General features: G+C 46.2%; 3 protein-coding genes across 5 annotated transcripts; 2 read left to right on the forward strand and 1 right to left on the reverse strand.

The window, feature by feature from the left end:
* Nucleotides 1-27,429: 27,429 nt before the first annotated feature.
* Nucleotides 27,430-89,428, forward strand: TBC1D4 (TBC1 domain family member 4). 2 transcript variants are annotated; one of them, XM_068132382.2, is made up of 18 exons: nucleotides 27,430-28,023; nucleotides 46,418-47,158; nucleotides 47,556-47,645; nucleotides 68,919-69,023; nucleotides 70,132-70,264; nucleotides 78,172-78,260; nucleotides 78,484-78,579; nucleotides 79,719-79,805; nucleotides 79,933-80,090; nucleotides 80,187-80,335; nucleotides 80,527-80,604; nucleotides 83,635-83,796; nucleotides 84,090-84,254; nucleotides 84,407-84,651; nucleotides 85,823-85,982; nucleotides 86,212-86,381; nucleotides 86,684-86,866; nucleotides 87,896-89,428. In XM_068132382.2, exons 1-18 carry the CDS (start codon nucleotides 27,568-27,570, stop codon nucleotides 88,049-88,051), a joined length of 3,423 nt encoding a protein of 1,140 aa, XP_067988483.1. In that variant the 5' UTR covers nucleotides 27,430-27,567; the 3' UTR covers nucleotides 88,052-89,428. The 2 variants fall into 2 exon arrangements, with proteins under 2 accessions (XP_067988483.1, XP_067988485.1); XM_068132384.2 differs by lacking the exons at nucleotides 86,684-86,866; nucleotides 87,896-89,428 and adding an exon at nucleotides 86,488-86,647.
* A 2,476-nt stretch (nucleotides 89,429-91,904) lies between these two features.
* Nucleotides 91,905-114,128, forward strand: VAMP7 (vesicle associated membrane protein 7). 2 transcript variants are annotated; one of them, XR_013620980.1, is made up of 9 exons: nucleotides 91,928-92,069; nucleotides 94,263-94,423; nucleotides 94,517-94,574; nucleotides 94,698-94,835; nucleotides 94,922-94,997; nucleotides 111,754-111,821; nucleotides 112,130-112,222; nucleotides 112,312-113,384; nucleotides 113,676-114,128. XR_013620980.1 is itself a non-coding variant. In XM_068132380.2 (8 exons), exons 2-8 carry the CDS (start codon nucleotides 94,278-94,280, stop codon nucleotides 112,378-112,380), a joined length of 648 nt encoding a protein of 215 aa, XP_067988481.2. In that variant the 5' UTR covers nucleotides 91,905-92,069; nucleotides 94,263-94,277; the 3' UTR covers nucleotides 112,381-114,128. The 2 variants fall into 2 exon arrangements, 1 of the variants encoding a protein (XP_067988481.2); XM_068132380.2 differs by having other exon boundaries at nucleotides 91,905-92,069; nucleotides 112,312-114,128.
* Nucleotides 114,129-119,314: 5,186 nt separating this feature from the next.
* On the reverse strand, nucleotides 119,315-139,915 carry LOC137437775 (SLAIN motif-containing protein 2). Its single transcript, XM_068132381.2, has 8 exons — nucleotides 139,394-139,915; nucleotides 139,112-139,254; nucleotides 138,598-138,960; nucleotides 135,517-135,687; nucleotides 134,807-135,181; nucleotides 132,688-132,807; nucleotides 120,554-120,866; nucleotides 119,315-120,410 (listed from the first exon to the last, which is right to left on the reverse strand). The coding sequence occupies exons 1-8, from the start codon at nucleotides 139,813-139,815 to the stop codon at nucleotides 120,344-120,346; spliced, it is 1,974 nt and encodes a 657-aa protein (XP_067988482.1). The 5' UTR covers nucleotides 139,816-139,915; the 3' UTR covers nucleotides 119,315-120,343.
* Between the last annotated feature and the right edge of the window lie 4,264 nt (nucleotides 139,916-144,179).

Here is a 144,179-nt window from a genome sequence, read left to right on the forward strand (position 1 = left end):
ACAACAACAACAACAACTACAACAACAGCGCGCGGGGAGTGTGCGTCCTCACTCCGGCTTGGTTAGCCGCCATTGCCCATGTGCTCCGGCGGGGTTACCACGAAGGGGCTGACTGTCGGCCCCTCGTCAAGGGCGGAGCCCGGTAACCCCCAGCACCCAATAAGAAGCGGCGGGCCGATTCCATCTGGGGCGGAGCTAACGAGCCGAGGGCGTGTCACTCCCCGCCGGATATACGCAGCCACTTACCGGACGTGACGTGAGATGCGCCCCGAGCTTGAAGTGAAGAGAACTAGACGCCACCTCCGAGCGCTGAGAGACCTCCCTGCATCTTTTGGGCCGCGCTATCCTGTCCCTGAGCACAAGGTGCACCTTGTGCTGTCCACCGACTACCTGCCCTTCCTTGCCATCAATCCCGGTGTGAGTCAGTCTTGTCCTGTTTATCTGTGGTCTGTCGGGGTTACTATAAGACCGTGATTAAGTGCCTACCTTCCTATGCTGTCCCTCTTGTCCTTGTAATCTCAACGTTCCGAAATATTATAACCTCCTCCGGAGGTCTTGAGAACTGTACCCCTGGTGTCGTGTCATTTAACCCAGCCGTTGTGTCCTTTCCTCAATTGATTTAGCGTAGCGCGACTCGGCCAACATTCGAGTATAATCGGGTAAACTGTGCAGACGCGGTCATACCAAACCGCTCGGTAAACCAACATCCACAACCGCGTCTGTAACAATATGTTAATGATGATGTCATATTGTCATAGGTGCCTCGATTATGACGGCATAATTCGACAAATACAAAACTTCATCCGATCAAGATGAAATTTCTTGAGCGTCATATAGGGATACATTGCTGGAGAAAAAAATTAATAATTATGACGTCATAGATCACGTGATTCGACCGCCATCTTGGAAAAACCGAAAAACTTTGCACCTCTATATCTCTGAAAGTGCTGCATAGAAAAAATTGAGACGTGGCTCATTGTTAAGAATTCTCCATGGGGAATGAAATATGTTAATGATGATGTCACAGGTGCCTCCATTTTAACGTCATAATTCGACAAGTACAAAACTTCATCCAATCAAGATGAAATTTATTGAGCGTCATCTAGGGATAAATTTGGGGAGAAAAAAATGATGATGTCATCGGTCACATGGTTCGGCCGCCATTTTTTTTAACACATAAGCCTTAAAAAAAAACACTGAAAACACATCCTGGCGAGGGTCTACAATCTCTGATTGCTCTTTCTTGTTATATTTGTGCTGTTGACAACAAATAACTACAACCTCAACATACAATCTTCACAATACATATTACTCGATCACTCCCGGGGAAAAAAAACCCAGGCAGTATATAAGCACTAGACCCGATCGAGGACTGAAGGCCAATTATCCAGTTTTATCTGGAATCAGTTTTTTTTATTTATCCAAACATAGCCCTCGATCTTCCTCTGGATGAAAGAGGAGGCCATGCAAAGTTTGGTTGCACTGGATCCTGTAGGGTCCAAATGCAAAAACAAACCAACCACCTTTAGAGGCCATTTTTCCCCGCAGAGCAGGGGTTGGCCTTTTTCTGGCACAATGTCCCCTTTTTGAAGCAATATTTACGGCCGGATGCCCTTCCTGCCACCAACCCTGTTAGTAGAGGGGTCAATATATGGTTGAACCCCCAAAAAATTGATACAAAAGGTTTTTCAATGGATTCTGGTATCATTGGGCATGCTAAATAACATACTAAAAATCTAGTAACATCTGACTTCCGGAAAGGGGTCATTTTCAAGATGGCGTCCAAGATGGCCGCCGGGAGCTTAAAATAATAATAATAATAAATAATTCATTTATTTTGTATAGCGCTTTTCATAAAGCCCAAAGGCGCTTTGACAGAGTGCAAAACATAATGCATAACAAAACATGAAAACAACAATTGCAAAAAGACAAGAATCAATAGGAAAATATTTAAAGCAAAAGGAGGGAGAAGGAGAAGTGATAGTCAGGGGTTAAATGCTGTGGGTTGAATGTTGAATGCAGTGCTGAACAGGTGGGTCTTGAGTGATGTTTTGAATGTGGTGAGTGAGGAGGAGTCTCTGATGGTGTGAGGTAGTGAGTTCCAGAGGGTGGGAGCAGCGATGGAGAAGGCCCTGTCCCCCCAGGATCTGAATTTGGTCCGGATGGGGGGGGGGTCAGGAGGTTGGTACCAGCAGAGCGGAGGTTGCGGGTGGGAGTGTGTCTGGAGAGGAGGTCAGCCAGGTAGGATGGGGCCAGGTTATGGAGGGCTTTGTAGGTCAAGAGGAGGATTTTGTACTGGATTCTCTGGGAGATGGGGAGCCAGTGAAGCTTGTAAAGGCCGGGGGTGATGTGGTCACGTGTCCGGGAATGGGTGAGTAGACGGGCAGCGGAGTTCTGAATGTATTGGAGTTTATTGGTGATTGTTGAGGGTGAACCATAGAGGAGGCTATTGCAGTAGTCCAGACGGGAGGTGATGAAGGCGTGGATGAGGGTTTCTGCAGCCGTGGAGGAGAGGGATGAGCGGAGACGGGCGATGTTTTTCAGGTGAAAGAAGGCTGTCTTTGTGATCTGTTTAGTGTATTTGTCGAAGGAGAGGGTTTGGTCAAAGATGACGCAAAGATTCCGGATAGGAGGGGAGGTGGATACTGGGATACGTCGATGTTGAGGGCAAAGTTATGGACGGATTTTGTGAGCGTTTTTGGGCCAATGATGATTATTTCAGATTTATCACAGTTAGGTTTGAGGTAGTTGATTTGAAGCCAGGATTTTATTTCAGAGATGCAGTTTGTCAGGATAGAGTGGGTGTCGGTGGAGACGGACTTGGTGGAGATGAAAAGCTGGATGTCATCGGCGAAGCAGTGGAATTGGAGACCATGACGGCAGATTAAGTGACCGAGGGGGGACAGGTAAAGGATGAAGAGGAGGGGGCCAATAACTGAACCTTGGGGGACACCTTGAGGGAGGGGAGCAGTGGGGGATTTGCAGTTATTGATGGAGATGAACTGGCGTCTGTCAGAGAGGTATGATTTAATCCAAGAGAGGGCAGTGCCGGTAACGTTAAAGGTGGATTCAAGTCGGGTGAGGAGGATGGTGTGATCGATGGTGTCAAAGACAGCACTGAGGTCGAGGAGGACGAGAATGTTGAGGTTGCCAGCGTCAGAGGAGAGGAGAAGGTCGTTGGTGATTTTGAGGAGAGCAGTTTCAGTACTGTGGTTGGAGCGGAATCCGGATTGGAATGTTTCATACAGGTTATTGGCAGAGAGGTGATGTTTGAGTTGAGCGGCCACAGCGCGTTCCAAAACTTTTGACAGAAAGGGTAGGTTGGAGATGGGTCTGACGTTATTTAGGGTGTCAGGGTTTAGACCAGGTTTTTTTAGAATGGGGGTAACAGCAGCAATTTTGAGGGATGGTGGGATGATGCCTGTAGACAGGGAGGAGTTTATTGTTGCAATGATAAGTGGAGAGAGAGCAGGGAGGGAGGCCTTGACAAAGCTGGAGGGGATGGGGTCAAGAGTGCAGGTGGCAGTTTTCATTCCTATGAGGAGTTCAGAGAGGTCAGTAGGGGAGACCGGGGAGAATTGAGACAGGGGAAGGCAGGATAAGGGGGGGCAGGTGGTTGGAGGGGGAGCGGGTGCAGCGGTGGTCAAGCTGTTGTAGATGTTGTCAATTTTGCGTTGGAAGAAAGAAAGGAAGGAGATGCAGTTGTCTACTGTGAATGACTGGGTGGTGGTGTCCAGGGGGCGGAGGAGTTTGTTTATTGTCGAGAAGAGTGCTTTTGGGTTTCCGGAGCCAGAGTGGATAATTTGAGAGTAGTCGGCGGAGCGGGCGTGGGAGAGGGCATCTTTGTAGTGTTGTAGGTGGTCCTTGTAGGCTTGGGAGTGAACTGTGAGACCTGTTTTATTGCGGAGTCTTTCAAGTTGGCGAGCACGAGTTTTCATCAGGCGGAGTTCAGGGGTAAACCAGGGAGCAGAATGGGTGAAAGAAACTGTTTTGGTTTTTACAGGCGCAAGCTGGTCAAGGCAGGAGGAGAGAGTGTGGTTGTAGTAGTCAGTGAGGTCGGAAGGGGTGTGGAGGTCATTGAAGGGAGAAGTGGACATTTTTTCAGAGAGGGTGGATGAGAATGAGGTAGGTGAAAGAGCGTTTAGCTTACAGAAGTTGATAGTGCGATAATTAGTCCTTGAGCCAACCGGCCATATTTTGAAGTGAATGCTCCGGCGGGGGGAGTAATTCTCATTATGATTTTCCATTAGACCAATGTCTCAAGTGTCAGAAAAGGTGTGATGGACATCTGAGAACGGTAGCTTAGTGCCCGGATGGACGCCATCTTTGAAACCACCCAGCTCGAAAATGCCCATTTGGTGGGGTACATTGTTGCACGTGTATCTGGACTTCTATACTAGCTATCGATGTGCGGTTGACGACTAAATATACGTCCGATGTGTACCGTCTAAATAAAAAATAATATGAAGCATTTTGTTTTAGATTAATTATTATAAAATCAATTATCGAAAAAAAATCATATATTTTTCAATATTTTATTATTAGACTTGTACTTTTTTTAGTGAAACAACACTGGTATGATTTTCCAAATTATGCATTGTGCTACACCATTTATCTGTCTATAAAAATAACTCAAAAACTAAAACATATCATCCACCACGAGTTTACACAAAAAATATATGAAAAGGCATGCACTTTCCACAAACCGAAACTATGTCAGTTGGAATTTCCCGCCGATAATCAACCCACAGAACCCAGTGCCGAAAGTGACGTCAGTCTATTCTATATCTATATTCTATATTCTATATCTCAGTCTGAGATTTGTTGCGGTGACCTGATTAATTTCTGAGGGGGGGGGGGGGGGGGGTGGGTGGCTTAAGAACTAAAAGTGAACATGTTAGATGGCGCCACATACAACTCTATTATAGAGTTGTATTGTGGCGCCATCTAACATGTTCACTGACTTGGATGAGTATGTCTATGTAAGCTGGCGAGCTTTTCGGATATCGGAGTAATCTAACGTCAGTCTTTTTGTTCTTTCAGCTGAGATGGCCGGTGTCGAGGCGAAACGGGCGAAGATTGAACCTGAGTCCGGAACGTGCATCCTGTGCAGCAAGAAGTCGCCACTCTCTGAACTAAGCAAGGCAGCGGGCAACAGTTCTTGGAAGACATTGTGTGACGCAGCCGCAGTTAGAAACTTTTATCCAATTCTAAAGCTAGTCCAAGAAGGCGCAGTTGAACTTCCTAATATTCCAATATTATACCATAGGGCTTGTAGATCAGACTTCACTCACAAAAACCACCTAGCTACTTTGACCAATGCAGCTAGAAGTTCTTCAGTTGATACTGGCGATGCGGTGCGACGGCGATCATCACGGGAAGAGACAGGATCAACTTCAACGGTCTACGATGATAAATGCATTTTTTGCCAGCGTGCTTCAAAATTCATAAAAGGCAGTCGTACCCGTGAAACAGTTGTCTTGGCTGTTGAACTTCGAGCAGATAAGACAATAAGAGATGCTGCGACAGCTCGCAATGATGAGAGAGTTTTGGCATTGACTACACGAGATATGGTTGCAGCTGAGGCTCACTACCACTTCTCCTGCTATAGAAACTACACACGGCCCCAAAAACCTCAAGTAGAAACTGACATTGAAGATAATATCGAGAAAAAAGAAATGATACGATGTATATTCAATTTCATTCGCACTGACTTGTTCTTGAACCCGAGGATTGTTCCAATAGTTGATGTTGCAACAGATATCCTGTCTTCAGATACATTTTCAGTTGATGTTCGTGACTCCATCAAGAAGAATCTGCAGCGCACATTACAAAGAGAGTTTGGAGAATCGCTCATCTTCTTCAATGTGAAACACCGTGTATACTTGATGCCCGATAATCTGACAAAGCGAGAGATTGCTGCAGAGTGCGTAAACCTGAAAGCAGAAGTGAAAGCATTTGAACGAACGGACGGTGAAAGTAACATTGTGCGTGCAGCTACTTCACTGCGACACCAGATCAAAGATGCTCATTACAATGAACGTTGGCCGCCTCAGCCAGCAGAACTCACTTCAGATTACGTGAAGATACCAGATTCTCTTCGTGTATTTCTGCATACTTTGATTTGCGGGAGTGGGGGTAGCTCTGCGCGTGCCGACACACTGGTATGGTCGATGGCTCAAGATATCATCAATGCTGTACACCGGGGTACCATCAGAACATCGAAGCATGTCCTACTTCCGTGGGTCATGAAAACGCTCACCGGTAATACAGAGGTCATCAGAATATTGAATCGACTCGGGCACGGATGTTCGTACACAGTTCTGGAAGAAATCGAGACAGCGCTATGCATAGACAAATTAGCAAGTGTGGAGAAAGATACAGTACCACTTCCGTCACATGTGCACCCTTCGGTCCCGACTGTATTAGCATTCGATAACATCGACAGGCTAGAGGAATCGCTGAGTGGTGGCGGAACATCGCATCGCGTCAACGGTATCATCGTCCAACCGAAGTCGCAGTCGTGTTTGCCGCCCCAACCTCCATCGGCAGTATCCAAAGCAGATAAGAAGCGATCTATCCCGTCATCCAGCAATTTAGTTCCAATATACAGCGGTGGGAAACGAGAGGGCCCACCTGCAATCAAGCCTGCAGATCTTTCTGACACTCTTGCAGGCGCAACATCCCTTGCGCAGCGCCGAAATCACGTATGGATTATGACTCGCATGCTGGAACCATGCGACCAGACAATCAGTTCGTGGACTGGTTTCAACATCATGACTAGAGATCGTGTTCAGGTGACGGAAGATGTAGTTGGCTACCTGCCGACTATAAACGCGCCTGCCACAGATATGGCAACAGTGCAAGAAATCCTCAGAGAAGCTCTGAACATCATGTCATCACTTCAGCTTGAGCGTATACCGGTGGTGCTAGACCAGGCACTATTTGCTAAGGCGACCGAAATAGCATGGAAAGATGTCGATCGATATGGAAGAATCGTGCTCATGATGGGGAACTTCCATACCATCTGTAACTTCATGTCGAGCATTGGGAAAATGTTTGGAGATGCAGGCCTTCGGGATGTAGCTGTTGAGTCAGGAGTAATCGCTGAAGGTTCCATCAACAGGGTTCTGGAAGGCAAGCAATACAACCGTGCTGTGCGACTCCACAAGTTGATGTACGAGGCACTAATGCGCATCATTTGGAAGGGCTTCCAGGTGTGGATAGAAAGCAATCATCCTGACAAGGAACCCCAGATTCGAAGCACTGACCTCAAAATTCGCAGCATCAAGGAGGATGTTTGCCACGAGACTCTCGCTGCTGCTCTCGATGATGATTCATGTGTACAGAGCTTTGACATGTTCGCGAAATACCTACATTTTCTGCGAACCAAACATGGAGACCTGGCTCGCTTCTGGATGATGTATATTGATATGGTAGAGACCCTGCTGGGGTTGATTCGTGCGGATAGAGAAGGCGACTGGATGCTTCACTTGGCTTGTGTCAGAAGAGTGATCCCTTGGTGTTTCGCAATGAACAAGGTGAACTATGCTAGATATCTACCAGTGTACTATGCACAGATGACGCAACTCCACGAAACATGCCCCGAGTTGTACAGGCATTTCAATCAAGGCTACTTCTCCGTACAGCTTAGACCAGGGAATCCATTTGCCAGAATCGCTGTTGATCAGACAACAGAAGAAACAGTAAACAAAGATACGCAAACAGCTGGAGGAACACGAGGTTTTAGTCTTCGACAAGGGGCTGTGTCACGATACTATCTAACTGCAGAAAATCGGGCTACTGCACTGAGGCAACTACGAGAAACTATCCTTGTGAATGGCAGCGACACATCTCACGCCAAGCACCCTGACTTGTCTACTTCTCGCATCAAACGTGATGAGTCTGGCGTCACAGCTATCTGTGATCTACTGGAAAATGACTGGACCAATCCATTCGCCGATGATCCGTCATGTCTTCTCAGTATATCTACCGGAGCGGCTGCGAGGGAGGACGTTTCTAATGACCTACTCAACACCCTGCAAAAGGGGGAAGCGGCGTATCAAAGCTTCCAGAAACGTCTTGAAGAGGGAACAGGCTTTCATGACACATTGAACAAGCTAAACTTGAAGACCTTTGGTAAGATCAAGCAGAAAGTTGTGAAGGGCACAAACAAGGAGATCGTCCTGAGAGCTGACAGACAACTGTTTGCCACCATGATACTCATCGCCAAGACAAGGAACCTCGACATGCAACTTGTCCTTTGTCACCCACTAGGGCCGTTACCATGGTCTTTGGCAAACGTTGATGGGTCAATGAAAAAAACGAACAAAGCTGCACTTGCGAAACACATGGAAGGTCTTGTGGAACCAGCCGAGAACGTTGACAAGCGAAGTGCAACAATAATTGATGCGATGGCTCTCATACAAAAGATGCATGGCGAGAACGACACGTTCGAAGAACTATCTGACCGCATCCTTGCTGCAGCGCTTCACGCTGGTCAAGGCAGTGAGCGCATCGATGTTGTCTTTGACACATACACAGAAGAATCCATCAAAGCAGCTGAGCGTGTGAACCGCGGTTCAAATGAAGGCATCAGTTTCAGTGAGATCAGACCCGCACACAAAATCATGAACTGGCGGCGTCTCCTTGCTTGCAGCCAGACAAAGGAGAAACTGGTTGTGTTTCTGGCGGAGTCGTGGAAACATGAAACAAATCGCGAAAAGCTAGGCAACAGAACACTGTATGTCACCTGTGGTGAAAAATGTCTGGTACTGAACCGCGATAGGTGGAAGTTGGTGCAAGCACTCGAATGTAGCCACGAGGAAGCAGACACGCGTATGTTTCTCCACGCAAAGCACGCCGCTACCCACTACAAGACGATCATCTTAGTGGCAGATGACACCGACGTTCTGATCATCAGTCTTCATCTCAGCAGAACCATCGATAGTCAGCTCTTCATCAGACGAGGAACAAAGGTTCGAGTCAGAATGATCGACGTTGGAAAGTTGGCTGCGGTATTGGGGTCTGGAGTTTGCAGTGCATTGCCAGGGCTTCATGCATGGAGCGGGTGTGACACTGTGAGTGCTCTGGCTAGCCAAGGAAAGATAAAGGCTTTGAAGCTTGTGCAAGCGAATGAGCTGTATCTTCAAGCATTCACAGATCTGGGATCTTCGTGGAATGTACCAACAGACGTCTTCAATAGCATTCAGGCCTTCACGTGTCAGCTGTACGCCAAGAACACGAAGATCGTCGGTGTTAATTCGCTCCGTTATCACATGTTCTGTGCAAAGAAGGGCCAGATCGAATCTGGACAATTGCCGCCTTGTGAAGACTCCTTGATGCAGCATACGCTTAGGGCCAACTATCAGGCGGCTATCTGGCGATGCAGCCTTGAAAACCTACCAGACGTCCCAACACCATCAGCAGGACATGGTTGGGAACTCGATGATGGCGGTTCGCTCACAATCCGATGGATGGCAGGTCTACCAGCTCCAGATGTCGTCTTGAATCTCATCTCATGCACATGCAGAAGGACGTGTCGACCGTCAGATTGCTCCTGCATACTGAATGGGTTGAAGTGCACTGTTGTGTGTAAGCTGCAGGGATGCTCCAACATGGTGCAGGATGATGCTATCGTGGCTCAGGATGCCAATGACTCTGATGGCGACTCTGATGATTAACTTTGTGTGCACTGTGTATTGTATAGCATATGTTGTTCTCTATTATAATGCAGGCCAAATTGCCTGAAAATCTTTATAGACAGATAAACGGTTTAGCAAAATGTATAATTTGGAAGATCATACCGGTGTTATTTGACTAAAACATGACATGTTCAATGATACCTCCGCTTGCTTATTAGGAATATACATCGTATGGTGTTAAAATCAGCTCCATACGTCTTTCCAAACTCTAGTAATGAATAATTAATATAATTGGCGGCCATTTTGAAATCCAAGATGGCCACCAAAGTGCAGATTTCCTATGTAACAATTTCCGCCTGCTTATTAGATATCGTATGGTGTTAAAATCCTCTCCGTACGACATTCCTAACTTGCGTTATCGTCAGAATAGATAATGCCAGCGGCGGCCTAAGTCATTTTATGCCTCTTTACATTTATTTGTTGTAAACTCGTGGTGGATGATATGTTTTAGTTTTTGAGTTATTTTTATAGACAGATAAACGGTGTAGCACAATGCATAATTTGGAAAATCATACCAGTGTTGTTTCACTAAAAAAAGTACAAGTCTAATAATAAAATATTGAAAAATATATGATTTTTTTTCGATAATTGATTTTTATAATAATTAATCTAAAACAAAATGCTTCATATTATTTTTTATTTAGACGGTACACATCGGACGTATATTTAGTCGTCAACCGCACATCGATAGCTAGTATAGAAGTCCAGATACACGTGCAACAATGTACCCCACCAAATGGGCATTTTCGAGCTGGGTGGTTTCAAAGATGGCGTCCATCCGGGCACTAAGCTACCGTTCTCAGATGTCCATCACACCTTTTCTGACACTTGAGCCATTGGTCTAATGGAAAATCATAATGAGAATTACTCCCCCCGCCGGAGCATTACTTTTGGTCTGGCTCAAGGACTAAATGTCTTGGTGTTGGGGTGGGGATGTTGATGGTCATAGTGATGGCTAAGTGGTCAGAGAGGGTGAGGTCGGAGCCAGAGAGATGGTGCAAAATTAATCCAGTCGAGCAGACAAGGTCCAAAATGTGACCACGGATATGCGTAGGAAAGTTGACATGTTGAGTGAGGTTAAAGCAGGTGAGTAAATCAGTGAAGTCAGTGGTTATTGTGGAGTCAGTGGAGTCCATGTGGATATTGAAATCACCAAGAAGGAGGATTGAGGGGGAGAGGGAACATAGCTGGGTCAGAAAGTAGGAGAAGTCAGGCAGGAATAATGGGTGTGGTTTGGGAGGGCGGTAGACGACAGCCATGACTGACTGCTTGCGCCCAGAGAGTTTAAAAGCCAGGTGTTCAAAGGATGAGGCGATGGGGATGAGGCTGGTCCTGATGTCTTGACGGTGGATAACGGCAATTCCACCACCTCGGCCCTCGGAGCGTGGTTTATTGACGTAGGAATATCCATTGGGTGTGGTGAGGTTGAGCGTGTAGTAGTCCAGTGGTTGTTGCCAGGTTTCGGTGAGACAGAGAAAGTCCAGTTTGTTATCCAGGATGTAGTCGTTGAGGATGAGGCATTTGTTGTTGAGGGACCGGGTGTTGAACAGGGTGAGCTTGATGTTGTTTTGAACAGCAGGGATGAATTCAGGTGATTTAGCCAGGGTTCGCAGGCAGGAGGTGCGATTTTGTGCGTTGCCGTGACTAGGTGCGCTGGGACGATGAGTGGGAGTGCGCTGAGCCGACCAGAGGACGGGGATGGAGTGACCTGATTGTACATGTACAAACTTATGACCGGAGCCACGGTGAATGTACCTGGGTCGTTGGAGGAGTCCATTTGATTTGATGGCAGAGATGCATGATGGGGTGGAGCGGGTATTGAGCAGAAGGAGCCTTGTGGCGGAGTACTGCAGAGCCATGCCAGGCAGGGGCGGAGAGGCGAGCACGAGGCCAAGGTTGAGGAGGTGAAACAATGGTCCCAACCCACGGGAGCAGGCCCAAGGAAACGAAGGAGACGAAGGAGCCAGGTAGGTGAAGCCAGGAGCAGAGTCGGGACCAAGCAGAGGGCAGACAGGAGCAAAGAGACGATCACGAGGCCAAGGTTGATCACGGCAAAGCGGGAAATGCAGCGGCAATCAACCGCCGCCACTACAAATCAAGATCACGGCGGGAAAACCGCCGCCACACCGCTGCGAAGGACACAACCCACGAAAGCATGCCCGAGAAAACAGCGAGCAGGCGAAGGAGCCGGGTAGGCGAAGCAGGGAGCAGAGCCGGGACTATGCAGAGGGCAGACTCAATGGCCAAAAAATCCGCACGAACACCAAAAAAGCAAGCCACAGACAGTGGCCCAGTCGAAGAAGCGGCGAGCATTTGACGCCTGCGTCCTCTTCAGACCGGACCAGAAGCGGAAAACGAATAGGCACACAAAATGGCCATATCTCAATTATTATTCAACCTAGAAAGTTGGTTTTGGTGTCTAACTCTAGGTTTTAGGGCCCAAAGAATCCAATTGAATCAATAAAATTACCATCAGTTAATTATTTATTGACAAGTCCAAGATGGCATCCCAAGGTGACATCCTGATCCACTAAAATGGCTCTGTCGGATAGTAGTCAACCTAGAGAGATATTTTCAGTGTGTATACCTAGGTTTAAGGCACCCAGGAAATCATCAAAATTACTTAAATAAGCACAGTAATCAGGTAATCCAGTAAGCCAGGTTTACCAGCCCATTAGGCATTTGTTGTCTTATACAGTTTGTCGCTATTCATCGTCATCCTCCGACTCACCAGCTAATGAACCAAGTGTGTGTTTCAGATTGGAGATAAGAGTGTAATGTGTCTACACCACTGCCACCTGTGACTCCAGTCCACAGTGATCATTACAGACAAAGGTTTGTACAAAGCTTGAGAGGTTATGGCAAGGGACAGACTATTTTATATTGGGGAGGGGGGGGGGGGGGGACTGAAAAATCTGACAAACAATTTATTTTCATCTCAAAAGGAATAAGTATATTATTTGATACATGTATGCATAAACAAAATCCATATTATCAGCCTTCAAAATGACATTCAGTTGAAACTTAAGGCAATCTGTCACAAATTTCTGGAGTCTCGTGGATACCGAAAAGTATAGAGGGGTCAATATATGGTTGAACCCCAAAAACATTGATACAAAAGGTTTTTCAATGGATTCTGGTACAATTGGGCATGCTAAAGAAGAATGTGACAATCCACATAACAAGTTTCTTCCAGAGGAGTCAGAGGATGACGCTGAATAGCGACTAACTGTATAAGACAACAAATGCCTAATGGGCTGGTAAACCTGGCTTACTGGATTACCTGATTACTTTGTGCTTATTTAAGTAATTTTGATGATTTCCTGGGTGCCTTAAACCTAGGTATACACACTGAAAAAATCTCTCTAGGTTGACTACTATTGGACAGAGCCATTTTAGTGGATCAGGATGTCACCTTGGGATACCATCTTGGACTTGTCAATAAATAATTAACTGATGGTAATTTTATTGATTCAATTGGATTCCTTGGGCCCTAAAACCTAGGGTTAGACACCAAAACCACCTTTCTAGGTTGAATAATAATTGAGATATGGCCATTTTAAGCTCCCGGCGGCCATCTTGGACGCCATCTTGAAAATGACCCCTTTCCGGAAGTCAGATGTTACTAGATTTTTAGTATGTTATTTAGCATGCCCAATGGTACCAGAATCCATTGAAAAACCTTTTGTATCAATTTTTTTGGGGTTAGGTGAGTTTTTTTCGTATATTGACCCTACTATAGTCGCAAAAACAAAACAAATGCAAAACAAACGAAAAACAAAAAAACGAATGCAAAAACAAACAAACTTTTTTCTTTATATTAGCAAAAAGTACCAAAAAGTACAAAAAGACTAGCAAAAGTACCCATCCCCAGTGACGGGAAAAGGTACCCATGGTGGTGACGAGAATGACCACAGAAGATGACAGTCAGGCACTTGTCCGGAGAAATTAAATCCATCCTGTAATACTCAACTTCACCAAAGGTGGCGCTATTCAAACCAACTGCAACAGCGAAGAAGTATACCACCATCAGTTTTCCCCGGGGTTTCCCGGTGGCCCGAATGAGCTGATAACCCCCATTTAAACCTTGCCCGTACAACCATTTCCCTCTGTGACAAATTTGGGCCAAATCCGTTCAGAGGTGTCGGAGTGTACAGGTAACACACAGAAAGACAGACAGATCGACATTTATAGGTATATAGAAGGTTAAATTAAGGTCTGATAGATGATTGAAAAATTGAGCAATTTGTAAAACGCTTGATGATGATGGCTTATCCTTCATTAAAAGTGCTCTACAATGTAATGTATACACAAAGAATTAAGTTAAGCACCCCCTCCGTTTTTTTACAACCTTGCACATTACAAGTTTGTTGTCGTCAAAACAGTGTAATATACCCATGATATTGCTATATTTTCTGGAGAAGTGATATTATGGTCACATAAAAACATAACAATCATGCCGTTTTCATTATTTTATTCTGAATAATTTAAGGTGAAAATTTTTGGGAATTTTAGGCATATTTTCACCTCAATTTAAGTATGGAGCTATAGGTCCATCACGGACAGTGTGGATGACGTATATGTTTTCTAACGTACAGTCATTGTTCTGAGAAGACCTCTAGCGATCTTTGCGTCAATAACGTGTGTAGGACCCACGTGATCGGATCACTACTCAACCCAACTCAACCCTACGAGTGCACTCATCTGCATTTCATCAATGGATAATTGCTAATGTCATACCAATCATTATTTGATCTCACATACCTTAGAATATATGCCAATGTATACATATACACAAAGAATATATATTAGGGGGTGCTTACCTTAATTCGTTGTGTAGGGGTGCTTAACTTAATTCTTTGTGTATAGTTATCTTTCAGAAAAAACTCTTAAGTCCATAATTTATTCGGTTTCCTTTTTCTTTTATTACATATCTGTTGGAAAGCTATGCCGAGAGTGGTGCCCCTTTCATTTTCGATGCAACTACCCACACATATATAATCGCCTTAAATCAATAATGGTTAAGGGTGTAGTACTGGTGAAAAATTGAGAAAACTACATAGGTACCTTTGAGAGGCCTTTACACAAAAACAAAGTCAAGTTAATATCTAATTTTCAGTTTTTCTTGAAAGATATAATCTTGGCTTTAACTCAGACCAGTTTCAACGCTTCTTTGTCATATTACATGCATATAATTTGCATAAATTAGACCGTCAATAAAAAACAAGGAAAAACAAAGAACACATTTCTACTTCTATCTTCTATGTCACCTTTCATTCTTTTCACACAAAACTTGGTACATGTATTATACATGTGTTACTCTACTACCTGATGAGGGGATTTTGTGAAATTATGTCAAATGTTCACTAATTAGCTAATTATGCCAATTACCAGATAAAACTTGGTTGTCCTTCAATAAATCCACAATGGCTACTCCTATAAACAAAAGCCTTCATCATTTTAAAGGAAGTGATATTCTGAATATCCTGTCCAAATTTCAGCCCAAAAGAATGATGCAAATTAAATTTATAACAAATTTCATGCAAAATATTATATTTCTTGTAAATTGCGTGTAAAGATAACAATAATTAGGGGTATTTCTATGACCTCTAATAGCATGATTCTTGTTTATAAGACTATAAGGAAACTGTTCAGCTAATAATAAATAAATAAAAATCATTAAAAAATCACCTGTTCACCAGTACTACACCCTTAAAGCATACTTGTAACCTCTGTCATTTTTAGTTCAATTAAGTTGGCAGACAATATGTAATCAACCGCTCTGGAATAAACCTTCCTTCTTTTAAACTTTGTGATTATCAGTTTATGTAATTCATCAGCTAATTGTTTTTTTGTTTACTCTTCAGTCTTGATGACATCATCAGAGCTTAATAGTTGTTTTTTTTATTACCAAGCCCCAATTTCAATTTAGCGTGATATGTTTTCGTTCAGAACTGCAATAACTTGAGAACGGCTGAAGGGATTTAAATCAAAACTCGAACTGCCACTTTATAACTGCTGGCAGTGATGACCGGTTTCCTCAGCCTTCCCGCTTTCATACAACCATGCTTTCACAATATTATTATTATTATTATCTTTTCACACATACACACACACACACATACACACACACACACACACACACACACACACACACACACACACACTTTGGTGGGCATTTCCTGCACACATCTTTATTCACAGCACATAGCATGCATGCATGATTCCAGTACCATCAGGGTATGTCAGTGGTTTTTTGACTGCTTTTGACCAATTCAAAGTTATCATCGGTTTCACAACCCCAAACATTCCAGGAAAAGCGAAAATAGAATTCAAATTGAGCTAAGACAAGCACGTATGGGCAGCCTGCAGGAATCGCGACAAATGAAAAATTAAATAATTACCCACTCGTCACCTTAGGTAACTCGGTCAAATTTTATCCGATTTGCACCAGCTTTGCAGTGGTCGAGGATTCAACTACCTTAGCGACTACCAAATCCGAAAGCCGAATTTAATTCCGACTTGAAATGAGCCCCAATGGGCCCTTGATGCATGAATTGCGCCAAGTGAAAATTAAGGCATGGCCCTCAGCAAAAGCGCGATTTCTTTATTCGACGATAACTTAAAAACTACAAATCCCACAAACTTCCAACTTACCTTATTCTTCTCCTCGTGTTCTTATCTCTCGAAATCACCAAGGGTATGCGAAGCTGCGATGCAGGAAACCAATCAGTTACATGGCCTGAGTAAAAATGTTGCGTTTCTTCTTCTTTCAAAAATAACGACTTCTAACTTCAGGACCGTACAACCAATCATATTGAAATTTTAAACACTTATTCCTCTTGATGAGAGCTACATTACATTAAAATGTCAAGTCTATCAATATAGCGGTTCAAGAGATAGTACCTTTTAAAGATTTTCGTTCAATTCTTTATTGTGGCTAAACTATGTGGCTTATCGAAACTTCCCTAATAACGTTTTAACTCCCCCACATGGGGAACGTTTGTGTAAAGTTTCCACTCGATATCTTCAAAAATTAGGGAGGAGATAGGATTTAGAGTTTATGCTTAAAAACATCATAACTCCTAAACGATGCGACGTACGATATCATCATGTGGAAGCTTTTTGTTCGTCGTGTGCATGCGATTATGCAGGAAAATTTTGGGTTCGATCTGTCAGCCATTACGGAGAAAAAGGGGTTTTAGAGTTTTTCATGAAAAACAATATGATGGCCAAAACACGTGATGATTGATGTCGAAACTTTTTCCATTCGGAATTTTTTTTCATTAAGGTCATGTAAAAAATATATTGGTGGCATCAAGGGGTCTATTTGTCGAATTCTAACTTCGTAACGTTAGCACTTTTAATATCCTAAATAAACATGTTTTTTGGGCCCATTGCCAAGTTCTTTAGAATGAGCCATGACTCAATTTTTCCCATTGAACCGTTTCGGAGATATAGAGGGGCAAAGTTGAAGGTGTTTTCCAAGATGGCGCCCATACCACGTGACCTATGACGTCATAATTAGCAGTAAAAATTATACATGTCTAGCCAATCACTTGCTGGAAATTTCGTGTCAATTGGACCAACGGTTGCTGAGAACATTCATTTTCAGAGTTTTCAAAAGTTTTCAGAGGTGAAAAATAGGGTGGAAGAATAATAATAAGACAAACTCTTGGAAAAAACAAAAGGTATTCCTCTGCATTTAAATGCAGAGGAAACCTAATTAGATCTAGTTTGTACTATGATGTAAAGATGAACTGATTAGATTTTGGGGTGAAGAGGTCAAAGGTCATGTTAAGTAAAAATTCTCTGACCACGATAACTTGTGAACCAGCGATGTGATTTTGACCAAAGTTGGTACAAATATGTATTATTCTGCAAAGATGAACTGATTTGATTTTGGAGTCAAGAGGTGAAAGGGAAAAGCAACAAGGATCTGAATAGTGCTCATCTTATCTGCAAATATATCAAAGAAGAAGAAGAAGGGGGATAAGGGTGGATCTTTGGACGGTTTCCGGGTCGTAGGTTGCTTCTGTGTTCTTTTGGTATTTCGCATCGTCTCTCTTCCTGCGTTTTCATTGATTCAACATTTTCTGGGACAAATTTCACCCTGTGTGGCTTTTCGTGGAGGAGTCAGAGAATGGAGCACGTATCGGGTGATGACAATGGGGACCGTCCTCCGCAGAGTAATAGGGCTTCTAGAGGGTCTGTCGTGAATAAGATTAGGCCTGGTCAGGAAAGTAGTGATGAGTTAGACTTGTCTAATGTAGTCAAGGCCCAAGAGGAGCCTGAGGATAAAATCCCAATTATAATCTCGGTGTGGGAAAGATCATAATGTTAATTTTCGACAAAATGGCTGCTTTATAATTGGGAAAGAATGTGGCAATGTTCACAGTGATATAAAGCTTAGATCAGGGGATCTATTGATCCAGTGTAAATTGGTAGCTCAGTGGGAACTTTCTTTGAGAAACTAAATTTTTGGTCGTGTCTGACTGGTGGTTCAGCTCTGAGGTACCTGAAAGAAAGACGGAGAGTTATTTATGGGGTAGCTCCCACCATCGGTATGGAAGATAAAAATAATCATTTGGTGGATAAGGGAATAGTGGACGCCCGTCGTTTCACCACGGTTAGGGATGGTGCTAAGGTTGAGACCACATCCGTGGTGTTGTCCTTCTCCAACCCTACCATACCTCCTAAAGTGTTCCTGGGTTACCAAACTGTTCCTGTATGGGAATACATCCCTCCCTCCTTAAGATGTTATCGATGCCAAAAGTTTGGGCACACTGCACCATCCTATCGAGATAAACAACACTGCAGCAAGAGTAATGGGGGACATGCATATGCTAGTTGTATGGGCGCTAAAATGTGATGTACCACAGTGTAGCCTACAGAGGTTGTTTGGAATTTCAAAGAAAGATTTCCCATGCAGAAGCTGTCCTAAAAATCCCCAAATTCAAGTCGCCAATCAAGGAAGCCAATTTGATCACGGAGACTCCAGTCCAGGTTAAAATACAGATGAGATCGGTGTATTGTTAAACTGAGACAACAGATCAATAAATATGCCTCAAAATTCATGATTGATTCCAGGTTCTGGGGTATACCCTTCTACCTAGGGATAGAGAAAGCCGGAATGGGGGTGGATTTGGGATTCTTATTAAACTTGGTATTCCATTCACGAAAACAGAATGCTCTGCTGAATTTGAGGGTAATATTAATATTCATGGCTCAAGGGGAAAGTGTACAATTATAAACTTCTACAATCCTAGCCAACAATTGGTGTACAAGACGTTACATCAGGTTTTTAGAAGGTGCTTTGGGGTGGTCCTTTTGTGTGATGACTTTAATGGTCATAACATTATTTGGGGTTCCGGAATCACGGATAGAAATGGCGAGTGAATCGAGGAATTAATGGATTATTTTGATTTGGTGTTATTAAACGACGGAGCGGGGACTTTTTTTTTTTTTTTTGTAAACAGAGTCGAGGCTCGTGAAAGAGCTAACATTTATCAAACAAACAAATCAAACAAACAAGCAAACAAAGTATATAAAAAGGGGAGCGGTCGACAAAATGGGGAGAGAAGGGGAGGAAGCACACAAACACAACATTTGAGAGCAGGGACATCGGGAGATGTGTGGGAGGGAGAGGGCCTGGGGGGAGGCAGGATAGGTATAAAACGCAAGGACACCAAGGACTTCCAGGAAAGAAGTCAAAAGTCATCTCAAAAAAGTGGATTTGGGGTGAAATTAGCGGGGGTAGAAAAGATCAAGGTTTTGGATTGGGGAAGATAAGAGATGGTGGTGAACAGCCGTTTTAAAGACCTGGAGGGAGGAGTGGGATTGAAGAGAGTGAGGGAGTTTGTTCCAGAGGCGGGAGAAAAGAGGAATGAAGGAGTGAAGGTGAGCAGAGAGTCTTGATTTTGGCAGTTTAACCATAAGAGGGTTGCAGGCAGATCTTGTGCGACCTGTAGGAATATTTGGGGGACAGAGCCCAGAGAGAGCTGGGGGAGCAAGGCCGGAGAGGAGTCGGTAGAAGACGGAAAGACCACCAACCTGCCTGCGGTGAGTAAGTGAAAGGCCCTCGGAGATAGCGTCATCGCGGGAGATTCCAATGATTCTGAACGCTTTGGTTTCAACAGCGTGAAGACGAGCTAGGTGTGAGGCAGGAGCACCAGCCCAGAGGGGAGAGCAGTACTCCATTGAGCTGCGGATGAAAGCCTTGTATGTGGTGAGGAGCTCAGGTGTGCCAAGGAAGGACTTCGCACGACGGAGGATGCCCAGTCGGCGACTGGCTTTGGAGGCCAGCTTGGAAATGTGGTTTTCCCAGGAAAGATCATGGCAGAGAGTGAGACCCAAAAGCTTGAGTGACAGAACTTCTTGGAGAGGATTATTCAGAAAGTGGATGGGAGGGTTGTCCAGTCGGTCTTTTCTGAGAGGCATCGTAAGAGTGTGAGATTTGTCAGGATTGAAAGACATGTTCCACTTGTTTGCCCAGTCTGTGATTTTGTCCAGGTCTGCAGAGAGTGAGGAGGCTGCAGACTGCCGATCTGAGGGATGAGGAATGGAGCGGCAGAGAGTGGAGTCATCAGCAAAGAGATAGAGAGGATTTTCATCCTCTCTTGGATTAATCTTGGATTTGGATTAATCCGTCCACGGGGAAGTTGTCCCCTTTGGATCCCACCTTCATTTCATCCTTATGGTAGCAGCGGAATGTGAGTGGAGGGTTGAGGATGACAATCTGGGTAGTGATCACTAACCTTAAATTAGAAAGGGACTCTGTGGACCCAGAAGGTCTGGCTTATTGGAACTTTTCTCAGGCGAACTAGGTTCGCTGTTCCAAGGAAGTGAAGGAAGAGACCGTTAATGTAAATATTGATAACCTTAATAGGAATAGAGTCAAAAGTATAAAGAACATTGCAGGTGATACAATCCTAATCTCCATAAGTTCTGTTGGCAAGGGAAATGAGGGTTGCCAACAACATGAGGGTTGTCCCCTGGTGAAATGAGGGTTTCCAACATGAGGATTGCCAACAACATGAGGGTTGTCCCCTGGTGAAATGAGGGTTGCCAACAGGTGATCCGGGAATGGAGGGCCGCTCTTAAAAGATTAAGAAGAACCTTTAGGATGTAGGAAGCTATGGAATATAAAAGGAAAAGGGTCTATGCTCAATGCATCATTAAATGGGCCAAGTCAGCCTCTTGGACATCATTTTGTACATCTGTTAATCCAGACATCCCTTTTAAAGTCACATGGAAAAGAGTTAAAAGTTTGCAGAGAATCAAATTCAGTTGGAATATATTCCGGCACTTATTTTCCAGAACAAAACTCCTTGTTCAAACATAGACAGGGCAAAGGCCCTGGGTCAACATTTTCTGGCGGTTTTGGTGACAATAATGGGGATAATGAGCTCTATCCTTTTAAATGTGGAATGTCAAGCTGGGAAGCAGCACGTACCCATTTTTTAAGTCTTTGGTATGACTTTGCCAGGGTTTGAGCCACCGACCTCCCAGGTTCAGAGTGGGTGCGCTAACCATTAGACCACCGATTTCCTCCATGAGTGTAAACAACAGGTGGCCCTTGACGGTGTTCTCACCCATTGTCTTTCCATTAATGGTGGAGTTCCGCAAGCCAGAATCTTAGAACCTACGTTGGTTACTCTTGATCTATATCAATGATCGATCTGATTCTCTTGAAAACCAACGTTACGACTTTGCCGACGACTCCACCCTGTGCAGGACGATACATCACTTTCATCAAAGGCCAGTCCCTGCTGAATCCCTATCATCAGACCTGGATAAGATAAGGCACTGGTCATCTATCCGTTGGTCTACTGGGAGCCAGTAAAGTGTTTTGAGGCTTGGAGTTGTGCGATCAAAGTCGAGCCTGCACCATGAGACTGACAGCCATTTTGTGAACATGTAGTAAGTGTTTGAGGAAATAAGCAGATAAACCTGAGTTACAGTAATCCAAGCACTGTGGCGGACACAAAAGCCCACTGGCGTGGTGACATCATTCCACGCACCAAGTGGGCGGTGGCCACGTCCGAGGGGTAGGCGTGGCCTGATGAGAGACACCGGGCGCCCAGCCCGGAGTGTTACAGTGTAGTCTTGAATAAAGGCGTTTATATGTTACCGCTTGTCCGCTTCCTCCTTGCTCACAAGCAGCGCGCGTAACGCCGCGCTTTATTGGTGACCCTCGACGTTGGATCTGCCGGAGCGATCCTTCCACACGCGACGCCATCGCCATGGCCGCCTTCGTCAAACTTCCGGAATTTTGGGAGGCTCAGGCCGAAGTCTGGTTCGTCCAGGCCGAAGCCCAATTTCAGCTTCGGCACCTCACCGGCGATGACACGCGCTACTGCCACGTCGTCGCCTCCCTCGGGCCCTGCACGGCCGCTCGAGTTGTGTCCGTCCTTCGCCACCCACCGGACGGCCACAAGTACGAGGCACTCAAGCGGCTACTCCTAGCCACGTTCAGACTCACGGACGACGCACGGGCCGACCGCCTCCTGGATCTCCCCGAGCTCGGTGAGACGCGCCCGTCGGTCCGAATGGACCATATGCTGTCACTGTTGGGCGACGAAGCCCCCGGTTCGCTATTCCGGGCGCTTTTCCGTCGCCAACTTCCAGCGCAGGTTCGCCTCGCGTTGGCCGGGACCGGGCTAACGGAACCCCGAGCATTGGCGGCCGAGGCGGACAAGTACTTCGCCGCTTCGGACACGCGGGCGAGCGTTGGCGTGGCCGTCACGGCCTTCGACGCTGCTGTTCCACAGCATCATCTTCTACAGCACGCTGATGTTCCACAGCATCATCTTCTACAGCACGCTGTGGTTCAGCAGCATGCTGATACGCACCTCGTGAACGCCGCCACGCCCCGCCCACCGCCGCGGCGAAAACCGCCACCGCGGGGAAACCCGTCGACTCCACCGGCCTGGCGGAGCCAGCCGCGCTCCTCCAGCTCCACCACCTGGTGCTGGTTCCACGCCAAGTTCGGCCACGAAGCTCGGCGGTGTCATCCGCCGTGCTCCTTCAACGGGTCGGGAAACGCCCGGGCCGGCGCTCAATTGTGGCGATGAGCGCCGGCCGTTCGAGCAGCCTGCTGTTCATAACGGACACCTTCTCCGGGCGCCGTTACCTGTGCGACACGGGAGCACAGGTGAGTGTCATTCCCGCCGGCATGTCAGACAAGCACGCCGCGGGTGGGGGCCCCGCGCTGCTTGCCGCGAACGGGACGCCCATCCGTACGTACGGAAAACGCTGCCTCTCTCTGCGGTTTGGAGGGCAGGTTTTCCGATGGACGTTCGTCACCGCCGACGTGCCCATGGCACTGCTTGGCGCGGACTTCCTGTGCGCTAATGGGCTCCTGGTCGACGTCAAGCGCAGACGGCTTGTCCAGGCCGAGACGTTCAGCTCGCTCGCATGTGCGTTGCCCAGCTCAACGAGCGGCTTGCCAAGCGGCTTGCCGAACGATTCGGTTCCGGCCACGTTGGTCTGTACGCTTCCGGCAGCGGACGCATTCACCCGCCTCCTCGCCGGTTTCCCGGCCCTCACGCGGCCCACCTTCTCGGCGGGGGCCGTCAAGCACGGGGTGGCCCATCACATCCCCACCGTCGGGCGACCGGTCTACGCCCGGGCACGCCGCCTCGAGCCGACGAAGCTGGCGGTGGCAAAAGCGGAGTTCGCTACCCTGGAGCGACTCGGCATCGTTCGGCGCTCAGAGAGCGCTTGGGCGTCGCCGCTGCACATCGTGCCGAAGCCCGGCGGGGGATGGCGACCGTGCGGGGACTATCGCCGTCTCAATGACGCCACGACTCCCGACCGCTACCCCGTCCCCCACATTCAGGACTTTTCCGCCCGTTTGGCGGGCAGGTCCTTCTTCTCGAAGGTGGACCTCATACGCGGCTACCATCAGGTCCCCGTCAGGCTGGAGGACGTCCCGAAGACGGCGGTCATCACGCCATTCGGACTCTTCGAGTTCCTGCGCATGCCCTTCGGTCTGAAGAATGCGGCTCAGGCGTTCCAGCGACTGATGGACAGCGTCCTGCGCGACTTGGATTTTGTCTACGTCTACCTGGACGATATCCTCGTCGCCAGCGCGTCCCGCGAAGAGCACCTACGCCACCTCCGCACGCTCTTCGAACGCCTGGGCCAGCATGGCCTGATTGTGAACCCCGCAAAGTGCCGGTTCGGCGCCGCCACAATCGATTTTCTGGGGCACCGTGTCACCAGGCACGGAGCCGTCCCCCTGCCGGCCAAGGTGGAGGCGGTGAAGGGGTTTCCGCGCCCCCGCACGATCAGAGGGCTGCAGGAGTTCCTGGGCATGGTGAACTTTTACCATCGGTTCCTGCCCCGTATCGCCCAGCTCCTGCGCCCCCTGCACGAAGCTCTCCGAGGTAAGCCGGGCAAAGGCGACGTTACCTGGACCGAGCAGATGCACACGGCGTTCACGGGCGCGAAGCTCGCCTTGGCTAACGCCACCATGCTCGCGCACCCGGCGCCCGATGCACCGATCGCCCTCACCACCGATGCCTCGGACTACGAGGTGGGCGCGGTGCACGAGCAATGGGTGCGTGGAGCTTGGCAACCGCTGGCGTTCTTTAGCCGGCAGCTTCGCCCGCCCGAACGCCGTTACAGTACCTTCGACCGCGAGTTGCTCGGACTTCACTTGGCGGTCAGGCACTTCCGCCATCTGCTCGAGGGCCGGGCGTTCACTGCCTTCGTCGACCACAAGCCGCTGATCTTCGCGATGGGCAAGGTCACCGAGCCGTGGTCGGCCCGGCAGCAGCGTCACCTCTCGGCCGTGTCCGAGTACACGACGGACATCCAGCACGTCGCGGGGAAGGACAACCCGGTGGCGGATTGCCTTTCCCGGGCCGTCGCCCACGCAGTCCACCTCGGCATCGACTATGCCCGGATGGCAGCGGACCAGGCCGCTGACCCCGACGTCCAGGCCTTGCGGACCGCCGTCACGGGCCTCCGCGTCACCGAGGTGCCGTTCGACGGCGCGGGCGCGGCCCTCTTGTGCGACGTCTCCCTCGGGCGTCCTCGCCCCATTGTGCCCGCGGGCTGGCAGCGCCAGGTGTTTGACGCCATCCACGGCCTGTCCCACCCGGGCGCGAGGGCCTCCCAAAGGCTGATCGCCGACAAGTTCGTCTGGCATGGCCTCCGGAAGGCCGTCCGCGGCTGGGCCAGGACATGCCTCGCGTGCCAGCGCGCCAAGGTGCACCGGCACACCCAGGCCCCGTTGGCCCCGTTCACGGTGCCGGAACGCCGGTTTGACCACGTCCACGTGGACCTGGTGGGACCTCTGCCCCCCTCGCAGGGTTTCACCCACGTCCTCACCATGGTGGACCGCACCACCCGGTGGCCGGAGGCCGTGCCCTTGGCGTCGACAACGGCGGCCGATGTCGCGCAGGCTTTCATCGCCACCTGGGTCGCCCGGTTCGGCGCCCCCTCAGACATCTCATCCGACCGCGGCCCCCAGTTCACCTCGGAGCTCTGGGGGGCGGTTGCGCAGGGGCTCGGGGTCCGGCTGCACCGAACCACGGCCTACCACCCCCAGGCTAACGGCCTGTGTGAGCGATTTCACCGCTCATTGAAGGCCGCGCTCCGGGCCACCCTCCGCGACGGCGGCTGGGTCGACAGGCTCCCCTGGGTCCTGCTGGGCCTCCGGACGGCGCCCAAGGAGGACCTGCGCGCATCCGCGGCGGAGTTGGTCTTCGGGCAACCGCTGCGGGTGCCGGGCGAGTTCCTCCCCGACGCCACGGCACCATGGTCCGCGGCACAGCAGCGCTCCGCTCTGCAAGAGACCGCCCAGAGGTTCGCCCCGGTGCCAACGGCATGCCACGGGCACCCACCGACGCACGTCGCCCCGGAGCTTCGCACGGCGGAGTACGTCTTCGTCCGCCACGATGCCCATCGGACACCACTGCGGCCCCCGTACGACGGGCCTTTCCGCGTGCTGGAGACCGGGGCGAAGCACTTCACCCTGGACATCGGCGGTACTCCTGACCGCGTTTCGGTAGACCGCCTCAAGCCGGCCCACCTCGATGTGGACCATCCACCACCAGTGGCCCGACCCCCACGTCGGGGCCGCCCTCCTGCGGGCGGACCCCCGGCACCGCCCAGCCCCGCCGCCACGCCGCCCCCCGGTCCTGCACCCATCCCAGGAGCAGCCAGGGGCATCCCACCTGGCACCCCTGCACCCCGGACGCCGCCGATCGCCAGGGGGCGCTTCGGCCGGGTCATTCGTCTGCCCCGCAAACTGGCCCTCCAGGTGCGCGGGAATTCTGGGGGGGCGCGTGTGGCGGACACAAAAGCCCACTGGCGTGGTGACATCATTCCACGCACCAAGTGGGCGGTGGCCACGTCCGAGGGGTAGGCGTGGCCTGATGAGAGACACCGGGCGCCCAGCCCGGAGTGTTACAGTGTAGTCTTGAATAAAGGCGTTTATATGTTACCGCTTGTCCGCTTCCTCCTTGCTCACAAGCAGCGCGCGTAACGCCGCGCTTTAGCACGATGTTATGAGAGCATGAACCAGAGTTCCAGTAATCCTTTGATTTAGCCGTGAACAGATTTGGGAAACATTTTGCAAGTGGAAGAAAAAATATAAAAGATTTTAGCAATATGTGGAATATGGTGAAGATTTGGGTTCATGGTGACACCTACATTTAAAATAGTGTAGAAACAGAGGTCAAGATCCCCAAGTTTCACAATCTGAGAATGAAGTTTTCTTGAAGGATGGATGAGGGGTCAAGATCCAAGATGCCAGTGTTATAGACATTGAGTTTGAGAGCTCAGGGACATAGATCCATGTTTGGATTTCAGGGAGATGGAGGAATTCAGAGTTGTGGAAGAGAAGGTATCATCAGGTTCAATGCGGACAGGTACACCTGGATATCGACATCACAGTGGAAGTCGATATTGAAATTCCGTAAATTGTACCAAGTGGATGAAGATAAAGAGAAAACAAGAGTGGGCCGGCCATGAACAAATCCTTGGGAGACATTGTTTAAACATGGACACGCCTCTTTAAAACAAGTCTGCTACGCCTCTCAATTCGCTCCGCCCCTTGACAGGTACGGTACCAATTATTGTCACTCCGATACGTCATTACCTTCGCAAAAGCGGAAGGTTATGTTTTGATCGCTGTGTATTTATTTGTATGTCTGTGTGTGTGTGTGTGTGTGTGTATGTTATTCGCATAACTCAAAAAGTATTCAACCGATTCGCATGAAATTTGGTGGGATGATAGGTTATTATCCGGGAACCATTTGATTAGATTTTGGAATCGATCGGGTCAAAGGTCAAGGTCAAGGTCATGAAAAGGTCAAAATCGTCTTTTTACCATAGCGCGGTCAATTTGTGTCCAATTTGTATGAAACTAATGCCAAAATGCTTTGCTACACAGATCTTGTAGTCTTTTATTTTGGCAACAAAAGTAGCTGCGGCGAAGGTATGCGCTCTACCGAGTGCCCGTTCTAGTTTTCCATCTTTTTCTGCCCCGACACCACATTTTTACCCTCATTATAAGAGGTATAATCTTATCATTAGCTTTTTCCTATTTACCGACACTATATGTAAGCCGATCTGTATGAAAACACGACGAAAACATCTTTAAAGTTCAAATCTCAAAAAAAAAAACAATAAAGTATCCCTCATGCTCAAGACACGCCCATTTCTCCACCCTCCAACTATTCTTCTTCCTCTCCAGCGCACCGTTTGCTATAAAGTTGCGATTCGTTTGAAGCTTTTCCTTGTGGATCCTTTGTTTGCCTCCATCGGTCACTCCGGGCACATAACTCGGTCTGTAAGTAGGTCTACTCACACTCACTCTCTGTCGGTCGTTCCTGGAAACGTAAACATGTCCGCGCCGAAAACGTGCTCGGATTTCGGAGCGACCCAAGACCCCATCGCTCCAATGGAAACTCCGCCAAAGGAAACGATTTTCGCCCTCAGACACGTCGGGCACTCTTCGCTGGACCCGCGCGCCGCATCCGCCGCGGTCTTGCCCTGGATCTTGGCGGACGTGCGGCGACGCTGCGAGAGCGACCGCCACCACCCCCACGGAGGGGACTCGGGCTCCGGCCCGGGCCGCCCGGTGTCCTTGCGCATGGCCGACTCGGTGGCGCGCTGCGTGCCCGCCGGGAAGGGCGCTTCGGGCTCGGTGTTTCTGTTCGAACATCGCGCCGTGGATTTCTGCAGCTTCGCCAAGGCGCGTCGGGACCCGCGCTGTTTCGCGTGTCTGGTGCGTCTCCAACCCGAGAATGCCGAGTCGGAGCTCGCGTGTCACGTGTTTCGTGGAGAGACGACGGAGCAGGTGTGCTATGCAGGTGGTGGCTCGAGGCTTGTGGCAGGGGGATAATTTATTGCATTCAAACAAGATTTATTGTATTCATAACAAAACGGGTGACTCGGTGAGTGTGCGCAGGTAACCTATAAATGAACACTTTTCGAAAGGGTTCTCCATGACACGTTGGTGTATGAATGTTGGGGATGCGGATACTGTATTGTAGTCTACATTGTCTACTAGCAACGGTACCCGCCCTGCGGGCGGGGCTTCAATTGGGAGGCCCAAATGAAAAGGAAAAATATCAGAAATTGAAGGCTTTTTTTATTTTAAACGATTTATATAAACGTCCGTTAAATCATATCACACGCAAATCATCAAAATCGAAACGGTATTTGTACAATTTCAATAAAAGCCACGTCACTGTTCATATCGGTAAATATTATTCCATCGTGTTTGGAAAAACTGGAAAATTGGAAAAACAATATAGCCTATTTTACTCCCAGGGGTCCCAGAATTACCCACCCAAAATATCGTTGCGATCGGTTCAGCCGTTTTTGCGGTACCTGGGAACGGACGGACAGACGGACAGACATTTGGTGAATTATAGTAAGACTAGCGGGGTCACCCGTGGGAATCCCACGGGCATGGATGTGTGTGACATTTCGACATATTGAGTTATATGCTGCACATTCATTTTTACAAAATGGTTACTGGCAAGTCATCAGATCCAGAAATGGTGTGATGAACACAATTTATTTATTTCACATAATATGTGACCCCTCACTCCTCTCCACCTGACACTCTCCTGCCTCCACCTGACACTCTCCTGTCTCCACCTGACACTCTCCTCTCTCCACCCAGCACTCCTCTCCTCTCCAAACCCTCACATCCCTCTCCTTTCCAATCCCTCACCTCTCCAATCCCTCACACTCCTCTCCTCTCCAATCCTTCACACGCCTCTCCAATCGCTCCTCACACTCCTCTCCAATCGCGCCTCACACTCCTCTCCAATCGCGCCTCACACTCCTCTCCAATCGTGCCTCACACTCCTCTCCAATCGTGCCTCACACTCCCCTCCAATCACTCCTCTCCAATCGTGCCTCACACTCCTCTCCAATCGCGCCTCACACTCCTCTCCAATCATGCCTCACACTCCTCTCCAATCGCGCCTCACACTCCTCTCCAATCGCGCCTCACTCGCCTCTCCAATCGGCTTTCCCCGTCTCGTTTCTCTCCTTTTTCTCCCGTCTCGTTCTTTTTCTTGCTCCAAATCGGCCCGTCGGAATCGGAAATCGGCCCGTCTTGCTTTTGTGCTTGTGCGTAAATAAATTGTGTTCATGACACCATTTCTGGTGTTGGGCTAGCGGCTAGGGTGCCGGCTTAGGATCCTGGGTTCGAATCTCGGTCGATCGCCGAATTAATGCCAGGGGGGTTGACTCAGCCTGTCATCCTTCCGAGGTCGGCTAATTGAGTACCAGTTCACTGGTAATTCCCTGTTTGTCGTTGAAGGCGGCAAAAAGGGTTGGCGTCAGGAAGGGCATCCGGCCGTAAAACATTGCTTCAAAAAGGGGACAAAAAAACAACAACTACCACGGTCCCCGAAAAGGCAAACCCCCGCTTTGCGGGGAAAAATGGCCTCTAAACGGTGGTTTTTACACCATTTCTGGATCTGATGACTTGCCAGTAACCATTTTGTAAAAAGAATGTGCAGCATCTAACTCAATATGTCGAAATGTCACACACATCCATGCCCGAGGGATTCCCACGGGTGACCCCGCAAGTTTGCATTGACGTTCGTCGATGGACTCGTTCTCCCGTCTCATTCGTTTTCTGGCTGCATCCTGTTCAAGTCTGCATTGACGTTCGACGACGGACTCGTTCGCCCTTCTCATTCGTTTTCTTGCTGCATCCTGTTCAGGGCTGCGTTCTTCATCCATTTTGGAAATGGAAGTTTCCACGCACCGCATGAATTGTCACGATCCTCAATAGGAAGTGTCTCATAATTATCAAATGACAAATAGCAAGTAAATTACATTGTGAAAATTTAATATTTCAAATAGACCTATTTAAAGTGTATGCGCAAATAACTAATAAATAAAAAAACGAAGAAATATGTCTCGGTAATTTCCTGAACTCGGTAATTTCTCGGTAATTTTACTTCCGGCTAAAAATGTTGAATGAAATAAAAACGAAGAAATATATGTCGTTTTGTGACGACTGTCATCAAAGGTAAACGGTGAATTCACTCGGTTTATTCGGTTCGGCTCGGTTTAAAGAAAAAGCGATAATGTCGAAATGTTGACGTCTGTGTCATGTTGGGCGGTGTATGATACTTGTTGGCTGTTGGGCGGTGATATGGTGTATTTTTAAAAATATATCTCTGCGTTTTCCCGCGTTGCTGACACCGAGTCTAAAACCATGATGGTGAGTTATATTGGAGATAAAGGCGTGAGAGAGACTCAATGGCCTTGAAGTTACAGGCATTTGAGAATTCATTTCGTTCTATAAACGGCAACTTTCATCGGATTTTCTTCTCGTTTTTTTTCAACCGAGTCTAAAACTATGTTAGCGACTGTGAAAAATGAAATGATATATCGAATTTAAAATAGATATCGACACATTGCCGTCGGTGTCATGTTGGGCGGTGTATGATACACCATGACGCGATTTTAAAAAATATATCTCTGCATTTTCCCGCGTGTGTGGAATGTTTGTGGAAAATTAAAGATTTCAAATAAACCTATTTAAAGTGTATGCGCACATAACTAATAAAAAAAACGAAGAAATATCTCGGTAATTTCCTGAAACATATTTTACTTCCGGCTAATATGTTGAATGAAATAAAAACGAAGAAATATATGTCGGCATCATTGTTGACGTTTTTGTGACGACTATCATCAAACGAAATAGTAATATATCATAACGGAAAAGCAAAAGCGAATTTTTAATATATATCGACACATTGCCGGCGGTGTCATGTTGGGCGGTGTATGATACACCATGACGCGATTTTAAAAAATATATCTCTGCATTTTCCCGCGTGTGTGGATTGTTCTCAATTATTGCTGACACCGAGTCTAAAAGTAAAACCATCGATAAAAATGAAATCATATGGTGAGTTAGATTGGAGATAAAGGCGTGAGAGAGACTCAATGGCCTTGAAGTTACAGGCCTTTGAGAATAAATATTCATAAATAAATATTCATAAATAAACGGCAACTTTCATCGGATTTTCTTCCCGTTTTTTTTCAACCGAGTCAAAAACTATGTTAGCGACTGTGAAAAATGAAATGATTTATCGAATTTGATTTGAAATAAAACTGGGGGAGAGCAAGACACCACGGGCCTACAAAACAGGACTCAAAGCTATGCGAGTTAATAAAATGGTGGATATTTGTTTATAGCCACTCCCAGAATGGGTGGAGCTATGGGTGGAGCTACTCTGCAAACCGAGTAAGCCACACCCCGGACAGACACCCAACAGATAGACAGACAGACAGACAGACAGAATCATCTACGGCTATTATAATATAGATAAATGAATGGGTTGGTTTAAGGGGGAAAACTTTCTTTATGGACCAAAAAAAAATCAAAATCAATAACTGACATTCAACAACATGTCATCCATTGAGGAAACCTTCATGTCATGCTTGTAATGTCATACCTTCATTTCATGCTTCATGTCAAGGAAAACCTTCGTGTCATGCTTCATGTCAAAGGAAACCTTCAAGTCATGCTTCATGTAATGCTTCACGTCAAAGGAAACCTTTATGTCATGCTTGTAATGTTATATCTTCATTTCATGCTTCATGTCAAGGAAAACCTTCGTGTCATAGGAAACATTCATGTCATGCTTCATGCCAAAGGAAACCTTCACGTCATGCTTCCTGTCAAAGGAAACCTTCACGTCATGCTTCATGCCAAAGGAAACCTTCATGTCATGCTTCCTGTCAAAGGAAACCTTCATGTCATGCTTCATGTCAAAGGAAACCTTCATGTCATGCTTCATGTCAAAGGAAACCTTCATGTCACGCTTCATGTCAAAGGAAACCTTTATGTCATGCTTCATGTCAAAGGAAACCTTCATGTAATGCTTCACGTCAAAGGAAACCTTTATGTCATGCTTGTAATGTTATATCTTCATTTCATGCTTCATGTCAAGGAAAACCTTCGTGTCATAGGAAACATTCATGTCATGCTTCATGCCAAAGGAAACCTTCACGTCATGCTTCCTGTCAAAGGAAACCTTCATGTCATTCTTCATGCCAATTTAACCTTCACGTCATGCTTCATGCCAAAGGAAACCTTCATGTCATGCTTCCTGTCAAAGGAAACCTTCATGTCATGCTTCATGTCAAAGGAAACCTTCATGTCATGCTTCATGTCAAAGGAAACCTTCATGTCATGCTTCATGTCAAAGGAAACCTTCATGTCAAAGGAAACCTTAATGTCATGCTTCATGTCAAAGGAAACCTTCATGTCATGCTTCATGTCAAAGGAAACCTTCATGTCATGCTTCATGTCAAAAGAAACCTTCATGTCATGCTTGTAATGCCATATCTTCATTTCATGCTTCATGTCAAAGAAAACCTTAATGTCATAGGAAACATTCATGTCATGCTTCATGCCAAAGGAAACCTTTGTGTCATGCTTCCTGTCAAAGGAAACCTTCATGTCATGCTTCATGTCAAAGGAAATCTTCATGTCATGCTTCATGTCAAAGGAAATCTTCATGTCATGCTTCATGTCAAAGGAAACCTTCATGTCATGCTTCATGCCAATTTAACCTTCACGTCATGCTTCATGCCAAAGGAAACCTTCATGTCATGCTTCCTGTCAAAGGAAACCTTCATGTCATGCTTCATGTCAAAGGAAACCTTCATGTCATGCTTCATGTCAAAGGAAACCTTCATGTCATGCTTCATGTCAAAGGAAACCTTCATGTCATGCTTCATGTCAAAGGAAACCTTCATGTCATGCTTGTAATGCCATATCTTCATTTCATGCTTCATGTCAAAGAAAACATTCATGTCATAGGAAACATTCATGTCATGCTTCATGCCAAAGGAAACCTTCACGTCATGCTTCATGCCAAAGGAAACCTTCACGTCATGCTTCATGTCAAAGGAAACCTTTGTGTCATGCTTCCTGTCAAAGGAAACCTTCATGTCATGCTTCATGTCAAAGGAAATCTTCATGTCATGCTTCATGTCAAAGGAAACCTTCATGTCAAAGGAAACCTTCATGTCATGCTTCATGTCAAAGGAAACCTTTGTGTCATGCTTCCTGTCAAAGGAAACCTTCATGTCATGCATTGAGGAAACCTACGTCTGAGTCCGTCCACAACTTTTTGAGATATCCTGATCACAGACAGACAGATGGGTGAGAACATAACCTCCTCCTCCTTAGATGGCGGAGGTATTGATAGGTTCGTTTGTCGACCCGACTTTTGTCATTACAAGCAAGTTGTTACAGCAAAAAAAACACCCCGTGAAGTTGTGGCATCTTAAAGATGAACAAACAAAGTAGAATTGGGAAAAAGTCGGTAAGGTGACAGTTCAGGAGATGCATTCACAAGTTTGTAAGTTCCATGTTGGTTTTTAAATGTGTTTCTGCATTCTGTTTTAACGGGGTGGCTTGGTGGTCGAATGGATAACACCTTGTTGCATTACCCTCACCGGTGTAGGCTAAATTCCCATTCCTGCACAAGGTGAAAATCTCCACACCCTGCAAAGTTTTAGGTGGCAGAGGAGGGGGACCAGTCCATCATGGGTTCTCTGTCTTGGAAACATTGTTGTTCAGCTTGATGCCGTGGAAACCAAGGCCTTCAAGATCATTGGAATCTCCTGCGATGAGGCTGAGTCTATGGGCCTATTACTTCACCATCGTGGACAGGTCTCTGTCTTCACCTGTCTCCTTTCTGATCTTACATCGTCTACTCTCTGCCTGCTTTTTCCACCCCCCCCCCCCCCGCCATCCCCCCCACCTAGGTTTCTGCAGGGTGTACATGGTCCACCATATTACCTAAATCCAGGATCACAGGCACCTCCACTCATTTGGTCTTCTTTTTTCCCACCTGTGGAACCAACTTCCACATCCTTTTCAATCTCATTCTTCCCTCCAGGTCTTCAAGGCAGCTGTTCAACACCATCTCCATTTGTCCTCATCCAAAACCATGATCTTTCTACCCCAGTTAGCCCCCATATCCCCCAACCCATCCATCCCAATCCCTCCTCCATCCAAATTTCCACTTGACCCTCCTGAGTTTCCTTCTGTATCCATCTTGTCCACCCACCCCATGCTTGCTCTCCTGCCCCACATTCCTCCCCACACCCATCATTTTGAATATACTAACCAGAATCCAGAATTGTTAAAGAAAGCTACCTTTAGAAACCATTCTGGGTTTGTTTTGTTGGTTGAAAGTTGTTTTTTTGCATTTGCTGTCGGATTATTTGGCGGCTTTCTCCGTGCGCACACTCGTCTAAGTTGTCTAGCCTGGGTTTGAATCCCGACCCCGCTATAAATTATCACTCTGGTGTTTCACAGGCATGGCGAGGCATCGATGTGTGTGCCATCCCTCAGATGAACGTTAAGTGGGTATCCCATCTGCCAGAGGGTTGCCAACATGAGGGTTGCCTTTGCAAAGAGTAGGCGAGCCGTCGCCAGAACCATGGCCCGATTCCAAATTCCTACCCTAACCTTCGACGAACATCAGGCTTAGCCAGCCGTTTCGTGAAAGACTTGGGCCAAGCTTCTCCCGGCCAACCACACAAGAACGTGGGAATAATTGTGGCCGTTAAAGAAGCCGTAGGATTATTTGGAATCTGACGCTGCACTTAAATCTAGCAACAGCAACTGTGTGGATTATTAGCTGGCTGTTCTTATTTATTAGACGCTGCTCTTATTATTAGGGGCTGCTCTTATTATTAGGCGCTGTTCTTATTATTTGGCGCTGCTCTTATTATTAGGCGCTGCTCTTATTATTTGGCGCTGCTCTTATTATTTGGCGCTGCTCTTATTTTATTATTGGGCGCTGCTCTTATTATTAGGCGCTGCTCTTATTATTAGGCGCTGCTCTTATTATTAGGCGCTGCTCTTATTATTTGGCGCTGCTCTTATTATTTGGCGCTGCTCTTATTATTTGGCGCTGCTCTTATTATTGGGCGCTGCTCTTATTATTGGGCGCTGCTCTTATTATTGGGCGCTGCTCTTATTATTGGGCGCTGCTGTTATTATTGGGCGCTGCTCTTGTTATTGGGCGCTGCTCTTGTTATTGGGCGCTGCTCTTGTTATTGGGCGCTGCTCTTGTTATTGGGCGCTGCTCTTGTTATTGGGCGCTGCTCTTGTTATTGGGCGCTGCTCTTGTTATTGGGCGCTGCTCTTGTTATTGGGCGCTGCTCTTGTTATTGGGCGCTGCTCTTGTTATTGGGCGCTGCTCTTGTTATTGGGCGCTGCTCTTGTTATTGGGCGCTGCTCTTGTTATTGGGCGCTGCTCTTGTTATTGGGCGCTGCTCTTGTTATTGGGCGCTGCTCTTGTTATTGGGCGCTGCTCTTGTTATTGGGCGCTGCTCTTGTTATTTGGCGCTGCTCTTGTTATTTGGCGCTGCTCTTGTTATTTGGCGCTGCTCTTGTTATTTGGCGCTGCTCTTATTATTAGGCGCTGCTCTTATTATTAGGCGCTGCTCTTATTATTTGGCGCTGCTCTTATTATTTGGCGCTGCTCTTATTGTTGGGCGCTGCTCTGATTGTTGGGCGCTGCTGTTATTATTGGGCGCTGCTCTTGTTATTGGGCGCTGCTCTTGTTATTGGGCGCTGCTCTTGTTATTGGGCGCTGCTCTTGTTATTGGGCGCTGCTCTTGTTATTTGGCGCTGCTCTTGTTATTTGGCGCTGCTCTTGTTATTTGGCGCTGCTCTTGTTATTTGGCGCTGCTCTTGTTATTTGGCGCTGCTCTTGTTATTTGGCGCTGCTCTTGTTATTTGGCGCTGCTCTTGTTATTTGGCGCTGCTCTTGTTATTGGGCGCTGCTCTTGTTATTGGGCGCTGCTCTTGTTATTGGGCGCTGCTCTTATTATTAGGCGCTGCTCTTATTATTAGGCGCTGCTCTTATTATTAGGCGCTGCTCTTATTATTAGGCGCTGCTCTTATTACGGCGATAGCTCGCGACACCATTTGATCTTCAACATCCGCCAACTAATGCTAACAAATGGGAGATCCAGTTTAACATTCATCTGAGGGTCGGTACACAAATTGATGTCACCCCTGTCTGCGAGACACCAGGATGACAGTTTATTGTCTGGAAGAGATTAAAACCCAGACTAGACAGCTCAGAGGCAAGTTTGCATACCTCTAGGGCTGAGGCTCTCCTGCCACCTGCTACATCTTTGTAACCTATGTCCCCAAAACTAGGGCACTTGATACATCACCGTGGGATATCGAACCTCGATGTGTTCTCTGAAGGTAATGACGTGGATATTGTAAACCTCGTGAGTGTTTGAGCAAATTATTTATAAGGGGTTTAAACAGGGTCAAAGGGTATAATGGTACTCGCACATTATGGAATTATATAGTAGAAAAGATTATTGGGAGATACCAGTGCTCTTCCCATGGATATTAAGGATGCTAGGAGACAAATTACAAGTCAGCAGGACATGGAATTCAAATGTGGTGTAACTGCACACCGGGAAGAGGATTTCCAGCAGCAAGAGTGACCGCGACCGCGTCCGACCTGATTTAATTGTATTTGGTGCAAAATACGAAGGCCTTCGTCATGAATGCACCGATTGACATTTGCTCGGTTGTACGTGGCATACTTTGGCTTGGAATGCCATCTTGAAGCTGCCCTATCTTCGGTAAACTCCTAGAACGGCTGACAGTGTATTGGGTGGACCATCTATGGTATGTCTGAAGGTCAGTGGCTGAAGAAGAAGGTTGTTTGACTTGTGTAAAGTGCTGACTAAGGAAGTGTTCTATTTGGGCAGCTGAAAGGTTGCCGAGGACTAGTAAAGTACTTTTATCAGTTGTCGAAGCCACCTTTATTTATTAGACGTGGCCCAAATTGTGGTGTCCATTTCCACAATCGAACTCTGAGTCTGGGAGATTGGTGGCTGGACCCTGCCCTCCCTCCCCCCTCCACCCTGGCTGTTTTTTTGTTTTTGTTTTTGTATACAAGATCGAGGCTCGTGTAGGAGCTAACATCAATCACAAAAAAAAAAAAAAAAAACGGACACACAAAACACAAAAAAGGGAGCGGGAGACAAGATGGGGAGAGAGAGGGAAGCACACAAGTACAACAGCAGAGAATAAGGACAACTGAATATCTGTGGGATGGAGGGGGCTTGGGGGGAGGGAGGGGGCTTGGGGGGAGGAGGCAGGGGAAGGCGGGGGGGTGGGGGGGTGGGAAAGTTAAACTGAGCGAGTTGAGTTGTAACACTTGTACCAATGACTTTAAAATGGTACGCGTTGCTTCCTTGCTTGATGCTCAGAATGTAAAAAGGATAGGACACGGATAAACAACCATAAGTTGGCAACCATTGCACATGCTTGATGGGCCGAATGGCCTAAACACGTTATTATTAGTATCATCATAACTGTACACTATGCAGTGGGACTCAAAAGGTCCACTTCACTCATTTTTTGACGATCGGGCCAGATCCGACTGGCACAAGCGTGTCGTTCCTAAACACCAAACACATCAGTGGGTAACCTGGCCCGTGAGGAATGTGACACATTAGTGCATGTACCTGCATATCCACGAGCATGTCTTGTGGCAACATTGAAGGTTTGCCTTTCCTTCTGTCTGGACCCGCTCAATCGTCCCATTAGCCGTGGTTCCTCAACTCTTCCTTTCATTGCTGGTTTTCTTCAAAGCATTAACTCTTCCCTCTTTCTTGTCTGTTGTCCCATTTGATTTGCACCAATGTTCTAAAATTAATGAATCTTGTTGATGGGGATTCATAACTTTTAAATTGCTTTGCGCTGCATAACTCAAATTTCTAGGTGGAAAAATGGATCCAATTTAGTAGGTTTTATTAGGGTAGCAGCCAGAATATAGTATTTGATTTGATGTTTATACTATAGTACAGGTTTTTGTACACCGCACCTTTCCTATGCCATCTCCAGGCATTGCAAATCGTCACTGCCGGGCACCGAAGGGGGCTCGGCAGTGACGCACGCTGAAAGGGAGTACTCAGTTTTCACTCTGGTTGTTTGTTTGTTTTCTTTCTTTCTTTCTTGTTTGTTTGTTACTTACCGGAAAATATTCCGGCAAGTATGTTGATCTGTTCGTTTGTTACTTGCCGGAAAGAATTCCTTGCAATGACGGTTACTTGCCGGATGACGTCATCGGTCACGTGGTTCGGCCGCCATCTTGGAAAAACCGAAAAACTGCACCTCTATATCTCTAAAAGTACTGAACAGAAAAAATTGAGACATGGCTCATTGTAAAGAACTCTCCATGGGGAATAAAATATGTTAATGATGACGTCATTGGTCATGTGGTTCGGCCGCCATCTTGGAAAAACCGAAAAACTTTGCACCTCCATATCTCCGAAAGTGCTGAATAGAAAAAATTGAGACATGGCTCATTGTAAAGAACTCTCCATGGGGAATAAAATATGTTAATGATGACGTCATCGGTCACGTGGTTCGGCCGCTATATTTGTCCTAAAAGCCGATAAAAAAGTAAAGTCCGGCAAGTCCTCGGTCTCTGACCGATTTTTCATTTGTTTGTTTGTTTGTCCGGGCGATATCTCAGCCATCCTTTGAGCTAGGAAGCTGAAATTTCGGCACAATAGTGAGCAAGTCCTTTGTAAAAAAAAAAGGTATTTTTTGTTTTTTGATTAATCAATTAATTGAGGAGTTCTTTAATTATTAGCGATTAATTAAGAACTTATTTAATTAATCAAATTTCCTTTCTCTTCTGACCATTAACTCAGGCACCTTTTGAGTGAGGAAGCTGATATTTGGGTTATGCCAATGACCAGGTGATTTGGCTGCAAAGGCTATTTTTGATTTATTAATTCATCAATTAATCGATTAATTATTTAATTATTCGATTAATGACTAAAAAATTTTTTTTTTTTTAGTTACAGATTCTGATGAAATGGTGGTGGTTTTTGTGTTCTGTGACCGAATTGATTAATAATTTAATTTTTTCATGATTATTATTTATTTATTTTCATTATTAATCATTTATTTATTTTCTTTCTCATTTGGCCAATATCACAGGCACCTTTTGAGTTGGGAAGCTAATATTTGGACATGACAGTGACCAAGTGATGTGGCTATCAAGGATATTTTTGATTTATTGATTAATCATTTTATTGATTAATTATTTATTGATTAATCGATTAATTATTTATTGATTAATCAATTAATTATTTAATTTTTTATTAATGACTTATTTAATTAAATTTCTAAAAGATACATCTTCGGATGGAGCACTGGTGGTTTAGTTATGCTATTAGCAAATTGATTAAGAAAATATTTTGTGATAATCTTTTATTGATTTTAATTATACAATTAATCAATCAATTAGTGTGCACCTCTCCCTCCCAATGCAGCCTCTATGAGCTGCACTGCGGTATTGCCGGGCGCCAAGGGCGCCCCAGCAATGCCGCGCTTTAGGATATTTAATTATTTGGCATGGGGGCGGTGTACTTTGAATGTATGTGTACTTGTTTGTTTATTTGTTTTCTTGGTTGTCCGGGCGATATCTCAGCCATCCTTTGAGCTAGGAAGCTGAAATTTCGGCACAGTAGTGAGCAAGTACTTTGTCAAAAACGATATTTTTTGTTTTTTGATTAATCAATTAATTGATGAGTTATTTAATTATTAGGGATTAATTAAGTACTTGTACATTTCCTTTCTCTTCTGGGCATTATCTCTGGCACATTTTGTGTTAGAAAGATGATATTTGGACAGGCCAATGACCAAGTGATTTGGCTGTAAAATATATTTTTGATTTATTGATGAATCAATTAATCAATTCATTGATTAATTATTCGATTAATGACTAAAAATAATTTTTCTTTTAAGTTACAAGTTCTGATGAAATGGTGGTGGTTTCGGTGTTCTATTCGCGAATTGATTAATTATTTCATTTTGTTATGATTATTATTTATTTATTTTCATTATTAATTATTTATTTTATTTCTCATCTGGGCAATATCTCAGGCACCTTTTGAGCTAGGAAGCTGATATTTGGACATGACAATGACCAAGTGATCTGGCTGTAAAGGGTATTTGTGATTTATTGATTAATTAATTAATCGATTAATTATTGAATTATTCGATGAATGACTTAATTAACTTTTTTTTTTAAAGTTACAGATTCGGATGAATGGTGGTGGTTTATGTATTCTATTAGCCAATTGATTAACTATTTAATTTTTTAATGATTATTATTTCATTTTTTGCATTATTAATCATTTATTTATTTTCTCTCATCTGGGCAATATCTCAGCCATCCTTTGAGCTAGGAAGCTGAAATTTCAGCACAATAGTGAGGAAGTACTTTGTCAAAAACAGTATATTTTGTTTTTTGATGAATCAATTAATCGATTCACTATTTATTGATTAATCAATTAATTATTTAATTTTTATGAATTACTTATTTAATTAAATTTCTAAAAGTTACATCTTCGGATGAAGCACTGGTGGTTTAGTTATGTTATTAGCCAATTGATTAAGAAAATATTTTATGACAATCTTTTATTGATTTTAATGATGCAACTAATCAATCAAATATTGTGCACCTCTCCCTCCAAATACAGTCTCGATGAGCTGCACAGCAGAACACTTAATTGATTAGTTTATTTAATTATTAGCGATTAATTAAGTACTTATACATTTCCTTTCTCTTCTGGCATTATCTCAGGCACATTTTGAGTTAGGAAGCTGATATTTGGACATGACAATGACCAAGCGATTTGGCTGTAAAGGGTATTTTTGATTTATTGATTAATCAATTAATTGATTAGTTATTTAATTATTAGTGATTAATTAAGTACTTATACATTTCCTTTCTCTTCTGGGCATTATCTCAGGCACCTTTTGAGTTAGGAAACTGATATTTGGACATGCCAATGATCAACTGATTTGGCTGTAAAGGCTATTTTTGATTTATGGATGAATCAATAAATCGATTAATTATTTAATTAATGACTAATTTAATTAAATTTCTAAAAGTTATATCTTCGGATGAAGCACTAGTGGTTTAGTTATGCTATTAGCCAATTGATTCAGAAAATATTTTATGACAATCTTTTATTGATTTTAATTATGCAACTAATCAATCAAATATTGTGCACCTCTCCCTCCAAATACAGTCTCTATGAGCTGCACGGTGGTATTGCCGGGCACCGGAGGCGCCCCGGCAATGCCACGCTGGAGGATATTTAATTATTTGGCATGGGGGCGATGTACTTTAAATGTATCTGTACTTGTTTTTTTGTTTTTTTTGTATACAAGATCAAGGCTCGTGTAAGAGCTAACATTTACCACATAAAAACAAACTGACACGTAAAACATATGATAAAGGGAGCATAAGACAAGATGGGGAGAGAGAGGGAAGCACAAGTACAACAGTAGAGAACAGGGACATCGGGAGATCTGTGGGAGGGAGCGGGCTTGGGGGGAGCGGGCATGGGAACGGGGCTGAGGTGTGGGGGGTGGGAGAGGTATAAAACACATGGACACTGCTAGGATTTTCAGGAAAGAAATAGGTATTTCAAAAAAGTGGATCTGGGGTGAATTAATGGGGGTAGACAAGATCAAGGTTTTGGATGGGGGAAGATAAGAGATGATGGTGAACAGCTATTTTAAAGACCTGGAGGGAGGAGTGGGATTGAAGAGAGTGAGAGAGTTTGTTCCAGAGGCGGGAGAAAAGAGGAATGAAAGAGTGAAGGTGAATAGAGAGTCTTGATTTTGGCAATTTCACCATAAGAGGGTTGCTGGCAGATATTGTGCGACCTGCGGGAATATTTGTGGGACAGAGCACAGACAGAGCTGGGGGAGCTAGGCCGGAGAGGAGTCGGTAGAGGACAGAAAGACCACCAAACCTGCCTGCGGTGAGGAAGTGAAAGGCCCTCGCAGTTAGCTTCATCACAGGAGATTCCAATGATTCTGAAAGTATTCCATTGAGCTGCTGATGAAAGCCTTGTATGTGGCGAGGAGCTCATGTGTGCCAAGGAAGTACTTCGCACGACGGAGGATGTGCAGTCGGCGACTGGCCTTGGAGGCCAGCATGGAAATGTGGTTTTCCCAGGAAAGATCATGGCAGATAGTGAGAAGCTCGAGTGACAGAACTTTTTGGAGAGGATCGTTTAGACAGTAGATGGGAGGGTTGTCCAGATGGTCTTTTCAGAGACACATAGTGAGAGTGTGAGATTTGTCAGGATTGAAAGACATGTTCCACTTGTTTGACCAGTCTGTGATTTTGTCCAGGTCTGCAGAGAGTGAGGAGGTTGCAGACTGCCGCTCTGAGGGATGAGGTACGGAGCGGCAGAGAGTGAAGTCATCAGCAAAGAGATAGAGAGGCTTTTCCAAAGAGTCGGAGAGATCATTGATGAAGACCAGAAAAAGCACAGGGCCCAGAACACTGCCTTGGGGAACTCCAGCCTGAACAGGAAGGGGAGATGAGAGAAAACCATTCAGGGCCACACATTGACTACGACCAGAGAGGAAGTCCGCAAGCCATGCATGGAGATTTCCACGGATACCATAGGAGGAGAGTTTGGTGAGCAGGGCGGGGTGCCAGACCATATTGAAGGCACGTGATATGTCAAGGAAGAGAGCTCTGATTTCCTGTTCGACATTCAGGACCTCCATCCATTGTTGAGACAGCAGAAGCAGCATGTCCAGAGTAGAGTGACCTGGTCTGAAACCAAATTGATGATCAGAGATCAAGCCAATGGAGAAGAGGAAGGATTTGATATCCGAAGCAATGATATTCCATGACTTTGCTGATAATTGCGAGCAGGCTGATTGGTCTGTAGTTGCAAGGATCTGTTTTTGCACCTTTTTTGTGTAAAGCAGTGATGTTAGCTGATTTCCAAGCTGATGGAAGATGACCTTGAGCAAAAGAGAGGGTGAAGAGAACAGAGAGAGGGAGTGAAAGAGCGGCAGAGCAGGATTTTAGGACCCGTGGGCTGATGCCGTCTGGTCCAGTTGCAGAATCAGAGTCGAGGATTGACAGAAACTTCTCCACCTTGTCAGGAAAGAAGGACACAGAGTCCAGGAGCAGCTGGGTACGGTGGGTACAGAGAGGGATGGGTTTGGGACACAAGATTTAGAGGCAAACACAGAGTTGAGGCATTCAGCTTTTTCACGTGCGGAGTCAGCTGTGTAGCCGTTTGAGGTAAGGGAGGGAATTGAGGGGGGAACAAACACCAGAAACAGATTTGACCAGATGCCACCAGGATTTGGAAGAGGGAGACAGGTTTGAGAGTTCAGTCTCGAGAGTAAAGAGAAATTGTTTCCTGGCTCTCCTGAGTATTATACTTCCGCCACTTTTGGACGTTTATTTGTTTTTAAATTCATTACCTCCGCCACCATAGGTGGATTTGGATGAAACCTGGTGGACCGGTTAGGTGTCTGACAAGGACGATTCGATTAGATTTTCGTGAAGATTTGAATATGGATTCAAATGAGAATGAAAAATGAAATGAGAATTATTTAATATTTAAAAAATTATTTCATTGTATTGAAATATTAAAATGATGACATCATCAGTCACGTGGTTTTGCAGCAGTATTGGATTGAAAATAAAAACCTAAATCGTCTCCAGAATGGCTTGCTCTCTCTGCAAAACTTAATTTGCATGATCTACTAGCCTTGGGGAATATAGGGTGTAAATTTAAACCTCATAGGTCACATGGTCTGGCTAAAATGATATATGGCATGTTATTTCAAAAGGTTGTGGACGAGTTACGACTAAACTTGGTGGATGAGTTGGGTCGATGACAAGAACAAGGCGATTAGATTTTGGTTCAGGTTACCGGGTCCGGCCTATGGGTGAGATGAAAAACGTAAACTGTTCAGCCTGGCGGAGGTATGCGCTCTACCGAGTTCCATTATCGTTTTGATCCTGCATTCGCATCCCATGTACTATGATTGAATCGGTTCTTAGTTTTAATGTTCATTACCATATTGATAAGCCCATTTATTGTTGTTTCGACTTTAGAATACTGTTATACAATATGATAATCATATACAGTCGGACATCGACATTGGTGGTCCCAACATTCGCGGACCCAGTGTATTCGCGGTTCATAACATGTGACCTGCTTCTACATTTTCGCTTCGTGTATTCGTGGTAAAAAGAATTTTTTATTTTTTTTTACACATCAGGACTGGTCTCCTATATCCACCACCATTGATATCGATTCAGCCTGGGAATTCTTCCATAGAAACCTGCTCTCTCATGTACTGATTCATCACATTTTCTCAATTATTTTACCCATCTTCCCGCTGTTGGTACTCTGAATACTGTTGTGACGCAGTTGCTTTAAAACTTGCATTCTCCTCCTGGAAGAAAAATCCAACTGAAGACAACCTCCAATCATTCCACAAAGCAAAAAGTGTGTATTATCTGGACAACCAGAAAAAAACAACTGTCCAATCTCAAGAATGAGCTTTCAAATTTGTCTACCTCCTCTAAAACCTTGTGGCGCCTTGTCAAGACATCCACAGTCTGCCCTCTCCGTGCTTTGTCCCCTTCAGGTATGGATGCACGTGGTTCAGAAGCAACCTTCTCTGATATTGCTCCTTCTGCTCTTTCAGTCATCCAATTCTTCCAAGCAACTCTTGAATGCACACTTTCTTCCCATAACCCCTTCCTGGTTAAGCTTCTAAAATCCAGGCTGACTGCACACCTCAACGCCTTTGTTTCTCATTTCAACCATCTATGGAACTACCATCCAAATGCCACCTTTCCTTTCCCACTCTTCCATCCAGGGATTCAAGCAGGCAGTGCACCACTCACTACATGATGATCCATGATCTTTATTACTCACATGAACCTTCCTAAACCAACCCTCTTACTTCCTCTTTCAGCGTTTCCTTTCACTTACTTCCTCTTTATTGCTCTTCTTTTTCTGTTTGTTTATTCCATTGCTGGCCTTGCCCAATTGTTTCCCAGCTTGCCCATTCACCTAAATCGCTGTGGCATCTTGACAATGCAGACAAGGCACCGTGGCCTGGGTGTGATGAACTGGACTACCACGCACTCTTTGGTGGGAAATCCTCATCAAGGAATTTGCCCTTTCCTTTACAAACCACAATGTTTCAACTACAACACATGTTGAAGTTTGCAATACCTTAATACGTGGCCATGACACCATCAGTAATGACTCGTCGTTTTATTGCCTTGATGACGAGTATGGCGTACCTTCACAATCGACATTGGTTATACGCACAGTGACCACACCACAGATTTTGTACCACGTATACATCATTTTGTTCTGAAGCTGTTTCCATTTGGATATACGAGTGGAATCAATTGCTGTGCGGGAGCGCATTTGCTCTTATGTTAAACGTAACCGCAAAAACGTTAATCCCTGTTAATCCTCGAGCCACTGCTTGTTGGCCACAATCTTATGGCACAACAAGCGGTGTTTAGCTTTTGGAACCTGCAGTGCAGTTTATAATCCAGAGGAGTTGATTGTCTACCCACAGTTGGGCTTTGGCAACAAGAAGGAATGTTTGTGGTTTTCCAGCTCCCTGAGCAAAGGGTGGAGATGTCAGAATTGTTTTGAAAATATTTTATGAAATAATTTTGCTGATGTGTTGCTTGGAATGAAAGGTTACATTGAAGCGAAAGGCCATGTTTGGTTGCCCTTTAGTTATTTGTCTAATTTAGAGATGAAGTACCACAACACCGTGGTAGTTACTCATACGTGGTACAACATTTGTATTTGTCATTTTAACCTTAATCCTTTGAAGTTTGGTTATTTGTTTATGAGCACATGACATAGCTATGTAAAGGCAGGGCCAAGAGGAGGAGCAGGACTTAATTGTCCAGAATTCTTGCATACAGAGGTATGTCTACTGTGGCTGAAGTAACAATAGTACACATTTAATCCCATACTAACAAGGTGACTCGCTGATACTAAGCGCAACTTCAGGGTGCTGACGCTAGTTCGCCAACTCTTCGGGGAGAACACTGTGGGATCTTTAACGGACACCAACTAATACTAGCAGACAGGAGACCCAGTTTAATGTCCATCGTAGGGATGGCAGACATTGACGCCTCACCCTGCCTGCGAAACACCAGGGTGGTAATATATAGCTGGTTCGGGATTCAAACCCATGGTAGACTGCTTAAAGGTGAATGAGCGTATGTCTATCCTGCCAGCTCTGCGGTCATTGTAGAGAATGACAGTGTTTAATAAATAATGAGATCTTGTTTCTGGTGTTCCAGGTGGAGGAAATCATTGGAGCGATCCGTCGCGCTTCCCGCATTGCACGAGCGACCTTGCCACTGCAGCAGGCCATCGGTATGAATGACCAGGTGTTCTATGATGCCCACAGGTTTGAAGTGCTGTACTGGGGAAAGATCAGTTCCTTGACCAGGCGCAACCACCCGCAGCTGGTGGATCAATGCATCAATTGCTTTCATAGACCTGACATCGCACTCCCAGCTCAGAATAGCGGTGTAAACAAGGATCAAGAATCGAACCCGGGGATGCTTCCGGGAGATGTCGAAAAGTGTAAAGAGGATGAAGAGCAAGGTGAGAAAGTGGATGGACAAAGCACAATTCATTGTGCTGATAAAAGTAACCCGAAAGGGCTGGAAGAAAGAGCAACACACAGAGGACATATCAATGGTCATGACGAGGGTGTGAAGAGCATGGGCAACAACATTAAAGGGTGTAGCACGAGCGATAAAAGCATTGCAATGGAGCAGCAAGGACTGGTGTTCGAAACAGCCCAACAAGATGCAACCAGTCACCCTTCTGGTTGTAATGGAGGTGAAAAAGCTGCAAACCCCTCGGTGGAGCAGGTCTTCAGGTTGAAGAGCAGCCTCTGGGGCAAGGTCGTATCCCAGTCTTTGGACGATGGTAGAATTCCGCAGTACGAGCATATCCGTAAACGGCACGCCAGCGTCCCGTGCCTCATAGAACCCAGCATGGATTTGCGGAGGCGAGCAATGCTCTTGCAGGTTTGTCTCACACCTACTTGTCTTTCTTTTTGTTGTTGTCTAATCCATTGTGATTTAATCTGGAATGCTTCTCTCCTGAGCTGTGTTTGTTAGAAGATGTGGAGCAGAAAGGCAAAACTTGTGGGAAGTAGCTCTCCTTATTAGCTACAGTTTGCTGCACGTAGTCATTAAGGCCAAAGCATGCATACTATAAACGCCTGGTGCTCGGCAATCGTAATACCACAAGATCCTTTTGTTGTGTTTTGGACTGTTGGCGTTTCCTTCTTCTTCTCCCCCTGTCCTTTGTTCTCTCTCACTCGTTTCCTTCCCATATTCGGTATTCCTTCCAGGTTAATCATTCTCAATGTTCACTCATAAAGAGAGCAATGCTTTGACTTCGATGCTCCGTTTGTTTCAGGTTGGTCGCAATGAAGTGAACCTTATCAGTCCGCACTCAAAAATGGTCGTTCTACAGAAAAAATTCAAGGACATTTCTTCCTGCTCTCAGGTATGACCACATGACTGTTTTGCATTCCTTCCCTCCCATTCATGTACCGTGTTCAATATGGAGGGTCGGCTCGACCGAAACAGGTTGTTTGGTAAGCGCTAGTATTGGACAACCTGGTGTTGGCCTAATGGTTAGGGCAGCGGGCTTGGGATCCTAAGGTCCTGAGTTCGAATCCTGCTCAGCTGTTGAATTGATACCAGATGGGGTTGACTCAGCCTGTCATCCTTCCGAGGTTGGCGAAATGAGTACCCTCAAGGAGGTTGGTGGCAGGATTTGCACTCAGGCCACCGTAAAAACACCCCATTCTGTAGCACACACCGTGGTGTGTGACGGGATGGTGCTGAGGAGTCGTCCAAGGATGCAGCGACATACTGATCCAGCGTACACTCCTATATATATATATATATATATATATATATATATATATATATATATATATATATATATATATATATATATATATATATACATACATACATACATACAGTCGTGGCCAACAATATTGGCACCCTTGCACTTTTTTCAAATAACTCACAATTTTCTCGAAAACAAGTTGAAATTGACAAAAGTATTTGGTCTCCACAATTCTTTATTTCACTGTAAATATTACAGAACCTTTTTTTTTGATTCACAACTTAATATATCCTTATAAATCAGAAAATAAAAAGAAATGGCATTGGCAAAATTATTCACACCCTCGATTTAATATGTGGTCGCACATTTGCCTTTGGACAAAATGACTGCAGTAAAGCACTTCCTATAGCCATGAATGAGCTCCCTATAGCCATGAATGAGCTTCCTATAGCCATGAATGAGCTTCCTATAGCCATGAATGAGCTTCCTGTACCTCTATTGGCAGTGTGGCCTACCTTTCTTGTGCAAACTGCTCCAGTTCTCCCATATTTGAAGGGTACCTTCTCCCAACTGCTGTTTTCAGATCTCCCCAGAGGTGTTCAATGAGATTTAGATCTGGACTCATTGCTGGCCACTTCATAACAGTCCAGAGTTTTGTCTTGAACCATTCCTGGGTGCTTTTTGAATTGTGTGTTGGGGTCATTGTCCCGCTGCAAGACCCATGCCCTTCGACGGAGACCCAGCTTTCTGACACTGGGTTGAACATTGCATTCCAAAATGCCTTGGTAATCTCCTGATTTCATGATGTCAGGCACACATTCAAGGCACCCAGTGCCAGAGGCAGCACAGCAGCAACCCCAAAACATCACTGAACCTTTTCCATGTTTGCCTGTAGGGAAGGTTTTCTTTTCTTTAAAGGGTTCATTTTGTTTTCTGTAAACATAGAGATAACGTGCTTTACCAAAAAGCTATAATTTGGTCTCATCAGTCAACATGACATTCTCCCAGAAGGATTTTGGCTTGTTCAGGTATGTTTTGGAAACCTCCAGTCAGCTTTCTTATGTCTCTCAGCAGTGGGATCCTCCTGGTTCTCCTACCAGAGAATCCCCTTTCATTGAGTTGGTGACGGATGGTGCGAGTTGAAACTGTCGTACCTTGTGGCTGAATGTCAGCTTGAATCTGTTTGGCAGTTGATCGAGGTGCTTTCTCCACCATTCGAATAATCCTTCGCTGCAATCTTCGATCAAGTTTTTTCTAGCGGCGACGTCCAGAGAGGTTGGCTACAGTGCCAGGGGCCTTAAACTTCCTGACAACATTGCGTACCATGGACACAGGAACATTAAGGTCTCTGGAGATTGACTTGTAGCCTTGACATTGCCCACACCTGGCTACAATCTTGTGTCTGAACTCCTCAAACAATTTTCTCGTTTTCTTTCTTTACTCCATGCTCATTGTGGTACACACAGTGACACAAAACAGCAGAATGACTCCTTTTCTCTATTCAAACTGGTTGAATGAGTGATTTTTATATTGCAGGCACCTGCAACTCACCACAGGTGAGTTCAATTCCAGGGTAAAGGAGAATCTGGCGGACTTCCTCTCTAGTCGTAGTCAACGTGTGGCCCTGAATGGGTTTCTCTCATCTCCTCTTCCTGTTCAGGCTGGAGTTCCCCAAGGCAGTGTTCTGGGCCCTGTGCTTTTTCTGGTCTTTATCAATGATCTCTCTGACTCTTGAAAATCCTCTCTATCTCTTTGCTGATGGCTCTACTCTCTGCCGCTCCATTCCTCATCCCTCAGATCGGCAGTCTGCAGCCTCCTCACTCTCTGCAGACCTGGACAAAATCACAAACTGGGCAAACAAGTGGAACATGTCTTTCAATCCTGACAAATCTCACACTCTTACGATGTCTCTCCGAAAAGACCGACTGGACAACCCTCCCATCCACTTTCTGAATAATCCTCTCCAAGAAGTTCTGTCACTCAAGCTTTTGGGTCTCGCTATCTGTCATGATCTTTCCTGGGAAACCCACATTTCAAATCTGGCCTCCAAAGCCAGTCGCCGACTGGGCATCCTCCGTCGTGCGAAGTCCTTCCTTGGCACACCTGAGCTCCTCACCACATACAAGGCTTTCATCCGCAGCTCAATGGAATACTGCTCTCCCGTCTGGGCGGTGTGAGGCTCCTGCCTCACACCCAGCTCGTCTTCACGCTGTTGAAACCAAAGTGTTCAGAATCATTGGAATCTCCCGCGATGAAGCTAACTCTGAGGGCCTTTCACTCACTCACCGCAGGCTTTGGTCTTTCCATCTTCTATGGTGGTCTTTCTATATATATATACGTATATAGATGTGCACATGTGCATATATATATATATAAAATGGTGGTCTTTCCGTCTTCTACCGACTCCTCTCCAGCCTTGCCCCCCCAGCTCTCTCTGGGCTCTGTCCCCCAAATATTCCTACAGGTCGCACAAAATCTGCCTGCAACCCTCTTATGGTTAAACTGCCAAAATCAAGACTCTCTGCTCACCTTCACTCCTTCATGCCTCTTTTCTCCCGCCTCTGGAACTCCCTCACTCTCTTCAATCCCAGTCATCCCTCCAGGTCTTTAAAACAGCTGTTCACCACCATCTCTTATCTTCCCCCATCCAAAACCTTGATCTTTTCTACCCCTGCTAATTTCACCCTAAATCCACTTTTTTGAAATACCAACTTTTTCCTGGAAGTCCTTGGTGTCCATATGTTTTATACCTCTCCCACCTCCCCCCAAGCCATCTCCCTCCCACAGTTCTCTCGATGTACCTGCTCTCAAATGTTGTGTTTGTGTGCTTACCCTTCTCTCCCCATCTTGTCTACCGCTCCCTCTTTTTATATATTTTGTTTGTCTGTTTGATTCGTTTGTGTGATAAATGTTAGCTTTTTCACGAGCCACGATTCTGTATACAAAAAAAAATCACGTTTGAAATCTAATTATTTCTAACAACTTCTAAAAGGTGGCAATAATATTGTCTGGGCCATTTTAGGATTTCTCTGTGGAATAAGCTAAGATTTCGTAATTTTTTTCAGCCTTTTTTGTTTTGTTACACTGCAAACCATAGAAATACATTTTTGGACACCAAAATATTTTTAAATTTTAACAATTTTCTGGAAGAAATGGTGCATTATTTGAAAAAAGTGCAAGGGTGCCAATATTTTTTGGCCACTACAATATATATATATATATATATATATATATATATATATATATATATATATATATATATATACATATATATATATATATATATATATACACACAATACATATATATAGTATTCGACGGTTCGTCCACTCCGATGCAGGATATTCGACTGAGGGTGTAGGGATTTGGAATTTGTTCAGGATGCTGGAGATAACTCACCTACTTTGTGTGAAATACACAATGAGATCTTTAACGCCCACCATTTAATGCTAACAGATGGCCATTTTATTCATTTCTATCATTTATAGCCGGCGAAGCCGGTGTTGTGAATGAACGCGTACGTATTCTTTTGAAAAACCAGATTTTGCTGAATCCTTTGAGAAGCTTTGACGCACCAAATCGCTCCAAGGAGGCCGCCATCTTGCGGATGCGGAAGTATGCATAAAAAATTGCGAAAAAGTTCAATAGGAGTTTGTTTCACCCGTCTTTTATTGATTCACAATCTTATGCACATCTAATTTGTAATTAAAATACCTTAAGACCAACTTCGTTCCCCGGGCCCGCACGGGCCCTGGTTATCTTCAAAGAAAATCGTCCCCAAACACCGGAACCAATGAGATTCGAGGATTTGAAAAAATATTTCAAAAAAGCTTATTACCGCGTTTCGGAGGCTGCAAACGGCGTCAAATATTCTAAAATTATTTTATTTATTATTTTTTAGAAATCTCGCGGCCGTAGGGGATAGTTTTTCACGGCCGGAAATATCCAAAGTTGAGACTGAATTCACCGAATTAATCAAGAAGGAAATTCTATTAATTTGAATCCAAAAATTTAATCCAGAATTTTAATCCAGAATCATCGTATTTTTACGTAAACGTATTTTTGACTCGAATGTCTCAAGAAACTCATTTTGCAATAAATGTTCGTTTCCCATTAATCGTACATTTTTCAAAATCCCATCACCCCAAAATCCCATTTCCCATCACCCCTCCCCTCTAAATCTACCCCCTTGCCCATCCCCTCCAAATCATCCCCATCACCCATCTCTTTCAAATCTTCCCCCTTGCCCCTCCCCTCCAAATCTTCCCAATCACCCATTCCTTTCAAATCTCCCCCCACACCCCTCCCCTCCGAGACTCTCCCTCGCTCCTCCCCTCCTAGACTCCCCTCTCACCCCTCCCCCTCAAAGCGTCCTCCCCGCTTCTTCCCCCTTCCAACTCTCACCTCCATCTCCAATTTTGGCCAATCAATTATATATACTTCATGGCCAAAAGTATGTGGACGCCCCTTCTAATTAGTGGATTCGGCTGTTTCATCCCACCCATTGCTGACAGGTATATATAAACGGGGAATAATCAAGCACACAGCGATGCAATCTCCATAGACAAACATTGGCAGTAGAATGGGCCATACTGAAGTGCTCAGTGACTTTCAACATGGCACAGTCATAGGATGTCATGGGATTAAGGTATCCCATACCTTAATGGGATACCTTAATGGCGGTTCACCACTGATGGTATGAAATCGCATAGTAACTGGTATATAATCGAAAGATTTTCAGTCATAAGTGTATGCAGGACTCACTGCGTTGCCCTGATGAGCCCCAAAAGGGCGAAACCAGGTCGGTAACTGTGAGTTTTACATACACTTATGACAGTATCTGAACGAAGATCAAAAATTATGCTCTGTCGGAGGGTTCTCCTTGAGAACTTGACAGGCAGAGCGTACATACATGGCGGTGACGTCATTACGTGCGCTCATTGAAAGCTGGAAAACTGAAATTATATTTGGATTGGTTGCTCCCGGCTGCATCCAGGCGATTCCATATAATGAGTGGATACCAGAGATAATGTGCCGTGTGGCAGACGGTACCTATCGCTCCCATTAAGGTACAGCATAGCTGGATGGGATACCTTAATGGTGGTTCACCACTGATGGTATGAAATCGCATAGTAACTGATATATATATATATAGTGGATTCGGCTGGAGGGGAGTCCGGTATATATATATATATATATATGTATGTATGTGTGTGTGTATATATATATGTATGTATGTGTGTGTGTATATATATATGTATGTATGTGTGTGTGTATATATATATGTATGTATGTATGTGTGTATATATATATATATATATGTATGTATGTGTGTATATCTATATATATATATATATGTATGTATGTGTGTATATCTATATATATATATATGTATGTATGTGTGTATATATATATATATATATATATGTATGTATGTATGTGTGTATATATATATATATGTATGTATGTATGTGTATATATATATATATATATATATATATATATATATATACAGTCATCCCTCGCTATATCGCGGTTCACTTTTCGCGGCTTCGGTACATCGCGGGTTTTTCTCGCTAGTATATGTAAAATTATATCGCCGATTTTTCGCAATATCGCGGGATTTTGCGGTATAAATGTATTTTTATATACTATTATTTTAAATATTTTTGTGGTAAAATAAGCATTTTCTAGCCTAAAAAATAAAAAAACGTAAAGAAATAAGAAAAATACAGTATTTAAAACATATTGTTGCGAATATGGAATTTGGCCTCCATATCCGCTTGTAAATATTCCCCTATTTTCTCCAATACTCCCCAACTTTCCCCGATCCCCCATTCCCTAGTCCCATTGCATGTAAATAACAATCAGTAGAGCCGACCTTCCCCTTATTCCCCCATTAAATGTCGTGCCCAGGTCCACCGCACCACACGTAGACAACTTTCGGACATCTTCCTAGTTATTCTTATTCTATGTCAGTTAAGGCCTCGTCTCCATTAATTATGACTCTTCGTTGCACCAGAATGTGATTATATGGCATCAGTAGTGAGTTTAGGACCTTTCCCATACCTCCTTCCATCTTCTTCCCCAACAATTACAACAACAACAGAGGAGATGGCGGCGGAGCGGGGGAGGATGCGTCCTCACACCGGCTCGATTAGCGCCATAGACCATGCGCTCCACGGGGTTACCACGAAGGGGCTCCTTGTCAGCTCCTCGTCAAGGGCGGAGCCTGGTAAACCCCCCGCACGCACCCAATGAGAAGCAACGTGCCGATTCCACGAGGCGGAGCTAACGAGCCGAGGGCGTGTCACTCCCCGCCGGATATACGCGGCCCCGCGCCGGATGTGACGAGAGATGCGCACCCAGCTTGGAGAAGGAAAGCCACCTGCGAGCGCTGAGTCAGATGCGCCTCAGCTTGGAGAAAGAACGTCGCCTTCCGAGCGCTGTGACCTCCCTGCATCTCTGGACCGGACCGAGTCGATTCTGACCTTGAGCCAAGAGTGCACCTTGAGCCATCGATACCCGCTGTCCTTTTCATCAACCCCCGTGTGAGTCAGCCTTTTGTCCCGTTTATCTGTCGTCTGTTGGGGTTAATATAAGAGTGTGTCTAAGTGCTTGTCTTTCTATGCTGTCCCTCTTGTAGTTGTAATCTAACCTTCCGCCTTAATATAACCTCCTCCGGAGGTCTTGAGAACTGAACCCCTGGTGTCGTATTGTGTTATTGTGATCCAGCCGGGTGTCTTCTTTTTCTTATTGAGCCAGCATCGCGCGACTTCGTCAACGTCGAGTATAGTCGGGTAATTTGTGCGGACACGACGGCCATTCCGCTCGGCCCACTTTAACATCAAAGTCGTGTCAGTAACAATTGGTGTCGGGAGTGAGATTCGAGGCCCGACCAAATTTTGAAAAAAAAACGAATAAAGGAAAAAAAAAAATTTGGTCAAAATTTGGAGCGGCCGAAATTTGTTTTGTTTTACGAAACTCGAATTTTGCAAGTCGCGCTATGGCGGATCAAGACGGCTGGGGTCCGGTAGGGGAGAGTGAAGCAGGGTCGGTCCAGGACCAAATTGAGACACGTGAGGAGAGCGAAACAGCGGGGGTAGCAGACGCGCGAAATGGCGCCTCGCACATAGCTACGGCGGCCGCACCCGCTGCACAAGTGGGAGGGATGGCCCAGATGCAGGTCCTCATGGAGCAATTTATGGCGCAAATGCAGGCGTCCCTCAAACTGCAGAGTAACCAATTGGGGAACCGGATGGATGCTCAGGGTGAGCGATTGGAGGGCCAAATGGGGGTAATGGGAAACCAAATGGGGGTAATGAGGGACGAAGCGAGGGGTACCGGTGAGAAGTTAGACAATAATTTTGAGGAGTTAGACAAGAAAATTGGGAAGTTAGACAATAATTTTGAGGGGTTAGACAACGGGATAAAAGAAGTGAAAAATGGGTTAATGGGGGTAGAAAATAGAATGGCTGCCCAGGAGAATCAGATAGAGGGAGTGAAAAATGGGTTAGAGGGGTTAGAAAACAGTATGGAAGGCAAATTGAGGGACATGAGGGACCAAGCGGAAAGGGAAGTTAAACAAATGGAGCAGCAGATAGAGGGGGTCAGAATGGGGGTAGAAACGAAATTAGATGCTCACAGGGAGGAAATGGAGCAGATGAGGGTGGCATCTGGGCAGGAGATGCAAGTGATGGGAGAGGGGATCAGAAGAGGAGTGAGTGAGGAGGTCGGAGGAGTGCGCGAGGAGGTGAGGCACTGTGAGGAGCACATGGAAAAGGAGGTGAGAAAGGGGACTGTAAAATTGCAAGGGGGTATAGAGGAGTTGACGCTGGGAGTAGAACAACTGACAGTGGGACAAAAGGAGTTGGGGGAACAGGTAAAGAAGAACACAGCGGTAATAGGAGGGTTGAAAGCGACACAAAACGACATAAAAAACGACTTGATAGCGACAAAGAGGGAATGTCAGATGGTACGTGAGGGACTGACAACGAGGTTGGACGAGGTGATAGAGGTAATGGAGACGAAGGACCGGCAGGTGAGGACGCACCTGGAAACGGTCAAGGTAGCCTTAGAGGATGAGCTTGAGGAGACGTACCGGGGAATAAAAGAGGTGAAGCACAAATTAGAAGAAGTGGAAGAAGGGATGAGTGAAATTAAGAAGCGACGGAGAGGGGATAAGAAAGAGATAAAAGAGGAGATAAAAGAATTGGTCCAAAGTTTGTGTTTGGATCGTGATGATGTGCTCATTAACCGGATGAGGGATTCGCAGGTGATGGAGGAGAAGCGAAGAGGACCCGGTGTAAGTGGTGACCAATATGGTCGTGCGTATGATGCGCCAGGGGATTTAAGGAGCTTGGGGGTCGAGATGGACCCGGGTGTTCGTGAGAGGCCGTTGGTGAAGTGTGCGACAGGTCTGGTGTGCGAAAGAGGAGGTGTGCGAGAAAGTCCGACTCTGGGGTGTGTGAGGAAAAAGTGCGTGCCAAGGAGTGAGTGTGCTGGCAAGAGTGAGTCGGTCGTAGCGCGTGTGCGAGGGAGCACATGGAAGCGTGGTGTGGTGAGTGTTACAGAGGGTGTGACGGGAGAGTGTGCGCAGGAGTGTGCGCGAGAAAGGTGTGTGACGGACAGGTGCATGAGGAAAGAGTGCGCTGTCAAGAGTAAGGGTGAGTGCGCTGTCAGGAATGGAGGTGAAAGTAGTGAGAGTGACATGGAGCGTGAGTTAGTTGTGACAGGTGAGCGAGGATGTACACCTGGGATGGAAGGATGCACACCTGGAATGGTAGAGCGTGAGTGGGAATGCACGCTGGAGTTGGTGGTGAGGCACGTGGTTGGGTGTGCGAATGAGAGCACACCTGTGATTGTCACAGAGGAGGTGACCGAGGAGGGGGTGCGAAGCGGTGTATTGGTGAGGTGTGCGAGCAACGAATGTGTGCCAAAGTGTTCGGTGGTCAGGTGTGTGACCAAGGCGGTGAGTGGAATGGGTGTACCTACCTGGGTGTGTAAGGAACGGTACGAGGGGCATGGAAACGGCTGGATGTGTGAGCAAGGAACGGGCTGCGGGGTGTAAGCGTCCAGGTGAAGCATCGACGTTAGACGGGATAGAGTTTAGAACGACTTATAGCCGAATCGGGCCCTCGGTGCGTGCTGGGCCTCGCTTTGAACGGCCGCGTCCGTGCTCCACTAGGCGGAGCTGGCAGCCCGATAGAAAGGGTCGTCATGGCGACCACTTTTTGTTGAGACGTGCCGGCAGGTCGAGATCGGGACATTGGATGGCTCCGCGCCGAGGTGATGCGTGGGATCTCGGCCCGGGTAAGCCCCCGTCCCTGCACCGAGTGCCGGACGCATCCAGCCGCTGGCACAAAACAACCAGCATCCATTGCTTGGCTTTACGAAGCCGGGCTTTGGACAGGGATTGGCGCACCGAGAGGTATTAGTGAGGAGACTGGGTGATGAGGATAGTGTTTTGGCCCCAAAATTAGAAGAAAACAAAATTTGATGATTGGCAAGGGATTGGCAGTAGTGATTGGCAGATGATGGGCAATGATTGGCAAATTTTTGATTTGTTGAAATTTGATGTGCAAAATTGGTAGTGAGAGACCCCCGATGTGGTGGGATGGCAAATCCACCATCCTTCCCATGTGGGGGGCAAAGGAGCAATAGCTTATGGGGTGTATGGCAGTGAAAACTAGCCCGGGTGGGTTAGGATATTGTGTGTAGGGATCTAGAGAAGATGACCTTAGGTAACGTTAAGGTTAGTTAGTGACTGATACCTGTAGTGGGGACGCAGGTAGATTAGTGTGGATGATAATGACGTGGGAGCGCAATAGTTTAAAGGGACGACTGGGAAGCGCAAGTTTCAGAAGGGAGTAGTTAGCTGAGATGATGCTGTGTGTGTGAGAATTGAACAGGTGTGATTGCACAGGTGTGCAACTGGACAGGTGTGTGGAGCAGTGTATGAGTAGTGAGTGTGTGGATCAGCGCGAATGCGCTTGGGGAGAGAAGGGTGCAGGTGGCACCAGGTGTGAGAGCACAGGTGTGCAGGTACAGGTGTGTGGAGAGAGTTGGAGTGAGTGGTACGGAGTGGTGTGCATGGTGCGAAGGTGTGGATGGGGGAAGAGTGGACCCCTTTCACGAGTACCCGGGGCGGGTAGTGTAAGTGTTAGGTAGAGGGTACAGGTAAATTGTGGTTGGATATTGGCATTTGTGGTGCGGTGGCAGAATGGTGTTGTGGATGGGTGCATTAGTGTTGTGGAAATGGCTGGGCGTGTAGCCTGTTAGTGTGTGTAGTTGGTTGGGCACTCCACCACTGTGAGGATGTCGGCCAGGTGAGGCCGCAGGTGGGCTCTGGGAGCCGGTAGAGTTGTGGATGGGGCCCGAGGATCCGGGGGACGGACCCGGGTAGCCCAGTGCCAGAGAGGGCACCGAGTGGGGAGAGTGCCAGAGGGCCTTCCCCAGGTAGTTAGGTTAGGGTAAGGAGCAGGTAAGCTCGGAGGCAACTGCAGTGGTGGAGGTGTGCAGGTGGGTAGACCCACTGGGAGAGGTACACGTCGCAGCCCAGAAATTGTACGAGGGCACCGGGAGATGAATCGGGGGAGTGAGACCCCAAATTGAAGAGCACCACAGTTTGGCCAATGGGAATTGGTTTTTAGAACCCATAGTGTAAGAGGGCCAATGGTTTGGCCGGAGAAAGACCCCGGGTAGTGTAAAGTTGTTAAAGTCATTTAGGAGATAGTTAGGATTGATGAACCTGTCGCACCATACGCAGCCACTTACCTGTGGTGATGATGATGACTCCACACCTGTGTTTTCTTTGTTTTGTGCAGGAAATGAGATTGCTGTGAGGATTTGTGAGACGCATCACGACGTGGATGAGACATTGGGGTGATTCCATCTCTCCCTCCCTAGGAGGGACTGATGATGAATTGGTAATGGCAAATTTTGATGAGAGTTGAAAATGGCAAATTTGATTGGTTAGGAGGGAGAGAAGACGAATTTGGTATATGGGAGGAACGGGGAAGACAGTAGGGATGTTTGTTGATTTGTAAAGTAGATGTTTATGGGTAGTGTTGTGTTTTGTGGATACAGTAAGGGGTAAGGGAGGGGCCATGTAGGTTACCTGGTGGGGGGGGGGGCGTACGATAGGAACGTACCTGTCTCACCTGGTTCCCATGTGCCCCCAGTGTGCATCACCTTACATTGCGTGCACTTTTGCGCCCTTACCACCTTACTCACTTGTTTCTTCTTTTGTCTCCCACCTCCGAGGATCTGGCTTTGGGGTAGAGAGAGAGGAGAGAGAGGTGCTGGCTGCGCAGTTGTGGGCCTGCACTTTCGCTGTTTGCTGCCGGGATCGATACACCATATGGACCGCAATGTTTGTGGCCACCCACAATGGACCGCAGTTCGTTTGCGGCCAAGCACCACCCGGGGATGGACCTATGGGTCAACGTGGCACCTATGCCATACAGGTGAACCACTTTTAGTTGACACCAAGTGCACCACAAGAAGAGCAAGAGACACCTGCAGGGTTAGGGGTTGTCGCATTTATTTTTAATCATTGAACAATGGTGACTGCACCGATTGGTGGTGGGGTGGTGCTGTTGATGCTCGGAAAGGGTGCTCTGCACGTTATTAAAGGCCGTCGGCCACAGAGCACTCGTGGGTTGGTGTATCGATGTTGGCAAGCGCGCTCTCTCTCTATGCATAACATCTGCATGTGTTCCTCCAAAAACAGGTCCTGGATCGTAGTGTAAATAGCAGCGTAGTCTTGTAAATAATGCTCCCTACCGGCTGTATGTTTAGTTTGAGAATTCTTTCCGGATTCGGTTATCCTGTGGGTGTGTTTCTGTGAGGAGAAGGGTGCAACGTCGCAGGGGGACATATTTACTCATTTGTGAATATCTGTAAAACTGTCGCACTCAGGGTAGAGTTAATAGTAGAGGGAACTACATTGCGTGCCACACTAAAGTAGGTAAAAATTTATCGGGTCGGGACGCCCCGAGGGTAGAGAAGGGTGCAATGTTGCGAATATGGAATTTGGCCTCCATATCCGCTTGTAAATATTCCCCTATTTTCTCCAATACTCCCCAACTTTCCCCGATCCCCCATTCCCTAGTCCCATTGCATGTAAATAACAATCAGTAGAGCCGACCTTCCCCTTATTCCCCCATTAAATGTCGTGCCCAGGTCCACCGCACCACACGTAGACAACTTTCGGACATCTTCCTAGTTATTCTTATTCTATGTCAGTTAAGGCCTCGTCTCCATTAATTATGACTCTTCGTTGCACCAGAATGTGATTATATGGCATCAGTAGTGAGTTTAGGACCTTTCCCATACCTCCTTCCATCTTCTTCCCCAACAATTACAACAACAACAGAGGAGATGGCGGCGGAGCGGGGGAGGATGCGTCCTCACACCGGCTCGATTAGCGCCATAGATCATGCGCTCCACGGGGTTACCACGAAGGGGCTCCTTGTCAGCTCCTCGTCAAGGGCGGAGCCTGGTAAACCCCCCGCACGCACCCAATGAGAAGCAACGTGCCGATTCCACGAGGCGGAGCTAACGAGCCGAGGGCGTGTCACTCCCCGCCGGATATACGCGGCCCCGCGCCGGATGTGATGAGAGATGCGCACCCAGCTTGGAGAAGGAAAGCCACCTGCGAGCGCTGAGTCAGATGCGCCTCAGCTTGGAGAAAGAACGTCGCCTTCCGAGCGCTGTGACCTCCCTGCATCTCTGGACCGGACCGAGTCGATTCTGACCTTGAGCCAAGAGTGCACCTTGAGCCATCGATACCCGCTGTCCTTTTCATCAACCCCCGTGTGAGTCAGCCTTTTGTCCCGTTTATCTGTCGTCTGTTGGGGTTAATATAAGAGTGTGTCTAAGTGCTTGTCTTTCTATGCTGTCCCTCTTGTAGTTGTAATCTAACCTTCCGCCTTAATATAACCTCCTCCGGAGGTCTTGAGAACTGAACCCCTGGTGTCGTATTGTGTTATTGTGATCCAGCCGGGTGTCTTCTTTTTCTTATTGAGCCAGCATCGCGCGACTTCGTCAACGTCGAGTATAGTCGGGTAATTTGTGCGGACACGACGGCCATTCCGCTCGGCCCACTTTAACATCAAAGTCGTGTCAGTAACAATATTACAAGAAATAAAATACTGTACATACTACATAGTGTACAGTAGAAGGGTAGACAAAGAGTCGTGCGTATGGAAAACGCAGATGCGGCAGCTTGCGCTAGTTACCCACGTAATGGGTAACTGTAATGCTCTTTCTGGCTGTGCAGTACATTCATCATCGTCATCATCGTCATCACCTTCATCGTCATCAGTACTGCACAGCTAATTCATCATCATCTTCATCACGCAAGTTGTAGTATTGAAGAGCCGGGGCTCTTGCTTGATACGGACGAAATGACGGGCAAGACACAAACTCGTCCGAGAAGATATTTATTCTCAAAACCAACTCGGGAACACTGAAAAGCCGTTTATCGGGCTGCATTATAAAGCACAACCAGAAACCGAAAGCCACGCCTCTCAAGCGTGGCGTGCTTCGGTGGTCACGTGATCAACAGGTGTAGCTGATTATACCCGCAAAGCGCAGCACGCTTTAGCGGTCACGTGACCAGCCACTCTCGCGCCGGGGATCCCCGCCGGTGACGTCACCGGCTGGAGCAAGGAGATTCTGATGCTGGTCTTGCTTGGGGAACCCATGGGTAGCTACAGTATCTTCAATGGTGAGTACCCATTAGAATTTTATATGTTGTTAAAATTACGTATGTTTAAGAGTGTAAAAAGTGTTTAAGAGTATAGGAAGTGTTTATAAGAGTATGGGAAAGGTTAATAAGAGTGTGGGGAGGGTCATAAAGCTTTAAAATATATATAAATAATAAAATAAAAATATGGTCGCTACTTCGCGGATTTTCGTCTATCGCGGGGGGTTCTGGAACGTAACCCCCGCGATAAACGAGGGATCACTGTATATATATATATATATATATAATATTGTTGTGGTTTTTAGAACCCTCCACTTGGTAAATTTTTGTAAATGTTCCCTTATAAATAATCCCCTGTAAATACTCCCATTTTTGGTGTAAAGTTCAAAGGTCGCACCCTAGTTAGGTCATATTGCAACACGTAGGACACCATGGATTCTTCTTTAGTTAATTCATTAGTCTATGTTTCAGTCAAGGATCTGTTTCCAATAGTTTGACTCTGCGTTGTATTAATCAAATAAGATAGGCCCCTTCAATTATCCCCAATCTCTCGCTCTCTCCAAAGTGCCAGTAGCCGTATTGCAGCGTTCGCTGCCTTTTTGGTTTGTTTGCTGGCCCCAAGCCGCCATTACGCACGCGGTCAGAGTGGGAGAAAAAGGGAGGAGCGGCCCGGAACATAGGCGTGGCCCCATCGACGCGTCACTAGGGGAGGTACGAACGAACCCTTGTGACCAATCCGGGCCGAGGCGTGTTCACGGGTAGGCGGAGCAAAGCGGACACGGCTTGATACGCGAGGCTTCCAATAAAAGCGGGAGCGCAAAGCCTTTTCAAGGAGAGACCGAGGGAGATGAACGAGATCGGCAGAGGCGAGAGAGCAGCGCAGAGGCGGCAAACATAAGAACATTGCGCGGAGGATCGTTTGGGACGATCGTTGTCAATATGAACTGCCGTGGTTTTGAGAGCGTCCGGTACGCTATACGTTTATTCATCCCAGCTCCCTCACGTTTGTAAGGTCCGGTCGCGCGCCAACGACGTCAAGCTGCCAGCCATCCTTCACCCACGGACACAGAGCCTGGACCATCCCCTCGCCTGGAACCATCTGCCTGGACCTTCCTCCCCTACCAGCTACCTTTCGTGTGAGTCTGGTTGTATTGTCATGGGCGTGTTATATAAGAGTGTCTAAGGTTGCCCTATGTCCTTTTGTTTCCTCTTCTTGTACATTCCCTTCTTTCGTTTCCTCTTTTAGATAGTAATAAACCATATTTGTTCTTCCTTTACCCTTCGTATTCTTTGTTTCCTCTCGTCCGATCGTCTTAGTCTTTTCCCCATTGAGTACCTGTGGCACGATTTGGCCAACCGCTATAATCAGGTTTAGTCCTTTTGTTAACGGCTCGAGCTGCGGGTTGCTAAACCGCTCGGCAATCTTCCATCTTGTCCGCGGCTCGGGCGGGGCTCATTTCCTTGCTTACCGGAAGGCGCTGGTAATTAGGTAATAGGAACAATTGGCCTACCACCCTATTCAGCGCTGACCGGAAGTGACGTCATAGCTCCAGGACCGGAGACGGCCAGCTTAATAGACGAGGGGATTAACCCCCCCTCGGTAAGGGGAGCGCCGTACTCTGAGATCCGTAACAATATATATATATGTATGTGTATATATATATATATATATATATATATATATATATATATATATATATTGTTACAGACGCGGTTTTGGATGTTAGTTTACCGAGCGGTTTGGTATGACCGCGTCTGCACAGTTTACCCGATTCCACTCGAACGTTGGCCGAATCGCGCTACGCTAGATCAATGAAGGAAAGGACACAACGGCTGGGTTAAATGACACGACACCAGGGGTACAGTTCTCAAGACCCCCGGAGGAGGTTATAATATGGGTTTGCAGAACGTTTAGATTACACGCACAAGAGGTACAGCACAGAAAGGTGGGCACTTAAACACGGTCTTATCTTAGCCCCGACAGACCACAGATAAACGGGACAAGACTGACTCACACAGGGATTGATGGCAAGGAAGGGCAGAATCGATGGCTCAAGGTGCACCTTGGCTCAGGGACAGGATCCACACGGTCCGGTCCAGATATGCGGGGAGGTATCGTCGCGCTGGAGGTGGCGTCTGTTTCTCCTCAAGCTGGGGGCGCATCTGACGTCACCTCCGGTAAGTGGCTGCGTATATCCAGCGGGGAGTGACACGCCCTCGGCTCGTTAGCTCCGCCCCAGATGGAATCGGCCCGCCGCTTCTTATTGGGTGCGGGGGGTTACCGGGCTCCGCCCTTGACGAGGAGCTGACAGTCAGCCCCTTCGTGGTAACCCCGTCGGAGCACATGGGCAATGGCGGCTAACCAAGCCGGAGTGAGGACGCACACTCCCCGCGCCGCCGCCGCGCCGCCCCCGCTGTTGTTGTAGTTGTTGTTGTGGTTGTAGTTTCATGAGGAAGATGGGAGGATGCGGAGATGAGATTGTGGGGAGGTATTGGGAGGTCCTAAACTTACTACTGGTGCCATACAATCACATTCTGGTGCAACGAAGAGTCAGAATTAATGGAAACGAGTCCTTAACTGACATAAACTAAGAATAACTAGCAAGATGTCCTATAGTTGTCTACGTGAGATGCGGTGAACCTGGGTACGACATTTAATGGGGGAAAAAGGGGAAGGTCGGTTCTACAGAGTGTTGTTTACAGACAATGGGACATTGGGGATAGTTGGGGAGTATTGGGGAAATAGGGGAATATTTACAAGCGGATATGGATGGAGGCCAAATCCCATATCCGCAACAATATATATATATGTATATATATATATATATATATATATATATTAATCACAGCACGTATGCATTCCGATCGATCTGTCCAGTCATTCTGGGAAAGAGGCTTTTTAAAGGTTTTAGGTTAAATACAATATGGCTGCTAGATCATGTGACCTGAGATGTATTCATGGAAACCATATTCCCAAAGGCTAGTAGATCATGTACGTGAAGTTTCGCATCGATTTGATCTGTCGTTCTGGAGAAGATTTTTTAAAAATATGTATATATATATATATATATATATACAGTGAAACCTTGACTTACGAGTTTAATTCGTTCTGTGACCGAGCTCGTAACTCATTTTGCTCGTTTCTCAAATTAAATTTCCCCATTAAAATGAATTGAAATGCTATTAATCCATTCCAGCCCCCAAAAACCACACCAATTTTTTTTTAAATATATATATATAAATATCTCGCGCTTTATATTTCACCTGTATGCAGCATACAAGTTGGCAGGATGGCCTGGACTGGAGGTACGCACACTTGACTCTAAACTGTCCAGCCTGGGTTTGAATCCCGACCCAGCTATAACCTGTCATGTCGGTGTTTCACAGGCAGAGTGATTCATCAATGTGTGTACCGCTAAACTGGGCGCCCCGTTTGCGTCCCATTAGTTGTTGGATGTTAAGGATCTCACCGTGTCTTCCACAAAGAGAAGGCGAGCTATCGCCGGCACTCTGAACAAGTTGTGGCCTGGCATGCTCTTCTCCTCTGCCGTTATATACGTCCTCCTCGGCATCTTTTTCCAGAAGAGCCCTGTCTCGTCACAGTTGAAGATTTGCTGGGGGATGTATCCTTCGGCTTCTATCAGTTCTGCAAAAGCTATAATAAAATCTTCAGCTGCCTTCACATCCGAGCTTGCTGCCTCACCATGCCTGACGACGGAGTGAATGCCGGTCCTCTTCTTAAAATTATCAAACCATCCCCGACTGGCTTTAAATGACTCTTCCCATGCCTCGTCCGTTGATGTTCCCGCCGTCTGCTGCACCAAATCCCCGTAAATGTCTCGTGCCTTCTCACAGATGATGCTCTCGGTCACGGTATCTCCTGCGAGCTGCTTCTCCGTCAACCACACAAACAACAACTTCTCCATCTCTTCATGGACAGAGGTCCGGAGCTTTGAAATAATCTTAACGCCCTTGGCTGGCGTTATAGCCTTTATTGACTCCTTCTGCTTCAAAATCGTACATATCGTAGAAGTACTACGATCGTACTGCCTCGCCAAGTCGACAACACGCACACCTCGCTCGTGTTTTTCGACGATTACGTGTTTTATATCCAAGCTCGCTTGCTCGTAACTCAGATGTCGGCTCGCATCACAAAGCAAAAAATCGACCGAGCGACGGCTCGTATCTCGGAAAACTCGTAAGTTGGTGCACTCGTAAGTCAAGGTTTCACTGTATATATATATATATATATATATATATATATATATATATATATATATATATATATATATATATATATATATATTAATGATCAATCCAGGATGGCTGCCGAACGACGTGACCCATGATGTCATTAATTTAATTCTGTCGACCAAATTCTCCATCGGTGATCCTCAATTTTTCATACTGATTGGATGAAGCGTCGTACTTGCCGAATTATGACGTCATAATGGGACACCGATGACAATCATTAACATATGTTATTCCCCATTGGGAATACTTTACAGTGAGCCATGTTTCAATTTTTCCATGGACCAGTTTCGGAGATATAGAAGTGAAAAGTTTTTCGGTTTTTCCAAGATGGTGACTGTACCACATGACCTATGACATCATTATTATTTAACAATTCTACAGGAGGAGGAGACCCTATGGGGAAAATTTTGTGTCAATCAGACCAACAGTTACCAAGAAAATGTATTTTTAAAATGCAGACATGTACAGGTATGCAAACAATCGCTTAACCCCACTTTTTGCTTTGCGAACGCAGGGTAATTATCCCCTACATGACCTACCCGCCTTCGGAACCTTAACAGTGGCTTATCACTCGACAGTAGGCTGCCATCATGCATCCGATGTGGAAGGATGCCCTACATCTGGCAAATAAAATACATTTACTTCTTCATGCAGCTGTATGACTCAAATTGGCACCCTTTCTACAAAAGTTTATAGAGCATTACTTGGTTCCTTCTCAGAACACAAGGGTAGTCCAGCATGCACGAGATTTTTTTGAATGCCCCTTATTTTGTATTGTTTGGCATTTTCTATAAGCTATGGAATGTCCCTTCTTTTCTATACTTTGCCAAATGGCACATATCCTTATATAAAGAGGCCTTTTCTATGCCCATGGAAGTTTACCAAAGAATGCTCCTGTCTGTCTCTGTATGTCTGTCTGTCTGTCTGTGTTCATGTCTCTGTATTTTCGCTTTAAAAATGGATTTCTCTGCAATTGCTTGTAGACAACAACAACAAACAACAGGCATTTTAAGGCCATTTTCCCTGTAAGAGCGGGGGTTAGCCTTGCGGTCCCCATGACAATCTTCTCCATTTTGCCCTATTTTCTGCATCTCCCCTTGTTAACCCCCTTGCCCGCATTTCTTCTTCGACCATCTTTAGCCAAGTCTTTCTCGATCTTCCCCGTCCTCTACTTCCTTCTACATTCATTTCCATCACTCTTCTCAACCAGTCACTTTCATCCTTCCTCAACACATGACCAAACCATCTCAAACTGTTTCTCTTCACAGCATCCATCACAGGCTATATTCCCATCATCTTTCGCAATTCATCATTTGTCTTCCTCTCTCTCAACGATACTCCACACATCTACCGAACCATTCGCATTTCCACGCTTTCCAGCCTTCGTTGCTGCTCTACGTTCATTACCCATGTCTCGCTCCCATAAATCATAACACTTCTCACACATGCAGCATACACCTTTCCCTTCCGCTTCAATGACACTCCCCTCCTCGTCAGCACGCCACTCAGTTCCCGAAACTTGTTCCATGCACATCTCACTCTAGCAACCGTTGCCGAGTCTGATCCACCTTCTCCATTCAGCATGTCTCCTAGGTAACAAAATGTTTTCACACCTTCCAGCTTCACGCCGTCTCCAAGATCCAACTCAACATTTCCTCCATCTGTAGTTCCCTCTGTGCACACCTTTCACTTGGATGTAGCTGCCACACTGCTTAATGACCCTCTCAAACCACTACATTTTTGATGAACCCACTCAGCGCTGGAAGATGATGAAAGAAGTGGTCGTTCGTTGACACCACAAACCGATGAAAACCTCGCTCAAGTCAGCACTGTTGTCCAAACAAACCGACATTTAAACATTCGAGAAATTGCGGAAGAGACCAGTCTTTCATTTGGTTCTGTTCAGGCCATGCTGACTGACAATTTGAACATGAGACGCATCAGCGCAAAGTTCGTTCCACGCATCCCCACAGACGACCAAAAAACAAATCGTGTCTTCATTTCATCCAACTTGTTTGATCGATGTGTTTTGGATCCAACATTCCTACCCCAGGTGATAATGAATGATGAGTCATAGGTTTACAGGTATGACAAGGAAACGAAAGCACAGAGTTCCCAGTGGAAGACACCGGTGTCACCAAGACCGAAAAAGGCACACAAGTTGAGATCGCAAGTGAAGGTCATACTGATTGTGTTCTCCGACATGGAAGAAATGGTTCACACAGGATTTCTTCCCAAAGGTGCTTCCGTTAATGCGGCTTTCTACGTGGAAGTTATGAAACGTTTGCGAGTTGCAGTCAAACGGAAAAGACCAGAAAAGTGGAAGATACAGGTGGCTCCTCCATCATGACAACACGCCCTGTGACACGGCACTCTGTATCCCACAATTTTTGGCAGCAAAAAACATTCCTGTTGTCCGATTTGATTTGTTGGGAAGCGATTTGACAAAATCTAAGACATCAAATCCAACACGACAGACCTTCTGAAGGTGATTAACAATACAAAGAGAACTTCCAGAAATGTTTCCGACAGTGGCAGGAACTGTAGGAATTTGGATTTCATTTTGATGCAGAGATCCAGCCGCATTGAGGAGCTGGAAGACAAAAAGGTGAGCAATCTGGAGCAGACTAAAACTGACAGACAAGGAACAAATGGACAGGGACATGCAGACAGAACAATGGAAGAAATGGCATAAGTAGACAAAGCACGCGTGAGCAGACACATAAAAGTTTACAAACATGCTAAATATGAAAAAGAGAGCAAGTAGACAATGAGAGGAGGGCCAGTGAGGATAGAAAATATTGGAAAAAGGAATAGCAGATGTCACAAGATGGTGATGGATAACCGTTTTGAATGAGTGAAAGGAAGGACGTGATTGTGCAGACTCGGGGAAATAGATTCTACTCGAGAATGACAGATTTGTTGTATTATTCACACCCGTCACCTGGCAGGGAATAAACCATGTGGACTACTTGGGTTTTGTCTGCCGGGACAATATAGAGGCGGGAAGCTGTCACTACGCCTGTCACATCTTCCAGTGTGCCTCTGCGAGCCTGGTGAGTGAGTACCTGTCTGCACATCTGTATACGTAATTGTATGTCTACACACATACATGATTGCAGATGTGTTCACATTACGTAATGTTTTACCAATGCACCTTTAGGGAATAAAGCCAAACTTTAATTGTTAAAACATATCCTTAGTGTATTACCGGATGGCAATTGAGGGTTAAAATTGAAATCTCCCCGATGAAGCGGAGTCTATGGGCCTACTACTTTTCTGTCTCAGATAGGTCGGTGGTCTCTTTTCTTCTACCTCCTTTCTGCCCTTGCACCTTCTGCTCCTTCCATGCTTTGCTCCCCCTCCCCAGATTCTGCAGGGCACACTCGGTCCATCATCAACCCCCTTCTCGTGAAACTACCTAAATCTAGAATCACGCTCACCTCCACTCATTCGTTCCTCCTTTTCTCCTGCTTGTGGAACTAACTTCCACATTCTCTTCAATGCCATTCCTCCCTCCAGGTCTTCAAGACAGCTGATCACCACCATCTTTTTGTTCCTGAGAATTTACTTCTGTCTGAGCATTTAAAACCACTCCACGATCGGGTTCAGACATATTAGGTTCTGGCACTCGGCCCACAACTGGGATAGATACCAGTGGTTCACTTTCAATGGGGTTGAACATGGTTTGGAGTATTGGGGTCACATTGTCTTCGGTGGAGCACACATTGTCTTAGGCTGGGTACCGTAGTTGGATTGGTGTCCATGCCGAGTGGATTTTTTTTCTATAAATTTTTTTGATGATACAACACATCACATGTTTAAAGGAGTTACCACAACATTTACACTGTATGGTAAAATCTGCCTGCTTGCCTTGTTCTGTTTCACTACCGCAATATAACATCACCTGTCAACTCGACCAACCACACACCAGCTTTTTGAACCTTATTTTAGAAACTTTCTGATATGCATACAGGTGCAAATAAATAAGCTTGAATGATACCACGATTTTCTATTCATTTCCCTTTTTGTTGAAAACATAAAATAATAGAATGATGCATGGCTTTGCCTCGGGCATTACCGGCCTGGCGTGCAAAGCAAAGGCAGTGACCTTGCTTGTGCTTAACGTCTTTTAATCCTCACTTGCTTTTTGTGACTGTGCAGGTGGAGGAAATAATGCAAACTATGAAGCAATCCTTCAACATGGCAGCCACGTTGACCAATCCCCGCATACAGGCCCAACATTGTGAGACGTGTCCTCTGCTTGCACTGCAGCGGCTCTGTGAGCGCCTGGATGGTATGCAACCTGAACTCTTATAAATACTGTAATTGCTCCTCGAGACAAAGCGAAGTTTCCGATACTCTGGAACAGTTCTGGTTAATCTGATACAAAGTCATGTGAAAACGGTGTGTTTTGTGTTTTTAAAATGTATTTTAAGTTTGTAAATTTTTTATATATTTAATTTATTGATGGAGACAGACAAACAAGGGATGGGATGGAGACAGACAAACAAGGCGAGTAAGAATGAGGGACGGGGTGGACAAGATGGATACAGAAGCAAACTCTCAGGAATGGAAAACTGGAAATTTGAAGGAGGTGGAATTGGAGTGTGTTAATGGGGATAGAAAAGATCAGGTTTTGGGTCGGGGATGATCTGAGATGGTGGTTAACATCAATCTTGAAAACCTGGAGGGAAGGGTGAGGTTAAAGAGAATATGGAAGTTGGTTCTACAGGTGGGGAAAAAGAGGAACAAATTGATTGGAGGTGAGAAGTGATTCTGGATTTTGAGAGTTCCACCAAATAGGGTACCGGTAGCTGGTGGACCACATCCACCCTATAGAAACCTTTGGGGGTGAGGGGGGGAGGGGGGGAGGGACAAAGCACGGAAAGAGCAGAGGGTGCAAGACCAGAGAGGAGGAGGTTAAATACAGAGAGACCACCGACCTGTCTTTGATGGCAAAGTGATGGCCCATACACTCAGGTTTCATCATGGGAAGTTCCAGTGATCTTGAGGGCCTTGGTTTCCCCAGAATTAAGTTGAGCAAGTGTGAGGCAGGGGCACCAGCCCAGATGGGGGAGCAGTCCTCCAAGCTATGGATGAAGGTCGTATGGGTGGATAAGAGTTCAGTTTTGCTAAGGAAGGACTTTCCACGATGGAGGATGCGCAGTTGGACATAGCTGGCTTTTGAGGCCAACTTAGAAACTTAGTTTGACCAAGAAACATGGCTGACAGTGACACCCAAGAGTTTGAGTGACTGAACGTCCAGAGGAATGTTAAGAAAGTAGGTGGGAGAGTTTTCCAGAAGGTCCTTTCAGCGAGAGAGAGATATTTATCTGTATTAAAAGACATATTCAAAGTGTTTGACCAGCTTGTGATTTTATCAAGGCCTGAAGAGAGGGAGGAGGCTACTGCCTGTCTATCTACAAGAAGAGTTTCGTCACGGCAGAGGGTTGAGTCCTCAGCAAATAAATAAACTGGGAAGCAAGATTTTCCAGGGAATCAGAGACCGTTGGTGAAAATTAGGAATAGGATGATCATGGGGGCACTCCAGCCTTGACACACTCCAGCCTTGACAGGGAGAGAAGATGAAAGGATTCCATTGAGAGCCACATGGTGGCTCCGAGAATAGGCAAAGTCAGTAACCCAAGAGTGGAGTTATGGTTAGGGTTGCGTTAGTCAGTAACCCTTGGATACCGCAACCAGCGCATTTGGAGAGCATGGCGGGATGCCAGACTATATCGAAAGCTCTGGATATGTCTACAAAGATGGTCCTGATCTCATGTCTGACATTGAGGGCCTCCATACATTGTTGGGAGAGGAGCAGCATGTCCAAGGTAGCATGACCTCGTCCGAAGGCGAATTGATGATCTGTGATGATGTCGTCGGAGGAAAGGAAATATTTCATATCAACTGTGACGATGGATTCCATGACCTTGCTGGTGACTGGAAGTAAGCTGATAGGTCTGTAGTTAAGGTGATTGTTTTTGTACCTTTTTATGTGGTGCAGTGATGTTGGCTGATTTCCAAGCAGATGGAATATGATTGAGGGTAAATGATAGGATTAAAATGGCTGAGAGAGTCATTCAGCAGCAGAGCAGGTTTTTAGGACATGTGCACTGATGCCATCCAGTCCAGTTGCAGAATCAGAGTCTAGGGTCGCCCAAAACTTTTCCATCTTCTCAGGTGCAAATGACACAGTTCAGGTCAGCAAACGACACATTGCTTTCGGTCAGGTTTGCCTTCCAGGAAGAGAAGCCAAGTTGTTTAAAATCAACTGCCTCACGGCAGGTTTCAGTGTACCATAGGTGGGAAAAAGGGTATGATAACTAAAGACGAGATGGGATGGATCTGTGCATACGAGCAGGTTTCTGTGGAAGAATTCCCAGGCTGAACTAACATCAGTGGCAGTAGATATGGGAGACCAGTTCTGAAGAGACATGGCTGCTTGCAGTTCCTGACAATCTGCTTGAGTGAAATGCCAGACTTGCCGGTGTTGAGTCAGCTCTCTGAAAATAGCCAGAGATGATCAGATTAACCAATTGGAGCAGAGGAAAAGCAGGAGATGTTTATGGGAAAGGTAGTCATTACCCAAGTCTATAAAGGATTTGTCATTGGGAGAAATCCAGGTGGAAAAGTTCACAGATTGAGTCAGTCCCATGGAGTCACAAAGGTCCTTTGCTGAAGTGCCATGGCTGGTGAGAGAGGTACCACTTCCAACCATGCCAACTTCCATGGTGACAATAATTGAAATCACCACGTATGAGGAGGAGAGAGTTGGGATGAGTGGTTAAAAGTTGGTCCATGTTTGATTGAGAGATGTAGATGGAGTCATCACTGTATGGAGGACCATACAACACACAGACAAACAAGAAATGTGAGTGGAGGATACGTCACAGCCAAAGGTACTCCTGGGCCCAGTTGTTAGAAGCCTGGATAAAGCCTATCCTGTGGATAAATCACATATCTGCCGCATTAAATTTATCCACTGGATAGCTTCTAGAGACCAGGCCCTTGGGTTTGGGAGGAGTAAGATCAGCACACGGGCAGTGAGAAATTGAGTTAGTGATTCAAAGTGCATCTCTGCCGCCAGAACAGGGCCTGTCAAAATTGATAGGCCTATCAAATTGAAGGAGACAATCGCTAGCCTGAGGGAGATACACTAGTCAGGAACATCCTGTGGGAGGAAGGATTCATTTAAATAGATTATGTTCCGGTTATCAGCAGCAGCCTGGATTGAGATATCCATCAGGTTGGAGCAGAGCCCTCAGATGTTTGAGATCCAGACAGTTGGGGACAGGGGAGGAGGCATTGGAAAAAAAAATACATATATATATATATACACACTAGTTATATATATATATATATATATATATATATATATATATATATATATATATATATATATATATATATATATACAGTCGTCCCTCGCTATATCGCGGTTCACTTTTCGCGGCTTCGGTACATCGCGGGTTTTTCTCGCTAGTATATGTAAAATTATATCGCGGATTTTTCGCTATATCGCGGGATTTTGCGGTATAAATGTATTTTTATATACTATTATTTTAAATATTTTTGTGGTAAAATAAGCATTTTCTAGCCTAAAAAATAAAAAAACGTAAAAAAATAAGAAAAATAGTTATTAAAACATATTACAAGAAATAAAATACTGTACATAGTGTACAGTAGAAGGAGAGACAAAGAGTCGTGCGTATGGAAAACGCAGATGCGGCAGCTTCCACTTGCGCTAGTTACCCACGTAATGGGTAACTGTAATGCTCTTTCTGGCTGTGCAGTACATTCATCATCGTCATCACCTTCATCGTCATCAGTACTGCACAGCTAATTCATCATCATCTTCATCACGCAAGTTGTAGTATTGAAGAGCCGGGGCTCTTGCTTGATACGGACGAAATGACGGGCAAGACACAAACTCGTCCGAGAAGATATTTATTCTCAAAACCAACTCGGGAACACTGTAAAGCCCGTTTATCGGACTGCATTATAAAGCACAACCAGGAACCGAAACCGAAAGCCACGCCTCTCATGCGTGGCGTGCTTCGGTGGTCACGTGATCAACAGGTGTAGCTGATTATACCCGCACGCGCGACACGCTTTGGTGGTCACGTGACCAGCCACTTGCGCCGCGGATCCCCGCCGGTGACGTCACCGGCTGGAGCAAGGAGATTCTGATGCTGGTCTTGCTTGGGGAACCCATGGTATCTTCCCATGGTATCTTCCCATGGGGAACCCATGGTATGGCTACAGTATCTTCAATGGTGAGTACCCATTAGAATTTTATATGTTGTTAAAATTACGTATGTTTAAGAGTGTAAAAAGTGTTTAAGAGTATAGGAAGTGTTTATAAGAGTATGGGAAAGGTTAATAAGAGTGTGGGAAAGGTTAATAGGAGTGTGGGGAGGGTCATAAAGCTTTAAAATATATATAAATAATAAAATAAAAATATGGTCGCTACTTCGCGGATTTTCGTCTATCGCGGGGGGGTTCTGGAACGTAACCCCCACGATAAACGAGGGATCACTGTATATATATATATATATATATATATATATATATATATATATATATATATACTGTCATGTGGCTGGCTCAGTTAAGACCGAGCGTCCATCACGGGTGGAATCGAGCTTAACGAGGCGTTTCCAATTCAATGGTGGATCGATACACGAGAAGGAATGAACTATGCCGCTTGCCTTCACGGTCCGATGTCTTCTCCCTGCGGGAAATAATCCAAACCGAAAACGAATGTGAAATGTACAGGGGAAAATAATAAAAGGATTTATTTAATAAATATCGGGACAAGGAACGCGACGATCAAGACTAAACCCCCAATTGAGCACTCTTTCACACAGACTTCAAATACACGATGGGAAGGATAATAAAATAACGTTTCATCGTGGTGTGGAATGTGGTGCGTCTTATCTGTCTCAGTTGTCCAGGCCCCAAACTCGTGTCCGGACGTGGCTCCGTGCTTGGCGGGAAGGAGGCCTCAGTCTGCTTCGTTCACACGATCGTCGCGTCACAGGCTCTCCAACGTCCAAAGGCCAGAACAGGTCCAATCGTGAGAAAGGCAAGGGGGCAGAAGAAGGCCCAGACAGGAGGAGAGCCAAAACGAGAAAGACAAAGGGGAGAGGTCCAGGCAGGAAGGAACCAGGAACGAGAAGAAGCAAATGTCGGCTTGCCAGTCGTTTTACCGGCCCTGGTCTCCCGTCAGTCTCTCTCCCCCAATCAGTGCGTAGCTTGTTGGTAGTCACTTTGTGCCTTCTGCACTGATTGGCCGTGGTGTCGGTCGGTCGGTGGCCATTCAGTGTGTTGCTCCTTCACTTTTCTCACCCCCAATCACAGGGGAGCTTTCTGCCCTTCCCCTGACCAATCACACATCCTCCCCTACTCTGCCAATCGGTGCCCTACTTGTCGCTCACCCCTCCTCTGGCCAATCACGAGTTCCCCTGGGCGTGGCTCTCAGCCTGCCTGGTCAATGTGTGTTGCTATGCCAGCTGGTGATGTGGCTGGCTGCGGCCCTATCGGCGGTGCCCCGATCTGGCTTTCTGCCTGTGGTTCTGTAAGTCTTATTGTGGGAGAGGGAAATTAATTAATGTGTGCAGCTAAGGGCCTAGCTAAGTGTCTATAAGAGTGCGTTGCCATACGGGACAATGCATTGATCACCAGGTCTGACACACAGGAAAATTATCTTAGTCCCTACAACTATTTAACACACGATCATCCTTGTATGATCACAGGTACACACTTGATCCGACAAACCGGGCTAAACACAGAACCTATTATATCGAGATTGTTCTAACTCGACAGACAAAGCATGATACCTATTCAGATCTACCTAAATCTATATATGCCTATCCCAAAATTCATAACAATACTGTGGGACCCCGCTATTCATGGGGGGATATACGTTCCTGGAAAATCCATGAATAGTGGGGCATTGTTTAAATGGAAAAGGGGGGAATTGGTTCGCAAATCACGAAAATCCGTGAATAGCGAGGAACAAACCGTGAATGGCGAGACAAGATCCGCGAATGGCGAGGCAAAATCCCCAAATGTCAAAGATAATCCACGAAGGTTGATGAAAGTCCCAGAAATGGCGAGACAAAACCCTCGAATGGCGGCAAAATCCACCAATGTCGATGAAAATCCGTGAATGCAATTCCGCGAATGAATGCCGTGCCATTGTTTCAATGGGAAAAGGGAGACAGCTAATTGCACTAATAGATACTGTGGAGTGTTTTCATTCTGTACAGTAACTCGCAGGGATGACGTGTTATGCAGCTGGTGGGATTTCCCACGAGACATTGTTTACCTGTGAGCGGGGGCGGTAGGATATCACATGAAGCTATTCACAGTGTGAATGACAGGATATCCCGCGAAACATTGTTTACCTGTGAACGGTGGAATATCACATGAAGCTATTCACAGCGTGAATGACGAGATATCACGTGAAGCTATTCAATTTGCGAGACACTTTTCCGCGAATATAAAAAAAACCGCGAATTTGCGAGACACTTTTCTGCGAATATTTAAAAAAAACCGCGAATTTGCGAGACACTTTTCGCGAATAGAGAAACAGGTCACATTTTATCAACCGCGAATACTCCGAACCTGTGAATAGCGGGGTCCGATTGTATATATTTGTGAAAAAGATGAAGAACTCATGGAATGCTCATGACAGAGAAATAAGGAAGGTGGAGCATTTCTAAATGTATTTAAAAAGCTTTAAAAGGAAGAAGGAAGAGGCATTTCATTTGAGGAAGATTCAGTTTGGAGATATTGAGAAAAGGAAGAGATAAAGAATGAAGTACAGTACAGGAAATTCAGGCAGACCGATTTACAAATGGATTGAAATCCATGTTTTGGAGTGAACAATAAAGTTATTTTTGGAAGTTTTTTGGTTTGAAGCAAGGAGGGGAAATAGGATAGAGTTAAGGAAGCTGAAAGAACAATACTTGGGAGAAAAGAATGTGGCTTCAAAACAGACAGAATTTGCATGCTGGCTATCCTAGGAGTGGGCCTGAGCCACACGGAGATGGATTCTACAATACAGCACAACCAGGCTCGATTTAACATGGAAAATTGGACAAAAACACAAACGGCAACACGGACGAAAACACGGCGGATCCACTTTGGAAAACTGAGCATTGATGAAGTGGAAATCGCAACTGCCGAACGAAGCAACATGTGCAGCAGACCCTGAACCAAAAGTCGTGTGCTTGTGTGTGTGTATGTTCGTGTGCGTGTGTGTGTGTGTGTGTGTGTGTGTGTGTGTGTGTGTGTGCGCATGTTTGCATCTGTGTGCTTGTGCAAAACCTAAAAATAGACTCATACAGACAAACAAATATGTTATATGGTATTTAAACATGTTTCCTACATCAAGAGCCAGGATTTCAGGTGGGAACACCAACAGGTGAACCATCAAATGTTTTTGGTGGTGTGGTTTATTTTCAGGTGCTAAAGCCGCTGTCACACCTTGACGTTTTAGCCAGCGTATGCCGACGTATGAAAAATTTGGCTACGTTAAGAGCACGCTGAAGCACGCTGGCATACGTCGTAGTACGCCGAGCTTGCCGACAAATTTCGTGCATGCACAAAATTTGTCGACGTATGCCAGCGTATGACTCACACCAGCACTCAATTTTGATACGTCGGCATACGCTGGCTAAATCGTCAAGGTGTGACAGGGGCTTAAACGATGGTGTTTTGATCTCTGAACTCCAGTAACCTTCGATCGTCGCGGTCCTGTCGCCATTACAATTGGACACGGTGCATGGTGTAACGCGTTGCTGTAATCACATTAGTGAAAGTAACTGTAACCCATTTTAATACTCGTGAATCTGATTGCAGTTCGTCCCAAATGCTGAACATACGAATCCTATTTTAATAGGAAATTAAAATAAATTGGGTACATTTTTAATATTGTTATAGCTGAGCACAATTTGAACAGTTTGGCATCGTAAGGGGTCATCTATTTATTATTGTATCTATATATATGACAAACTTTGACCCCATCACCTTCTTCTCCATACATGTCTATCACCCAATTTCTATCCACCCTCTTCACCCCCTTTATCCCACACCTCCCCCCCTCCCCCACCGCCCATGTCTGTAGTTTGTATCACTCACACTGAAACTTGTGTTTCTGGTTCCAAATGAGTGCCATGGTATCTGCAGGAATTCCCTCATCAGAGGCAAAGCAGTTGATATACGATCACATGAGAGACAACGCTGAAGATCTGGTGACATTAGTGGAGCAGATAAAGGTACAGGAATCGGAGGCCGATGGACAAAATAGGATGATCCACTCTATTATTTTTCCAGTATTGCCGTCTCCACTAAAGTGGCATTTCAGGGCCATGTGCCTTATCACGTGAGAGAAGGAAAGCTTTCCATGCGCATCCGTAAGGAAAGTTTAACGTGCATTTCTTAATAAATGTAAGCATTCTCTGGAAACCACCTTTTAAACCACCATTTCTCACCACACAGCGGAAGAAGCCATGCAGTGACATGGATGAGGTGGAGTTGCTGATCGGCCATCTTTGGCACTCCTATGAGGCACAGCAGAAGAGCCACGTGCACCAGGTACAGACCATCCTTGTAAGATATTTTACAATGTTCCTAATGGAGTGAACACCAGGCATTGTGGGAGAACCATTTCCATGAGGCTGCTCGGCGTATTCCATATTTCAGGGAAGAATGGTGTTACATATAAACTTGTGAAAGAAAATCCATGACTCTTGCACATTTCCTCCTTTGCTTTTCATGTCAGGGTGTTGTGTGAAAGGATTGGGGGGTGGTGGGTGGTGTTATGGCCTTCGATGGCCTTAGGGCTTAGACTATTACAAAATTCGAAAGCCATGGTGATGGAATGAGAGGGGCTGGGTTGCTTTTAGGGCATTAGGGTGTCGATGGGGCCTTGGGGATGATGCTGCAATGGGGGGATTTTATTATTATTTATTTTGTGTTTTTGGGGCCTTAGCAATGGGAGAGATGGGGTGGGGATTGTACGTCTGAATGGTTTCCATTATCAGAAACTTGTGGTGAAAATGTGGATAATTATTCATGTAACTAATGGATTGTAGAGATAATTGGAATAATACAAGTTGATGGTTTATCAATCATCTAATTATTTAATTTCCATCTTCACATTTCCTTGTCTTGTCTTGGAATTTCCGATTTCCATTCCCTTCCTCATGTTTGCACATCCAGTTGATTAAGGGAATCTAAGAGGCAACAGTGTAAGGCTCAGGGCTGATTTTGAAGAAGGGAGTGAAGGGGTGTGATTTTGGGTCAGGTCGTGTGGTAAAGGGATTTAAATGATGAAAATGTTTTAAATCCGATCCAATGTACCATACTCTGTGTTCCATAGAAGTGGTTACTCGGCCTGAGGTCGTGCGGTTTGCCATCGCTCTACCAGCAGTAGTTAGGGCTGGAATTTGTAATTTGTTCATGTTGCCGGTGATAGCTCACCTCATCTATGTGAAGGACACCGTGGGATCTTTATCCTCCACCAACGAATGCTGGCAGACGGGACGTCAGTTTGACATCCATCCGAGGGATGGCACACTTTTATGAAAAACCAGGATGACAGTTTTTAACTGGGTCGGGATTCAAACCCAGACCAGACAGCTTAGAGGCCATCCTGTTATAAATCATATTACCTTAAACGTTGTAGATATAATTTTAGCCTTGAATATTCTCATGTTTTGTTCTCTTCTTAGTCCTCGACGCAGCTCGCATCACAAAAGCTAAGCCCAAGCAGCGCACAGGGGGGCTCCATTCTACAGAGAGTTAAGAACATCTTCTCAGTAAGAAATACAACTCCCCTGCCCACCTCCCATCCCATGAAACTTTGTCCTGATTTTTTAATTTATCTCTGATTTTATAATCAATCTTCACAGAGAGTACACTTGATAATTGTTTTACTTTTTGCAGGTGGACCGACCAGCAGCACCAACATTTAGCCAGCGTAGTGCTTCCGTTTCTTATGATTCCAAACCGATCAACACCGCAATCCGCCCCCGGGCATATTCCGTGACGGATCCAGGCCAATCCCCGGTCCATAATTTCCAATTTTCATATTTTGATAAAAGGTAATATTAGTCTGGTAATTTATCACAGTATTATTGAACCCGCTCCGTTCTGTGCCCGGTAACATGTATCGTAACTGGTGTGTCCACATTTCTTAGTCAAGGACGTAGTGAAAATCCTCCAACGGTGGCAACCACGCTCCTTGCGGATCCTCAACCCTCTTCCATTCGAAAACACATATTCCTACAAGTGGTGGCGCCCTCCAGGGCCTATGCACATTGCGTACCCACTGCGCTGCAATTCCCAGGTACCAGTCCTCAAAGACAGAATCTGCAAGTGTTCGCACATCCAGACCCTTTCAGTATATAAAATATTTATTTATTCTTTGTTTCCTTGGGGTCTTTAACCTTCTGCATTATGTCTGTTGGTGTCTGTCTATCTTTGGCCTTTCAATTGTGGACTGATATAATGGTTGATTCTGTACTCAAACCCTTTCAGACACCGAAGAGACAGGAAAAGCGATCGGGGATAAAAGCCATGGAGGTGCAAAAAATGGACTGTCTCCAAAGCCGGCAGGTGCAATTTTTCCGTGGGACACCTGTTGGTTGGTTTATTTGTTTTAAACTATCTAAGGCTCGTGGAGAGGCTGGTACATGTATTAACTGAATGAAGGGGACACAAAGAGGCTATGCATATATGAACAGTGCTGATCCCAAAGTTGAGGCAAAATGCTCAAATAGCAACACCAAACAGGTAAAGACAAATAAAATGTCAAGTTTTAGCTTCATCAGAAGCCTTGATGTGTCGAGTGAATGGAATTCCACAGATGTCAATCCACAACTACAGTACATATCTGTGATCGCCATGGGTAAGCCTTCCCCTGGCTACACTTGGCGATAGCCTGCGGCTTACCCTCAGCCCGCAATCCAATGATGGCCATATTTCTGTTGGGCCACCATTTGACCTTCACTCTATTCCTAAATGTTGTACATAAATAAAAGTGTCCTCATCTACAATATATCCATAAAACTCAACATCATAGAAAATGATTCGAGTTTTAACCAAAAAGGTGTTTTTAGTTAACTAGTGCACCCACTCCTTGCAGGAGCGGCAGGAAGGGTCATGGTATTATCATCTTTAGGGTATATAGATTACAGTAGATCTAGGCTCTGGTCCGTTATTCTGTCGTGGATGCGATAAGCATACAAAGATGCCTCAAGGACGTCAGAATTCTTCCAGATTTATTTCAATTTCATGTTAAACAGCAGTACCTAAAGATGATGGGAATAGAGCCTGTGATGGATGCTGTGAAGAGGAACAGGTTGAGATGGTTTGGTCATGTGTTGAAGAAGGATGAAAGTGACTGGTTGAGAAGAGTGATGGAAATGAATGTAGAAGGAAGTAGAAGACGGGGAAGACCGAGAAAGACTTGGCTAAAGATGGTGGAAGAAGAAATGCGGGCAAGGGGGTTAACAAGGAGAGATGCAGAAAATAGGGCAAGATGGAGAAGATTGTCATGGGGACCGCAAGGCTAACCCCCGCTCTAGCAGGGAAAATGGCCTTTAAAATGCATGTTGTTGTTATGGTAGGATTGCCCCGCAATACATAACGATAAGCTATTTATTCTCGTTAACATGACGTTTGTTCATGGAGTTAAAATCCCTTGGGGGAGAGGGGATATTATTATTAGTATAAATGTTGTATTGCAACAACATTATTATGCTCTTGTTGCAACCACGGGTTTCAGGGTCTACTACGAGGGAGAGCCTCGGTTCCCCCTGGACTATTGGACCTGAGGCCACAGAGCGTGGATAAATATGCGGCCCGGCAGGTTGCTTATCAACCTTGAACGCGAATTAGTCGAGGCTCTAGCTCTAGCAGGGCAGAAAGCAGAGGCAGAAATTTGACGAACTGACTTGATGGAAAGGTGGCATCCTATGACGGTGCCACGTTGAAAGTCACTGAGCTCTTCAGTGCAGCCCATTCGACTGCCAATGTTTGTCTATGGAGATTGCATGGCTGTGTGCTTGATTATATATACCTGTCAGCAATGGGTGTGGCTGAAACAGTCAAATCCACTAATTAGAAAGGGTGTCGGCATACTTTTGGCCATGTAGTGTGTGTGTCTGGCTATAGGGTAGGTGGAGGTCAGGGGTCATGCCTCTTTTTAGTGTGGTGGTCTGGGAAAAGTTCATGTGTTGCTCTGTTTAACCCCATTGCAGCATGCTCATTGGACCAGCCGGGCCTCTTGCTGACGTAATCCGCACTAATTATAATAGCAATACTAATGATAATAGCATAATAAAGTTATTACAAAACAATATTGATACTATTAATTTCCCCTTTCCCCAAGGAGTTTTTCCTCATTGGACAAATGCCATGTTAATGTGTAAATAGCTTATCGTGGCGTTTTGTGAGGCACACCTACAGGAAGTAAAAAAATATTAAACCACAAACACAACAACAACAAAAGATTCATCTTTAAAAACAACAACATGCATTTTAAGGCCATTTTCCCTGCTAGAGTGGGGGTTAGCCTTGCGGTCCCCATGACAATCTTCTCCATTTTGCCCTATTTTCTGCATCTCTCCTTGTTAACCCCCTTGTCCGCATTTCTTCTTCCACCATCTTTAGCCAAGTCTTTCTCGGTCTTCCCCGTCCTCTACTTCCTTCTACATTCATTTCCATCACTCTTCTCAACCAGTCACTTTCATCTTTCCTCAACACATGACCAAACCATCTCAACCTGTTCCTCTTCACAGCATCAATCACAGGCTCTATTCCCATCATCTTTCGCAATTCATCATTTGTCTTCCTCTCGCTCAACGATACTCCGCACATCCACCGAACCATTCGCATTTCCACCCTTTCCAGCCTTCGTTGCTGCTCTGCGTTCATTACCCATGTCTCGCTCCCATAAATCATAACACTTCTCACACATGCAGCATACATGCATGTAAACATACATGTAAACATGTAAAGCATACATGTAAACCACAAACACGTATGATAATTAATCTTTTTATCAGGTAATCATACGTGTTGCTGGTGCTGTCGTCGTTACTGCTGTTTAACACAAAACCGAAAGGGAGGAAACACAACGCTTTTGAGGCATTATATGCTTAATAATGTTACCCACAGATGAACGGACCTGAGCCTAGATCTACTATAATCTATTTATAAACCCCAATCTCGCCCCTCAGTCTAGCTAGCAGGATAGCCTAGAGGTTCGCACACTCGTCTCTTAGCTGTCTAGCCTGGGTTTTTTTAAATCTCAGCCCAGCTACAAACTGTCATCCTGGTGTTTCTCAGGCAGTGCAAGACATCGATGTGTGTGCTGTCCCTTGCATGTACTGTACATTAAACTAGTTGTTCTATATACCATCATTACTTGGTGGATGTCAAAGATCATAGATTCACAAAGACTTGGTGAGTTATCGCTGGTGCCCTGATCAAATGACAAATTCCTGCACCCCTCAGTCATCCTGTGTTGGAATGGTGACCCATACAGGGTTGTAACCCCTAGCCAATGAAGCTGCCTTGGCAGCCTTGTGCACCTAATGGTGTGCGGAAGATAAATATGAACAACCCTTTCCCCCTCTTCAGTTATTTTGGACGCTACGACACCCAGTGACTGTTTGCTGCCATATCAAGAGGTGGTACCGACTCCTCAGGAGGCAGAGGCTGTGTGGAACAAACTGCTTTCCCCAGAGGGACGGAACACTGGACCCATAAGTTCCAATGTTTTACACGCAGCTCTCAGTCAGGGTAAGCAGTTGAATTGTGTGGGTTTGTTGAAGATATTCAAATGTTCTCACCTGGCCCCTGCACTTTGCATAATGGTATGTGGCCCACAATTTGAAAGCTTAATTCTGTCCAAACCCTAACACTTCAGCAGTGCTTCTTGTATTAATCAGGATTAATTAATCCTCTGAATAATTTCAATAATCTGAAGTCAAAGTCTATGAAGTTATTAATATGAGTCAAACATACTTGTAAAAATGCCAAAATGAGACTTAAGACAAGAAATTTCACATCTTTTAAATGTACATATTTTGCAGGAGTTTCAGTCCTGCGGCGTGGGGAGGTGTGGAAACTGCTTTGTAAACAATGGCGGATGTGTCACATGTTACCAGTAGAGTTGAGGGCACCTAGCATACCATATGATGAACTGCTCTCGCAGCTCGTGCAACATACCCAGCAACATGCCATCCTTGTTGACCTCGGTAATTTGTCTTCCAAAGCCATGTGTGCATGAGCAGCAATTCTTTCTTACGCTTTCCACCTTGCCCAAGCCTATAATGCACAAACATATCCTCATTGGCAGAACGACCTAGCCCTCATTTTGAGTCCTTTGTGGCATCCTGTTTTCCCACAGGGCGAGCATTCCCCACACACCCATTCTTCTCCACGCAGCTTGGAGCAGGACAGTTGTCCCTCTTCAACTTACTTAAGGCATACACCTTACTTGACCAAGAAATGGGTTACTGCCAAGGCCTCAGCTTCATTGCTGGTATTGTTCTTCTTCATCTGCCGGAGGAGGAGGCCTTCGAGTTGCTCAAGTTCATCATGTATGACCTTGGTTTTCGCAGGCAGTACTTGCTCGACATGGAGACTCTCCAAGTGTGTGGCTCATTTGCTCATTTTCCAGTCTGTTAACCATTGCTCACCATCTCTAACTATTACCGTACTAACACCGTACAACGTATTACCGTCTAACTCCTTTTAACACGAAAACCTACTGCTCTGTTGGTTAACTCCTCCACGAGCCGAGATTTCTGTATAAAAATTGCTCATCAGTCGCTTCATGTAGTGCAAGTTGGCAGTTTCCATAACGACCATATCTTTAGGACTTCTTTCACTGCCACTGATTCAAAACCTTTTGCAAACCCACGGGAGCCCTTTCATGAGCCTTGATATCTCATCTTGCCTCCGCCACAAAACAGGATATCTCAAAAATTTGGAGGCGGATTCGGACAAAGGTTGGTGGATAGGTTAGGTGCGTGACGAGGAAGGATTGAACCCATTTTGGTGAAGATTAGAATGGAGAACCCTATCAGAATTTTTTTGGTTTCTTCACTATTGAGTGATGGGGCTAAAACAGATATATAGCATGATATCTCACAAAGCTATGGACGGATTTTGACGAATTTTGGTGGACAGGTTGGGTGTGTGACAAGGATGAATCGTTTCGATTTTGGTGAAGATCTGAATCTGAATCCAGATATGCGATTTTCAAAAAAAAAATTGTGATTCTTCACCATTGAGCAATAGGGCTAAAAACCGATATATAGCACGTTATCTCAAAAGGTCATGGACGGATTTGGACGAAATTTGGTGGACAGGTTGGGTATGTGACAAGGACAAATCGTTTAAATTTTGGTGAAGATCTGAATCTGGATCTGGATACGATAATAAAAATTTTAAAAAAAATTGTGATTCTTTACCATTGAGAGATGTGGCCAAAAACTATATATATCATGATATTTCAAGGTTTTGGACCAATTATGACAAAATTAGGTGGATGAGTTGGCTCGATATCAAGAGCAAGCTGATTTGATTTTGGTTCATGTCCGGATCCAGATCTGGCCTATCAGTGGGATACAAAACAAACTGTTCAACCTTGTGGAGGTATGCTCCCTTCCAAGTGCCCTTCTAGTTTTTAAAGTGATCATGAAAGTTTCCTTTGGGCAGCAAGTTGTGAACTCATTCTGAACTGGTCTTTGTCTTTTTATATTTAATTACCGTACCTCATCTTTTCAAATTGTTCCATTTCACCTTCCATTGACCTCAGTCCCAGATGTATCAGCTACTACGGTTGCTTCACAGCAAGAACTGCAAGCTTTACAAACACCTCGAGGATAACCAGATTGGACCTTTCCTCTACGCTGCTCCCTGGTTCCTTACACTCTTTGCTTCACAATTCCCTCTTGGATTTGTGTGTCGTATCTTGGGTAAGAGAAAGATACATAAAGGCCTTGATTCTTTTCATTCAAAGATGGTGGAAATGTTTAAATTAAGAGTCCCCAAAGAAGGAACTTCAACACAGAAGGAGGTCGGTCTAACAATTGTCACCGAATCTGGTTGAAACACCAGTAATTCCCATTATACTAATAGAGTCCACAATGATTTCTGCTGTTTTCTCTTCCTTCCAACCTCGCCCCAAATTCCCTCTGGCTGTAGACTTATTGCTCCTGCAAGGCCCGGATGCCGTGTTCAATGTGGCTTTAGCATTACTGAAGAGCCACGAGGTTCCCCTACTTCAGAACCATGGTTTTGAAGACCTCATGAGTCTGTTCAAGACCTCTCTTCCCAATCTCTCGCAATCACAGATGGCCAATATTATCCAGAAGGCAAGAAGCTTTCCTGACATACATGTCTTAAGACTTGCTTTTGCAAAATGGTTTTCTTTTTAAATCGGTGTACAAATTTCTGACACTTAAAAACCCCCTCCCCCAGAACTTAGAGAAAGGATATGAAACTTGAACGGCCTGTGCGCGACTACAAACTTTCCCCAATTATTGCGTCTTGAAAAAAAACACCTGATCTTGAAGTCTGCATCTGGCTCACCATGACTTCTTGGCTATTCATAAACCTTTAGCATCGGAAATGTGCATCCTGGTTGGTCCTCAGTGGAAATCATATCTTCTCGCAGTTGTTTGAGACAGACCTATCGTCACGTGATGTGCTCGCTTATCAAGTGGAGTTTGAAGTACTGAAAGAGGTGATGAATATTGAGGATCTCCTACAATCAGGAGATGCAGATGAAGGTGCCGGAGAAAACATCGCCTGCTGTAACCTGCGCCAGCAGAACTATGACTTGAGTCTGCAGCTGCAGGTAATATCATGTGTTGAGGTCAGGTGAGTATTTTGAGTTCGGTCGTTAGCACGGTAAGAAAACACAGCATCTGATATCATAACGGAAGCATCCCATAGGTCAGTCCGACCTAAGGAACCCTCCATCCCTTTGCCAGTCCAAGCTATCTGAATTATTGCCGACAGAATAATATGAGTTCCCTGATAAGAATTTCGTCTTTGGAACGACTCGGCCAACCCAGAGCAGACACACTCTGACCATTACTGATGCCAGAAGCATTATGGTTTTTGGTTGTCAATTCCGGCTGTCCGTGATCGGTTTTCCTTGCCGTGGTAACTTAAGAACTGCTGAAGGGATCCAAGTTAAACTTGGTACAAGTATGTATAACGATGTAAAGATAATATTATGGGGTCAAGAGGTCAAAGGTCAAAGGTCTCATTAGGTAAAAATTATGTTACCGCACTAACTTGTGATGGGATTTTGACCAGAATTGGTACAGGTATGTCATGTTCTGTCTAATCTCTTGCAATAAAAACATAATTGCGAGACAGGCGCCATGACACTTTGTTTACTTTTCTCCATTAAATGGTTGTTGTATTAAACTTGCATAACTGTTTATGTATCCCTGCACTCAAATTTCTGGCTGTACAGATTATATATCAAGGTCAAATGTTCTTGAGGTTTTAGGTCAAAGTTAAAGCAAGAAAAGACAATGTGGGTGAAGGCATATCGGTCGACGTCACATTATGTCTAGTTTTTAGCTCACCTGGAACGTACTTCTGGGGAGCTTGTAGGATGGCGGGTCATCCGCCAATAAACATTTGCAACTTCTCAGAAACTGCTGTTGGGATTGTGACCAAATTTAACCAAAATGATCAATGTTTAGGCATTACACCTGCTCTTCTTTTCAAAGTGTTAAGTTCTCTTGATGACCAATGTAATGTGAAATGCTAACTCTGCGCACGTTGGGGGTGTACGTTTCATTTGTGAACGAAGTGAGACCACAAATCGTTTTGTACTGAGTGAGCGTATTGATTCACTCACCCACAGAGTACAAGGAATGAGTTGCGTGGCCTGCACAGGGAGTTTGAGAGAGCGAAGGCCATCGAAAAAAGCCTGCAGGTCAAGCATGTGCCTGTGAACTGCCCAAAAGCACCTGCGGCGTGTCCAGAGAGCATGACTGAGCCCCAAGATGGTCGATGCTGAAAAACACTTTAATGTCCTTGTAAATTGGAGTTCCTTTTGTACAGTCTTGTGCATTTTTGTGACATTTTTAATCAATGAACCGCACCTTCTCAGGAATGCCATGTCCCATAAGATTGTGGTGTTGCTGCGTTGAATTTATCACACGTTGGTGACCATTTATTCCTGTTGAGGTTACTTTTATTCTATCAAATGTTTGTAGCCCTTTTGTGCTATATATGGTTACGGGTATATCACCACACCCCCATTACCAGTAAGCTGGTAACCATTTTGCCGACCTCGGAAGGATGACAGGCTGAGTCAACCCACCTGGTGTTAATTCAACAGGTGCCAGGGGCTCAAACTCGGGACCTTAAGATCTCAAGCCAGCCACCTTAACCATGAAACCAACACCAGGCTTGATCAGTCACTTGCTGTCCATGGATGTCATGTTTGGGAAGCTTATTTTGGACATACCTTACCCATGTACTGCTTTCATGGCGTGCCAATTTTCATATTCCTCCGCCAGACCCTCCAACCTGTGCTTTATCAGAGTATATATTTCTCCACAAGATCCAAGCTATGTTTTGGGTATTTTGTCCAATGATGATGGACCTTAAAGGTTTCCATGTGGACCTTTTAGCCTATACCCAATGATAATATGCACAGGTTCTCTGACAATGAACTTTAGCGCAGCAGGGGAACCTTAGCCCCATCAAACCTGTACAATGGATGCTTGTTGCTGTCGTATTGGTTTTATAAGCCGAACGTAAAGCAAAAAAGCAGCACTTACCATTTTTCAAGTCTTTGGTATGATTCAGCCAGGGACCGAACCACCTACCTCCCAGACTTGGAGCAGACACTCGAAGCATTACACCACCGAGTGTCGTCCAGTGTGAAATTATAACCTCCCATGAGCTTCCAAATGTTCTTTCTCAGGTTGATATTTGAATAGGTTTAGCTTTTTGTAAGGTAGAACATGCCAATGCTCCTTGTATTTTTCTGCAAGTGTCTATTAGGTTCATTTGTACATACAAATACACACAATATATATATAGATTGGATTTTTGACGCCTTTTTTGTCTTTGTTCTCGGTGGCATTGTCTTGTGATCATATTGATGCCAAATGGGTTCAAAATGCACCTGCTACACCTGAACCAAAAGAGCTGTACTTTAAATCACCATACAACATTTTCCTTTTGGGTGTTCATGAAATGGAAGAATGAGGCCGAAAACTCCAATCGCTGAGATGCTGAACTCCTGACGAGCCAAATCACCTGATTGAAAGGTTGTTTATCTTTTTGTAAACTTGATATCACAATGCATGTTTAAACGTGGTTTTGCTTTCCAGCTTTCCAAAGTGAAGGCCATCGTCTATTTCAATAAATGCGGTTATCAAAACCAAGGTTCTCTACAATTTAACAATGTCCAACCATTTTCCGAGTCTGCGGGAGTCAGTATAGTCTGCATACCCAGAAGCCACCAAGAGTTACTCGGATACTCACAATCTTGCCAAAGGCCTGAAGATCTACCCTTTAACACAAACACTTGTCACATTCTGCACAACTCTATATTTACAACGAGCATCAGGCCTCAACAAATATAAAATCGTAATTAATAATAATCAAACCATAGGTATACCACCAGTAAACAATACGCAGAACATCAATGCACAATATCGTTCATCAAAAATGTGATAATAGTGTTGCAGCCCTGGGCCTAAGAGGGGTTAGCCTCAGTTCCCCCTGAATTTACCGGGCCTGAGGCTACCACGCATGAGTAACTTCATTCCGTGGCAGGTTGCTAATCAACCGCGGATGCCAACCAGTTAATCGCGCACTTCAGTGTGCACCGTCTGATACCGTTTAACTGAAGGTCACTTGACCACCTTCACTCCTTCATTCCTCTTTTCTCCCGTCTCTGGAACAAACTCCCTCACTCTCTTCAATCCCTCTCCTCCCTCCAGGTCTTTAAAACAGCTGTTCACCACCATCTCTTAGCTTCCCACATCCAAAACCTTGATTTTTTTCTACCCCCGTTAAAAACACCCCAAAGCCGCCTCTTTCGATCCCCAACTTCTTTCCTGAAATTCCTAGGAGTGTTCATTTGCTTTATACCATGTACTCCTCCCTCCTCCCCGACGTCCCTGTTCTCTACTGATGTTGTGCTTCCCTCTCTCTCCCCCTCTTGTCTCCCGCTCCCTTCATTGTATGTTTTATGTGTCTGAGCATGTTTCCATCTTCAATGTGTTAGCTCTTACACGAGCCTCGATTCTGTATACAAAAAAATATATGTATAAAAACCTAGGTTTGAGCTAGGTGTGAGGCAGGAGCACTAGCCTAGAGGGGAGAACAACTACCCAGGTTGTCCTCATGCACCATCCATTCACACTTCGCCACTACCGACGATATAAGGGTGAGGTCCAAAGGGGACAACTTCCCTGTAGCTGGATTGATACAAGTCCCCGCTCCATCATTCATTAACACCATATCAAATTCGTCCATTAACTCCTCGACGCATCCACCATTCCTTTGCGAGGATCTGGAGCCCCAAAGAATGTTTATGGCTGTTAAACTCACCACAAAGGAAAACCCACCCCAACACACTTCCTAAAAATCTCCTGAAATGCCTTGATCCCCAACTGCTGGCAAGGATTATAAAAGTTTATAACTGTAATCTTTCCCCTTGAGCCATGAATGGAAATCATATTCCCCTCAAAATCATCCCCGCATGCCATTACCGTGAAGGGAATACCAAGTTTAATAAGAATCTTGTTTCTTTAATCAGAATTTTTTTTATTTTTTTTTGTATACTGAATCGAGGCTCGTGAAAGAGCTAACATTTATTTCACAAACAAATCAACCAGACAAACGAAACATACAAAAAGAGGGAGCGGAAGACAAGATGGGGAGAGAAGGGGAAGCACACAACCACAACATTTGAGAGCAGGGAGAAGTGTTAATAATTTTAATAACACTCCTACATCCACCCCCATTCCCACTAACTCTATCCCTATGCATAAAGGTGTACCCCAGAATCTGAAATTGGTTGCGACTTTTGAGCCATGTTTCTTGTAAACAAATTACATCAGGTTTCGATGGCAATTCAGCAATAAACGTTCAAAATTCAGACCCATGGCATGGGCCATGGAACTTTTCGCATTCCATTGAATTGCTAACAGTAACATGAAGAGACCGTTTGGCCCCACAATTGTGACCTTTCTTCCGTCTTGCTAAATATCTTATGAATCTCCCCAGAGGAGAAGATCTCCCACCCCAAATTTTTGTTTCCAGGTAGCCGAAGAAGCTCTATGACACACCATGTGCCGCCGCCCCCTCATCCTCGCCCGATACGAACTCCATTACCTCACTCATGTAATGAGGCCCACAGAGGATGAACTTTAACCCAGGAGCAATCAAACAACACAGGAACTAGGAAGTGATTCGATACGAAATACCGGAGGAACTGAGGTAAGGTACCCGCCAACCCGGACAGCCACCGCGCATGCGCATCTCACCAACAACTTCTCCCTTACTCCGTCATGGCCTCCTACATCGAGGTTCCTTGTAAATGAATCAATCAACGAAAACAAATGATTGGGACTCATAGCGGTATTTTTACTTTAGTAAATACAACCTGATCGTGAAAGCTAGTGAGGATACCGGAAGTTCGCTACAACCGCAGTGTTCCTCACACAAAATGTCCAGAATAACTAGGCGGTGTATTAGTTTTACGGAACAAATTTTCCTTTTGGGCTGAATCATTGCTAAAGCCTTTATCAAAAGGATAAGATTGTCGATTATTGTGCTTTTTATTTCCTATTATAACGTATAATAATGTCCCTGTTTACAATTTATATATATTTATATATATATGTAAGCAAAAGAAAACCGCCCAGTTGATTGGGTTTTTTTTTTACGCCGCGTCCTCTCAAGACCATAGTTTAGTTGGGGGTTTTTGGACAACGTGAGATTCCGGCCTGTCTTGGGTTTTAAATCGCCTTTCTTTCATCGTCATCTTTCATCCTGAAACTCTTTTGCAGGTGAGATAACGGTTTAGGCGCTTAGCGATAAACTTCTGAGAGCCGTGTGTGACCTGGGCTGGACTCGGCTAAGTAAACGTAACTTGGCTTGTGTTGTGTTGTACCGGGCTGTACCGTGCCGATCTCGGGCTGTACCGTGCCAATCTCGGGCTGTACCGTGCCAATCTCGGGCTGTACCGTGCCAATCTCGGGCTGTACCGTGCCAATCTCGGGCTGTGCCGTGCCAATCTCGGGTTGTGCCGTGCCAATCTCGGGTTGTGCCGTGCCAATCTCGGGTTGTGCCGTGCCAATCTCGGGCTGTGCCGTGCCAATACCGGGCTGTACCGTGCCAATACCGGGCTGTACCGTGCCAATACCGGGCTGTACCGTGCCAATACCGGGCTGTACCGGGCTGTACCGTGCCAATACCGGGCTGTACCGTGCCAATACCGGGCTGTACCGTGCCAATACCGGGCTGTACCGTGCCAATACCGGGCTGTACCGTGCCAATACCGGGCTGTACCGTGTCAATCTCAGGATGTACCGTGTCAATCTCAGGATGTACCGTGTCGGTGCTAATCGGTGCCGTGCTGATCTCTGGCTGTACCGTGCCGATCTCTGGCTATGTCGTGCCGATCTCTGGCTGTGTCGTGCCGATCTCTGGCTGTGTCGTGCCGATCTCTGGCTGTGTCGTGCCGATCTCTGGCTGTGTCGTGCCGATCTCTGGCTGTGTCGTGCCGATCTCTGGCTGTGTCGTGCCGATCTCTGGCTGTGTCGTGCCGATCTCTGGCTGTGTCGTGCCGATCTCTGGCTGTGTCGTGCCGATCTCTGGCTGTGTCGTGCCGATCTCTGGCTGTGTCGTGCCGATCTCTGGCTGTGTCGTGCCGATCTCTGGCTGTGTCGTGCCGATCTCTGGCTGTGTCGTGCCGATCTCTGGCTGTGTCGTGCCGATCTCTGGCTGTGTCGTGCCGATCTCTGGCTGTGTCGTGCCGATCTCTGGCTGTGTCGTGCCGATCTCTGGCTGTGCCGTGCCGATCTCTGGCTGTGCCGTGCCGATCTCTGGCTGTGCCGTGCCGATCTCTGGCTGTGCCGTGCCGATCTCTGGCTGTGCCGTGCCGATCTCTGGCTGTGCCGTGCCGATCTCGGGCTGTGTCGGCGCTAAGCTGTACGGTGCCAATACCAGGCTGTACCTTCCCAATCTCAGGCTGTTCCGTGCCGGCGCCAAGCTGTACAGTGTACAGTGCCAATACCAGGCTGTACCGTGCCAATCCCGGGCTGTGCCGGCGCTAAGCTGTACCATGCCAATCTCTGGCTGTACCGTGCCACTCACTGGCTGTACCGTGCCAATCTCTGGCTGTACCATGCCAATCTCTGGCTGTACCATGCCAATCTCTGGCTGTACCTTGCCAATCCCGGGCTGTGCCGTGCCAATCTCTGGCTGTGCCGTGCCAATCTCTGGCTGTGCCGTGCCAATCTCTGGCTGTGCCGTGCCGGTGCCGGCGCTAAGCTGTACCGTGCCAATCCCGGGTTGTGCCGGTGCTAAGCTGTACAGTGCCAATACCAGGCTGTACTGTGCCGGCGCTAAGCTGTACAGTGTACAGTGCCAATACCAGGCTGTACCGTGCCACCCTGGGCTGTGCCGGCGCTAATCTGTACCGTGCCAATCTCTGGCTGTACCTTGCCAATCTCTGGCTGTACCATGCCAATCCTGGGCTGTGCTGGCGCTAAGCTGTACAGTGCCAATACCAGGCTGTACCATGCCAATCCTGAGCTGTGCCCTACTGGCTGGGGAGGGTGGTACACCATCAGCCCAGGGGGAAGGGGGATGGAATGTTCGGAGGGTGTTGGGATGGATGGATGGATGGTTGGGTTGGGTGGGGGAGGGGCGTGGTGGGTGGGGGTGAGGTGGAGGGGTTGGTGGAATGGTTTGGGGAGGGGTGCTTTCCTGAGCCTGCCTGAATTCCTGGGGGTAGGGGAGTATTTAATTTGACAAGGGACCATTCTACACTGAGGGTTTATGTATTTTGGTGGTGGGGCTTTCATGAGATTTGAGTTGTGCTTTGGTGATGGGGAGATCTGAATCATGGGAGCCGAGATAAGCGTCAGTTTATCGCGAGTACAAGGAACCATGTGTTGTTCTGTTGGTTAATACATTTGAAGATTGTTTGGATTTTGTTAATCATTGTATCTCATCTGGATCCATGTTTACCCCAGGAGACGCCGCAAAACATGGCGATCCTGTTTGCGGTCGTGGCTCGTGGAAGCACTGTGCTCGCCAAGCATTCCGCTTTCAGCGGGAACTTTCTGGAGGTTGTGGAGCAAGTTTTGTCCCGGATTCCCCCAGAGAATTCCAAACTCACGTACTCGCACAACAAGTGAGCCATTCGGTGTGACCTAAAAGGTTGTGTGTGGTTGAGTCGAGGATCGATTGCATCATTTGTGCCCTCCTCATTTTGCTTTATTTCCAGCTACCTCTTCCACTACATCTCCCAGAACAGAATAGTGTATCTCTGCATCACTGATGATGTGAGTCCATTTTCATTTTTTTTCTTCTTCTTTTTTCACCCAATCCTTTTTCTGTTGAAATGTTTTTCTAATTTTTTGCTTAACTATCCCTACCATCGTTTTTGTACTCCGACTTTTCTCCAGGATTTTGAGCGCTCCAAAGCGTTTGCCTTTCTGACCGAGGTGGAACGCCGATTCCGCACGACGTACGGCTCTCGTGCACAGACCGCCCTTCCGTATGCCATGAGCAGCGAATTCTCCTCCATTCTGGCCTCTCAGATGGTTAGATTTGTGAATGTTGTCCTGTTTTGTTGTAGGACGTAACCGGGATTTGTGACGCTAATGTAACCGTTGAACGTGCGTTGCAGCGTCGCCACTCGGACCACATCACTCAAGTTCAAGGGCAAGTTGACGAGCTCAAAGGGATAATGGTGAAGAACATAGGTGAGAATACTGCTCACCCTCATCATACCCACCCACAGCATGGGCTGTGGTGACGTTGCTGCGGATCGATTACCAAAAGCTGCTGGAGGGGGTTATTGCGGCATGACTAATCCGGATGTGGTTTTTCATTGTTTTTAGCGTTGTTTTTTTTGTTTTTTTTAGCGTTGAAAGATGAGGGTGAAGGGTTACCGCTGTTACTCATTTGTTTTTCTTGGGGGGGGGGGTGGAGGTTTGTGGGGGATTGTAGGGTACGGGTCAGATTGGAGGGCAGGTATTTTATTTTTTAGTTTTTAGTCGAGGAGCTAGAACACAGTGGCATCACGCTTTGAATGAAAATGGAAAGGAGGGTAGACAACATAGTCAGGACCCTTAGGGATATTTTGGTTCAAATTCTTCCAAAAGCATCAAATTTGGCGCAGATGTTGCCCATGCCATACTCTTTCGATTTTTGACGGGCGCCAAGGGCGGTATGATCCGGGGACCATACCGGTCCATCCCGCCATGTCACCTGACCTATGACGTCATAATTAGGATATGCATCCAATCACATGGCGTACTATAAGTGGTCAAAGTTCAAAATGAATCGATCGAAAAATGGAAGGCAGGGATCCATTTTTAAGGTTTTCATAAAATCCAATATGGCCGCCAGGTCACATGACCTATGACGTCATATTTATGACATGTATACAATCATGTACACATGAACCCGGATCATGATCGCACAAAAATTAAACACAAGGATATGGCATACAGTTCATAAAACATCAAAATCCGTACCTTTGTAATTAGACTGATGAACTGCATATGCCTGAAAATTAGGAAATAGACATGTAAATATTTCCTCTAATTGTCAAAAATAAGGTCAGAGTTCGATTACCCAACCCAGAAACATAAAATGGTGAACCTCGCGTAAATCTTGACAAAAAACTCAAAAACCGACATGTTTGACTCAAAAATGACCTTTAAGATGACCTTGAGGGTTGACCTTGACCTCGAATCATCAAAATAACATCATAATTGGATTCCTCGACCTCGAAAACCCCTGAAAAGTGGTATCATACATGATTCCAACCCTTTTGGTTATTTAACTGATTTTCCTCTAATCTGGGTGGCGGCCATTTAGTATTTCGCTAATATGGGGCCCCCGGGGGGGGGGGGGGCGCCCATCAAAAATCGAAAGAGAATGGCATGGGCAACATCTGGGCCAAATTTGGTGCTTTTGGAAGAATTTGAGCCAAATGGCCCCAAAATATCCCTAAGGGCCCTGACTAATTCAGGAAGAGGGACAAAACAGAGGACCTGGAGGATGAAAGAACACGAGAAAGAACGAGGGGAGGGTGAGGAGTACATAGAGGATGAACAACCTGGGTACAGATGCAATCTCCCAATCACAGAAGTGAAAGGAAAAACTGAGGAAGAAGCAGGAATGGAAAATAGAGGGTGAGGGAGTGGTGAGAGAGGGTCTGAACTCAATAATGAGACTTGAGGAGAGGTGAGCTTTGGGAGCTTTAATGAGTGTGTAAAAGATCATGGGTATGCATGGGGGATGACCTGAGATGGTGGTGAACATATGATTTGAAGACCTGGAGGAAGAATGAGATTAAAGAGAATGTGGGAAAAAAGAGGAACAAATGAGTGGAGATGAGCAGTGATCCTGGATTTAGGTAGTTTCAGGTGAGGAGGGGGGAGCACAGAAACTGCAGAGGGTGCAACCCCAGAAAGGAGGTGGTAGAAGACTTACCGCTGACCTGTCTGCGATGTGAAAGTGATGGGCCCAGAGACTTGGCTTCATCGCGGGAGATTCCCACGATGAAGCCAAGTGGTTTTTATTCCGTTGGTTTCCACGGCGTCAAGTTGAGCAAAATGTGAGGCAGGGGAGTCAGCCCAGAGGGGAGAGCAGTACTTCCTCAAGCTGCGAACAAAGGCCTCGTAGGTGGATAGGGGTTCAGGTGTGCCAAGCAAGGACTTTGTACGACGGAGGATGCCCAGTCAGTGTCTGGCTTTGGAGGCCAACTTTGAAATGTGGTTTGCCAAAGAAAGATCATGGCTGACGGTGAGACCCAGGAGTTTGAGTGGCGAAACTTCAAGACAATTGCTAAGAAATTGGATTTGAGGGTATGGTCGACGGTCCTTTCAGAGGGAGACTGTGACCGTGATAATGTGAAGTTTGTCAGGATTGGAAGAAATCCAGTATTCTGAGTGTTTGACCAGCTTGTGATTTTTGTCAAGATCTGAAGAGGGAAAGGAAGTCGAGGCAAGTCGAGGCAAGTCGAGGCAATAGGGGTTCAGGTGTGCCAAGCAAGGACTTTGTACGACGGAGGATGCCCAGTCAGTGTCTGGCTTTGGAGGCCAACTTTGAAATGTGGTTTGCCAAAGAAAGATCATGGCTGACGGTGAGACCCAGGAGTTTGAGTGGCGAGGCAAGTCGAGGCAAGTCGAGGCATTGTCGAGGCCTCCTCCATTGTCGAGTCGAGGCCTCCTCCATTGAGATCTCGCGAGATCTTGGAGACGGCGGCAGGGATTTTCGAAGCTCCACACGGTCTCCACGTTTTTCGAAGTTAAGTCTGTTCACAATTGTATTTTGTCGAAACTGTATTTATCTTTCGGTGTGTGAAGTTATTGTGTGCAACTTTGGTTGTTTCTCGGTGTTTATCTTTCATAAATTGATCGTCTGTTTGCCGTGTCGCGAGCAAGGCCTTGTACAGTGTGCACTGTACAACCTTGAGGCTTTGTTTTTCTCTCAGTGGTCCGTCGTTTGTGATCCAATAACTTTCGTTCTCTGTATTCCCAGCCTTTTCACCCATAGCCTACTTCCTTGTGTAAATCTCAACTCAAAAAAAAACAAACTTTTCTTTCTCTGTTCTCATTCGTTTATTCATTCTTATTCGTTCGTTCGTTCTTCGACCACGTGTTTCTCCCCCATTTCCATTTCCCCAGATAGTTTTCACTCATTAACCTTCAATGTTTACACTTTCCCCTCAAGTTATGTATTCCGTCATATTTTATAACACCTTTTTCTTCTTCTTCTTTAAAAGGCTGCTTTCGACTTGCTCACCAAATCAATTCATCCCAAAAAAAAAATCCATCTCCTATAGTGCCTTTTTTCTACATTCCCTAAACTCTCCTGCACTCCATCCTCCATCCAGCGTCCTTAAACGTATTTTTAACTCGAAGGTCACAAGAAACTCATTTTGCAATAAATGTTCGTTTCCCATAAATCGTACACTTTCAAAAATCCAATCTCACCCCTCCCCTCCAAATCTTCCCCATAACCCCTCCCCTCCAAATCTTCCCCATCACCCCTCCCCTCCAAATCTTCCCCATCACCCATCCCTTTCAAATCTCCCCCCTTGCCCCCTCCCTCCTAAACTACCCCCTCACCCCTCCCCGCCAAGACGCCCCCTCGCTCCTCCCCTCCTAGACTCCTGCCTCACCCCTCCCCTCCAAATCTCCCCCATATCCCATCCCTTTCAAATCCCTCCCCTTGTCCCTTCCCTCCCAAACTCCCCCCTCACCCCTCCCCTTCAAATCTCCCCACCCTCATTGCTTCTCAATTTCCCCCCTCTCACTCCCCCTCCTCAAAGCGTCCTCCCCGCTTCTTCCCCCTTCAAACTCTCACCTCCATCTCCCCCAACCTTCTGCCTCGCTCTTCCCCCTCCTCAAATAACACCTCATTGTGGCTCACCCAATCACCATCAAACCTTTTGTCCGCCCCATCCTTCCCTTTCTCCGAGCTATTCTGAAATCTCTGACACACCTTCAACAGCTCTCCCTACCTCTTCCACCTCTTCCACATCTTACCCTACCCCTCCTCCCCCCTGTTTTGTATCTGATGCTCCCCCTTCCTCTTCATTAACGGTATGGACCTCAAACATCCGGGGCCTTCGTTCAAACTTAACTGATCTCTCCATACAGGTTGCTTCTGTCAAACCAGACGTGATCTGCTTAACAGAAACTTTCCTCCTTTATGATGTCTCTGATTCCATAGTATCTCTCCCGGGCTACTCCCTCCTCCGGTATGATAGACCTGAGCCTCGTCCTGGAGGCGGGGTTGCTATCTTTATCAAAAACTCTCTTCCTCACTCGCCCTGCACTGCACTCTCTCCACCTCACCCCCAGGAATACCTCTGGCTACGGCTTCCCCTTCGCTCCCACCTCTTGTTCATATGTGTGTTGTACCGTCCACCAAACAGTGATGACTCCATCTACATCTCGCTGTCTGATGATATGGACCAACTTCTATCTACTCATCCCAACTCTCTCTTCCTCATATGTGGTGATTTCAACTGTCATCATGCCAGTTGGCTGGGTGTGGGTACCTCTCTCACCAGCCATGGCTCCTCAGCAAAGGACTTCTGCGACTCACTGGGACTGACACAATCTGTCAATTTCCCAACCCGGATCTCAGTCAACGGAACATCTTCTCTTCTGGACTTGGTTATGACTAACTTCCCTGAAAATGTCTGCTGCTCTTCTTCTGCTCCGATCGGATCATCTGATCATGTCCTTGTTAAAGTGGACATCTCTCTGACCATCCTCAGGGAGCCTGCTCAGCGTCGACGAGTCTGGCATTTCACTCAGGCCAACTGGCACGGTCTTCAAGCAGCCATCAATCATCTGGACTGGTCTCCCATCTCTACCACCTCTGACATCAACTCATCCTGGGAATTCTTCCAAAGTAAATTGCTCTCTCTCATGCACAGATTTATCCCATCTCGTCTTCAGTTGTCATACCCTTCCTCCCGTCCATGGTACACGGAATCTTGTGGTGAGGCTGTTGCCCAGAAACAACTTGCCTTCGTCTCCTGGAAAGCAAATCCAACGGAAGGAAATCTCATTTCCTTTCACAAAGCCCGAAACAAGTGTGTGTCCACCCTCAGGAGAGCCAGGAAACAATATCTCTCCGTTCTCAAGACCGAACTCTCTTATCTGTCTCCCTCTTCCAAATCCTGGTGGCGTCTGGTCAAATCCGTTTCTGGTGTTTGTTCCCCCTCCATCCCCTCCCTTACCTCAAACGGCTACACAGCTGACTCCGCACGTGAAAAAGCTGAATGCCTCAACTCTGTGTTTGCCTCTAAATCTTGTGTCCCAAACCCATCCCTCTCTGTACCCACCATACCCAGTCGTACCCTGCTGCTCCTGGACTCCGTGTCCTTTCCTCCTGACAAGGTGGAAAAGTTTCTGTCAACCCTCGACTCTGATTCTGCAACTGGACCCGACGGCATCAGCCCACGGGTCCTAAAATCCTGCTCTGCTGCTCTATCTCACCCTCTCTCTGTTCTCTTCACCCTCTCTTTTGCTCAAGGTCAACTGCCATCTGCTTGGAAATCAGCCAACATCACCGCTTTGCACAAAAAAGGTGCAAAAACAGATCCTAGCAACTACAGACCAATCAGCCTTCTCCCAATTATCAGCAAAGTCATGGAATCCATCATTGCTTCTGATATGAAATCTTTCCTCTTCTCCAATGGCTTGATCTCTGATCATCAATTTGGTTTCAGACCAGGTCACTCTACTCTGGACATGCTGCTTCTGCTGTCTCAACAATGGATGGAGGTCCTCAATGCCAAACAGGAAATTAGAGCTGTCTCCCTCGACATATCACGTGCCTTCGACACGGTCTGGCACCCCGCTCTGCTCACCAAACTCTCCTCCTTTGGTATCCATGGAAATCTCCACGCATGGCTGGCGGACTTCCTCTCTAGTCGTCGTCAACGTGTGGCCCTGAATGGGTTTCTCTCATCTCCTCTTCCTGTTCAGGCTGGAGTTCCCCAAGGCAGTGTTCTGGGCCCCGTGCTTTTTCTGGTCTTCATCAATGATCTCTCTGACTCTCTCGAAAATCCTCTCTATCTCTTTGCTGATGACTCCACTCTCTGCCGCTCCATTCCTCTTCCCTCAGATCGGCAGTCTGCTGCCTCCTCACTCTCTGAAGACCTGGACAAAATCACAGACTGGTCAAACAAGTGGAACATGTCTTTCAATCCTGACAAATCTCACACTCTTACTATGTCTCTCCGAAAAGATCGACTGGACAACCCTCCCATCTACTTTCTCAACAATCCTCTCCAAGAAGTTCTGTCGCTCAAGATTTTGGGTCTCACTATCTGCCATGATCTTTCTTGGGAAAACCACATTTCCAAGCTGGCCTCCAAAGCCAGTCGCCGACTGGGCATCCTCCGTCGTGCGAAGTCCTTCCTCGGCACACCTGAGCTCCTCACCACATACAAGGCTTTCATCCGCAGCTCAATGGAATACTGTTCTCCCCTATGGGCCGGTGCTCCTGCCTCACACCTAGCTCGGCTTCACGCTGTTGAAACCAAAGCTTTCAGAATTATTGGAATCTCCCGCGATGAAGCTATCTCTGAGGGCCTTTCACTCGCTCACCGCAGGCAGGTAGGTGGTCTTTCTGTCTTCTACCGACTCCTCTCCGGCCTTGCACCCCCAGCTCTCTCTGTGCTCTGTCCCCCAAATATTCCTACAGGTCGCACAAGATCTGCCAGCAACCCTCTGATGGTTAAACTGCCGAAATCTCGGCTCTCCGCTCACCTTCACTCTTTCATTCCTCTTTTCTCCCGCCTCTGGAACAAACTACCTCACTCCCTTCAATCCCACTCCTCCCTCCAGGTCTTTAAAACAGCTGTTCACCACCATCTCTTATCTTCCCCCATCCAAAACCTTGATCTTTTCTACCCCCGCTAATTCACCCCAGATCCACCTTGTTTGAAATTCCAACTTCTTTCCTGGAAGTCCTGGCAGGGTCCATATGTTTTATACCTCTCCCACTGCCCCCTTCCCACGCCCCCCCCCCCCCCCCCCAAAGCCCTCGCCCTCTCTCAGATCTCTCGATGTCTCCATGTCTCTCGGTCCCTGCTCTCAAATGTTGTGTTTGTGTCCTTCCCCCTCTCTCCCCATCTTGTCTACCGCTCCCTATGTTATATGTTTTATGTGTCGGTTTGTCTTTCTGTGTGATTAATGTTCGCTCTTTCACGAGCCTCGAACTTGTATACAAAAAAAAAAAAAAAAAAAAAAAAAAAAAGTGAAGTCATCAGCAAATGGATAAAAAGGACTTTCCAGAGTTGGATAGATCATTTATGAAGAATTGGGATGGGACCCAGAACACTGCCCTGGAATGCTCCAGCCTTGACAGGGAGATGAGATGAAAGCCACACGTTTGGAGCCGTTGCCAGTTTTCGGATTGGGGGTTAGCTCGGGGAGATGGTTATAGAACTGTTCCGGATATTTTGAAAATTGAAGAATTCCGCTGTGTATTGTCCAGCACACGTACACAAAGCAGCTGTCACCATGACTCGAAACGAGAAATCTACCACTGACCAATCAATCGTGCTTCAATGTCACTGGGTGGCTGACGCGAATGTCGGTGTTTCTCAAATTCTCATCGGCGGTGGGCTGGGGGCACTGATTCATGGTCACATGACTATTTCGCTTATCCCCGCCGGTGCATGGTCAAAAGCAAATCTGATCAGCGATGGGGCTTGAGGCTGGGAAGACCAACTTTTTCGTAAACATTTACATGGTGGCTTCATTAAATTAATGTCGCGTGCCACTTTGTGTTGCATTTAGACTCGGAGGAAATACAACGAAGTGCAAGTATTTGCCTCAACTAATTAGCAACTCTCCGCTTGCATTTCTTGGTAAAAACATTATTGAACTAGTGGAGTGCAAGTCTAGCAACCTTGAGGAAATGTGCATGGTATGAAGGTGGAGAAAGAGGAGGAATGATGTGGAGGAGGCGGTATACAGCAAGTTGGAAGAGGATGGTGGGAAGATTATTTATAAGCTGGCTCGTGACAGGGATGAGAATAGCAAGGAAATTAAGGCGAGGAGTGACAGATAAGGGGGCAGTATTGAAGGTGTGGGAATGATATTTTGGGGAACTATTGATCCGGGAACAGGGCGGCGGCAGTCATCTGGAGCTGCCGAGGTATGTGGAGTTGGTGGACATCACGGAGGGGGAGGAGCAGGAGGAGGTAGTCAGGTTCACCATGTTCTTTTTCGTTCAAAATTTTTGGAGATTAGCAAAGCTATACATTTTTGGAATATTCAGAGCATGAGGAATCCAAAAATTAATGTTGGCATTTGCGTAGACACCTTTGCGAAAATGACACTCAGGACAGTGATGAAGATCTGTAAAAGCATATTCCTGAACGGTATAGACCTAGTAGATCCTGTATATAGGACTTATAGTTCAATCTGATACTAACAAGGCTGCTTTCTTGCTTTATAAACCCACTAGGGCATGCCCGTACTATATATATATCTAAAATTATATCCCCCCCCTCTATTTACATGAAATGGTTTGGTCCAAAGCGAACGGCTTGCGAGTACGGTGACAATCCCCCCCCCTCTATTTACATGAAATGGTTTGGTCCAAAGCGAACGGCTTGCGAGTACGGTGACAATCCCCCCCCCCCCCCCCCCTCTATTTACATGAAATGGTTTGGTCCAAAGCGAACGGCTTGCGGAGTTTGGTAAAGAAATCGCCATAGCGTGCACAAACGCGCAGGAAAGCGAAAGAATCGCAAATTAGTTTTAATTAGTTTTAAAACATAGTTTAACGCCAACATAGCGGCAACATAGTTTGCCAACGTGAAATAAATGAATACGCTCTCAAATGTGCCGTCCGAGGCAGAGTCTGTTCGCCACGTTCGGCACACGTGATAGCTCGCTGCTCTCTGATTGGTTGAATCGTTTTTTGGACATAGCTCGGTAACTACTTGTCCGATTAATATGAAACCTTGAAAAGGCACATCCTCAGGTCCCCAGCAATATACCTGGCAAGTTTCAAGTATATCGGACCGGTAGTTGTCGAGAAACAGCGGTCGCATACACACATACACACAGACACACACACACACAGAGATTACTGGAATTATAGATAGATACCTATAACTTCAAAGGACTTGCAATATCATGTATTATGTAATACAGTTATATCACAAATATAAAGATAATGGTTTTCAATTACCCTTGTTTGTTGCTTTTCTATAATCCTGAGCAATATTTTGAGGCCTTTATTGGATTCCTTGATCCAGAAAACATAAGATTAGCATATTTAATTAAGTTTCTCGGTTGACTAGAAGCCGGGATAGCGCAAAATATGTATTTTATGGCGGCCATTTTGAAAATCCAAAATCTGTGTCTGTGCAAATGCCAACATTGATTTTTGGATTCCCCATGCTCTGATTCAAAAATGGTACAGGTTTGCTAATCTCCAAAAAATTTCAACGAAATTATATTTGTTAACATGGTGACCCTGACGAAGGACTGCATTGAAGGGAGGAGTGCCGTGCAGGGATTAGGTCTGCACAGAGATGATCATTGCAGCAGAAGTCAGTCGGTTGAATGAAGAGGCTGTTGAATGTATGAAAGAGTTCAAATCTGGAGGATTGGAGGACAGTGTTAATTGCCAATATGGAAGGGGAAGACGTCACGGTTCTGTTTAAATATTTTAAACTTTCCCCTGCAGTGTTTTATTCAGTGGTATATTACAACACGCTGTTTTTCTTCCTATTTGAAAGGCTCTTTTCAATTTCCTCTCCAACTCATTCCATTTGAAAAAATATTCAATCTTTTATAATCCTAAATCACGACATGCTCTAAATTCACATTCATTCCACCCCTCCTCCATCGTTCTCAAACGGATCGCTAACTTGAAAATCACAATAAACCCAAATTGTTATAAATGTTCGTCTTTCATTAATCATCCACTTTCTAAACTCTCCCCTTGCCCCTCCCCTCCAAATCTCCCCCCTTGCCCCTCCCCTCCAAATCTCCCCACTTGCCCCTCACCTCCTAAACTCCCCCCGTGCCCCTCCCCTCCTAAACGCCCCCCTTGCCCCTCCCCTCCTAAACTCCCTCCTCGCTCCTCCCCTCCAAATCTCCCCCCTTTCCCCTCCCCTCCAAATCTCCCCCCTCGCCCCTCCCCTCCAAATCTCCCCACTTGCCCCTCACCTCCTAATCTCCCCCCTTGCCCCTCCCCTCCTAAACTCCCCCCTTGCCCCTCCCCTCCAAATCTCCCCCCTTGCCCCTCCCCTCCAAATCTCCCCCCTTGCCCCTCACCTCCTAAACTCCCTCCTCGCTCCTCCCCTCCTAAACTCCCCACTTGCCCCTCCCATTCAAAACTCGCCCCCAACCCCTCCCCTTCAAATCTCCCCCCCCAACCATCCCTCCCAAATTCTCCCCCTCCCACCTCCTCCTCAAAGCTGCGTCCTCCCCACTTCGTCTCCCTTCCATCTCATACCTCCACATCCCCCAACCTTCTACTTTCCTCTGCCCCCCCTCAAACAACCCCTCACTGTGCCTCATCCCATCACCATCAAACCTTTCGTCCTCCTCATCCTTCCCTTTCTTGTAACTCTTCTGTAATCTCTGACACACTATCAACTGCTCTTCTGACCTCCCCCTCTCATCCTCCATCTGACCCTACCCCTCCCCTCCCCTCCCCTGTCCTGCACCCGATGCTCCCCCTTTCTGCTCATTAACGGTATGGACCTCAAACATCCGGGCCTTCGCTCAAACCTGATTGATCTCTCCATTCAGGTTGCTTCTGACAATCCAGACTTGATCTGCTTAACAGAAACTTTCCTCCTTCAAGATGTCTCTGATTCCTGAATATCTCTTGCTGGTTACTCCCTCCTCCGGTATGATAGACCTGAGCCTCGTCCTGGTGGTGGGGGTGGCTATCTTTATCAAAAACTCTCTTCCTCACTCTCCTTGCACTGCACTCTCTCCACCCCACCCTCAGGAGTACCTCTGCCTACGGCTTCCTCTCCGCTCCCAACTTTTGTTCATATGTGTTCTGTACCGTCCTCCAAACAGTGATGACTCCATTTACATTTCGCTGTCGAACAACATGGACCAACTTCTATCAACTCATCCAAACTCTCTCTTCCTCATATGTGGCGACTTCAACTGTCATCATGCCAGCTGGCTGGGTGTGGGTTCCTCTCACCAGCCATGGCACCTCAGCAAAGGACTTCTGCGACTCTTTGGGACTGACACAATCTGTCAATTTCCCGACCCGGATCTCAGTCAATGGAGTATCTTCTCTTCTGGACTTGGTTATGACAAACTTCCCTGCAAATGTCTGCTGCTCTTCTGCTCCAATCGGTTCTTCTAATCATATACTTGTTAAAGTGGACATCTCTCTGTCCATTCTCAGAGAGCCTTCTCAGCGCCGACGAGTCTGGCATTTCACTCAGGCCGACTGGCACGGGCTGCAAGCAGCCATCAATCATCTGGACTGGTCTCCCATCTCCACTGCCTCTGACATCAATTCTTCCTGGGAATTCTCCCAAAGCAAACTGCTCTCTCTCATACACAGATTTATCCCATCTCGTCTTCAGTTGTCTTACCCTTCCTCCCGTACATGGTACACTGAATCTTGTGGTGAGGCAGTTGCCCTGAAACAACTTGCCTTTGCCACTTGGAAGGCAAATCCAACTGAAGGCAATCTCAGTTCCTTCCACCAAGCTCGGAACAAGTGTGTGTGTCTACCCTCAGGAGTGCCAGGAAGCACTATCTCTCCACACTCAAGAATGAACTCTCAAACCTGTCTCCCTTCTCCAAATCCTGGTGGCGTCTTGTCAAATCTGTTTGTGGTGTTTGTTCCCCTTCCATCCCCTCCCTTACCTCAAATGGCTACACAGCTGACACCGCCGAATGCCTCAACTTTGTGTTTGCCTCAAAATATTGTCTCAAACCCATCTCTCTCTGTATCCACCTTACCCAGCCTAACCCAGCTGCTCCTCGACTCTTTGGCCTTCTCTCCTGACAAGGTGAAGTTTTTGTCAAAGCTTGACTCTGATTCTGCAACTGGACCAGACGGCATCAGCCCACGGGTCCTAAAATCCTGCTCTGCCGCTCTATCTCACCCTCTCTCTGTTCTTTTCACCCTCTCTTTTGCTCAAGGTCATCTGCCAGCATCTTGGAAATCGGCAAACATTTCCACTTTACACAAAAAAGGTGCAAAACCAGATCCTTGCAATTCCAGACAAATCAGCCAGCTCCCAATTATCAGCAAAGTCTTGGAATCCATCATTACTTCGGATATCAAATCCTTCCTCTTCTCCAATGGCTTGATCTCTGATCATCAATTTGGATTCAGACCAGGTCATTCTACGCCTGGACATGTTGCTTCTGCTGTCTCAACAATGGATGAATGTCCCTCAATGCCAAACAGGAAATCAGAGCTGTCTCCCTTGACATATCACGTGCCTTCGATACGGTCTGGCACCCAGCTCTGCTCACCAAACTCTCCTCCTATGGTATCCATGGAAATCTCCACTCATTGCTTGCAGACTTCCTCTCTGGTCGTAGGCAACGTGTGGCCCTGAATGGATTTCTCTCATCTCCCCTTCCTGTTCTGGCTGGAGTTCCCCAAGGTAGTGTTCTCGGCCCTGTGCTATTTCTGGTCTTCATCAATGATCTCTCCGACTCTCTGGAAAATCCTCTCTATCTCTTTGCTGATGACTCCATTATCTGCCGCTCCATTCCTCATCCCTCAGATTGGCAGTCTGCAGCCTCCTCACTCTCTGCAGACCTGGACAAAATCACAGACTGGTCAAACAAGTGGAACATGTCTTTCAATCCTGACAAATCTCACACTCTTACGATGTCTCTCCGAAAAGACCGACTGGAAAACCCTCCCATCTACTTTCTCAACAATCCTCTCCAAGAAGTTCTGTCGCTCAAGCTTTTGGGTCTCACTATCTGCCATGATCTTTCTTGGGAAAACCACATTTCCAAGCTGGCCTCCAAAGCCAGTCGCCGACTGGGCATCCTCCGTCGTGCAAAGTCCTTCCTTGGCACACCTGAGCTCCTCACCACATTCAAGGCTTTCATCCGCAGCTCAATGGAATACTGTTCCCCCCCTCTGGGCCGGTGCTCCGGCCTCACACATAGCTCGGCTTCACGCTGTTGAAACCAAAGCTTTCAGAATCATTGGAATCTCCTGCAATGAAGCTAACTCCGAGGGCCTTTCACTCACTCACCGCAGGCAGGTTGGTGGTCTTTCTGTCTTCTACCGACTCCTCTCCGGCCTAGCTCCCCCAGCTCTATCTGTGCTCTGTCCCCCTAATATTCCTACAGGTCACACAAGATCTGCCTGCAACCCTCTTCTGGTTAAACTGCCAAAATCAACTCTCTGCTCACCTTCACTCTTTCATTCTCCTTTTCTCCCGCCTCTGGAACAAACTCCCACACTCCCTTCAATCCCACTCCTCCCTCCAGGTCTTTAAAACAGCTGTTCACCACCATCTCTTATCTTCCCCCATCCACAACCTTGATCTTTTCTACCCCCACTAATTCACCCCAGATCCACCTTGTTTGTAATTCCAACTTCTTTCCTGGTAGTCCTGGCAGTGTCCATATGTTTTATGCCTCTCCCACCCCCTTTCCCATGCCTCCCCCCCAAAGCCCTCTCCCTCCCACAGATCTCTCGATGTCTCCATGTCTCTCGGTTCCTGCTCTCAAATGTTGTGTTTGTGTCCTTACCCTTCTCTCCCCATCTTGTCTACCGCTCCCGATGTTATTTGTTTTATGTGTCGGTTTGTCGGTTGTGTCGGTTTGTCGGTTTGTCTTTCTGTGTGATAAATGTTCGCTCTTTCACGAGCCTCGATCTTGTATACCAAAAAAAATAAAATAAAATAAAATCCAAAACCTTGATCTTTTCTACCCCCGCTAATTCACCCCAGATACACTTTTTTTTTTTTGGAAATTCCAACTTCTTTCCTGGAAGTCCTTGCAGTGTTCATATGTTTTATACCTCTCCCACCTCCCCCCAAGCCCTCTCCCTCCCACATTTCTCTCGATGTCCCTGCTCTCAAATGTTGTGTTTGTGTCCTTCCCCCTCTCTCCCCATCTTGTCTACCGCTCCCCTTATTTTGTGTTTTATGTGTCGGTTTGACTTTTTCTGTGATTAATGTTCGCTCTTTCACAAGCCTCGATCTTGTATACAAAAAAAAAAGAAAAAAGAAGAAGTTCAAGATCGGGAAGTAAAGCGGCATTACACTTGGTCACGTCTTGAAGGAGCTGGGGAGTATACTGGATGGGAGGATAAGGAAGAGTGTGGAGATGGAGATCAGAGAAGAGCAGTAGGGGTTAGGATAGGGGGATGATTTGTTAGATATTCACCCTGAGACAGTTGGTGAAGAAGAGGTTGGAAGTGCAAGGTGAAATGGCATTGGGATTTGTGTAACTGGAAAAGACCTATGAAACTGTCCTGAGAGAGGTGGTGATGGCAACACTGGGATGAATGGGAGTGCTGTAGGCAGAGGTTCAGTTTGTGGAAGGGATGTACAAGGCAACGAATGTTCGAGCTTTCGTAAACAGATATCGAGGAAATTGAAAGGGAAGGTTCTGCTGATGTGTACCTTTACAGTCTGGAAACGGTGGCACTGATGTACAGACAACAACGGAGGCTGCCTGCAGCTTTGCGAGAACACCTGGGTAAGGATGATTGCGTGCGTGAAGAGGGTGGATCGAAGGCGAATGGTTGAGCTGAGGAATTAGATTTGTGTGCAGATGAGATTGACGGGGTGATTGGTGAAATGCCGGCTGAGATGGGCTGGACATTTGGTGCGGATGGAGGCAGACACAATGGCAAAGAGAGCAGATAGGTTGAGGGAACAAGATAGGAAGGAAAAGAGGTAGGCCGCAGTTGAGATGGTAGGATTGTGTGAGGGATACAAATAAGGTGGAGAGAGTTGGCTGAGAAGAGGGAGAAGTGGAGGGGTATAGTGTCAAGGCAGGGCAGAAGCTTGGTACAATTGGACCTCACCCCTGATAAAGGGAAGAGGAGGAGACGAAGATAAACGATAAACACACTAGAAAGGGATGTGGTAGAGAGCATACCTCCACCAGGTAGAGCTGTTTACGTTTTGTATCCCACTGATAGGCTGGATCTGGATACGGACCTGAACCAAAATCGAATTGGCTTGTTCTTGTCACCTAACCAACTCATCCATCAAGCTTTGCCATAACACATCCACGACATTTTGTCTCTCGCCACTCTGACAGACGGGGCGGGGGGGTGAGGAGGGGGAGACATTAAAATGAGTTCCGGGACTCATTTTAATGTGCCCCGTATTCACCGAAATAGGATCCGGATCTTCACCAAAATCTAATTGATTCGTCATCCTCATAATTAACCTACGACAAACAACAACAGGCATTTTAAGGCCATTTTCCCTGCAAGAGTGGGGGTTAGCCTGGCGGGCCCCATGACGATCTTCTCCATTTTGCCCTATTTTCTGCATCTCTCCTTGTTAACCCCCTTGCCCGCATTTCTTCTTCCACCATCTTTAGCCAAGTGTTTCTCTGTCTTCCCCGTCCTCTACTTCCTTCTACATTCATTTCCATCACTCTTCTCAACCAGTCACTTTCATCCTTCCAACACATGACCAAACCATCTCAACCTGTTCCTCTTCACAGCATCAATCACAGGCTCTATTCCCATCATCTTTCACAATTCATCATTTGTCTTCCTCTCTCTCAACGATACTCCGCACATCCACCGAACCATTCGCATTTCCACCATTTCCAGCCTTCGTTGCTGCTCTACGTTCATTACCCATGTCTCGCTCCCATAAATCATAACACTTCTCACACATGCAGCATACACCTTTCCCTTCAGTTTCAATGACACTCCCCTCCTCGTCAGCACGCCACTCAGTTCCCGAAACTTCTTCCATGCACATCTCACTCGAGCAACCGTTGCCGAGTCTGATCCACCTTCTCCATTCAGCATGTCTCCAAGGTTACAAAATGTTTTCACACCTTCCAGCTTCACACCGTCTCCAAGATCCAACTCAACATTTCCTCCATCTGCAGCTCCCTCTGTGCACACCTTACACTTGAATGTAGCTGCCACACTCTCAAACCACTACATTTTTGATGAACCCACTCAGCGCACATTCTACATTGAATGGAGTTCACTCCGACACCCTTCCTGCACACAGCACACGGCCACTTCCCAGTTCTTTCCACCTCACCACATGCTTTACCACTTGCCATCACCTTCGTTTTTCCGATATTCACCTTCAGACCTTTTGTCTCCATACATTCCTTCCACTTGTTCATCTTCTCCTTCAGTCCATCCATACTTTCTGCAATCAACAGCAGATCATCTGCATACATCGTCACAATTAACCTGTCGACACAAATTTCGTCTTAATCTGTCGATACCTTTTTGAGATATCCTGCTCGCAAACAGACACACATGGGTGTGAATACATATGTCCACCTTTGGTGGCGGAGGTAACAAATATATAAATATACAATTTCGCCTTTGTAGTATCGATTATTAGGATGAAAGGAATGGAAATACTTTCCATTATCACGTAACTACTTCATTGCTATAATTTCCTGTGTAGGACATTGACAGGTACAGCAGCCGTAGTACTTGTCAACGCAGTTTGGATCGAGGCCTTGCGTTCCCCAATGCGATCGATCTACATACACTTGATACAATGCCAACTTGTATGAGTTCCAAGCCGATCTCGGACCAGGCCGCCGGCCATCCTCAATTTTCAAAATTGATGTGGTGATTCTACCTCATCTATTTGGTTTACATGCCTTGAAGCACTATTACCTGATGCTAATGGGAAGTCCAAATGTGGTGGACACCGATTGAAGTTGACATTGTCACACTTGAGCTCCATTCCCCAGTGTTTGTCCCACCTTGTAGGCCTTTATCTGTTGCCCGACCCATTTTGATCTCGCCTCTCCCCCCTAGACCTGATTGCTGACCGTGGAGAAAAGCTCGAACTCCTCATCAATAAAACCGAGAGCCTCGTCGACTCGGTGAGTATGTCCTCGCATCGTCATCCCCGTGAGCGTGAGCTTTGTTGCTTGCTGCCGCTTTATGTCGACGCTTTTGATCCTGTCGTCTAAGGTGGTGGATGTGCTCAACACCACCATTAACCTTTGCACACACCTTTCATTTTCTCGCGTTCTACGACTCCCCCTCATCATTTAACCATCTGTTGCTCAATCATTTCCATTTTAAATATTTTTTTGGGGGTGGTGAGGGGCAAGCTTGTGAAAATGAGACTGACCTCCAACCATAGCATTTTATTGTCCATCTCCGAACGCTCATCTCTCCTCGACAGTCGGTGACCTTCAAACGGTCGAGCCGGAATCTGGCGCGCGCCATGTGCTTGAAGAATGTGAAGTTTATCGCCGTGATCGTCGTGGTGGCTCTCGTAAGTCGGGTTACCTTGTCATGAATCGAGCGTTTTGACGTATCTGCCATCGGTTACTCGATCGACTGTCGCTGTTTCTCCCCATTCAGATCATTCTGTACTTTATCGTCTGCGCGGCGTGCGGGGGAATGGCGTGGCAGAAGTGCGTTAACCACTGATCGTCGAATGTACTCTTCGCCCTCGTTCTTCTACGTAAACCCCTCCTGTTAGGAAGACCATAAGGAATCAAACTCCATTGCACGGTTTTGGATGCATTTGACAAAATGTTCGACTGCTGTACGATCGTTGTGTGTTTGGCAAATTTATTTTTTGGGAAGATTGCTGCTTTTCTCCCCCCTCCCCCCCCCCCCCCCCCTTTTTATCTCCCACTTCTGCCCCACACACCACTGCCTGCATTCTCCCCGTTATTTGCTCTTTGCACAGTTTTTATTATTGTTGTAACTTTTCATCTTGACCAACATTTGGAAGAACTTGGACTTGTTATTTGGGGGTTTGTTGGGCAATTCCCCTGCTTTATTACACACCGACTACTTGTATAAACCGTTCTTTCGTCGATTGATTGTTTTAGCTTCTTCTTCCCGATTTTGACCATGAAAGCTAACTTATTTGTCACTCATGGCCTGCACTTCACAAGGCCTAGGTCATTTTGTTCCAAGAGATGGTCAGGATTACTGAATCTTTTTTTTAAAAAATTCCCTTTAAAGACACTGCTGCAGAGACCATTTTAAGGTCATGGGTCGCTAACAAGGTCCAATGAGTGCATTTTGAGCACAAGAATCGTATTTCTTGATCTTTTATCTAATGCACCACTTTTTTTTGGTCATTGCCTGCTTGTCATTGTATTATCTTGTGAACCTTTGTTCTATTTCTCACATATGTGGGAGTGAAGGACTTTGATTAGGCTATGGGGTGCTTTCCAGTGGTGGATTAGGTCGTGGGGTGGTTTCCAGTGGAGGATCAAGCCAGGCCGTGGGGTGTTTAAGTGGTGGGCTAGGCCGTGGTGTGGTTTATATTGGTGGGCTATGCCGTGGGTTGGTTTACTCTGGTGGATCAAGCCATAGGGTGTTTTCAAGTGGCGGGCTCGGTCGTAGGGTGGTTTCCAGTTGTGGGCTAGGCCGTGGGGTATTTTCAAGTGGTGAATTAGGTCGTGGGGTGTTTTAAAGTGGTGGGCTAGACCGTGGGGTGGTTTCCATTTGTGGGCTATGCCATGGGGTGTTTTCAAGTGGTGGGGTTTCCAGTGGTGGGTTAGGCCATGGGGTGGTTTCCAGTGGTGGGTTAGGCCGTGGGGTGGTTTCCAGTTGTGGGCTAGGCTGTGGGGTGGTTTCCAGTTGTGGGCTATGCCATGGGGTGTTTTCAAGTGGTGGGGTGGTTTCCAGTGGTGGGTTAGGTCATGGGGTGGGTTAGGCCGTGGGGTGGTTTCCAGTTGTGGGCTATGCCATGGGGTGGTTTCCAGTGGTGGGTTAGGCCATGGGGTGGTTTCCATTGGTGGTTTAGGCCGTGGGGTGGTTTCCAGTGGTGCATCAAGCTGTGGGGGTGTTTTCAAGTGATGAATTAAGATGTGGGATGATTTGCTTTTTTTTTTAATGTAAACTTTCATCAGTCAACAAATGTACCACTTTCCTTGCTGTGTTAATTCGCTTTTTGAATGACCATGACATGTAATTATTTTATTTTGAGATTGCAGATATTTCTAATCAAAACGTTTCATGTTTAATACATTTGCTGTGATATTTTAATTTACTCCATGTTGTTCCACTTTTTCATCCCCGAACCTGTTCCCTTGTATCTCATAGGGTATGTCCGACTTGAGAGCACAGCTGTACATTTATTCATTGCCCAATCTGCACATTGCACTTTGATTTGGTTGATCATTTGTGGCGTTGAATTAAAAGTGACAATAACATCATCCTCCAAGCACTGGTGCCCGTATATGCAAAGGCATGTCTGTTCGATCTCTCTAAATGCTAATGCCAGGAGTTGATATTCTGAACATCACAGAAAAAGGAAAGGTGGATGCATGCTGTACAGAGGGGGAGATGTTTGGGATTTGAGGAATGGATGAAATGGCAGAGCTGCTGTTTTAATGACTGACGATGATACAGCTGTACCATACTCTTCATATGGAGTGTCTGCATAAAAAGAAAACAAGGGCCAAAAGATTGCTGTAGGTAAAATTGGAGCTTGTGATTTATTTACTGCAGTTGCATGGTTTAAGGTCTTCTTCGTTCACATGCAGCACATGGCTGTGGCGTAGCATCATTGGCTGAGGGCATGACTCTGCTGCTGCTTGCAATGCCATTTGCTGGTCAGGGCAGGAATTTGTCATTTGTTCATGATTCCGCCGATAGCTTGAACGGCCATTGGAGGGACGGCACACGTTGATGAATCAAACAACAACAGCAGGCATTTTAAGGCCATTTTCCCTGCTAGAGCGGGGGTTAGCCTTGCGGGTCGGCCCCATGAAAATCTTCTCCATTTTGCCCTATTTTCTGCATCTCCCCTTGTTAACCCCCTTGCCTGCATTTCTTCTTCCACCACCTTCAGTCAAGTCTTTCTCGGTCTTCCCCGTCCTCTACTTCCTTCTACATTCATTTCCATCACTTCTCAACCAGTCACTTTCATCCTTCCTCAACACATGACCTAACCATCTCAACCTGTTTTCTCTTCACAGCATCCATCACAGGCTCTATTCCCATTGTCTTTCGCAATTCATCATTTGTCTTCCTCTCTCTCAACGATACTCCACACATCCACCGAAACATTCGCATTTCCACCCTTTCCAGCCTCCGTTGCTGCTCGACGTTCATTACCCATGTCTCGCTCCCATAAATCAAAACACTTCTCACACATGCAGCTGATGGCAAGTGGAAAAGCATGTGGTGAGGTGGAAAGAACTGGGAAGTGGCTGTGTGCTGTGTGCAGGAAGGGTGTCGGAGTGAACTCCTTCTCACACCTTTCCCTTCAGCTTCAATGACACTCCCCTCCTCGTCGCACGCCACTCAGTTCCTGAAACTTCTTCCATGCACATCTCACTCGCAACCGGTGCTGAGTCTGATCCACCTTCTCCATTCAGCATGTCTCCAAGGTAGCAAAATGTTTTCACACCTTCCAGCTTCACGCCGTCTCCAAGATCCAACTCAACATTTCCTCCATCTGCAGCTCTCTCTGTGCACACCTTACATTTGAATGTAGCTGCCACACTGGTTAATAACCCTCTCAACCCACTACATTTTTGATGAACCCACTCAGCGCACATTGTATATCGAATGGAGTTCACGCCGACACCCTTCCTGCACAGAGCACACGGCCACTTCCCAGTTCTTTCCACCTCACCACATGCTTTTCCACTTGCCATCAGCTTCGTTTTTCCGATATTCACCTTCAGACCTTTTGTCTCCATATATTCCTTCCACTTGTTCATCTTCTCCTTCAGTCCATCCATACTTTCCGCAATCAACACCAGATCATCTGCATACAACAACTCCCACGGTAAACCCTCCTTTACATTCCGAGCCAGCACCTCCATCACAGCTACAAATAGTAGTGGACTTAGTACCGACCCCTGATGCACTCCCTTATGATGCACTCGCTGATACACTTACGTTGATGAATCAACCTGGATGACAGTCTATAGCTGGGTCGGAATTCAAACCTCAGCTAGGTAGCTGAGGTGAGTGTGCACCTCTTGGGTAGGTCAAAAAGCAGAAAGAACTTTGGGTACTTCTTCGGCAGATCAGGGCACACTGAAGTCGTCAGGTGTATCTTGGTATTCTGTTTAGCATTTAAGGTGCACAGTGGGGTAAAATAGCACGTTTCACGTGCCATCAATAAATTGAAATTATCAGTCTTTCCAGTGAACCTACCCCCCACAAACCATATACTGCTAGAAAGCTTAGAGTATGAGGAATCCAAAAATACAGACACAAGTGAATTTCGGATACAAATAAACATGTGAGCTTTAATTTTCTAGACACATACAAAAATATGTTTTTTTGGTTGACATAATTGAAACTGGAACTACTGCTAACTGCCTCAGTCAATCTGTTATTTACCCCTTTGGGTAGTTAGTATGGGTATATCCAAAGAGACCAGTGATGGCTTTTCAGTAAATTGTAATGATAATTACACAAAATATTTTTTCTTTGTTTTTAAAGAAAAATACAAGGATTTTTTTCATAACTCAATTTGTAGTAGGGGTATCTTAAAAAGCCATCATTAATTCATCCCACATGTTAAGATGATTATTAATGCCAATGTTCATTCAATTTGGATGATTAGTTTTCAAGTTATTTCAACTTATTTCTTTGGAAATAAGTACCAGTCAAAACAGTTTGATTCTGAAAATATATACTTCAAAGAACACTGACATGAAAAACAAGTTGTTGTTTTTTTTTTTTTTTACCTCACTGTGCACCTTAGGTTGGATTGTATATATGGGATAAATGTGTGTGCAAGTTAGTATAAAATTCTGTTTCTTTCCACCACTCTTGTCTTTTCTATTCTCTAGATTTTGCATCAATTACAAAGACGTGCACGCTCAAGCCCTTTCACAATGATTCTGGTTATGTCGGTCTTTTGGGACTGCCACTGGTAACATATAACCCCATGCTACCTGTCACATCGTCAGGTTGTCAGCGACTAAACCGACACCCCTCACTGGCTTTGCTAGTGGGGAGGGTGTGTTGCACCCTGCCAGGACCAAAAACAACACCTGGCAAAAGGTGGATGAGCTCCTGTAGGGAGCCACAGCCCATCTAGTAAGGAAATGGTGTCTCCTAAAAACACCCATCTGGTTTGGACCAGTTCGTCATACCAAAGACTTTAAAACAGTACGTGCTGCTTCATTGCTTGAAAAGTATAGAGCACGGACAGTCCCTAACGGTTGGCATCCATGGGGAGGAGGAAATCCCTCTTGAGGAGGAAATGTCCTGCTGAGTACAGTGAGAAACGTGGTAGCATTGTTATGACTTGGTACCCAGAGTAATCTGGGAAGTGATGGTAATGATGGCACTTCCCCCAAGGTGTGCTTGTGTGTCAGCTCTATTATGAGCCTTAGCCCAAGTATTAAAAAAAAATTACAAGCCTCTGAGCCATGAGTGCGACCAGCAAGAGGAAAGTGGATACAGTTCACAACTAAAGGCAAGCTCCAAAGCTTCTCATAATTCTTCGAAGCTCCTCAGGTGTGATGCCGCTACACCAATTAGGTGCGACCAGTGAGAAGAATGACAAACAGCCAGGCGGCTCGACAAGGGGGAGGGATGGAATATAGGGGGAAGATGTGCGAGCGATTGGAGGTCAGCCTAAAGTCTGAGCTCTGGCTTTCGTCTTTTCCTGCCTATCGTCCAAGTCCGACAACCTTGACAGTTTCGCCCTTTCACTCGCTTTGACATTCCTTCCATTTTGCTCTATCACAATTCTTCCCATCTTACACATCCCCACACTTTTTCACGGACCACAACACCTATTTTTTGTTTCTTCTCCCGATCCTCTTCGTGGCTTTGGTACATTCATGGACCCAGCGTACCTTCTCAGCACCAAAGCCCATGCTGCCTCAGACGCCGACTGTCCTCGTATCGACAGAATGAGATTCCCGGAGCCGTGCAGGTCATCATGTTGGGCAAATGGAACTTATGCAGTTTCCCCAAATGATGGGAGCACTCCCACAGGGGAGAGAGAGAGGGAGAGAGGGATTGTGAAGGGGCGAGCCTGTACTGCTGAGTAAGTGGACCCATTTGCCTTGACAGGTCACTAAATGCTGGTGATTGTGTGCTGGAGTGTGACAAAAGTCCCCATTCTTTCTCTTTCGCACTCTGCCATCTTTAATCCTCTACCCAATCTGTGTGTTTTTCTTCGGATGCCTGGATGTAAGTATTGTAAAGGTATCAAGACAATGTTCGAAATTGTCCAGGGTGGAATGCTTGCGAAGGATTAAGGGAAATGTATGTGTGCCTGGAAATATCCTTGAATTGCATGTGATTCCCATGTCTTAATTTTTTTTCCCTGCCATTTTTCGATCTTGCTATTCCTGCCTTTCCTGCTTTTATTAATTTGCTTGCGTGATTAACTGTCGATTCATGTCGACTTATCCTGCTCGCCTTTTATCTGGGGTAGCACTCTCGGCGATTGGTCCGGCATTGCAAATTGTAATGGCAGCCCATAGAGAGCGGCATGTGGCGTTGGTTCACTCGGACAATTAAGTCGTCATGGTTCCCCATCTGCTCCATTCATCTCACTAGTATGGTAAACCAACCATGGGCCATGACGATCCAACCAGAGGAGAGTGTTGACGATGGCGTCCATTGTCTTTTAAAAGACACACCGGGTATCTGCCGGCACAACCAACCACATACAAGGCTTTTATCCGCAGCTCAATGGAATACTGTTCTCCCCTCTGGGCCGGTGCTCCTGCCTCACACCTAGCTCGGCTTCACATGGTTGAAACCAAAGCTTTCAGAATCATTGGAATCTCCTGTGATGAAGCTAACTCTGAGGGCCTTTCACTCACTCGCCGCAGGCAGGTTGGTGGTCTGTCTTCTACCGCCTCCTCTCCGGCCTTGCTCCCCCAGCCCTGTCTGTGCTCTGTCCCCCAAATATTCCTACAGGTCACACTAGATCTGCCAGCAACCCTCTGATTGTTAAACTGCCAAAATCTAGGCTCTCTGCTCACCTTCACTCTTTCATTCCCCTTTTCTCCCACCTCTGGAACAAACTCCCCCACTCCCTTCAATCCCACTCCTCCCTCCAGGTCTTTAAAACAGCTGTTCACCACCATCTCTTATCTTCCCCCATACAAAACCTTGATCTTTTCTACCCCCATCAATTCACCCCAGATCCACTTTTTTGAAATACCGACTTCTTTCATGGAAGTCCTCGCAGTGTCCATGTGTTTTATACCTCTTCCCCCCCCCCCCCCCCCCCCGCTCTCCCTGCTCTCCATCTTGTTCTCACGCTCCCTTTATCATATGTTTTATGTGTCAGTTTGTCATTTTTGTGATCAATGTTAGCTCTTACACGAGCCTCGACCTTGTGTAGTATACAAAATAAAAATCCACTGAAATCAGAAAAACTGTTATAAAGTTTGCAATTCACATATGCTGATGAAAAAAGTTTTATTAAAGCAAATGGCTGAGCAGAAACCAGCTTAAAAATAAAGTATGGCACCGATTTTTCCAAAAGGAAAAATAGACAAAAGCAAAGCCACAGCTCAGGGCATGCATTGCAATTTAATGTGGATTTGTAAAGGCACAAAAGACGGCGGTCACCTTTGCGGACTCTGAACAGGCACAATAAATGCACCGCCACGCCCCGGGGAAAACAAGCTCATGATGGCCGGTCCATTGTCCTGGGTCACGGTCGCTCCCCAGCAACACGATTGCACTCAAAGTCGGGGTGCGTGCACACGACGCAGTGACCCAGATGATTCTTTCGAAAAAGGCAAGTATGGCGTGGAGTTTGCCTCGAGGGCACTACGTGCCATTATGATGGAGATAAAATAAAAGTGCAGCCCGTTGGCAATCTTCAAACTTATAGTTCCTCTCCCTTAATTAACCGATCTATTGATCCTGAGGTAACCCTCATCCCTGAAGTGCCAAAAATAAAAATAAAAAGCCTCTGGAAATGGAGAACCCAGAGACTGACAGGGCCATTTGGTTATCAAGAATAAGCTAGGCTCACCAAATGGTCCCAGTGACCTGTCCACAGGACACCGACGTGCTCCCCTCCCCATGCAGTAGTTAAGCATAATCTTTACAAATAAAACAAAACCAGTGATTCCAAGAATGAAGCAGAAATGTAGCAGCAGCTCAGGTCCAGTACCTTTCAGCCCACACCAAAAGGCAAATGAGTGCATACCTCAGGCTTGCTCACCACGTGGAGGAAAACCAACACCAAAAGAATAAAGCTGTGGGAGCACGATGTCAAATCGAATCCCTGGTGTTTTCAACGTCTGAGGTTCGTGTGCTTTGCTCGCTGGACGGCACATCTTGTAAGTAGTTGTGCCAGGCCGTGCCTGGAGCCTCATCACTTCAGCTTAGGAATGGTGCTAACCGTACCGGGTTCATGGCTAGTCGGAGTGGAACCAATTGAGTGATGAGTGAAGAAGGCTGGATTGATGGCTAACCTTCAGTAGTAGCTATCATTTAGGCCGTCATCTCTCAAAGGGCTGTACCTTTTTGGAACCTGGAGGGACCTACGGTGGTGAAGACGTTGGAAAGAATTGTAGTTAATAAGCAAAGGTGATAAATACACATTGAGTAGCACTTGCATCTTCCACAAGTGATCAGAAACATCAACGGCCATTTTTTAAATGAAGCAAGTGATGCTACCTCCCACCTTCGAACGGGCTGTACCAGTTTACTTCGTGCTGGCCCAGGTACACCAGTATATGCATGTGTGCTCAGCTTTGGCAGGCCGCTCTGTCGGCCCACCGCCTTGATGGGGACCAGCCCAGGGCTGAGTCGTCCGCAAACGTCCTGACCAGATTCAGGTGGTGTCGCGGCCCGCTGGTGGGGAGAGAGGCGAGATCCGGCATTGGGGCTGCGATGTCGATTGGGGCTTGGAGCACGAGCTAGTCCGATGGAACGCCCCTGCCTTTGACCATCGTTGAGAATGCTGCTGGCAGGAGATGGCCGTTTAAGTCGAGATGCTAGTGGCACCAAGGAGAAAGCGGAGAGTTTGTCAAACATGGCAGAAATACTGTGCTCGGTCATGCTTTGTCGATTCATCAAATTATCCGGCAATCAGTTGCTTGTTACTTTCAATCAAGGAATCGATCATAATGTTCCAGGATCGTTCAACTGAAACAGCGAATTAGGATCACACCTCATATTTAAATAAACATATTTGTGCAATCTTTGAAACTGTGGTTGAGTTTGTTTAGTGGTTTACAAGAGTTTACTCGATTAACAATAAATGGACTTTTTTGAGTGTACAATGGACAAGTATACAAAACGCTACTTGATTGGCTAATATTGACCAACGACACAGTTGTGTACAGTAATCGTTGTCGAATGACAAGTGAGAAAAACAATTTGGAAACTTTTTTGTTTCGACAACATGGTAGTACAGTATAAATTGACAATGACCAAGACATTTTCGATAATAAACATTTGTGTTTTGAACACCTTATGAGGAGATGAAATGGCCACAAGAAATTCCCACATTTACTCATGGGGAAATTTCAAAATGGCCAACAATGGGGCTTATGTTAACTTATGTTAAGTAAACACTACATGTTGAACATGTAACTAATTGAACTAATTTATCAATCAAATTAGAGGCAAACACAAACGTACAACAAGTACAGATAGATTCAAAGTACACCTCCCCCATGCCAAAAAAATAACATATCCTCTAGCGTGCGACATTGCTGGGGGGGGGGGGGGGGGTGCTTAAGGTGCCTGGCAATGCCACCATGCAGCACATAGAGACAGTACAGAGATAGAGCCAGGCAGAGATGAACAAAAATTGATTGATTAATTGTGTAATTAAATCAATAAACAAGTATAGATACATTCAAAGTACACCACCATGCCCAATAAATAACATCCTACAGCATGCGGCATTGCTATTTAAATAGGAGGTGTGATCCTAATTAAATTTGCTATTTCAGTTGAACGATCCACCATGCAGCACATAGAGACGGTATTGGGAGGGAGAGGTGTACATTTATTGTTTGACTAATTGCATAATTAAAATCAATAAATAATAATCATAAAATAATTTCTTAATCAATTGGTTAATTTGGCATACCTCAACCACCAGTGAGTGTTTCATATGAAGCTGTAACTTTTTTTAAAATTGTCATTAATCAGAAAAAATTAAATAATGAATTGACTAATCAATAAATAATTAATTCATCAATAAATCAAAAATATCCTTTATAGCCACATCACTTGGTCACTGCCTTGTCCGAATATCAGCTTCCTAGCTCAAAAGGTGCCTGAGATATTGCCCAGATGAGAAAGAAAATAAATAAGGGAGTAATACCAAAAATAAATAAATAACAATCATAAAATAATTAAATTATTAATCAAACTGGCTAATAGAATACCAAAACCACCATTTCATCCGAATTTGTAACTTTAAAAAAAAAAGTCATGAAGAGTAATTAAATAATTAATTGATTAATGAATAAATCAAAAATAGACTTTACAGCCAAATCACTTGGTCATTATCATGTCCAAATATCAGCTTCCGAGCTCAAAAGGTGCCTGAGATATTGCCCAGATGAGAAAGGAAATAAATAAGTACTTAATAAATCAGGACTTACCATTTTTGCCAAAGCACTTGCTCACTATTGTGCCGAAATTTCAGCTTCCTAGCTCAAAGGATGGCTGAGATATCGCCCGGACAAACAAACAAGCAAGAAAGAAAACAACCGGAGTGAAAATCGAGTACTCCCTTTCAGCGCGCGTCATCGTCGGGCCCCCTTCTGTGCCCCGGCGATGACATTATGCAGCGCCTGGAGATGGAATAGGAAAGGAGCGGTGTGCAATATATTGTGTGCCTGTACAAACTTTGTGGCTAATCTATATATATATCTGTGCAGTGTCTGTGTTGTCACTGAATTACTCCCTCAAACTTTTGTGAAATCATACCAAACTTCTGGTATGCACCTATCTCTCCCCAGTGTATGTCCTAAGGGTATTTTTTTTAAATAAAATTAATTTTTGGGGGGGGTTTTTTGGAGAAAATTTTTTTTTCCCAAACTTAAATCTTCAACTTCAATTGTTTCTAAAATCTAATATCACGAATATTACAAATACATTTGTGCAAAACAATTGTTTGTATTATGATTGGTGTAAACCATGCCAATACAGCAACTCAGGTACAGTCATCTATCTATCTGTCTACATATCTGGGCAGTGTCTGTGTTGTCACTGAACTACTCCCTCAAACTTTTGTTTCCGTGGTTGTGAAGAGATTTGAATCACGTAGTGGTGAGGGGTTTTGAATCACGTGGTGGTGAGGTGTTTTGAATTACGTGGTTGTGAAGTGTTTTGAATCACGTGGTGGTGAGGTGTTTTGAATTACGTGGTGGTGAGGTTTTTTGAATCACGTGGTGGTGAGGTTTTTTGAATCACGTGGTGGTGAGGTGTTTTGAATTTTGTGGTGGTGAGGTGTTTTTAATTACGTGGTGGTGAGGTGTTTTTCATTACGTGGTGGTGAGGTGTTTTGAATCACATGGTGGTGAGGTGTTTTTCATTATGTGGTGGTGAGGTGTTTTTAATTATGTGGTGGTGAGGTGTTTTTCATTACGTGGTGGTGAGGTGTTTTTAATCACGTGGTGGTGAGGCGTTTTGAATTACTTGGTGGTGAGGTTTTGTATTACGTGGTGGTGAGGTGTTTTGAATTACTTGGTGGTGAGGTGTTTTGAATTACGTGGTGGTGAGGTGTTTTGAATTACGTGGTGGTGAGGTGTTTTGAATTACTTGGTGGTGAGGTTTTTTTAATTACGTGGTGGTGAGGTTTTTTTAATTACGTGGTGGTGAGGTTTTTTAAATTACGTGGTGGTGAGGTGTTTTGAATTACTTGGTGGTGAGGTGTTTTGAATTACGTAGTGGTGAGGTGTTTTGAATTACGTGGTGGTGAGGTGTTTTGAATTACGTGGTGGTGAGGTGTTTTTAATTACGTGGTGGTGAGGTGTTTTGAATCACATGGTGGTGAGGTGTTTTTCATTATGTGGTGGTGAGGTTTTTAATTATGTGGTGGTGAGGTGTTTTTCATTACGTGGCGGTGAGGTGTTTTTAATCACGTGGTAGTGAGGCGTTTTGAATTACTTGGTGGTGAGGTTTTGTTAATTACGTGGTGGTGAGGTGTTTTGAATTACTTGGTGGTGAGGTGTTTTGAATTACGTGGTGGTGAGGTGTTTTCAATTACGTGGTGGTGAGGTGTTTTGAATTACTTGGTGGTGAGGTGTTTTGAATTACGTGGTGGTGAGGTGTTTTGAATTACTTGGTGGTGAGGTGTTTTGAATTACATGGTGGTGAGGTGTTTTGAATTACGTGGTGGTGAGGTGTAATAATCCCAAACTTCCAGTTTGCACCTACCCCTCCCCTATGTATGTGCTGAGGGGTTCTTTTTTTTTAATTATTTTATTTTTTCAACCTAAATCTTCAACCTGAATTGCTTATAAAAATGTAATATCACAAACACTGCAAATAAATTTGTGCAAAATAATTGTTTGCATTATGATTTGCTGTGTTGTCATGATTTACACCACTCAGGTACAGTCATTATCCTCAGCTAAAACAAGCCCATTCCTCTGTAACGACGCATAGCGAGCCGAGCCGAGGCAAGTTAGTATGTATATATATGTTTATATATATGCGTGATTTATGAAGCTGTCATGAGAAAAAAAAAAAAAAAGAGTTGGACTGAATTTTGCAACAAGTATGGGCTGGATCCATACATTTGAAGTAAAATGTATGGATCATTCATGTTTGACATTCTAGACATGCACACCCTGAATTGCAATACACAATAATATTTATAAACTTTACAGCAATGGCAACATATTACATGAAGTGTGGAGTTTTGCCAACTTTTCAAACTCCAGGCCCACAGTAATGTTTAATACAACATTAACCGATACAACATTGACAGACGAAACACAAAGTCACACTGAAAAAGTTGACATCCAATTTTACGCAATCGTACATCACACCCTAAAATGAACAAATGCATTAGCCCTCAAAGAAATGTATTATCTATCTATAATTCCAGTAATCTGTGTGTGTGTGTGTGTGTGTGTATGTCTGTGTGTTTGTCTGTGACCGCTGTTTCTCGACAACCACGGGTCCGATATACTTGAAACTTGCCAGGTATATTGCTGGGGACCCGAGGATGTGCCTTTTCAAGGTTTCATATTAATCGGACAAGTAGTTACCGAGCTATGTCCAAAAAACGATTCAACCAATCAGAGAGCAGCGAGTTATTACGTGTGCCGAACGTGGCGAACAGACTCTGCCTCGGACGGCACATTTGAGAGCGTATTCATTTATTTCACGTTGGCAAACTATGTTGCCGCTATGTTGGCGTTAAACTATGTTTTAAAACTAATTAAAACTAATTTGCGATTCTTGCGCTTTCCTGCGCGTTTGTGCACGCTATGGCGATTTCTTTACCAAACTCCGCAAGCCGTTCGCTTTGGACCAAACCATTTCATGTAAATAGAGGGGGGGGGGATTGTCACCGTACTCGCAAGCCGTTCGCTTTGGACCAAACCATTTCATGTAAATAGAGGGGGGGGGGTATAATTTTAGATATAGATATAGTACGGGCATGCCCTAGTCTATCTATAATGCCAGTAATCTCTGTGTGTCTGTCTGTGACCGCTGTTTCTCGACAACCACGGGTCCGATATACTTGAAACTTGCCAGGTATATTGCTGGGGACCCGAGGATGTGCCTTTTCAAGGTTTCATATTAATCGGACAAGTAGTTAGCGAGCTATGTCCAAAAAACGATTCAACCAATCAGAGAGCAGCGAGCTATCACGTGTGCCGAACGTGGCGAACAGACTCTGCCTCGGACGGCACATTTGAGAGCGTATTCATTTATTTCACGTTGGCAAACTATGTTGGCGTTAAACTATGTTTTACAACTAATTAAAACTAATTTGCGATTCATTCGCTTTCCTGCGCGTTTGTGCACGCTATGGCGATTTCTTTACCAAACTCCGCAAGCCGTTCGCTTTGGACCAAACCATTTCATGTAAATAGAGGGGGGGGATTGTCACCGTACTCGCAAGCCGTTCGCTTTGGACCAAACCATTTCATGTAAATAGAGGGGGGGGATATAATTTTAGATATATATATAGTACGGGCATGCCCTAGTGTTTATAAGCATGATAAGTACACACTATCCTGTGCATCTGTGATTTTAATAGTCATATTGTTCACTTTCATGAAATATCTTAAAATGTTATATTTCATCCATTTATATGCCGCCGACAAAGTCGCTGGAGGAATTATGATTTCAGGTTGTCCGTCCATCCGTCCATATATCTGTCTGTCCGTCCATATATCTGTCTGTCCGTCTGTGATAGGTTTTTATTAGCGCAATATTTTGAGAACGGCTGAAGGGACCTTAGTCAAACTTGGTGCAGATATGTATAATGAGGTAAAGATGAACCGATTAGATTTTGGGGTCAAAGGAGGTCAAAAAAGGTCACGAGGCCAAAAATATTTACATTGCCGTGCCAACTCGTGAGCAAGTGATGAGATTTTGAACAAACTCGGTGTAAGTATATATTATGATGCAGAGATGAACTGATTGGATTATGGCATCAGGAGGTCAAAGGTCAGAGGTCATGTCAGGTAAAAATGTGACAACTTGTGAACAGCTGAAGGGATTTAAATCAAACTTGGTACAGGTATTACAAAATGGAATAATGTGGGCGGAGGCATATCGGTCGACATTGTGACGTCGATGAGTGTCGTTCTAGTTATGATATCAACTGCGTGTGAACTGTTTTCACATTGCGAATCACACTTGCAATGAGAATACTACAAGCAATGCCTCTCTTGGCACAGCTATGTGACTTACATAAGTGTTGTTTGCTCCTACAAGAGCATCTTGTATCAATTAGCAGTTCTGAACGTGTTGGTGCCTTGTCGGTGATACAACACAACAACAACATGCATTTTAAGGCCATTTTCCCTGCTAGAGCGGGGGTTAGCCTTGCGGTCCCCATGACAATCTTCTCCATTTTGCCCTATTTTCTGCATCTCTCCTTGTTAACCCCCTTGCCCGCATTTCTTCTTCCACCATCTTTAGCCAAGTCTTTCTCGGTCTTCCCCGTCCTCTACTTCCTTCTACATTCATTTCCATCACTCTTCTCAACCAGTCACTTTCATCCTTCCTCAACACATGACCAAACCATCTCAACCTGTTCCTCTTCACAGCATCCATCCCAGGCTCTATTCCCATCATTTTTCGCAATTCATCATTTGTCTTCCTCTCTCTCAACGATACTCCGCACATCCATCGAACCATTCGCATTTCCACCCTTTCCAACCTTCGTTGCTGCTCTACGTTCATTGCCCATGTCTCGCTCCCGTAAATCATAACACTTCTCACACATGCAGCATAAACCTTTCCCTTCAGCTTCAACGACACTCCCCTCCTCATCAGCACGCCACTCAGTTCCCGAAACTTCTTCCATGCACATCTCACTCTCGCAACCGTTGCCGAGTCTGATCCACCTTCTCCATTCAGCATGTCTCCGAGGTAGCAAAATGTTTTCACACCTTCCAGCTTCACGCCGTCTCCAAGATCCAACTCAACATTTCCTTCATCTGCAGCTCCCTCTGTGCACACCTTACATTTGAATGTAGCTGCCACACTGGTTAATGACCCTCTCAGACCACTACATTTTTGATGAACCCACTCAGCGCACATTGGACATTGAATGGAGTTCACTCCGACACCCTTCCTGCACACAGCACAGGGCCACTTCCCAGTCCTTTCCACCTCACCACATGCTTTACCACTTGCCATCACCTTCGTCTTTCCGATATTCACCTTCAGACCTTTTGTCTCCATACATTCCTTCCACTTGTTCATCTTTTCCTTCAGTCCATCCATACTTTCCGCAATCAACACCAGATCATCTGCATACAACAACTCCCACGGTAAACCCTCCTTTACGTTCTGAGCCAGCACCTCCATCACAGCTACAAATAGTAGTGGACTTAGTACCGACCCCCTGATGCACTCCCACCTTCACCTCAAACTCACCACTGTTCCCGTCCTTCGTCCTTACAGCTGTGCGTGCTCTTTTGTACATTGCCATCACTACTCTGAGAACGGCTTGTCAGTGATAATGGGTACAAATGAGTCAACCTCTACTTTGTATTCATATTCCTCCCTAGTTAGCACAGTTTTAGGTGATGCCTTGTTCTGACTTGGTGATGCACTCGAATGCTGATTAAACAATATATTTTCATAAAATTTTGCACATTTTAGAAAGAATTATGTTCCAGTAATGAGTAACAGTTATTTAGTTTATTATTTTATATTTATCAAAGCATTCACATTTTATACCATAAAAAAGAGGATTTTTTTGAATTGTCATCTAAACCTGGAAAACGCATTATTACCCTCGCCAGAGAAGGTATTGCATTGAGACTGTCTGTTTGTCTGTCTGTCCGCACAGAATAAATATGATTTTCTCTGCAACCATTGGTCTTATTGACAGGAAATTTGCACCATATGTGTAGATGTTTTTAAAATAATTATGATGTCATAGGTCACGTGGTACAGGCGCTATCTTGCAAAAATCGAAAAACTTTGCACCTCTATTTCGCCGAAAGCGCTGCATAGAAAAAATTGAGACATGGCTCATTGTAAAGAACTCTCCATGGGGAATAAAATATGTTAATGATGTCATGGGTTCCTCCATTATGACGTCATAATTCAACGAGTACAAAACTTCATCAGATCAAGATGAAAATTTATTGAGCATCATCTAGGGATAAATTGCTGGAAAAAAATAATAATAATAATCTATCTATAATTCCACTAATCTCTGTGTGTTTGTTTGTTTGTCTGTGACCGCTGTTTCTCGACAACCACGGGTCCGATATACTTTAAACTTGCCAGGTATATTGCTGGGGACCCGAGGATGTGCCTTTTCAAGGTTTCATATTAATCGGACAATTACTTACCGAGCTATGTCCAAAAAACGATTCAACCAATCAGAGAGCAGCGAGCTATCGCGTGTGCCGAACGTGGCGAACACACTCTGCCTCGGATGGCACATTTGAGAGCGTATTCATTTATTTCCCGTCGGCAAACTATGTTGGCGCTATGTTGGCGTTAAACGATGTTTTAAAACTAATTAAAACCCCGGGGGGATTGTCACTGTACTCGCAAGCCGTTCGCCGTTCGCTTTGGCGTTGCGAATGGACCAAAACATTTCATGGACCAAACCATTTCATGTAAAGCGTTCGCCGTTCGCTTTGGCGTTGCGAATGAACCAAAACATTTCATGGACCAAACCATTTCATGTAAATAGAGGGGGGGATATAATTTTAGATATAGATATAGTACGGGCATGCCCTAGTAATACTAATGTCATCATTCACGTGGTTTGGCCGCCATATTTGTTTCAACACAAAAGCCTTAAAACCACTAAAAACATATCCTGGCAAGGGTCTGCAATCTGATTGCTCTTTCTTGTTTACAGTTTTGTAACAGGTCATATACTTTGACCTAATAAAAAACCGGGTTGGGCTATTTTCATGTCCATTTCTACTGTACTATGGGGATGGATCCACCATGAAGGCAAATCTTTACATGCAAGAGCTTACCTGTCATCTGTATCAATGGTCATATGCCAACAACTGTACACACCTACCTAGGACAATTTCTGTTATTGTATGTTCGTAGCAAATTGTATGTTCATAGCAAGGGTGCCCGGAGGGCGTGAATGGTGTTGGTGTCCTGTTTTCTGAGGAGTTTGTAGACAGTGTGGCGAGTGTGACTAGAGTGAGTGATAGGTTGATGATGGTGAAAATGATGATTGGAAAGCTCTTGGTGAACGTCATCTCGGGATATGCTCCGCAGGTTGGTCGAAGCGATGAAGAGAAGGACAAGTTCTGGTGTGCGATAGAGAAGCTGATGGAAAACGTGAAAGATGAGGAAGTTGTTGTGGTGGGAGGAGACCTGAATGGACATGTGGGAAGGAGTATGGATGGTTTTGAGGGAGTTCATGGGGGTTACGGATATGGTGTGAGAAATGGAGAAGGTGAAAGGATTTTGGAGTTTGCTGATGGAGCTGATTTGTTGATTTGTAATACTCAGTTCCAGAAAGAGGACAATAAGCTTGTTACATACACGTCAGGTGGGTCGACGACAACCATTGACTACCTGATGGTGCGTCGGCGAGATAGGGGGCACCTCCGGGACACAAAGGTGATCCCGGGGGAGGAGGCTGTTTCACAGCACCACTTGGTTGTCTGCGACATAAGGGTGAAAGGTGCGAGGAGAGCTCGGCGGGTGAAGTACCAACCGAGAATGAAGGTGTGGAGATTGAAAGAGGTGACAGTAAGGGAGGCATTAAAAGAGAGGCTGAGTAGGGTAGAGGATGATGCGGTTGAGCTTGAAAGTGGTTGGATGTCAATGAAAGCTAGTCTGTTGGGAGCCGTTGGTGAGGTATGTGGATGGACAAAAGGACCACCGAGGCACTCGGAAACATGGTGGTGGGATGTTGAGGTTGGAAAGAGGATTGACGAGAAGAGGAAGAAGTTCAAAGAGTGGCAGAAGGCGAAGGGTACGGGAGCAGAAACAGCAGAGCATGAAAGTTATAAGGCAGCCAGGAAGGCTGCAAAGAAAGAGGTAGCAAAGGCGCAGGAGGCATGTAGGAAAATGTTCGGAGAACGCTTGGATTCGGAAGAGGGTCAGAAAGCAGTATTCAGGATTGCAAAGCAGATAGCGAAAGAGAGGTGTGATGTGATGGGGGTGAGTTGCTTGAAGGATGAAGTGGGACAAATCGTTGTCGACCCAGATGGAATTAAAGGAAGATGGAAAAGATATATGGAAATGCTGTTGCATACAGAGAATGAATGGGATGGCAACATAGAGAGTAACCCAGTTTTAGGACCGGCAGAGAAGATAAATGAGAAGGAAGTTGAGGAAGCGATAAAAGCAATGAAAAGTGGAAAAGCGGGAGGGCCGACGGGAGTTGTGGGAGATATGTTGAAGGCAGCAGGAAGTTGGGGTGTGAAGAAAATGACAGAGATCTGTAATCTGGTGGTGAAAGAAGGCCGCATTCCAGTGGATTGGGAACTCAGTACCCTCGTCCCTCTATACAAGGGGAAAGGTGACCCTCTGGAGTGTGGCTTGTACCGAGCGATAAAGTTATTGGAGCATGGAATGAAGGTATTGGAAAGGGTGTTGGAGAGGAGGATAAGGAAGAAAGTGAAGATCGACGAAATGCAGTTTGGATTTATGCCAGGAAGAGGAACGACAGATGCGCTTTTCATTGTGAGGCAGTTGCAGGAGAAGTACATGGATAAGAGGAAGAAGTTGTTTTTTGGGTTTGTTGATCTGGAGAAAGCATTCGATAGGGTTCCACGCAAAGTATTGACATGGGCATTGAGGAAGTTAGGAGTGGAGGAATGGTTGATCAGAGTAGTGATGGCAATGTACAAAAGAGCACGCACAGCTGTAAGGACGAAGGACGGGAACAGTGGTGAGTTTGAGGTGAAGGTGGGAGTGCATCAGGGGTCGGTACTAAGTCCACTACTATTTGTAGCTGTGATGGAGGTGCTGGCTCAGACCGTAAAGGAGGGTTTACCATGGGAGTTGTTGTATGCAGATGATCTGGTGTTGATTGCGGAAAGTATGGATGGACTGAAGGAAAAGATGAACAAGTGGAAGGAATGTATGGAGACAAAAGGTCTGAAGGTGAATATCGGAAAGACAAAGGTGATGGCAAGTGGTAAAGCATGTGGTGAGGTGGAAAGAACTGGGAAGTGGCCGTGTGCTGTGTGCAGGAAGGGTGTCGGAGTGAACTCCATTCAATGTACAATGTGTGCTGAGTGGGTTCATCAAAAATGTAGTGGTCTGAGAGGGTCATTAACCAGTGTGGCAGCTACATTCAAATGTAAGGTGTGCACAGAGGGAGCTGCAGATGGAGGAAATGTTGAGTTGGATCTTGGAGACGGCGTGAAGCTGGAAGGTGTGAAAACATTTTGCTACCTCGGAGACATGCTGAATGGAGAAGGTGGATCAGACTCGGCAACGGTTGCTCGAGTGAGATGTGCATGGAAGAAGTTTCGGGAACTGAGTGGCGTGCTGATGAGGAGGAGAGTGTCGCTGAAGCTGAAGGGAAAGGTGTATGCTGCATGTGTGAGAAGTGTTATGATTTATGGGAGCGAGACATGGGTAATGAACGTAGAGCAGCAACGAAGGCTGGAAAGGGTGGAAATGCGAATGGTTCGATGGATGTGCAGAGTATCGTTGAGAGAGAGGAAGACAAATGATGAATTGCGAAAGATGATGGGAATATTGCCTGTGATTGATGCTGTGAAGAGGAACAGGTTGAGATGGTTTGGTCATGTATTGAGGAAGGATGAAAGTGACTGGTTGAGAAGAGTGATGGAAGTTAATGTAGAAGGAAGTAGAGGACGGGGAAGACCGAGAAAGACTTGGCTAAAGATGGTGGAAGAAGAAATGCGGGCAAGGGGGTTAACAAGGAGAGATGCAGAAAATAGGGCAAAATGGAGAAGATTGTCATGGGGACCGCAAGGCTAACCCCCACTCTAGCAGGGAACATGGCCTTAAAATGCATGTTGTGTTGTTGTTGTATGTTCGTAGCAAAACACAAAAATTAAATGATCGATCATTGAGCGGTTGATATTGCAAATCACAAATCTACAATCACTGATCATGACTTTTACTACCAATTCCCAACACTGGGGGTGTGCAAAGTGGTGTCGTTCAAATGCTGCTCACCTGGAAGACTTGGGCGGATGCGTGGCATAGCACTCGATAGCAGGGGTGGTGAGGCACGAGGTGAGGTAAGGTACGTGCGATCAACACCTCCCGGCGAGCATGTTCGGTCAGGCCTACTGTCTGGGAGTGGGGTGCGACACACAATGTTCAACCATTTAATCGAACATCTCCCGAATGAGATTCACAGCGAAAGCCTCGGTTTTGTCAATCCACAGTCTCAAATCGGTTATGGAGGAAGAATCCTCGAGGGATCGTAGTCTCCACGCTGTCCATCAGCTGGAAATCAGCGAGGGGACGACCCATGAGATTTACCCGAAATAAATCCTTGTTGACGCAACACCTTCACTGAACGACGTCAATCTGTATTTAAGTGAAGCCACCGGTACAAGTGAACATTGTTAACAAGTGAGTGAGCATTAACACCAAACAATTACACAATTACACGTGGATGTGATGCACGGACATTCCACATGGACTTTCAGCGCTTTAATTATTCAGTAAACCATGTGGACATTGTTCAACGGGCGCAGACACTAGAGACAGAAGAGATGAAAGAATGAAAAGAGGAATATACACGAGTACACACATTAGTTCTTCCTGCCAATGGGTGTCAAGTTTCATGATTCTGACATTAGACGCCTCGGTGCTGCATTAATCAAGATGGCAGAGGGTAACACGACGTTGTTGGTGCTGTGAAGCACTGGAGATGAGAGCTGGAATGACTGACTGGAGATGAGCTGAGAGCTGGAATGACTGACTGGAGATGAGCTGAGAGCTGGAATGACTGACTGGAGATGAGCTGAGAGCTGGAATGACTGACTGGAGATGAGATGAGAGCTGAAATGACTGACTGGAGATGAGCTGCGAGCTGAAATGACACATTAGATGAGAGCTGGAATGACTGACATGAGATGGAATGGCTAGAGATGAGAGACAGGTGCACCATTACGATTCTGAGAGTGAGAGATGGTCAATGGAGACCGCCACAAATCTCCACCCCTGACTTGGTTTCGTCAGATTTTCATCTCTTTTCCCAAACTTAAGGAACACCTTCATGGAGAACATTTTCCTTCTGACGACGTCAAGGCCGCTACGAAGCACTGGTTAAATCAGCAGGACACACAGTTCTAATTGGGACGGCACCACAAAACGACAGTGCTTGAACGTTGGTAGAAATGTGTGGACAGCAGTGATGATTATGTTAAGAAATAAATTATTTTTCATCATCTTCTTCTTCTCGTAACAAATTGAGGGATGCCAAATAGGGCGCGGGATCGATTTTGCCCATGATGTAATTGAAGGGTGGCCGCAAAATGAAAAGGACCGAAGCTTAATTCTTTACACAACGCAGTTGTCACTAGGGGAATGGCCTACTCTTACACATACTATGACATAACTAATTCTAATGGGCCTACGTGTTGCTTGTGGACGAACTATGGGGGGCAAACCACTTCTTCAAACTTCTTCTTCTCCCCCCCCCCCCCCCCCCCCCCTCCCGCCTTCCAGCAAACTACTTATTCTTACATTCAAAACACCCTGGTGTTGGGCTAGCGGCTAGGGTGCCGGCTTAGGATCCTAGGATCCTGGGTTCGAATCCCGGTCAATCGCTGAATTAACACCAGGGGGGTTGACTCAGCCTGTCATCCTTCCGAGGTCGGCTAATTGAGTACCAGTTCACTGGTAATTCCCTGTTTGTCGTTAAAGGCGGCAAAAAGGGTTGGCGTCAGGAAGGGCATCCGGCCGTAAAACATTGCTTCAAAAAGGGGACCGAAAAACAACAACAACCACGGTTCCCGAAAAAGGCCAACCCCCGCTTTGCGGGGAAAAATGGCCTCTAAAGGTGGTTATTATATTATATATATCTTCTTCTTCTCCCCTCCATTACTCTGTCTTTTTCCTGCTACTCTCTGCCTTTCTTTAAATTTAATTGAATTTCCCCCTTTCCTTGTGGCTACCCCCCTGCCCCCCCCCCCCTCCCGCCTTTCAGTACTCAAGCAACATCGTCATCTTGAAAAGGCAAATAATAATTACGAAAGTTCAAAACACGATCATTGCATAAAGGCTTCGACTCTACTTGCTAAACTACTTATTCTTACATTCAAAACACCAAGCACCTTACCACGGCAGGTCTCTTGGCTCGCCTCTTGATGCACGCCACGACCACGCAGGGGCTGCATCCCATGCTTTCGTGGCTGCTGCAGGCCTCGAGTCATTGCCCGAGCCGGGGGTGACGGTGTACGGAGTGCCGTTGTTGCGGTGACAGGAGAGAGAGGTGGCGGTGGAGATTGCCGAGGTGAAGGTGTAAAGCGGTGTTGCAGAATAGGCGCAGTGGTTGGCTGGGGATTGGTGCCAATGTTATCAATCTCATTTTCTTCATAGTCATCCAAGCGATCGAGATCAAGGTCGCTGGCGGCAAGACTCCGCCGCAGGGACTGCACCGACGAGGAGCCGGAACTGCGGCGAGAGGCAGACGCAGACGCATCCTGACGAAGGCCTATGGGTCACAGCAAGGTGAAATCAAAATAATTGCAGTCAGATTAAGAGTCAAGAAATTAATCCAGGCCACACTCTAGAATAAAAAGAAAGAAAAGGAAAAAAGACAAAGAAAAAAAGAGCATACGAATATTCCTGAAACATTTAGGTTTCTTTTTTTTTTTTTGCTTTGTTTGAGAGATGCAAGAGAATTTCGAAAGTCAATTCTACAAGAGAAAATAACACGGACACGTTCCAAATTCATTGGTCTGAGATTCTGCTGCTCATGAGGAAATCCTCAGGCTGCTCGATTTGCAGCACGGTGCACACGCACAAACATCCGTCACAACCACTTACTTTCCTCCTGCATACGCGCCATGATTTGAACATCCGTGACGTTCTGAAGCTTGTATGCAGGGGACGTTTCTGTTTTCGAGTCGGATCGGCTTTCCTCGCTCTCCAACACGCTGTCATCGCTCTCACCCGACGATGGAGGGCTAAAAGGTCGCACAGCCTCTCGACCCAGCCCTGCGAGCACGAGGTCACACTCAGACACCATCCCACAATTACAGCAAGGAACTGAACATTGTATTTTATGAAGAGCTATCCTTAAAGTGCCAATCACGTGAGGCCTCTACAACTGGTGGGCCTCCAAAACCAGATCCGATCAGATCAAAATGACAATGGTTTGTCGGTAACAATTACACTTATCTCAAGTATGAGCAGCTCAAATCTGGAGAAAGCATTCAATAGGGTTCCATGCAAAGTAGTCACATGGGCATTCAGGAAATTAGGAGTGCAGGAATGGTTGATCAGATGAGTGATGGCAATGTACGAGAGAGCACGCACAGCCATTTTGAAGCAAAAGAAGTTATTTTTAAACAAGACCGAATTATAAAAGAATTCAAATATCAACCATTCAGTCATGGCAGAAAGGACCTACAAACATCTTTCCAATCAGAAACTGAGTATTCGGTAGCTGCATCAGAAATAACAAGAAAATAATGCAAGAAACAGTGAAGGCAATAGTTTGATTTTTTTTAAAAACCCCCAAAAAGTTCATCCAATTGTTGTGAAAAGATGTTGTGGTTTAAAATAAATAAAAACACCAAACCCCAACTACAAATTTTTAAATGGCGAGTCTTAAACTACAGCAATACGACTGTGTCACCAATATGCCTCCTCATAGTCCCTGACCATGATAATGGGTGGATGCCATCGTTCACTGTCCTAAAAATAAACAAGTTTGATTTAAATCCCTTCAGCTGTTTTCAATTATCACATTTTCACCAGCCATTACAGGTTTCACATCAATTGGTGAAGCGGTTTCAGAGAAGGGATTTAAAAAAAATATCTGCTTTCAAGCTAATATGGCTGCCACACCACGTAACATATGACCTTTAAAATGTACACTCTGCATATGTATGGGTAGGGGATCATGCTTCTGAAGTTTGGTGTTGTTCGGATAAAGTTTGTTTTTCTATCCAAGATGGCTGCCAAACCACATGACCTACGATGTCATCATTTTCAAACTATATGCAACAGTGGTGTTCGATGACATTTGTAAAATTTCGCATCGGTAGGGTAAGCGGTTTCAGAGATATAATTATTTATAATATTTTGCTTCAATCCAATATGGCTGCCACACCATGTGACCAATGATATTTTATTGATCAACTTTTAATCACCATGCCTAGTCAGTGATACGTACATTTTCAAGTCAATCGCTTTGGTGGTTTGGGAGAAAATGTTTTTTTAAAGGTTTTAGGTTAAATCCAATATGGCTGCCAAACCATGTGACCTATGATGTCATAAATGTAATATTTCAATACAAATGGGTCATAAATCGTGTGCATGCAACTTCAGATTTTTTGGATAAGGAATTCGATTGAAACATTTTTGGCTGATGTTACAAAACGGCCACACAGGGAAACAACGTCCACACAGGAAAATGAAACAGCAACAAATACAGCCCCAACAATTGCAAAAAAGACAAAATAAATATATAAAAATAAATATCAAGAAATATACACCAACAACTGGGAGAATGACAAAAGAGCAGGAAAATACAAAAAATAATTGGACAGAGTGGGGATAGACAAAGAAGGCTCATTGGAATGGCTAAGAAGAGGTCGGATCAACTGGGACGGCAAACAAATCATAACAAATGCCAAAGATCAAGGACACTACACCAATGAATTAAAAAAGATGACGGGACAGAGCCAGATGGACGAGTGTAGATTCTGCAGGACAGGAGGAACAGAAAGTACTAGTCACCTGCTCTCAGGATGCAAAAAACTATCAGAACAACTTTACACACAATGGCACAACAAAGTATGCAAAGTGATTCATTGGCATGTCTGCAAAAATTTTAACATCCCAGTTCCAGAAAACTCATGGAAACACGAACTAAAGGCAATCATTGAAAATGAGGACGTCATGCTCACGTACGACCTGATGATTCCACAGAGTGTGAACCGAGAAAACAAAGCATTGCGTCCGGGCATTGTACTCAAGAACAAAAAGGAAAAGACAGCATTCCTGATTGAGATATCAGCACCCAGCGATTTTAGCCTAAACAATGCAGAAATCGAGAAAATGACCAAATACCAGGACCTCAAAAATGAGATAAAGATATCTTGGAAGTTGAAGAGAATCGAAATTGTACCAGTGATGAATTGGAGCAACAGGAATGATGAAGAAGAACTTAACTGAGATTTTAAAAACCATCCCCGGGAATATTACCACAAATGAACTACAATTGGAGACAATCCGGGGTTCGGTGACAATCCCGAAAATAATAATAATAATAATAATAATAATAATAAAGGAGTCTTATATAGCCCCATCAAGCACAGTAAACTACCCTCATGGCACTTTACATTATCATGCAAACGCACACACAGCGCACACACACACACAAACATACACACACACATACACACACACAGACACACCTTCACTCTTGCCCTATTCCTCTCCCTCCCCATTCAAAACCCACAGATGTGTACTCCCCCTCCTCCTCCCCTCCCTCCCCCACATATGTACACAGACATACTCTCGATCTCTGTCCCACCTCAAACCAAAGGGAAAAGAGCCCTTGGAACAAATGGACAAATGGTGTTGGTCCATGAACCGTGATCCCTTACCGGAGAGGAGGTGGATACTTTGGGTCCTGTGAGGACTCTGTTCCACCTCCTGAAACCCGCAGATGGAGATAACAACCAACGGCATGCGGACGGGGAAGGACGGACGGACAGACAGACAGACACACAGACAGACACACACACGACAGTTGTGAGAATGTCAAAATCCCAGAGTCAAACATGGAAAAATACTCGAGTGCAGAGCATGGGGTCATGGGGACCACCGATCAATGGCTGCCAAACACTCAACCTGGTCTGGCTCATAGAAGATCATTCCATCACTGCCACATACCCTCTGTTTTGTGGAGGCCAGAATGTCTTGAGGGAAAAGAGATGGATTCCGAAGAGGCTCTGCTTTCTTTGTACATCTCCAGCCGCCGTTTGGCCGCTTCCAAGGAACTTTGGCAAGCATTTCTGTGGGATGGTGGGGTCAGTTGAGACTCCTTCGCCTTTGGGGATGGCAGAGCAAGACCTGGCTGCCCCGAGGGCGTTGGAGCCAGTGTAGTGGGTGAGCTGTGGTGGAACATGCCTGGGGCATTGGGATGTGCGGACGAAGGAGGTGGAGTAGACGAGGTCCAAGGGAGAGTACTGGTGATGGGAGCCAGGCAGGGGGACGAGGAGAGGGACCCCAATGAGAATCTCTGCTTCAGGAATGCTATCGGGGCAAGAAGAGAGGGATAAGTTAACACGGGATGGGGAAATGATGGGGAAAATGGAAACTACGTCTCTTCGTCATAACATAAGATCTACTCAAGAGGTCTGACGTCACGAATCCGTGGTCCCGTAAAAGGACCGGATGTCCTCACCCCCGGGAGTAGCATCCAGATGGTAGCGGAAGGCACGACGTGCGGCAGCAATCCGGGGAAGATCGAAGACCTGGCGAGACCAGGCGAGCGCATCGACCTGTTGGTCCTGCGCGGTGGCGGCTCGTCCCGGGGACTCGTACAACCTCGGGGGGGTGACGGGGGCAAGACCCGGAGAGGATGCCGTTTAAAGATCAAACATGCCGGTGATCACGAGCAAGCGGACGGTCAAGGCATTTCAACAAACGGAGAAGTGTTCGGACGGACGCGCCCCGATTGTCCTACCAGTTGTCGTCCTGAAAAGCGTCCGTCGGGGCAGCCAAGTCCAGTAACTCAACGATGTCCAAGGACAATCCGTCGTCGTTTCCGACGTCACCGTCCTCGTCCTTGACATCAATGTTATTATTCTCTTCGTCGCCGTCGCCGTCATCGACAGCTGCGGCAGCGACGTGTCCGCCAGACTTGGGGTTAGCGTTAGGCCTTCCGCCCGGCGTACTTTGAGAACATCCCATTTTCAGCGCCTCGTTCTGTTCTTCGAGCTTGCGGACGAGATTCTGCAACTTCCGCACCTCCAGCTCGGTGCTGAGGCTGTGTCGAACGCCGCTCGCCATGTCCAGCAACGGCATTTGCAACGAGAAAACCACGCCGCTAGCCGCTACGCGCACGTCACGGACATCGCGCGTCCTTTCCTGACGCGATGACGTCATGCGCACGCCGCCGCCTATGGGCTCTTTTTACCTCTGACGTAACGACGCCGCGCTCCTCTTCGTGATTCTCAAAGCGATTTAACTGCCTGTCTGTACTCAGATGGAATATTATCTGTCACCAACTTTAACTTTTGTTATAAATTTAGATGTGATGGAACACATAGTTGTAGTGCGAGGGAGGTATAAAAACAACAACAATCATATAACGCCGACCCCAGCTCGGCCACGAATTATTTATTATGACTTATGAGGTACAGAAAGTAGCCGATAGTATAGTATCGTATAGTGCAGTGCAGTACAGTACAGTACAGTACAAGCCTCTCCCATAACACTCCAAAATGATGACTCACACCATTCTTCTTTCTCATACTCATAGTTCTTTTCATTTTTAACTTTCCCAATGTTATGTTGCTATGGGTTTCCAGCATATGTAAGTCTACACACAGATTTATTGTCACTCCTTCGCTTTGGGGAACCTATGACGTCACAGGGTGGTGTCGACGTGTCCTGGGCAGGGCCGGGGATTAACCTTTTGTGGGTCTGGCGCCAAACAAATGTGTGGGCCCCCATTTGGGGGATCATTGCAAAAAACAGAAGGTCGACACAGAAGTAGTCTTTGACACACACACACACACATGTCGTTTTTTCATTTCTGTCTCTCTCTTATTCACAGAGACACACCCACACACACATAAATACACGTTTAGCGGTTGCCGAAGACGATAAGAAGAGGCCATTTCGTTGGGTACAAGAGGTAGTTTATTGTACAGAAATCTCCAGCAACTGCTAACGAAGCGAACGGAAGTCGTAACGGCTTATATAAAACAAACACCCTCTTCGGAGGGCGTGGCTCCAACAGCCGCGCGTGCGTCACGACGACACAACCAAACGCCCGTGTGCGTGGGTTATACCAAACCCATCGTAATGGTAACCGTCACATGCGGATAAGTGAATAAGGTAACCGCGACATGTGCATAAGGTAACCACTACATGCGCCCCCCAGAAGGCACGCCACGGGCGTGTACGTAGTTCGCGGGTGGAACAGAGCCGGGCCGCGGGTGGAACAGAGCCGGGCCGTGGGTGGAACAGAGCCGGGCCGCGGGTGGAACAGAGCCGGGCCGCGGGTGGAACAGAGCCGGGCCGCGGGTGGAACAGAGCCGGGCCGCGGGTGGAACAGAGCCGGGCCGCGGGTGCTGAGCAGCGGTAGCAGTTGTAGTTGCAGCAGTAGGAAATGCGGGAGCGGCGAGCAACGGTGCGCACGAAGACAACGAGGCTCCAGTGCGCGCGAAGGTAACAAAGCAGCCGTGCGTGCGCAAGAGATGAGCAGCATCAGCCTCGGGATCCGCCGTAGGAGCAGTAGTAGGAATTGCGGGAGTGGCGAGCGCCAGTGCGCGCGAAGGTAACAAAGCAGCCGTGCGTGCGCAAGAAATGAGCAGCATCAGCCTCGGGATCCGCCGTAGGAGCAGTAGTAGGAGTTGCGGGAGTGGTGGGCGGGGCGTGGCGGCGCCCACGAGGTGTGCAGCAGCATCAGCCTCGGGATCCGCTGTAGGAGCAGCAGTAGGAGTGGCGAGCAGCAGTACTCGACCTGTGTGCACGGAGGCGACGAAGTAGCAGTACTCGGCCTGTGTGCGCGAAGGCGACGGGCAGCAGTACTCGGCCTGTGTGCGCGGAGGCGACGAGCAGCGGTGCTCGGCCTGTGTGTGCGGAGGCGACGAAGTAGCCGTGCCCGGCCTGTGTGCGCGGAGGCGACGAAGTAGCAGTACTTGGCCTGTGTGCGCGAAGGCGACGAAGTAGCAGTACTCGGCCTGTGTGTGCGAAGGCGACGAAGTAGCAGTACTCGGCCTGTGTGCGCGGAGGCGACGAAGTAGCAGTACTCGGCCTGTGTGCGCGAAGGCGACAAAGTAGCCGTGCCGCCAACGCCCCGTAACGGTGTTCCTTCGGAGGGTCCCGGAGCTGGTTCGCCCCTCCAGTTGTAGAGGAGGAACCAAGCGCGATGCGCGAACCACATGGCCGCTCGCCGTTGCTAAAACTCCGGCAGTTCGAGTTTGGGTCTTGTCGAAGAAATTGGGGTCGCAATCCTGCCGTGTTCATGTGGCCCCCGAATACGTTCGGGGGCAACGGGGTCACCAGTTTAGCGGTTGCCGAAGAAGATAAGAAGAGGCCATTTCGTTGGGTACAAGAGGTAGTTTATTGTACAGAAATCTCCAGCAACTGCTAGCGAACGGAAGTCGTAACGGCTTATATAAAACAAGCACCCTCTTCGGAGGGCGTGGCTCCAACAGCCGCGCGTGCGTCACGACGACACAACCAAACGCCCGTGTGCGTGGGTTATACCAAACCCATCGTAATGGTAACCGTCACATGCGGATAAGTGAATAAGGTAACCACGACATGTGCATAAGGTAACCACTACATGCGCCCCCCAGAAGGCACGCCACGGGCGTGTACGTAGTTCGCGGGTGGAACAGAGCCGGGCCGCGGGTGGAACAGAGCCGGGCCGCAGGTGGAACAGAGCCGGGCCGCGGGTGGAACAGAGCCGGGCCGCGGGTGGAACAGAGCCGGGCCGCGGGTGGAGCAGAGCCGGGCCGCGGGTGGAACAGAGCCGGGCCGCGGGTGCTGAGCAGCGGTAGCAGTTGTAGTTGCAGCAGTAGGAAATGCGGGAGCGGCGAGCAACGGTGCGCACGAAGACAACGAGGCTCCAGTGCGCGCGAAGGTAACAAAGCAGCCGTGCGTGCGCAAGAGATGAGTAGCATCAGCCTCGGGATCCGCCATAGGAGCAGTAGTAGGAATTGCGGGAGTGGCGAGCGCCAGTGCGCGCGAAGGTAACAAAGCAGCCGTGCGTGCGCAAGAAATGAGCAGCATCAGCCTCGGGATCCGCCGTAGGAGCAGTAGTAGGAGTTGCGGGAGTGGTGGGCGGGGCGTGGCGGCGCCCACGAGGTGTGCAGCAGCATCAGCCTCGGGATCCGCCGTAGGAGCAGTAGTAGGAGTGGCGAGCAGCAGTACTCGACCTGTGTGCACGGAGGCGACGAAGTAGCAGTACTCGGCCTGTGTGCGCAAAGGCGACGGGCAGCAGTACTCGGCCTGTGTGCGCGGAGGCGACGAGCAGCGGTACTCGGCCTGTGTGCGCGGAGGCGACGAAGTAGCCGTGCCCGGCCTGTGTGCGCGGAGGCGACGAAGTATCAGTACTCGGCCTGTGTGCGCGAAGGCGACGAAATAGCAGTACTCGGCCTGTGTGCGCGAAGGCGACGAAGTAGCAGTACTCGGCCTGTGTGCGCGGAGGCGACGAAGTAGCAGTACTCGGCCTGTGTGCGCGAAGGCGACGAAGTAGCCGTGCCGCCAACGCCCCGTAACGGTGTTCCTTCGGAGGGTCCCAGAGCTGGTTCGCCCCTCCAGTTGTAGAGGAGGAACCAAGCGCGATGCGCGAACCACATGGCCGCTCGCCGTTGCTAAAACTCCGGCAGTTCGAGTTTGGGTCTTGTCGAAGAAATTGCGGTCGCAATCCTGCCGTGTTCATGTGGCCCCCGAATACGTTCGGGGGCAACGGGGTCACCAGTTTAGCGGTTGCCGAAGAAGATAAGAAGAGGCCATTTCGTTGGGTACAAGAGGTAGTTTATTGTACAGAAATCTCCAGCAACTGCTCGCGAACGGAAGTCGTAACGGCTTATATAAAACAAGCACCCTCTTCGGAGGGCGTGGCTCCAACAGCCGCGCGTGCGTCACGACGACACAACCAAACGCCGTGTGCGTGGGTTATACCAAACCCATCGTAATGGTAACCGTCACATGCGGATAAGTGAATAAGGTAACCGCGACATGTGCATAAGGTCACCACTACATGCGCTCCCCAGAAGGCACGCCACGGGCGTGTACGTAGTTCGCGGGTGGAACAGAGCCGGGCCGCGGGTGGAACAGAGCCGGGCCGCGGTGGAACAGAGCCGGGCCGCGGGTGGAACAGAGCCGGGCCACGGGTGGAACAGAGCCGGGCCGCGGGTGGAGCAGAGCCGGGCCGCGGGTGGAACAGAGCCGGGCCGCGGGTGCTGAGCAGCGGTAGCAGTTGTAGTTGCAGCAGTAGGAAATGCGGGAGCGGCGAGCAACGGTGCGCACGAAGACAACGAGGCTCCAGTGCGTGCGAAGGTAACAAAGCAGCCGTGCGTGCGCAAGAGATGAGCAGCATCAGCCTCGGGATCTGCCGTAGGAGCAGTAGTAGGAATTGCGGGAGTGGCGAGCGCCAGTGCGCGCGAAGGTAACAAAGCAGCCGTGCGTGCGCAAGAAATGAGCAGCATCAGCCTCGGGATCCGCCGTAGGAGCAGTAGTAGGAGTTGCGGGAGTGGTGGGCGGGGCGTGGCGGCGCCCACGAGGTGTGC

The sequence above is a fragment of the Myxine glutinosa genome, chromosome 12 (genome assembly GCF_964187855.1).
Source record: "Myxine glutinosa chromosome 12, kmMyxGlut1.1, whole genome shotgun sequence".
Taxonomy (NCBI): Eukaryota; Metazoa; Chordata; class Myxini; order Myxiniformes; family Myxinidae; genus Myxine; species Myxine glutinosa.

Coding starts and splice junctions, on each gene's coding strand:
- VAMP7 (XM_068132380.2), top strand. CDS start 94,278: ATGGCGATCCTGTTTGCGGTCGTGGCTCGTGGAAGCACTGTGCTCGCC. Junction 94,575..94,697: donor ATCTCTGCATCACTGATGAT/GTGAGTCCATTT, acceptor ACTTTTCTCCAG/GATTTTGAGCGCTCCAAAGC. Junction 94,836..94,921: donor CCATTCTGGCCTCTCAGATG/GTTAGATTTGTG, acceptor CGTGCGTTGCAG/CGTCGCCACTCGGACCACAT.
- LOC137437775 (XM_068132381.2), bottom strand. CDS start 139,815: ATGACGTCATCGCGTCAGGAAAGGACGCGCGATGTCCGTGACGTGCGC. Junction 139,255..139,393: donor GCTTTTCAGGACGACAACTG/GTAGGACAATCG, acceptor CACCCCCCCGAG/GTTGTACGAGTCCCCGGGAC. Junction 135,688..138,597: donor TGGCCTCCACAAAACAGAGG/GTATGTGGCAGT, acceptor TCGTGCTCGCAG/GGCTGGGTCGAGAGGCTGTG.
- TBC1D4 (XM_068132382.2), top strand. CDS start 27,568: ATGTCCGCGCCGAAAACGTGCTCGGATTTCGGAGCGACCCAAGACCCC. Junction 78,261..78,483: donor CATTAGTGGAGCAGATAAAG/GTACAGGAATCG, acceptor CTCACCACACAG/CGGAAGAAGCCATGCAGTGA. Junction 80,091..80,186: donor TTTTCATATTTTGATAAAAG/GTAATATTAGTC, acceptor CACATTTCTTAG/TCAAGGACGTAGTGAAAATC.